We start from the raw sequence: 141,632 nt of genomic DNA on the forward strand, positions 1-141,632 counted from the left end.
CTTTCGTGAGCTACAGCTCACTTCATCAGATGCTTACCGTGGAAACTGCAGCAGACTTTATATATACACAGAGAATATGAAACAATACCTCCTCCCACCCCACTGTCCTGCTGGTAATAGCTTATCTAAAGTAATCTTCAGGTTAGGCCATTTCCAGCACAAATCCAGGTTTTCTCACTCTCCACCCCTCCACACAAATTCACTCTCCTGCTGGTGATAGCCCATCCAAAGTGACAACTCTTTACACAATGTGCATGATAATGAAGTTAGGCCATTTCCTGCACAAATCCAGGTTCTCTCACTCCCTCACCCCCCTCCAAAAACCCACCCCCATACACACACAAACTCACTCTCCTGCTGGTAATAGCTCATCCAAACTGACCACTCTCCAAGTTTAAATCCAAGTTAAACCAGAACATCCGGGGGAGGGGGGTAGGAAAAAACAAGAGGAAATAGGCTACCTTGCATAATGACTTAGCCATTCCCAGTCTCTATTTAAGCCTAAATTAATAGTATCCAATTTGCAAATGAATTCCAATTCAGCAGTTTCTCGCTGGAGTCTGGATTTGAAGTTTTGATGACATCTTCATCATCTGGACCCATGGAAAAGAAGCCCTTGAGGAATTCCACCATGATTTCAACAATTTCCATCCCACCACCAACCTCAGCCTGGTCCAGTCCACTCAAGAGATCCACTTCCTGGACACTACAGTGCTAATAAACAATGGTCACATAAACACCACCCTATACCGGAAACCTACTGACCGCTATTCCTACCTGCATGCCTCCAGCTTTCACCCTGACCACACCACACGATCCATCGTCTACAGCCAAGCTCTGCGATACAACCGCATTTGCTCCAACCCCTCAGACAGAGACAAACACCTACAAGATCTCTGTCAAGCTTTCTTACAACTACAATACCCATCTGCGGAAGTAAAGAAACAGATTGATAGAGCCAGAAGAGTTCCCAGAAGTTACCTACTACAGGACAGGCCTAACAAAGAAAATAACAGAACGCCACTAGCCGTCACCTTCAGCCCCCAACTAAAACCCCTCCAACGCATTATTAAGGATCTACAACCTATCCTAAAGGATGACCCAACACACTCACAAATCTTGGGAGACAGGCCAGTCCTTGCCTACAGACAGCCCCGCAACCTGAAGCAAATACTCACCAACAACCACATACCACACAACAGAACCACTAACCCAGGAACTTATCCTTGCAACAAAGCCCGTTGCCAATTGTGCCCACATATCTATTCAGGGGACACCATCACAGGGCCTAATAACATCAGCCACACTATCAGAGGCTCGTTCACCTGCACATCCACCAATGTGATTTATGCCATCATGTGCCAGCAATGCCCCTCTGCCATGTACATTGGTCAAACTGGACAGTCTCTACGTAAAAGAATAAATGGACACAAATCAGATGTCAAGAATTATAACATTCATAAACCTGTCGGAGAACACTTCAGTCTCTCTGGTCACGCAATCACAGACATGAAGGTCGCTATCTTAAAACAAAAAAACTTCAAATCCAGACTCCAGCGAGAAACTGCTGAATTGGAATTCATTTGCAAATTGGATACTATTAATTTAGGCTTAAATAGAGACTGGGAATGGCTAAGTCATTATGCAAGGTAGCCTATTTCCTCTTGTTTTTTCCTACCCCCCCACTCCCCCCAGATGTTCTGGTTTAACTTGGATTTAAACTTGGAGAGTGGTCAGTTTGGATGAGCTATTACCAGCAGGAGAGTGAGTTTGTGTGTGTATGGGGGTGGGTTTTTGGAGGGGGATGAGGGAGTGAGAGAACCTGGATTTGTGCAGGAAATGGCCTAACTTCATTATCATGCACATTGTGTAAAGAGTTGTCACTTTGGATGGGCTATCACCAGCAGGAGAGTGAATTTGTGTGGGGGGGTGGAGGGTGAGAAAACCTGGATTTGTGCTGGAAATGGCCTAACCTGAAGATTACTTTAGATAAGCTATTACCAGCAGGACAGTGGGGTGGGAGGAGGTATTGTTTCATATTCTCTGTGTATATATAAAGTCTGCTGCAGTTTCCACGGTATGCATCTGATGAAGTGAGCTGTAGCTCACGAAAGCTCATGCTCAAATAAATTGGTTAGTCTCTAAGGTGCCACAAGTACTCCTTTTCTTTTTGCGAATACAGACTAACACGGCTGTTACTCTGAAACCTGTCATTTAGTAGAGGGCAGTAGTATACATACACTCTAGCTAGTAAATTACCAAACTGTGTGATCCATTCCAAGCTACCATATTTATGATTGGGTTTCCCACCTGCCTCAATGTTCTAGGAAAGGAGACCAGTGTTTGCTTTACAGGAAGCCTAAAACTGACATACAGCATACTAGGCTGATGTTTTCCTCCAAGTGTTTTAAGTTGTTTTAAATTTTTGGCAGCAAGTTTGGTTTAGCTAACCAGCATTAGAACCATAGCTCTGAATTGGTTTGCTTTTGTGAGTTACTAAAAATTAGTAAAGAAGTGATCGTTTATTTAAACCAAAATGAAGTCAAACAAATCTAATATATGTTTGTTTTGGGTAAACTGTGCTGCAGACCTGCTCTACTCTAAGGTCCTGATCTTGCACACATTTAGGTACATAGTATCAGATACTTCCTTTTTCTACATTATTTTACTTTCTTTGTGCAAGATAATTAGTGGCAGGTAATATATGTGTGTGTGCATAACACACACACATTGTATAGATACAGTAGAACATCAGAGTTACGAATACCTTGCGAATGGAGGTTGTTCGTAACTCTGAACAAAATGTTATGGTGGTTCTTTCAAAAGTTTACAACTGAACATTGACTTAATACAGCTTTGAAACTTTACTATGCAGAAGAAAAATGCTGCTTTCCCTTTTTTTAGTAGTTTATGTGTAACAGCCCGGTACTTTATTTGCCTTTTTTTGTTTTTGTTTTGTTTGTTTCCATTAATGCCTGACTGCATACTTCAGGTTCCAAATGAGGTGTGTGGTTCACTGGTCAGTTCATAACTCTGAGATTCTACTGTAGTTGTTTGTTTTTTCCTCCCTATATTGATAGTTAATACCTACCTTCCTCTTCTGATTATATCCCAAAAACAAGCGGAAGAATAAGGGTATGATCTCATTAGAAAAATTCTTAAGTAAAATTCCCAGAACACTTACAGATCAACCATTGCATTCCAATCCCCATCACAATCTTCACTTGCTGCCATGGCATTAAAAACCATTAGACTGACTGGTAAATCTGTAGCTTTCTCTAAATACATTTCTGCTATAACACCTAAAATACTCTTAGAGAGCTATGCTTTGTCATCCAGGCAACAAGGAAGTCTTATATTTTTTTTACTGTGCTAAAATCATAAAAAAAATCCTAGAAAATATGATAGATGAAGATGGGGCAGGGCGACTGGAAGAGAATGGAGAAGTGAGTCATTGTTCTGGAAACTGAGGAACAAAGCATCAAAATGCTTGCAGATATTAAAAAGGTTGTCTAGATCTCAGCTGGATAGCCACTGTAGTATTAGATGGGTTGCTTGCACATGAGAGGAAGTTCCTGAGTAAGCAGACTGCCATAGGGGAGATGCAGGAAATATCCCTCTATATAGTTGCACACAATGGAGCCTAAATGGTAAAAAGATATATGTGCACAAATTATAAAGTACTCGTTGGTTATGGTCTGGTGCTTAATGTACTGTAATAAGATTAAATAACCTTTGTCAGGTTGATATTGGTTTTTTCCAAAATGGGTCACGATTTCTTTTTAGTCTACACTTTAAAGCTTAGAAGACACTGCCTTTTTGTGTGTGTGAGTGAATTCAAAATGGATTTTCATAATTTCTTTGTATCTAACTTCTCTAATAAGGTTGGACAGATTCTCACAGTTTCTATTGCTAATACAATTCCCAGCAAATAGAGCAGAAAGTTCAGGAGAACAAAAGGAATGATCTAATTATAGTAATGGTGCAGGCTGAGCCTATGTAACCTCACTCCCTCTTTTATTCTCCTCCCCTTTTGAATGTCAGTATCTCTTCCAACGCTGCTTCTTTTCATCTTGAATTGAATTCTTGTTGTGCATTGAGAACTTCACGCAGTAGATTTTTAGGTAGCTTCCATCCAGAAGTATGCAACAGTTGGGAAGTTTATCAATCTATTTCCAAATTATCTTGAAGAGGTACCTTAACTAGTTCTGTATGGCTCATCTCTCTTCTTGAGTACTTAACTTTCTGGAAAGAGCATGGAACTAGAAGACAAATTATACTCCTTTCTGTCTTGGCGGTAATAGGTGATGCCTTATTTTTTTCTTGTAATCTGAAGTTCTTCATTTGAAAGGGAATTATGTGATATGTTCTTTAATTACTGTGCCACCAAGGCTTTTCTTCTTTCACTGCAGTACAGAAAAGTCTTTTGAAAATGTAGTTATATGTACTTTTTGGTTATTAAAGTCTAATTTTACAGAAATATTTTAGTATGCTTTGACTGACAAAATGACTCAATGTCTGTGGTGGTTTTAGTCAGTCACCCTCATGGAATATGTCTTGTGTGAAACTAGGTTCACGTGCAGTGACAGGCCAGAATTATGTAGTAGGATCTTCCCTATTTCCTCTGTACTGTTTGAGGTGATATTTTGATGGGAAACCTCACATTTGCATGGAGAGGTAGTGGGAAACTGATATTTAACTGCAAGACACCTGTTGCTTTTGTTCTTCAGTTTAGTGCCTGTGTTTGGTCTCAGTGCTGATGATACCACTCTTGAGTTAAGTATGGTAGATATGGATAAGGGAGCTGTGTAGGGAGAATTATCTAATGGTTAGAACAGGGAACTGGGAAACAAGACTCAGATTCTATTCATAGCTCTTCGAGGAACATGGTGTATCATATTGAGCAAGTCTCTTAGACTGCGTGTCCTTTAGTCTCCATTTTGCATGGCTATTGTGAGGTTTAATGGCTGTAATTCTCAAAGTATTATCCCATATTCTGCTTTGATTTGCCGCTTCACTATGGTTTCTGTATACATCAACTTTAAAACTGTAGTGACATTGCTTTTAGTATTTAGGGTTCTTCTGAATATGGAAATGGCCCCCTGGAGTGATGTAGTTTAAAAAGTGTAGAGAATGATGTGAGGCATAAGCACTATGCCTGTTTCGCTTTCTTGACAGTTATGCATTACAAGATCTAGTGTAAACACCATCCATGCTCATAAGGTGTGCCAGCTCCTTCCAAAAATACTGTTTGATATCTGATGCCTGTCTGTGATATAAATATGATGGCAGTTTTTTTCATTTGAAGAATATTTTGCTTTTATCCATACAAAATGCACTTCTTTCCCATCCTCACTGTCAACTACTTTCCTCATATTAAAGTATTCTCACTTAAAGGTTTAGGTTGGACATTAGGAAAAACTTCCTAACTGTCAGGGTAGTTAAGCACTGGAATAAATTGTCTAGGGAGGTTGTGGAATCTCCATCATTGGGGATTTTTAAGAGCGGGTTAGACAAACAGTTGTCAGGATGGTCTAGATAATACTTAGCCCTGCTATGAGTGCAGGGGACTGGATTAGATGACCTCTCAAGGTCCCTTCCAGTCCTATGATTCTGTGATCATCTCAAGTAATTTTATAAAAATCAGCTATCCCAACTAAAGTTGTTTTTGTTAATCAGAAAACCATAAACTTGAAATTCCATGTAATTTTAAATCTCATTTATTTTAGCCATGCAACATCTTTGGCAAATTCTGGTTTGAGTTTCAGGAGTCTGTTGCATACTGTAACTATAACAAAAGTAGCAAATTTAGTTGTTGAAAAACAAATGGCAGTTTATTTTAGTCCAGTTGCTACACACAGTTTGCCAGGCGCTCAGGCATCAATTCAGTGAAACACTTAGACCTGTGCATAACTTAAGCACGATAAGTCCTATTGATGCCTTAACTGAAGGCCTAGTCCTATTGAAGGCAATGGGACTACTCGCATGCTTAGAATTAAGCATGTGTTTAAGTGCTCTGCTAGATTAGGACCTCATGGAATAGTTCCAATGAGCATAAATTATGCTTGCATTGGTGAAGTTGAATGTTAAATACTAGGATTCCCACAGTCCTCTCAAATAAGTGAAGCAAGCAAGCTATATTCCTAATCTGAGGGGCATAAAACTCTGATGTGAGTAGAAATCTGTTGTGCAAAACTGTCCAAGAAAGCAAAAGGCTCTAGAACAACAAGGGATTTAGTGAAACTTACTAAGGGAATTTAAAAGACCTTCCTTTCCACACTGTATTTTAACATGTGGAATGGACTACAAAAGCAGCAATATAATGTGAACATAAAAAGAAGCTAGATAGAGAGTACTTAGATGAAAAACAATTACAGGCTACAAAATACTGCCCAAAGTTGTATATTGGCCCAAATGTGTCTTTTCTAATGACCGTTTTAGTCACTTTTAAAAATTCATACTAATCATTCAAAACAAGTAATTGTTCAGTGTCCAGATCTCTTTCATTATTTCCATAGATTCTAAGGCCAGCACGGACCGCCATTATGATAATCTAGTTTGACCTCCTGTATATCACAGATCATAGAACTTCCCCAAAATTTAGTGTCAAACATACAGTAGGGGTCAGATGGGCATTATTATCAAATCCATTAAATACCATGAACAGAAATGTTTATATAATGGTCAGTGCTACCATGTTGTCATACAAGAATAAACTTCTATGGTTATTGTAACAGCACACAATTGTATGCAAGGTATTATTTATGTAGAGCCCAAAAGTGCACGTTAGGATATATTTGATGTATTTTAGGATCTGCTTTATGCAGTATTCCCAAACACAAATGTTCAAAAATCATGAGTCAATCCCCGAAAATTATCAGACTGATTGAAAAATTATGAGATTAAAAAAACACATTGTGTTTTTATTTGACTTCTGTTTTTTGAGTCTTTAGGTGTCACATTTTCAAGCTATTCCATGGAACCATGAGGGCTCAAAACCTACTTAAAAAAAGAAAGAAAGCTGAAACGTATTACAGGAGCTGGGTCTTTACGACCCTCCTCCCCTCCCCCCCCAACAAAAACAAAAATTCCTGAGGCTTGCAACAAAATCATTTGTGGCTATAAAGGAAGATAGGTCCCTGCACTGAAGTGCTCACAGTCTAAGCAGGAAACAGAAAAAGGAAGAGGGAAGGAACTTCCCATGCACAATTCTTCCACCACCCTTCTTTCCTCATGCACTAAGAGGCTTAGGGTACTACAACATAAAAGCTTTGAAAAATGAAACATGCTCAGTGTTGCTTAGTCCTCTCCCCTCTCTCTGCTACAGTCACAATTCTGGAGTAGCTGGATATTTCTGCTAAAATGACCAGCAGTGAAATAGTTAATGTTGATGGCTACAGCATCGTTGTTAAAGACTGGCACACACTAGGGACAGTGTGGGTGGAATCCTGGGAGAGATCAGTCGGAAAAGGATTGAGTTTCCCCTGTGCACGGGTTGGGCAATATACAGGTCACCCCACCATGTAGGATGGTGCAACCTGCTTTCTTTGTTGTGGAAAAGGGTAGAGATGTGGAAGTGATGTGAACCCTCAGGGACACATTGATGGACTGGATCACGTACTCCCCAGAGCACAGGGACTTCAATTGTGATATGCCCTTGTGTTGGGTGCACAGTGGGGGCATGGAGACTTTGGCACGGAAACTTCTCACCATTCTTTCTGACTCCCAGCACGTGGGCTAGTCATTGTCATGTGCAATTATTTGGTTGTGATTAGTAACATTCCAGACATTTCTTGAGCCACATTAAAAATCCAGTGTCTGGCCTCAGACTCTGCCCCTGTAGCGTTTACATTGGAAGTCCTTCCAACAGAAACCCACACTACTCCCCTCAGATTTCTTGGTGAACTTCTAGCAACCACTTTCAACTGTGGCACCAGTTTGACCGATGATTTTTTCCTATTGCAGAACAAGAACTTTAGTACTCTCATAATCTACTCAGATCAATAACCTGGAGTATTAAAGGGAATCCTTAATAAAAAATAATTAAAGAGAACCTTCCAGACTGGGGATGGGCAAAAGGGAGTCTTAATTATGTTAGACTTCAGCAAAAGGCCATGGATCTTCAGTTGTTTTAATATTTTTTTCCTGTGACTCTTTCGCAATAATTAAAGATTTCTGATGAAAAAATGGTTTGCTCCATCCTGTTACTCCTTCAGTGACACTATAATTCTGAATTTGTGCCACCACACTCCTGTCCATGACAACATGCCATGCCATCCTAAGCCCAGGAATATGACTTCATTGCAGTGTCATGCAGGAGTAGCCAGGTCATAAAGCAGGATGTTCCTGTTCAAAACTCAAATATCTGACTTGATAGCAAAAGTAAATAAGAAAATGACTGGCTGAATAACCTTTGCAAAAGGCATTGACCTGGATATTTAACTTCCTGTATTTTCATTTTTATCTTAAAATCCTGTTCTTGCAATATTTAATTTAATAAAAATATTTTCTGCATACATAATTCATACCAACTCTCACCAAGTATATTCTCTCTATAAGGGATTTCATCCATCCAGCCAGGACACACTAGTTCTGCACTCTTATCTAACAATAGTGGGAAAGTGCGACATCATCCCTGTTGGGTGTCTCTGGTTATGCTAAATATGGGGATACAGAGGCTATGAAATTTCTCATAAACTCGACTCTCCATAAAACAGATTATTAAATGCCTAGTGAATCCATCTTCTTCTTTACTCCTGCCTTGCCATCTGTCCCTCTTGGGATGAGTGGTAGTTAGGGGTTAATGCAGTGGATGGATAGTCAGGGCTCTCAGGTTCTTTCCCCAGCTCTGCCACCTACCTTGGATTATTCACTTTACTAGAGATGGACTCAGAACTAAATCCCCAGAACTGGTGTTTTGGACTCTGACCTGAATCCAGCTTTCTTAGCTTTATAATGGATGAACCAAAATCCTTCACCAAGGCCATTTGGGGTGAAATGTTGGCCGTCAGTGAAGTCAATGGGAGTTTGGCCATTGAGTTCAATAGGGCCTGTGCCTTTGGCCCATTCTAAGGTCTGAAGTCTCCAGCTGGCTACTTTTGTTTTTACCCAAGTAACTTAGGCTACTTCAGAAACCTGCAGCTCCCTTCCTTTTATCCAGCATCATCATATTTTTTTAAACAGATGACTGTACTGTATTCACTTTTCCAGTCACTCAAGATAAAATTTCTTGGCCTTCTTTCTTGGGTTTTCTGCCGCAAATGCAAGAATATTAATGAAATCCACTTACCAGTACACCCTTATTACCAAAAGGGGAAATCTCAGAGCTGTCAGATGTGCGTATTGTTATGCAGCACCTTGGTTCCCCTGGGGTGGCAACTATCTTGGCGCTTTTCAGCATTCTACCAGCAAAATATGTGTGGAATGCTGGTGAACCTTTCCAGACTACTGTAACCCTTTCCGGAGGCTGATTTGTCTTGCATACCCCCAAGTACCACCTCACTTAAAAACGACTTGCTTACAAAATCAGACAAACATACAGAAGTGTTACAGCACACTATTATTGAACAATTGCTTACTTTCTCATTTTTACCGTATTATTATAAAATAAATTGATTGGAATATAAATATTGTACTTATATTTCAGTGTACAGTATACAGAGCAGTATAAACAAGTCATTGTCTGTATGACATTTTAGTTTGTCCTGACTTCGCTATTGTTTTTATGTAGCCTGTTGTAAAACTAGGCAAATATCTAGATGAGCTGCTGTACCCCCGGAAGACCTCAGCTTATCCCCAGGGGTATGTGTACCCCTGGTTGAGAACCACTGCTATAACACAAATGTTATATGGTTGGGTAAACAAAAAATCCCCTCACTCTAAAAATCAGAGAGGGGAATAATTTGATCTTACTTTCTTGTCCTTTTCTATCACTGAATTTCTGGTGCTATAGGCCCCATCTATTAAAAAAGTTCAACATTACCCAAATCACTCCTAAGAGTGAGAGCATTCAAAATTCAGATCTAACTCGCAGCTAAGGACTATCTCTACACTGAACCTCTCTGTGATGTAGTTTTCCCATCTGTAAAACGGATAAAATACCCACCTCGCAGGTCTTGTAAAGCTTAATTAATGCATGCAAAAGTGATTTGAGATCCTTGAATGAAATAAACTATGTAAGTGCAAAGTATTATTATTCTATTAATGTTCTGTGCCAATAAGACCAAGAAAGTGGACACCAGATTAACCTCAATGCACTATACTTTCCTAAGTCTGTTTCATTTAATTTTGGTAACATCCTTGGTGAACTGGTGAGCAGCTAAAGTAAGACCTAGAGGTCTACCCTCCTACCTTGTAACTAGAGTAACCAAAAATTATTACATATTCCCTTGTGACAAGTAACAGCTGATTCCAATGTGTGAGATGCTTTCATAAGTCTGTAAATGATAGTGAATTCACAGTTGGGCTGAACATTGTCTTCCTCCCAAAAAAACTATGAAATGTGGGGCAGCTTCTAGAAGAAGTGCCCAGGAGCTGAGCCTAGAAGGAGTCTTACTGCTGACGCTCTCTACTATACTCTTGTTATGCACCCTTACACAGAAAGAAGTTTCAGAGTAGCAGCCGTGTTAGTCTGTATCCGCTCTGTATCCGCAAAAAGAAAAGAAGGACTTGTGGCACCTTAGAGACTAACCAGTTTATTTGAGCAGTCTCTAAGGTGCCACAAGTCCTCTTTTTCTTTTTACAGAAGGAAGTATATTTTGACAGAATACAAATCTGTCCCTGAGGTTTTAATTAGGGGGAACTGCAGACTCTTTTCTTTGGGGAGGAGCATTGAGGGACCAGCCGATTGCTATGATATTGTTTTTATTTACCATAACTAGAATATCCTCATTGCAGGAGTGTTTCTAGTCAGACATAAAGTTGATCTTCTCCATTTTTTCCCAACTGTCTTTTAGTGCCCTCTTGAGGACAGAAAATTTCAAAAAACATGAACACACTTTATTCAGTCACAGAAGCTTGCCTTGCTTTTGGGACTGCTGAAGTAAAAACACAATTCTTAGTGTATGTAGCTGGAAAATCATTTAAATTTTTAAAGCAAAGTTCCATGTAACAGATAAACAACTAAAAATGAAATCAGTGGACCATTTTATACCTAGTCCTGCCTCAGCATGGGGGGATGGACTAGGTGATCTCTTGAGGGCCCTTCCATTCCTACATTTCAATGGTTCTATTATTTTAGTGCCATCATTCACATTTTCTAGGTTTCAGAGTAACAGCCGTGTTAGTCTGTATTCGCAAAAAGAAAAGGAGTACTTGTGGCACCTTAGAGACTAACCAATTTATTTGAGCATGAGCTTTCGTGAGCTACAGCTCACTTCATCTGATGCATGTGTTTCCACGGTATGCATCCGATGAAGTGAGCTGTAGCTCACGAAAGCTCATGCTCAAATAAATTGGTTAGTCTCTAAGGTGCCACAAGTACTCCTTTTCACATTTTCTAATGTGTCAGTCCAGAAGAAGCTCTTGCCTCTTGATAGGGTTTCCTACGCATTCCCAGTGTAATGCCATACACAAAAGCTTCACTGAGAAAAGAAGTAAGGTTGGTTGAGTGTAATGTCTCCACACTATAAACCCTTTAAAGCAAGGAAAAGCCAAGTTATGGGACACCTCTTAACTGTACTCTAATGCCCAAACAGCATGTTCCCACTGAGAGTAACATTAAGACTCTGGATCATTGCAAAGTACTACATTCTGCCTCCAAAAGCTAAGGAACCACACTTAAAACAACACAGTAATCTCTCACAATTTGACACAAAATCTTAATTACAACCTCAGCAGCATTAGCAACTATTCAGTGTTGACGTGTGCACAGGTTAAATGAGTAGTGTGTTGTGTGACTCAGATCTATGGTCCCCATGGCTGGTGAAAGCCAGTGGGAAGGTATTGAGTTGCATATGATTGCCAGTATTTCTTTGAGGAAGTACAAGCTGCCAACTTCTCTTAAAGAAATGATTGTCAGCTCCCTATTCCAGAAACCGTCTCTTGCCACAAGCAATCCCTCCAGATATTGCCTAGTCTTGAGCCTGGGTTAGGGATGATACCTCTAGCAAAATTTGGAGTTCTCTCAGTCCTCTTTGAACCAGGCCAGTTAGGTTTTAGACTGGGCTAGGGTTTGTATGAAGATCAGGGGACCATGCTGATTTATTTCTTTATTTGCTCTATTGGCTGCTTCCAATGTAGTTGACTATGGGGCATTGCTGGCATGACTGTGAAGGCTCGCAGGGGCAGATGGGTTTGTTCGAGTGTCTCCACTCCCCTCTTTCCAAAAGATTCTGTACAGGAATTGTGGGCATTTTCTCACTGTTCCCGCTCAGTGTACAAATGGGCCTTTTAGTAAGTGTGTGTGGGCTACAGTGTTTTAAACGTGTCGAACTCCAGTCTTCATATTCCCATCTCTTCCTATCCCGGCTGGTGCAGTTTGGTGACTTACCCAGTTTAAATTGCAGTAGGGACGAGGGTTAGCTGATGAGGCTCAACTAAGAAAAGATAAAGATAACGCTTGGAGGAAGGAGGAAACATCAAACATTATATCCGCATCCCCAAATGGAGTAGGAGATTGCTTGCTATTTGTTGATCAGGTCTCCAATCTGCCGGGGGGGAAGGGGTGTATCTTACTGGGTTTCCAGCTGCTTTTGGATACTCAGGCCATAACAGTTGTGAAGAGCCTGTCATTTGCATTTCGCGTTACAGTTTTTTCCTTTTTTTCAAGTGTGACTCTTATCATGGTTACTCATATGTTTGTCACCTCACAACTGGAGAACTGCAGAGTGCGCAAACCACTTGGAAATGGCAGCAACTGTGACACCAGGACAGCTGCAAGCAGCAAAGCCCAGGGCGCAGGCTGTCCTCAGCGAGGGGTTCTTGCCTTTAGAATTCACTTGCCCCAAGTGCTCTGCTCGTGTCAAGAGTTGGGGCCTCGCTACACTGCTGTGTGAGCCCAGAGTTAGCAGAACTCGAGTTAGCAGACCCTAGGTTTGTTACCGACAGCTTGAACACCTACACCCATTTGTAACCCCAGGTTAGGAATTGTTGAACCCTGGATCCCAACTTGGGGCACCAGCATCTACATTGCATTATGTGGGCCCGAGTCTAACCACCCTTACCCTAGACTTCCCAGCTCCCTCCCAAATGTGGATGCTTTAACCCTTTGTGTATGGTGCAGTGTGGGAAAACTTGACTGTCCATCAAACGTAGCTGTCCAGAGGACAAACGAAGTTCATAGATTCATAGATATTTAGGTCAGAAGGGACCATTATGATCATCTAGTCTGACTTCCTGCACAACGCAGGCCACAGAATTTCACCCACCACTCCTGCGAAAAACCTCTCACCTATAGTTGGCCCATGGGATTGTGGGATACTTTTGGCAGATTCCCAGAACACAGATCTAGTGAGGCTGCATCTACAATGCAAAGTAATAGGGCTTGAACCCTGGGTCCCAGCTTGACTCAAGCTCAGACTCTCCACCCCCACAGAGTCCTGGGACCCTGGGTCTGAGTCCTGCGTTAGTGCAATTTGTGTGTATAGGGAAGGGTGGGGATAGGCTTGAGCCAGAGTTCAAACCCTGGGCTTACATTGCAATGTAGGCATACCCTGGGTGACCAAAAAGACATCTAAAAGACGCCTCTTTTCCGCTCCCTCCTTGTGTTATGGGAGGGAAACAATAGCACAGAGATGGGTTTGGGATTAGTAAGGTTTTTCATGTTTGCTTTTTAATGTCCTTCAGACCTGTTTTTGATGGAGTTTTGTATTTTAACATCTCTGCTTCTCCCAGAGAATGTTAATAGTCCCAGTTATTTGTGTCCAGTTATTCCTAAAGAACAGTTTTCCAAATCCCCCCCCAGGAGCTGCTCCTTTAAATTTAGACAGCAAGTCCCTGTTGCATTGAAAAGGGGTGTATTGGGCCAAACAAGAGATGAGACATTAATAAAGCCTTGGTCACTGCTACAAGGAACAGCTAAGTGTAGTTCAGGGTTTCATGTCAAATGGTCACTGGCTTATTCCCATTGTACCAACCACCATTAAAAATCTCTTTAAACTTTTATTAAATGGGAGGGGGAAGAAAAACAGTTAATACTTTAGCTTTAAAGTGCTCTAAGTAAGGTTTTTATTTTAAAAATATAATTTATTTCCTTTTCCTGCATAGAGCCTTTTATAGGGAGAAAGTCATGCTTGACAGATTTTTCGACTATATGGACTGTCCTTTTGAGGGGAAAACATAAAAATTTAGTGAGATGGTCAGCTGCTGCCGTTGGCGTCTGACCCTGTTTTCCTTGTGACAAAACAGGACAAACTCACAAAGCAGAAGAGAAAAGAATAGCAAAGATAGAAAATGCAGCTTCTGGCTGGTGCTGATTTTTATTTGCAACCTCACTGCTGGAGAAACACAGGCCCAGCACGTGGTCTGATCAGCCACTCTGAGATCTGGCAAACTTGTACCAGCATCACGCTGTTTAAAGTATTGCTTTTATCTTGCCTCTGCTATCACAGGCCCCGGCAGTGTTGCAAAAGGTGTTGTCTTAGCAATTAAGCCAGACTCTTTTTTTTGGTTGCCTTTATTTAATATGAGAAAAATAGGAAAGAGAATAAATAAGATGAGGAAGGAAAATGACACACAAGGAAGTGGATGATAGCAGGCACCCAAGATTCACATGCCTGGCGTTGTCCAGGATTTAGCTGAAGCCTGTAGAGGGTGATGTTATCAGTTCCCCTCTTTCTGGCCCAGTCTGGTCAGGCTGCCTTTCAGGATCAGGATCATGAAGACCCAGTGGTGTCACGGTGGATCGTGGAGTCCCAGGAGACAGTGGGGGTAGCAGCCATGATAGTAAAGCTTGCTCCCTTCCAGTCCACACATCCCCCTCTATTCCCATTCAGTGACCCCAAGCTAAACGATATCCAAGCAGGGGTGGCAACATCATTCCATTAGAAGTAGCCAAAGAAAACATACTTCAGTGATTTCAATTATGAACATTTCCTCCCATTTCTAGAATTTTTCAGCTCGTTGTCTCATCAACCTGTGACTTTACTAGAAGCCTTGAAGACCACTTAGCACAGTTCTTTTAACTTAATTAATTTCATTTCAGTCTGTCTCCAGTTTTTGCTGACTTTCATGAACAATTTTACATAACAGACTGAGTTGGACTTTTGTTAGATTACAGGCCTCTGCACTCCACTCCACTGTAAACCCAAAATAGCTCTCCCCTTTTCAGAGACCAAAGTGGTCTCCTTGCATCCTCAGACAGCACCAGTCTTTGAAACACCCACTGCTCTGCATTGCCTCCATTAGCTACCCAAATCCTTCATGCTGCCCAGCTCATTCGCCCAGGAGTTGGAGAGCGCTCTTTGATTTCTTCCATCTGACTGAACTTCTGTTTTGAACTAAAATAATTTACTTTTAAGAAAAAGATTTGGAGTGACACAAGAACACGATTTTAATGTTTCCTGTTCACCAAGCTCAGCATGGTTAGTCATGGCTTTTATTATATTTTTTAAGACAAGCTACTTTTCTTGAGTAGATGGAAGAACACTAAATCAGAAAACACAAGCTCAACTATAACTTTATTCACATGAACAGGCTCCTTGAAGTCACTGGGTGTACTCATGTGAGCAAAGTTATTTGTGTGCCTAGATGATTGGGGCCTGAAATAGAAAGGCACTGGAAGCATAACAATAGCTCTGCCTCATCTCTCACAGAGCAAGTCAAAAATAATGGTACCATGTGAATAAAGAACAAACATAATCATCAAGCCCTAAATATTTCTAGAAAATTAGCACCTTTTCCATAAAAGTAACTAATCCTGTGAAAAAATGGTACAAAATATTAACTGTCATCTTCTGTGTCCCACTGTAATCAACATGGATGGAGTACCTCTGATGTGTTCTCAAAACTGTTACTTAAATACCATTTAAGGTCAATTAAATAAACAGAATTTTAAAGCCTAATGACATAAAGACATAAATAACATAAAGACCTGTAATGGTCAAATGATTTGGTGTTTAGCCCTTCTTGATTTAAAACAGCAGTGAAAAATGTTGGAACCCTTGAAGGTGATTTTGAAGATGGAGAAGTGACTGTGCTGCACAAACAGCAATCAGGGACAATTAAGTGAACTGGGACAAGTGCCTCATTCTCTGCAGAGACTGCATGGGAAATTGCACTTTACATTTCAGTCTCATTGCATTTAAAATAAGGCCCCCAGCTAAGTCATTTTTCAAGTCCAACTCCAATCAAAAGATATTGCTTAAAATCTTCCTATTACTGTAGAAATGAAAGGAATGATTGTGTATGCTGATGAGCCTAGACGATTGTCTTGGAAAGAATTTGACAGTGTTGTCTACCAGTCCCATTATAATGTTATTACAGCCTCTGAAGAATACTGACAAGGCCTGAATACTAGAATAAGTGTTGGAGTTGTTTAGGATAGCTCTCTGTGGCTGCAGATTTTGTACGGTTTCTCTAAGATACTGTATTCTGTACTGCATATAGATTTTCTGTCCAGGTTTACTCTTAGGCTGATTCTCAGACAGCCTTTATAGTTACTGATTAACAGATTGGTGTAAACTTTAGCAAGGTACAGAAAATAGAAACATGTAAAGGGTGAAAAAAGGACTTTTAGAATTTTCTAAGTCTCCATTTTGCAGTTCTGTCTTGTTAAAAGCTTGTGAAATATTCACTGTTCATAAACAATGTTTTCTATAAGACTTTTATAGTCAGCATAGACTGTTCTTAGCTATATACTCCTTGAAAAAGTATATTTATGTGTGGAAGTTGCATCATTCCAGTGATTGTCTTTGTGAAGGCAGGAATGTATAGTACTTTCATACCCTTTAGAGCCTGGTGCTTTTCACACCACGCCAGCCGCCTGAAGTTGGGCACCTCACTTTTATTTAAATGTTTAAATACAGATTTAAATGCCTAAATTTCAAGACTTGAAAATGTTGCCCTATATGTCTTCTGCCTATTAAAATCACTTTTATTAGCATTCACACTATTAGTGAGGAATGAGGAGGAAAGGTGACAAGGGAGATGAAATGGGTATTTGCCCGTGCAGTGGAGGGACAGACTAGTTATTTTACTCAGGGCTAGATTGTGGCTTTACCAGGAGCCATATGTCAGGGCAGTGCAGACTTGTTCTTCTCCAGGAGCAGACCCTGGGCTGAATTGTGATTCAGAGTCACAGTTCAGCCCTTGCTTCCCTCTTGCTCCAGGGGCAGGGACTAATACCTAAGGCAGCTTGGTTCCCCTACTGCTCCAGCAGGTCAGTGTGTAGGAGGGGCACAAAGCTGGCCTGTGTGAGAGGAGGAACATGTGGCTCAGCATCATCTGCTCTATGCATCCACACACAGACCAACAATGCATCCCACCTGCACAAGGGAATAGCACTTTATGCCCCTTACTACTTTGTCAAATCACACTGAGTCCCATAGAGCCAGGCCAGATGTTTCTGTTCATTGTCATTACAACTGTAAAATGCTAGGACTGCCTTTGTTTTATAATTCATATCTAGATATTTTCTTGATACAATTTCACCAAACACATGTCAACGTCTGTCACACCTTTCTGCAGCCCAGTGTCTCCCACAATTCTTGTTTAAAGCTGCAGCACAGCCAGGCTGACCCTATTCCTTTCTCCAGTTTGATCTTGTCTCTGTGGCAGCAGTCAGTGGCCGTTCTTTGCTCCCATCCTTTCCTTTGCTTCGTTATTTTAAATAGTTTTCAGGCAGTAGCAAGCAGCATTCTTTGTTCTCTCTCCTCCTGGACTAGGCATTCAGCAGCAGAGTGGCTGTAGTCACCTGGAGTCCCTGCTGCAGCCTCCTTGCTGGGCTCCTATTCTCCCTTTCAGGCATGGCAGAGCAACTATGCAAGCACCAGGCTAAGTCCGAAAGGTGCTCCAACGGCAAGGCACCTGTAACAGGCTCCGCAGAAGGTGAATTATGCCCTGCCTGTTCGCAGCCAGCTGACTCTAACGTTGCTAGGGCATGGAGCTTTGAGTCCAAGAGGCATGTGGGGTCCCCTATCACCCTACAAAGCCACGACTCACCCCAGAGAAGCCCATCCAGAAAACACAGAACAGAACAGGGAAAAGTGCTAAGGACAAAGAGGACTTCATTCAGCTGGGCTAGGAGGGTAAGTCCTGGGGCAATACAGGATCACAAAGATGAGACACTCACGTGGCTCCCAGCCCCTTTCCCAAGTCCTAAAATGGGTCCTAAGTTCTCTCGGGAGAGAGCTAGACCCCGTCCTTCTCAGCCTTAGGGAGCTCTCGCAATGAGACCCAGTCCCCCGACCAGGAAGAGTGGAAGCCTGCAGGGGAGGGTGCCAAAGGAGACATATCTAGAGGGCTCAGGTCTTGGCAGAAGGCACTGGATGCCTGTAAGCAGAAGGTGCGAGGAGGCTGCAGTTGTCCTGGCCCAGTGGAGCAAAGACCCCTGGCCAGGACTGCAAGAAGGAAGACGAGTCCCCAGTTGCAGAGGAGGCCAGGCCACCCCACCCCTGAACGGTTCCTGCCCGTGAACAGCTTGCACATCCCTGGCTGGTGAGTGAGCAAGTGGGGTCATGACAGCAGAGGGCTCCCTGCGTGCCTCTGAGCACAGTGACACTGGATCCCTGCAGGCACAAAGTGCACAGAGGACAGGTTGTCATCCCTGGTTGTGGAGGAGACACTGCTGCTGAATGGTTCCGTCCCCAGCCAGGAGCCATTCAGTAGTGGGGTGGTCTCCCCCACAGCTGGGGATGACTCCTCCTCCTCATGGCTCTGACTGGGGGGGGGGTCTCTGCTATGCCCACCAGGACTGCAGCCTGCCCCTGCTTTGTGCCCTGGTGTCTTGGGCCCCTTGGCTGCACAGGGAGCCCTCCACACCGCCACTGTCAGCACTGCCCTAATCCTGACCTGACCCCCCACAACTGTAAAAATAAAAATAGTTAAAGATAGGGAAAAAAACCTTAAAAGTAAAAATCAATAAAAATAATTGAAATTACAAAAAAAAAAACCAAATCAAATTCTGCCAAGCCTGCCTATCTTTCAAAGCGATCAGGGCTTTGCTCTCATCCAGGAGACTTTCCATGCTAAAAGTGTGTTCCACCATCTGGACCAATTTTGTTTCTAATTATTTTCTTCAAGTTTTTACACACCTTTGGAATGAATCATCTGGTGGCAAGCTGGAGAAGGGGACATGGCCAGCATGGGCTGTGCTACAGTTTTGAACTACCTCCCAGAAACTGCAGACCAGAAGGGAATAGCCCATATGTATCAGAATTGTGGGAGACAGTGCTAGCAGAAAGGAAATTACTGAATAAAATATTTCCATTTCCATGGAAATTTATAAAAAGAAATCTGAGGCGTTGTCTACACTTGCGGCAGCATATAGTATATGTATAGCTACACACCTCAGAAAAAGGCAGACTATGTCCACACTGTGATGTGTAGGGTACACACTCTAGGTCTTTGGGGTATCTACTCACCTAAGCACTGCCGCACCGTCTACACAGCTATTTATACCTGTGGTAGCTGGGCATGCAGTGTATGTACTCTGCATACCCTACACACTGCTGTAAATGTAGACCAACCCTAAGGGGAAATGTGTTAATTAGCATTTAAGTTAAACAAACCGACACCTCTTATCTGCACCTATGGACAGTCAAACAAGAATGAAACACATGCTTACAAGTAGCAAGAATCTAACATGAAAGACGTGTACTGTATACATCCCCAAAGATACCAATATGGAACAGCTGAGCTCTGAAAACAAAACAGGGAAATATTACGGTCAAAATGATAAAAAGGGGATAGCAAAATATCTCTGTTATTTCAAGATGAATATTTTGTATCCTTTAATTCCTATTCTATAGTAAAACTATACCGACAAACCACAATGTTAAGGTATCTGTGACGGAGAAATAAAATATGGCTGAAAATTGGACACAGTGATATTCTTCTTCCTTCCAATATAACACTCTAGACCTGTTAGGGGGAAAATGCAGCCTTAATTTGTAAGCATAGCTGAGCAAATGCAAGTACCAAAATTATGAAGAATTTGGACTAGAAATTATTTGGGACTACATTTGTTGGAATGCTTGTAAAGCGTCCAGGACTTGTAAATTGTCATAAGCCCAACAAGAAAATCCATCCATGGGAGAATAGAAAAAGGCATGAACCATTGAGGTCTGGGGAAGGATGTCCACTTAAATTGCATCATTCTCTTATGAGCCCATCCGAAGACTGAAAATGTTGGAGAGCCATGGTCAGAGAAAATGGGCCAGGTCCTGCCACTCACACTCATAATGAATACGATTTTATTTGGCAATAGTCTTACGGATTTCAGTGGGACTGCTTATGGGTTAAGGTACCACTCAACAGGCCTAAGGGTGACAGAACCGGGTCCAACCTAAACAAAGGATTTAACTAAAATACTTTAAAAATATTCCTTAGCGCTTTTGCCATTGACTTCAATGGTGCCCAGATTTGTCCCTGTGCATTAGAGTATCTATATAATAAGATTACAGGATTGTCATTCTGTTGGTGTGTCACTCTGAGCCTAGAACAGGGGTGGGCAAACTACAGCCCGCGGGCCACACCCGGCTTGCAGGACTGTCCTGCCCAGCCCCTGAGCTCCCGGCTGGGGAGGCTAGTCCCCGGATCCTCCCCCGCTGTCCCCCCTCCTCTGCAGCACCACCACCACATGGGCAGCTCGGCTTGCGCCCGCCCACCTCCCAGGCTTTCAAATAAGCCTGTCCTGCCGCTCTGAGCGGCCTGGTAAGGGTAAGAGGGGAAGGGGGTGTTTGGATAAGGGGCAGTCAGAGGACGGGGCAGTTGGATTGGGCGGAGGTTCGGGGGTGGGGCGGTCAGGAGACGGAACGGGGGGGTTGGATAGGGGGTGGGGGAAGGGAGCAGGGGGGATCCTGGGTGGGCAGTTAAGGATGGGGGTCCAGAAGGGCAGTCAGGGGACAGGGAGGGTTGGGTAGGGGGTGGGGTCCCGGGGAGGGTGGTTGGGGTGGGGGGTCCCAAGGGACAAGGAGCAGGGGGGGTTGGATGGGTCAGGGGTACTGAGGGGGGCAGTCAGGGGGCAGGAAGTGGGAGGAGGCGGATGGGGGCAGGGCCCAGGCTGTATGGGGAGGCACAGCCTTCCCTATCCAGCCCTCCATACTGTTTCGCAACCCTAATGTGGCCCTCAGGCCAAAAAGTTTACCCACACCTGGCCCAGAATGTCTGTTGAGTTAGTTTGAAGTGATGGGAAAAGCTACAGGTATGGCTGAGAGCTCTTTTTGTTTAGAATAGCACCAGGTTCAATCTCACCAAGATTCGCAGTCTGTTACCATCCAATTTTTTAATTCTCAGCCATTTTGGCTTAACAAATTACACCCATGTGATGTACAGCTATAGTAAGGCATGTATCTATGCCATGCCAAGAGTCCTAGATCACTGTGATATCAGAGGGAGATATCAGAGTTAACTCAGCCAGTCACCAACCTCACTCCACAGCTGATTTGTATGCAACAATTTCACTGGTTGTATGAGGCCAACTGCACAGATGGTGGATTACTTGGCCCAATTGCCATGGCCTTGCGACAGCATAGGCTTTCAGCTACTAGTACAATAATAAGTATGCTTTAGCTTTTCTTAACCTTTCATGGGTACCTTGAATATGTAACTGTTAAATATAATTATATATTTGCATATAATGGAAGTAAACTCCACCCATAGCCAGTATCAGCCCCTGGTGAAAAAGGAGGAGGGTTGGCATCAGACTTGCAGGCAGAAGTAAATCTTTGCTAAAGAAATCCATGAAATGAGACACCATATGAAATGAGGGCATTCCTGGGAAATGAAGTGTAGTAGAGTGTTACTGCGAGGGTTACTACATCATTTTGGACAGATGCGATCAAGGAAAAGAATCCAGAAAATAAGACTGGTATCTAGTAATATGGGACATTAAGTGGAAAAAGTGCAGAGCTGGTTCAGACACTGATGAAAAGGAAAGTATAGACTGCATGCATTAAAGAGGCCAAACGGAAGGAATCAAAGGCAAGAGGTATCAGGGAAGGCTATAAGCTACTATACTATGGCATGCTGAATAAGAGAAATTGATTTGGTATAGTTTTAGACAAAGTGATGCAGGAGTGCATAGTGGTTGTGGGTATGGCAAGTGACAAGATAATTTTGGTTAAGTTGCTCTTGAAAATAGCCCCCTATATGTTACATATGCATATGCACTCCAAGTGAGATGTGCCAAACAACAACAACAAAAAAGGATTGCTGGGGGAAAAATGGACACTGTTGTACAGAAAGTGATAAGAAAAAAAGAATAAGTCATCACTGGAGCCAACTTTAATGGTCACTTGGAGAGAGATGGTAAATGCTTCAAGAAGTACCTTAGCAGCCATGGATATGGACATACGAAGAAGGAAGGGGAACTATCTTACAGTATTAGACATATGATTTGATAGACATTCATAAATTTTTCACTAAGGAAGAAAGAACATTTGATTACCTATAAGAGTGGTGGTATGAGGGTGCAGATTACTTCCTGATAAATTGAGCTGAGCTGAAGAACATAAAGCATAGAATGCTGGTTTTTGACTATGAATACACGTCATACAAGAGATGAAAATGGTCCAAAGCAGTACAGAAAACCAAGTGGAGGAAGCTTAATGAAGTTAGCAAGGAGTTTAAAATGAAGGTGTTGGAGAAGATCTTTTTAGAAGGGTTAAGAGAAAATATGAATCAATGGTGGACTCATATTACAAGCAAAATTCAAGAATGTGCAAAGAGCCTGGCTGGTGAAACAAAAGCAAGAGCCTTTTCCCCCAGTGAGATCTGGTGGAATGAGAAAGTTGGAGAGTCTGCAAAAGAAAAGAAAAAGTGTTTTCAGTTTTGGCAAGTGACGCTTCAGAGGCAGGATTTTCAGAAGTATAACCCCCCCCCCCCCAAAAAAAAAGTAGTGAAGAAATGGTTGCAGCCACTAAAGCTAACACCATGAAAGCTTATCTGCCCATCTTGAAACGAAGGGTGAGAACAAAATATACAGACTGGCAAAGACTCACACTGAGAGAACTAAAGATAATTAAAGATGAAAGTGGAACTATGTTAATCAATGAGAACGAGATTAAGGAACAGTGGAGAAATTATTTTGAAAGTCTTATGAATGAACAGAACCCAAGAGAACCAAGCTGTCTGTGTCTAGTGGCACCAGTCTTAGAAAACGTAGTTGCAGAAGCAGGGCTATCCCTACCCATACGCAAGGTACGCAGCTGTGTAGGGCACCAGGAATTTCCCCTGCTCCGCCTCTTCCACATGGCCCCTGCTCCTGCTATGGCCCCGCCCCACCCCACCCCCACTCCACCCCTCCCCTCCCCCAAAGCCCCGGGCCCTGCCTCTTCCTGACCCTGCTCCGCCCCCACTCCCCTGAGGACTCCAGCAGGGGTTGGGCCTGCACTCACTGGCCGAGGTAAGTGGAGCAACCCAGCCCCAGGCCACACCGCGCTGCCTGCTCTCAGCCACGCCACCGGTGAGTGCTGGGGGGCGGTTCCCCCTGCCCCCCAAGCCTGGGAGCCAGAGGAGCGGAGCAGAGCAGAGCGGGCTGGGGCCAGGTCGCTCCACTTCCTGCCGCCCCGAGTGTGGGGTCGGGCCTGTCCATCAGTCACTGGGGGTCAGGAAGTGGAGCGACCTGGCCGCAGCCCGCTCCACCAGTAAGTGCTGGGGGGCGGTTTCCCCCAACCCCGCTCCTGCTCCCCTGCGGAGACCTGGGGCCAGCCCTGCCCTCCCCCTGTGGAGGCCTGGGGCCCCACCCCCACCCTGCAGGGGGCTGCATAGGGCACCAAAATGGCTACGGACAGCCCTGTGCAGAAGCATTGAGCAACGTGAAAAATAAGAAAGCTCTCGGCCCCGATGGCATACCGGCAGAAGTACAGAAGTGCTTAGGGCAAGTAGAGGTGAACATATTGACACAACTGTTTAATTTTATCATGAGGACTGAGAAGATGCCTGGAGAAAGAGCACATCAGTCCCAATTTTTAAGAGAAAAGGAGACATACAGTAACTCCTTACTTAACGTCCTCCTGCTTAACGTTGTTTCAAAGTTACGTCACTGCTTAAATAGGGAACATGCTAGTTTAAAGTTGTGCAGTGCTCCCTTATGACGTCGTTTGGCTGCCTGCTCTGTACACTGCATATAAGATTTTGTGGAAGAGCAGCAACTTTACAAGGGAGCATTGCACAAGTTCATCTTCTCCACCTCCTCCCCCTCCCTCCCAGCACTTCCCCCACCGCCAAACAGCTGTTTGGCAGTACTTAGGACTTTCTGGGAGGGAAGGGGAGGCGCAGGGAAGTGCTGTGTCTCCACTGCTCCCTCCCAGAAAGTCCTAAGTGCTGCCAAACAGCTGTTCCCAGGGAAGGGCTGGGAGGGAGGGGGAAGAGCAGGGAAGCACTGCATCTCTGCTCCTCCCCCTCCCTCCCAGAAAGTCCTAAGCGCGAAGCACTGAGAGGGAAGGGGAGGAGTGAGGAAGCGCCACATCTTCACTCCTCCCCTTCCCTCTCAGAAAGTCCTAAGCCCGCCAAACAGCTGTTTGGCAGTGCTTAGGACTTTCTGCGGGAGGGGAAGGAGCGGGGATGTGGTGTGCTTCGGGGAGGAGGTGGAGTGGGCCTGGGAAGAGGTGGGCCTGGAATGGAGCGGGGATGGGAAGAGGCGGGCCTGGAGCACCCCCCAGCAAAGTCGGTGCCTGTTCTTCTCCAGGTAAGCTGCCACTGCTGCTGCGAAGGTGCTTCCTAGCGTCCTTGCCTGCAGCGGGCTGTACCTGTATGGGGTAAACCAGGGGCACTTCCCAACCACAGTACAGTACTGTTCAGTATATAATGCCTTTTGTCTGCTCCCCAAAAATTTCCTTGGAACCTAACCCCCTGCATTTACATTAAATCTTACGGGAAAATTCGATTAGTTTAACATTGTTTCACTTAAAGTTGCGTTTTTCAGGAACATAACTACAACGTTCAGTGAGGAGTTACTGTACAAGACTGTGTGAACTACTGCAACATTAAAAACTCATAAGCCACACAATGAAGATCTGGGAGATTGTTATAGATAAGAGACTACAAAGAGAAATAAAGGTCAATAATCAGTTTAGATTCATGCCAGGCAAGCCAGCAGTGGATGCTATCTTTGCATTAAGATTACTTGTGGAAAAATACGAAAAGGACAACCCTGCACGTAATATTTATTGGTCTTGAGAAGGCTTATGATCACATTCTGAGAGAAGTCATCTGGTGGTGTATGAGAACGAAACAGCTACCTGAATATTGTATCAAACTTGACCAGGAAATGTATGAGGGTGCTAAAAGGCAGCCACGTGGAGAAACTGAAGAGTTTCTAGCAAGCATCAGAGTATATCAAAGGTTGGCACTAAGCCCCTTTTTGTTCACACTGGTGCTCAAAGAAAACATCCACAGAATGGCAGCCTGGTTCATGCCTTTTGCAGATGATGTGGTGCTCGTGGGGGAGAGCAAAGAGGAATTGGAATGAGATTTAGAGAAATGGAAGTGTGCACTAGAGAGAAATGGCATGACAATCAGCAGAAATAAAAGAGAGTATATGGTCTGTAGACTTGATGATACCTTGCAGGAAGACAATGAGACTAAGTCTGGGGGCCAGCCACTACTACTACAGAAGTTCAAGTAGCTATGTTCTATAGTACTGGATAATGGTGAATTCAATAACAAACTTATAAGCAACAGGAAAGGCATGGATTAAATGGAGAGAAGTCAACAGGGTGATCTGCAATAGGAGAATGCCTATCAAATCAAAAGGTGAGATCTACAAGGACTGCAATTTGAATGGCTCCGAATGCTGGGTTTTGAAAAAGAAAGAGACAGGAGTAGAACTTGAATACAGTGGAACTGAAAATGTTAAGATGGATGCTTGCAGTTAGAAGTGAATGAACTGGGGGAGTGTGAAAGTGGTACCAATTATAGAAAAGCGGAGGGAATCTAGGCTTAGATGATTTGGACCTGTGAAAAGAAGATCAGAATACTATATGGGAAACAGAGGGTAAACTTAGCAGTAAAGGGGAAGACCCAAAACTTGATGGATAGATGTCATACAAAAGGATTTGATTAGCTGTGGAGTTTTTGAGGAATTGCTTCAAGACAGACTGGAATGGAGGAGGACTCAAAATGTAGCTGAAAGACCAATAAGAGCAAAAGATACTAGCATGACCTAACAATCTAGTAGGAGAAATGCTGTCACGGAAGAGGGACTTCCTAGAGAAGAAATGACATTTGTGGTTATTTGGGCTGTGAGATGGGGTGTACCAGGCCCTTTGTGGCCCCCTGCTGCAGAACACATGGTCCTACTACATCCTGCCAGGAAAGGAGCAGCAAAGGTGGGTCCTAGAGAGGCCCCATGGAAGTAGCCAATCATAGCCCAGAGCAGGTTCAGATAAAAGTTGCTGCAAGGCCTTAGTGGGTCAGTTCTTGGCTGGGACCAGGGGGCAAGGAAGGGTGCTCCTCTCTGGCCAAAGAAGCTTCAGAGATAACCAGAGTTTGGTTCTTGCTGCATTTGCTTAGATGGAATAGAGAGAACCTGAGAACTTTAACCTGAGCTAAGGGATGAAGATAAAGAGGCCAGGTGGGAAGAGGCCCAGGGAAACAGCAGCAACATATTGAAGTGAGCAGTATTTGGCTGCTGTTTATACTGTCCCTGGGCTGGAACCTGGAGTAGTGGGCAGGCCCAGGTTCCCCCACCAGCTGCTGGTGAAGTGGCCTAAGCCCTGAGAAGGGGACAAGACTTGTTTTGAAACCTGAGAAAAGGGTTGAATTTAAAGACTACAGAGCTAGGGCTGAGGACTGTGGTGAGGGTAAGATAGACCATTTTTATTGGACTTTTTACTACTGTGTTGGACTTTATGACTTGGCTGGAGGGCCGAGCCACTGAAGATCTGCCAGGCGAGGTCGACAACCTACAGAGGGCACCAGGAGCAGGAAAAGGATGGCAGTCCTGCTGTAGCAGGAGATGCTCAAAAGGTGAATGCCCCCCATTACAGCTTGTTAGTCCAAAACTATGTTTCTTTGGCACCTGTACAGTATGATAAGGGTCTGAGTAACTTGTGAGCTGGCAACATACCATTCAAAGAGATGGACAGAGCTGTAAGTAGCCAAGAGGCCATGTAGGAGCATCGTGTGTGTCCTAGAGGCAGGATTTCAAGCTCGGAGAGCTGACCAGCCTGAATTTTTAACACAACTACTTCTGTTTTAGGGAAACTGTTGGCTTGTTTGTACTAGGCGAAGTCAGGGATTGAATGAAGCAGGAGTGGGAATAGTAGGAGCATTAGTTCCTATTGTTAATTCATGTTGCTAAAGTTGGCTTAATACACACACAAAAAAGAGGGCAGTCAAGAAGGAAAGTTTCCTTTCAGCCCCAGAGTGGAGAATGAAAAAGGTTAATGGCATTTCCAGATCCTTTTGTATCTTTGTGGTAGGCCAAAAATAGATTTCAGACAAGTCCGCAGAACAGATCAGAAGATGCAATGTCCTGTTCTGCAGTCTCCCGGAGCTTTGGGTATGTAAGAGGATGATAAAACTTACTTTGCAAACAGACTGAATGCAATAGCTGAAATGCAGTAGAAGCTAATACTGCATCTTTTCACTTTAAAAAAACCCAAAAAGTTCCAGCAGTTTGGCTGCACCAGTGGGCCATTCCATTTACAGGAATATACTACCTGCTAACGTGTATGCCTTTGTGAATTCCTGGCTCATCACCAGCTGGAAGCTTGAGATCCGAGAGTGAAAAAATCTCATGCCACTGTGTATCTTTCTAACAGCAATAGTTTTAAATTACATGATGTCCTAAATTTAACTGTATGAAAAATTTCTAACAAATCTATTTTTCAGCTGAAAAGGATCCCAACCTTTAGAAAGTAAAATTAATTTAAATGATGTAGATCCTCGCATCAAAATCCTCTTCACACATGTACACCCTCCCATCCACGTTTCATCCCTTCAGACTGCAGTACGACTAGAGGATCCAGATGTATTTGTTCTTTCATCCAGAATGCATTAGAGTCTATCTTGTAATAATTTACTCAACCTACTTTTCAAATTTCACCTTCTTTTCCCTGTCTTCTCTAATTTGTTTATTCTTCCTTTTGAAATACTCAGCTGCGCCATATATTTTCTCAGGTGTTGATGTGTATTGAACAGCCAGGTCTGGAGTCATCCCAAGTTACTCTTCTCTGTGCTTGAACTCAGCCTAAATTTAAACCTGGAAGAATAGTCAAAAGAAGTCAGCACAAAAGAAAGAAAATATGTTCAGGGATAGTTCTCAGTGATGATGATCCTTACTCAGTCACAAATTTGAAAACAAAAGGACTGGATGGCTCAGGGGATTGGGAATGGCATATAGCTCTTTTCAGTTCTAGGCTCTTATTTCGAATCCAGCCCAGGTTAGAAGTATTTGAAAGCGGTTCCTTTCTGAGAGCTGTTCAGTGTGATGTCAGTGGTCCATCCTTTGGCTTGTTAGTAGTTTCAGAAGAGAGAGCTAAGATTTAATGGTCATGGGGCAGGAACTATATCCACACCCTTATAGATCATCAGATCAGTGTTGAGGAATATTGGTAGGTCAATGTAGGGAATCTTGCACTGCAATATTCAAGGGCAGTATCCATTCTCTTGTCAAATATGGGACTTGAGGCCTGTAAACCTGGCACTTTTCATGAATACTAACATATTAAATTCTTTCTTTTTTTAAAAAATCTAGTGGGTAAAGAGGACCTCTCTACTAATGCATGAAACCACACCTCACTAAGTCTGCAGTGTATTATATTAGTGCCTATCAGTACCTGTTAACTTTGTGCTTTGATGGGCACGCAACTGCACTTTAAGGGCTTCTATAGGTGATGTTTAAAAGCTTAATAACTGCTACATGCCTAAAGTGAACTAAAAAAATACATTGAAAGAACATTAACGATACAAGAGAGCCAATGAAAGCAATTACAGTTCAGGATTAAATCTTTATTTGAGAACTTTAAGGTGTTCAGGACTTCCTTACTGTATGACTTCTTGCACTGTGGTACAAAGACTGAATACTGAATGTGGCCCATCTACTATTACCAGGGGGAAAAACAATAACAGCAGCAGCAACAATCTGATCCCAACACTAAGTCAATGGAGTTCAAGCAGGGGGTGAAGCCGGATCAAAGACGTGTCAGACTTTTTATTAACTCACTCCAGAGAAACAAGGCACTCCACAAACACACATTCACACAGAATAATTAAAAGAATTAAGATAGGACTTAGTTTGTGTTGCAAAGCAACATGTTCTTAAGTGGAAGTTCACCATATGTTCTCCAATACCTAGATACAAAGATGAGCACCTTAACCTCTTTCTTAATGTGCCCCATTTTGTTATGCATTGGCGTACATATTGCTGTACATGGCTGGTTTGACTTAGAGCTTTTAAGTCTTTAAATATCATTTGTTGGGATTGTATTAAAATTATATCAGCATTACTTGAGTGAATTTTTTAAAAAATTTCTTGCCATCTCCATTATTCTGCCACATTTTTGGTTTTGAGGAGAAAGTAATGCAAATAACAAAATGCTGAAGGTGCTAGTAGATTTAATGCAAAGATTTTTGGGGGGTGAGTGGGGGGGAAGGATTATGTCTTCCTCTTTTTTTAAGCAGTCCTATTATGTGCCATGTAACTGCAATCAGGCTAACAACCATAATATGATGGAATATCTTGTAATCCGGTTGTAGGTTTCTATCGAGACAGTCTCCAAGTAGATGAGTTTTAAATCTCCTTAGAATTAAGAAGGGTTTCGCAACCAAATGAATTGTTTTGGAAAAATCCTCCTTTATAGATTGTGAAGAGGATAAAAAAGGGGAAAAAAAACATGTCTGTGGTGGTTAGTCAGATGTTCTTTTGGAGTTACAATGATTTCTTCTTAATTCCTCTTCTTGTTGACATTCACATTTAAAAAAAAAAAAAGAGTACTACGTGCACTGCCTTCATACTACTCACCCTTGTATACATTATGAAATCTTTGCATTAAGCTAAACAAATGGATTGAATCATAGTGTAAGGCAGACAGTAAACACAATTCACTCAGCTGTAAGACGGCATAAAAGCATAGTATAAATTGATACACTACAGTACAAGTGTTAATAATTGCCAGTACACTGTACAGTAATTTGTTTTAAAGAGGTGATTGGACCTAGACAACTGAGAGCATGCATCATACTGGCTTAGTGGATCTGAATTGTTTGTGTCTTTAGATTTTTAATGGGTATGTACTTACCCTTTCACCAGTATATTTGAGACACTGAAAAAATGTATTAGATGTATTAGTAATGCCAGGTTTAAATAATGACAGACAATTGAACAATCAGCAGGTGATAATTTCCCAGGTGTATCTCTATTTATGGATATGTGATTTATTCCTACATTATTTAATTATTCCATTTTTTAAAGAGCTTTGGGGTACCCTGGAAAAGATATTTATTATTTCAGAGGGGTCATAAAGGAAGATGTAGGCTAGTACTAATAATGCTTTAATACATAAAACCAGGAGACAATTCTTTACATGGTAAATTAAACAGTAAAATATACCAATTTTGATTTGATTTGTGTCCCATTGAACTACCCTGCATTTATTTGCTTCAGCTGTAAATCCTTCCATTCTGGTGTTCTCCAGCACCCGTTATAGAATTGAAGCTTGCTTTTCACCTGTCTGCTAACAGTTTAACATAGATGTCTGGGTCCAGTCCATTGTTCCAATTGTATATAGTTTAAAAATCTCTGCAGTATTTTATTCTTTCCATTGTATCTTGGCTTCCCTGAGTGCTCTGCTCGCTGCATTTTATTTGTACTGGCTCTGTTTTCTAAGCCCATTTATGCCTTTTTTTTTTTTCTGTACACAGTTGTTCACTGGGGAGCTTAAATTGACTTCTCTCTATTCTGTATCCTTAACTAAAAATGCACCATTAAGGTTGATTGAAGTCTTTTGAAAACACTTCATAAAAAATGAAAAGCCATAAGAAATTAGGCTACCAGTGTTTGCAAATACCTGTTTTCAGCCAAATTGATGGGACGGAATAAGAAAGAATTGAAAACTTAAAAATGCTGTTGATACATGTTTATATGCTACCTATTTGTGTGAATTGGCAAAGTACATGTCAAACATTTTGGGGAATAAAATATTGAGAAAAGTGCCATCCTGTAGGTTTTTGTTACTTAAAACCTTTTCATCTCTTAAACATAAAGAGAGGAAATGGATTAACTAACATATTTAGATTATCCTGTTATTATTTTCATTATTTTTAAAGGGAGAAATAATTCTTGTTCTCAAAATGTTTCTCTTTAGTTAATATTGCCAGTCACTTAATTTTAAGTTGACTCGAGTAATTTTTAAACCACACAACATATTTATCAGGGTTAGAAAGAGTGGGTACGATACTGCTTTAAAAACAAAAATGTTCAGTAAAACTGAAACTTTAAGGCTTCTTTCAGTGAAAAGACTTATGTGCAATGGCTGAAAACATTAGGCATGTCTAATGTTCAGTACATGTGCAACTAATTAACAAAGAAACCTTATTTGGCAAGTCACCCCCCAGGAGGAAGGAGAGTAATTTCTGGACAGCACATAATATGTGAAAGAAAAATTGTATGAACATATGAAAATGAATCTTACTTTAAAAAGAGAAATATCCCGAGGGATTTGCACAAAGTTTAAAAGGAAACAAGTGCTTCAGAATCACAAGTGATTAAATTGAAAATGGCAGCTAGGTTGTCAAAGCAGCTGAGACTGCTCCCGCCAGTGAACAAGATAGCAACCAATCAAGCTGTTTCTAAACTCTCTCAATATTGCAGTTTATTACCAATAAATATATATTTAAATGCTTTAATGATTATAGAAAAGAATAATTACTGGATTTTAAATTTCTCATATTTCTTTTTTCAAACAATTGCCTTTTGAGACCTATAGGTTTGGTCTACAAGCTAACAGTGGGATTTTTAATTTTAATTTTTTTTTTTTGAAAAAAGCTACCTATAAATTCATTTTGGCAGTAGCTCCACTAAACTGAAATGTCTAAAATGCAGAAGAATTTCTCAAAAATTAATTGGCACACAATAGGTTTAAAAACTCCCCCAAATTAGTTCTTCTCACCAGGGACTATTAAAATAAAAAATATGACTAATGATCAAACCTTTAGTTCTGTTAAATGAAAGCATAGCCACAGCAATGTAACATTATCTTTAGCCATACAACTCAGGTAGAGTTTTTCTTAATTATTACTACTATTTTATATAAGCAATGGAAATACTGCCAGACCTAAACTATTATTTTATGGAATACCATGCGCACACATTGCAGCAGAGTGCATGTTTTCCTTTAAGAATTCTCCTATTAATGGAGGAAAAGAGCAGCAAGATCAACAAGAAAAGTAGCTAAGTACATGGAGGTCATCCAGAAGCTATGAGTTCTATAGCAGCGGTACAAGAGAAAACTGTCAGTTTCCATCCCATTAAACAAGCTATGAGCTATGTGTTAGACTCACTGGGATTACCAGCAAACCCCTACCAAGATATGTGCTAGCTGCTACTCACATAGTGCTATAAATTATTCAATTCCTTTTATGCAAATAATGTTTCACAGAAGCATAGGGAATCCATAATGGGAGGAAGAGTAACATCCATTTAGAAGAATTAAATGCTAGGTGAAATGTATGACACTTTGCAGACAAAAGTTATTGAAAATAGCAGTACCTTTTAAAGGTCTCCACCCACCCACCCAGAGTTAGGGAGCTTCCAAGGTTTGTTTTTTTTATACATATCACTATCTCTGTATGTGCGTATGTAATGCAGCAATGGTTGCCCTTAGAGACACTGATTCCTGCATTAACAAATATGCACAAGGGTAAAATCACAGAACTGAGGCCTCGCAGAGCATTTCTCTCTGATCTTCAAAACTAAGCCTTCATTTAAAAAAAATTGAATGTTTGGAGGAAGCCAGGCTGTAAAGGGGGGTTTAAACAATGAAAACAGGTTTGTTTTTTTAACCTTTGGAGCTAGAAAAACAAAGGGCCATTTCTTCACTACTTTCGCAGGTAAAACCTGCCATTGACTTCAGTGGATGCATAGGGCCAAATTCATCCCTGGTGGAATTCCACTAGAATTCTGTGGGCCAAATCCATCATTGGTATAAGCAGATGCAATGCCATTGATTTCAATGGAATTAAGCTTGCTGACTGTAATGGAGGTATAGCAAAGCTACTCTGAGCACACTGTCTCTTTAAGACCCTTCTCCTTACAAGAAATGATAGATGTGCACAGAACACTATGGGTGCCTCCAGCCAGGGAGCTGAGTGTGTCTCCACTATCTGACTTTAAATCCTTGGTGTTGGCTCTTTTTGAGGTTTGTCCCTTTTTTATGAGTAATCTAATCAGAGAGAGTCCTTGTTGAACCGCCTGTGGGTTGTCTGCCCAATTAGGTCTGGTCTGCGCTAGCAAATCAGTCTTGCTTACCTGTGTGTTAGCATTATCAAAATAAATGTTAGATAATTTGATAAGAAAGTGTTTAATGTTTTATACAATGCTTGTAGGATGCTGCATGTATTGTTCTCACTCACCTATACCCCATGTTATAAAGTGATAACAAGCATTTGCGTTATAAACCTCTGACTATATCTCATCAAACAGGGAAAAAGCCTTGTGTAAAGCAGATGGTGGTCTCTAACAAGAAGAGGTTACATTCTGTTCATTACATGCAAATGAGCCATTGTACAAGATCAAAGATCATAGACTTTGATAAGTGCATTCTTCCCACCACCCCATGAAAAAGGGACTTGGGTGGAAACTGTTGCTATCAGCTTGATTTCTGAGGGAAGAAGATATAAAAATGTCTCACAAGGAAAAATGATAATGCTGTCTGAACTTTCACAGGGCCAGAGACTCTAAACTGAAGTGGGAGATTCCCCAGGGTTATCCCTGGGTTTGCCCTGAAAAACATTTTGAATTGACAGATTTCTACAACTTTGTCACTCTTAGGGTTTAGTTTGCAACTCATTTGTGTTATATGCTTGCTTTAATCTGTAAATAACTCATTTCCTTTTCCTAGTTAATAAATCTTTAGATAGTTTATTACAGGATTGGCTATAGGCATTGTCTTTGGTGTAAGGTCTAGGGTACCAAATGATCTGGGGTAAGTGACTGGTCTCTGGGGACTGGAAGCAACCTGAATATTTTGTGGGGGGTGGGGTTGGTTACTATAAATGACCATTTATCACCAAGTCCAGCTTGACTGCGTGGCAAGACAGACTGGAGAACCTCAGAGGACTGTCTGTGACTCCATGGTAAAACTGTTATAGTGATCCAGGAGTTCACATTTGTTACTGGGTTGGTGAAATCTAATCATAGAACGTACCACCAGTTTGGGGTGTCTGCCCAATTTTTGACTGTTTGGGGTCACCAAGACTCTGCCTGAAGGCATGGGACACTTCCATTCAAAGTTATACTCGTGGCTTTCCAGATGGTTCACGGCTTGTGCACAGTCCACATGAGTGTCCCAAGAGCAGGAATCTGTACTGAACATCCTGTATGGACAATCATGTTACCCTCATTCTCCCTTCCCTGTCCAATCGTTAAACCCACTTATTGCATCTTGCCTTAACATTAGATTGTTAGCTTTACAGGGAAAGGACTGTGTTTGTATAGGGCCCAGCACACTGAGGCCTGTGCATATTACCTCACTCCATGAGTAGCCAGACTGAAAACAATGGGATTACTCCCTCTTCTCCACATCATCAAACACAAACTACTGGTCCCGCCACAGTTTGTCCACTCTCATAACTTACATGGTCATCTTCCATCCCCTTTGTTCCACCAACACCACCAGCCTTGGTCATCTTCCATCCCCTTTGTTCCACCAACACCACCAGCCTTGGTCATCTTCCATCCCCTTTGTTCCACCAACACCACCAGCCTTCAGTGGCTGCTTTTGGCCTCCTTTCACAAGCATCTTCTTCCATGTTGCCCCTACTGATGGAATGATTACCCCAAAGCAAGTACCCTGTCCTCCCCGAGGTCCTTGTTACATCTCCCACAATGCCCATGAGACACAGCCAGCTGATAATAGCTAGGCAGGTTGGCTAAAGAAATTCATGACCCTATCCAATTTGTTTATTTAAAACACCCAACACCCTTCAGACTGGCAAGTTATGCACACAAGACCTACTCCTGCTCCCAATGAAGTCAGTGGCAAAAGTTCCCAATGACACCAGTGGAGAAGGATCAAGCCCATAGCTAGTCTATGTACTACGTAACCTGTGTTCCCATTTCTGCTACCCTTGTCTCCCCTCCTCATCCTCTTTGTTATTTGCTACACCCACCTGGTGCATCATGTATTAATCCAGACTGCAACCTCTTTGGAGCTCGGACTTTCTCTCCATATAGGCCTTTCCATTGCTTTTAACAGGCTTTGGATCAAGCCCCAGGTTTGTATAGCTCCAGCGTGATAGGGGCTCCAAGGCACCAACACAATACAAATAACAATAGAAATCTGTATATGACATATGTCGCTACCTAGTAACTAAGCCCCTGAACCTGCAATTTACAATGCATGGGCAGACTGCAGTGCCTGTGCAGAACCCTGCTGACTTCACACAGAGGCAGCAGTCTGGCCTGTAAATTGCATGGCCTAAACTGTGATCTCCCTTATCCCAGTGTAAATTCAGAATAACTCTACTCAAATCAGTGGAGTTACTCTGGATTTACATGGGTGTAACAGAGCAGAAACTGATCCAATTTCTAAACTACTACTATGTTGTGGCAAATTTCTAGAAAATCCAAAGTGCAACAAAGACACCTGGTGGCTGTCCTGCAAACTGCACATCTTTTAAATGACTACAAAAAACAAAGGAAAATGCCACCAAAAAGGGCTATCTGACACAAGCGGGTATAGTGGTGGCCTGATAAGCAGTCTTTGTGTTTAGCAGCTATATATTCATCTATAATTAAATGTAAGAAACACCAATTCTTTCTTACAAATTTACAGTGCTTACAGAGGAAAAATAACTATATTTTAATTTAAAAAATTCTCTCAGATACACCATTCTCAAGAATTACACATTTCCAAAATATTAACAGACCTAACTGATGAAATTTTAAGAAAATGCAATAATTTTAGTAACCATTTACTTTGGGCCTGACGTAAAATTTATGTTGTGAAAATTACATGAAGCTCTGAATGGTATACTTTATTACATTAAAACATGCTCTGATGTCTTTCACTGCTTTAATTTCAAAGTGTAACATGGCAGTTTACTCAAATAATTATTTAAACAGTCATGCTAAGTTTTTAAAAAACAGAACCAGTTTAATGGAATTTTGATGGTTTAATAACTGATGCTAGTGATATCATCTGGTATTTTCAATTTCTGTAATATAACTTAAAAAATAAAATATAAAGTTAAGGAACAAGTACATTTGGGTTCTAAATATTAGAGGCCATATTCTGGCTTCAGCTACACTTACATGACTCCTACTGACTTCAGTGGCCACACTGAAATACATGTATATGCGAAAGGCTCACTAGATAAAATAGGTACGTGTATTATAACTGAGTGGTAGACTGACAGTCATATTTTCAGATCAGTTGCCCAAATCCTGCACGGGAGTTTTGCCAGAGTAAGAATTTGCAAGATTGCTCCTTATCTATTGATACTGTTCCCTCTCATTTACTGTTGCAAGATGACGGACCATACTACGATTTTTTCCAGTCCAGTTAAACCAAAGAGCAATTAATTCATATTTTTGTGAAAGTTCCTGAGGTTGTTGAAAAAAATCCTGTAAAAGATGGAGAGACCAGATTCTGCCTTCAGCTACACCAGTGTAAATCTGGACTAAGTATTTACTTCAGGGGATCTTTTCCACTGTATTCAATGGATATACATCAGCATAAGTGAAAGCAGTATTTGTCTCAAGTCGTATCCATTGTTTGGATCATGATGTTCTATGTGCATGAATGTTTGCTTCATCAACAATAGAAACTTAATTAGTTAGTTCACACTTCATATCAATCATTATTAATCTTTACCTGGCAACTATGAATATAAACAGAACAGGACAAATTCTTCCGTGGTGTAACTCCACTAAAGTCAATGGAGTAATACCAGGGATGAGTCTGGCTCAATATTTCACTTGTCCATTTTTCTTATAGAAGTTTACATTCGATTTGGCCTGGAGGGGCTATTGGCTGGCATCCTGCAAGAAAGAAACATTACAAGTCAAACCATAGTGACAGCTTTATAAAGGAGGAATTAATTTAGAGCAGTAAAAACTCTCAATTTTATAGCACAATAACAAATCAGCTAATTGGATGTTTATTCCTATCATACAAGTAAATAACAACCATCATATATATACACATATGGGTGAAATCCTGGCCTTGCTGAACTCAGGAGGAAATTTACCATTGACCGCACTGGGGCCTGGATTTCACCCTCTATGCTCTGTGAATACTTTCATAGCTAATCCTATGAAATAAGGATGATGAGTAAAATTTTCAAAAGCACCTACATCATGCAGGCCTAGATTTGTAAAGGTATTTAGGCATTGCTCCACTCAGTGTTGCCAGGTCTAAGTGATTTAGATGGCTAAATACCATTTTGAAAAGCACTTAAGTCGCTTAGGAGCCTAAATCCCTTTGACTTTAATTTGGGACTTAAGCTCACGACTTACGTTGTGATGGGGCATGGATGGAGTTGAAAGTGCCAAGAGAGCCTTGGACCACATCTGCTGGGGAGCTAAGGGGCAATGAGACTGAGAAGAAAGCTCACCTGGGCAGGAACAGGCAGGGCTTCTACAAAGCCTAGGAGTTGAGGCTGGAATGGGGTTGCAGGGAGGTCAGCCTCCAGTCACGCTCCCTGATGCAAGGAGGTAGTAGGGGCCTCAGAACGGCAGAGTAGGACGCAGACTGGGGAAGGCGCAGCAAGGTCCAAGAGGGATAGACCTGAATTGCTGGTTCAAGGGTCCCTGGATTAGAACCTGGTATAGAGGATGAGCCCAGGTTCCCCTATCAGCCACTGTGGGAGCATCACAGCCACTACAGTGGATTTAGGACACGGTCTGAGACTTTGAGGAAGGAGACTCTGGTAATCTGCCGGAAGAGGCAGATGATGACGACTTGGCCAGAGGGCTAAGCCACGAAGGAGAGGCACTGCAGCTTCGGACTAACGGGAGTTCGGCTGCAGTGTGAGTGACTGAAGCAACAGGCCGAGCAACTGCCAGATGCGGTGTGGACAGTGGTGAGGTAATTCCCCAGCTGAGCCAAACGGTGAGTTGCAGACCCTGTGACATATGTGCTTCTGAAAATTTTACCCTACATATGTATGACTAGCTGGTTCACAGATGTTAAGCAAATGAAATGTGCCATTACTGGCTTATAAATGACAACATTCAACATCTGATTATATGTTCCACTCGGATGGGTTTTCAGCCAATTCCAACTTGGTGATGTCTCTGAAGATGGAGGGTATGTCTATACTGCAGATAACCTGAGGCTGGGGCTGTGAGGGTCCCTGAGCCCAAATGTCTACAATGCAATTAAACAGCCCCTTAGCCTGAGCCTGCTGGCACTAGGCTCACGTCAGCCCTGGGTGTCTAATTGCAGTGTAGACATACCCTGAGAGAGTTTTTGACCATTTGTTAGTGTGTAATCTGAAAGTATGTATGGTAACAGAGGGTCATTCCTGGGTCTGTGCTGTTAGCATGCGACTTGCAAGAACCCCTCCCAGCTTTTTAATGTGGGATTCACTTATACTCCACGACCAGCTGATAGGACTTTCCATTCCTGCTTAAGGGATATAGTGCCCTGAATTGTCTCCAACTGTCACCTTAGCTTTAAAAGAAGTAAAAACCAATATTTTAAAACCTAGCTGTGTGCCACTAGGTGCTTACAACCCTCTTTAGGCATTTAAATGAAAGCGTACTCTTTTTTTTTTTTTTTCCACAAGGTGCAGCTCCTATGACTTGGCAGTATCTCTTTGGCATGAAGTTTCTTTTAGCCTAAAATGTAAATTAATAAAATGTTGAAAACCTGCCACATTGAGGCCTGGGATATTTTAATATTCAACCACTTGAGGGAACAAAGACAAGAAAAATTATATTCCGAAGGTGCTGTTTGGGAATTCAGAGTTGAGGTTAAGTTCCATTTTGCACTTAAATCAGGGATTCAACCTCTTTGCTTTGTATGGAAAAATAGGGTACATCTAAATTTACAGCACTTGCTCTCTGACTACAGAATGAATTTTCGAGAATTGACAAGTCTATTCATTAGTTTATAAATTAATTAAAAACTCTGTCCTTTGAAAAATTGTAGCATCCTTTGTGAGTCTTTTCTTTGGTCCATGTTATATTAACAGCAAAACAACACACTTCACATTTTTCATATATGTAAAATTAATTGAAGTCTTGTGCATAGGCTGTATTTGAATAAATTAGGTTGTAATTAAGCTAAATTATTACTGCTTGTTGTCTGTAATTGTTATAATTCTGTAGGCCATGGATGGCTCAGGTCAACAGCACAGGTAACTCTTAAGTAGTGCTAGTGTGTCAGAGGTAAATCAGCCAATCATTCAACTACAGTTAATTTTCATGCAAATAGTGGTAATGACTCATTGGTATGAGGGAGACTGAACACATATCTAAAGTTCTCATTGGTAGATTAACTGGCCCAACTGCTCTTTAAAGAGTCTATTGCTGCAGGCTAGTTTGGGCTGCAGTGCTTGAGTGGAGCGAAGGCAACAGTGCAGCGGGGAACCCCTGTGCACTAAAGCACGCTGCCAGTGGAACTGACGGGAGAGCCTTTAACACACAGTTACTTTGGACTTGGGCTGGGCTCTCCATGAGCCCTTTGCATAGCACAATCTCACTCATAAGCCCTGTAAACCAATCAGTCAATTGTAAATTAAGGGCTAGATTCACCAGCACACTTCAGCTGTTTTCTGCTGCTCTGGTGATGCAAAGCAGCTATAAAACACAACTTCACTGGCTGGTACACATTGACTTCTTTGGAGTACTGGGAAGCTGCCCATAAAAGTTAAAATAAAAAATGATTTAAAGGTGATCTATAAATTTTCAAATTAAAAACCCATTTTCCTTTGGGTTTATTGTTTATTGTTGTATGTGTACAACATTTTTAATACATTAAAAAAAACCAAAGAAATCCCCAGGCAAAAAATTATGGTAAAATAGAGCTAAGGTCAAGAGTGTATGTCCGTAATTTAAATGTAAAAATCATTACAGAGCTATCATATTATCCACAAACCAAGCATTATAAGCCCAGGAAATTCAGTTAAAGTTATACTTCAAAGAACTCTAAACACATTAAGTTAAGAAATGTACAGTTAAGGTACACAAAGAACCTTAACGGTGCCCTGTAATGATGTCATGGTGGGCGTGGAGGGTATTCAAAAAATCTAATGTGTCTTTAGATTCAGTTTGATCTAATCCAGGACCACAAATATTAAAATCATATGACTATTGCATGATGCTATGCAATAGTTACGTAATTTGGGTGCCTTCACTGTGTTTTTGTTACCTTAACAGGGTTGGATTTCTTTGAAGTGTAACCTTAAGTTTGACTTTCCTCAGTTTACAATGCATGGCTTTGTGATGTTACAATATCCCTGTAATGTTTTTTCATCAAGTTATTGAAATGCCCTCTCAACCTTAATCCATTTTAATGTATTTTTGTCTCTGAATTATACTACAATAGTAAACAGGTTACAACAAGATGGTCTTAATATGTTCGTCGTCTTCATAAAGATAATAAAGAAAACCACCAAGGAAAGCATGGCCATTGTGCAAAAGAGCTGGAAGAGATTTTAGGAACAAATGTGCTGTTTCCGGTAAAGCAGGCATTTCTATTAATGCAGAATCCTTCCCACAGCATCATCTCCACTCTCTGCATAGTTGGTTCTTTTAAATATAAAAAGGACTGGTGTGACTACCTCTGTTCTAGTGTAAGTCAATCCACTTGCCAAGGAAAGAATAATGCACACAGCTTTAAGTGAAAAGTACTTCTGCCCCAAGTAAAAATAAGTGCACACATCAGAGCAACAACATTCTAATTAAGTAGTGTGGGAGACATTGAGTCCTGCACAGAGGGCCAGCAAAAGCCTACACACTGGGGGTAAAATTCACCCTTTATGAATTAGCTATGAATGTCCGTTGGTCATTTCCTCTGACCATTTGCCCTGGAACATCTGTGTTAGCTTGGAACTATTCAGGCAAGGGAGCCCACCTGCAAGGAAGTATAGGTTTGTATGAGACTCCCAGAGCTCATCTTGAAATAAGGCAAGAGTTGTCTAAGGTCACAGGAGTACCTGAGCCAGTCAGCACAAAGTGGACCTATTAATGCTAACTGCCCTTGAGGTGGTACGTTGCACAATTCTTACAGATCACGTACAAGGCAGAGTGGAATTGGCCAGGCATTCTGGAATGTCCTCATGGAATGGAGCTGCACAGGTTAGTGTGAGCAATGAAATTGCTCCATGCGCTCTGAACAGCCCTGTGAATAGTGCTGGACCACTGACTCCAACAATCTAGGTTTCAATATCACACTCATCACCCTGATATCTGAGTTTAGGCTACCTGTGGTCAGGAGAAAATCTCACAGCAGTCCCTGATGAAATGCAGAGCTGAACCAAACTGCATGAGGAGCGATGGTGGCATGAAATCAGATATCTCTAGCACTTCAAAGGCACTGGTCCCTGGATCTAGGTTGATACCCTGGCTCTTTTCTGCGGCCAGTCTGATGCACCAGTTTACTGTGGATGCACTTTTGGATCTGTCTAGATCTTTGGACAGGCTGCAAAACTCATCTGTTCAAGGTTCTTGGAGAAGGCTTTAGGTTTGCTTCCCATGTGCTGAAGGGGTGAAAAGGCTCTTTTATGTAGGTGGAGGCTGCCTGTTCCTTTTTGAATAATTATTTTAATGCTACTGAGGTTTTACACTATTAATTATGTGTTAGGTCACCCAGAGCTTTGCAGGGGCTTCTTTTTATTATTTAAATTGAAATAATTATATCTTGCTTATTTCTCAGGAGCCTATCACTGTATTGTCTAAGTGGCAAACATAGTTGATACATGGGCTCTACTGTATAATCAGGTCAATATTCTGTTCAGTAGGTGCCCAGGATGCTGGACAGTAAAGGAGTACAGGCATAGTGGCTCAGAGGAGGAAGTTGCTTATAAATGGCAGCTGGTTTCTTGTCCTTCATGTTTCTTTTCTGTGCTAGGTTGCTTCAAAAGGGTTACTATGGCAATTGTACCCAGTCAGTACTGCTCCTTGGCATGGGACACTTTGGTATAAGAGCCATTTATCAGAACAGAGGAGCTCAGGGTTTCCCTGGATAAGCCCATGGTGCTTGGCTGCTCTGGATGCTTCAACTCAGTCACTTTCAGAAGTCTGCTCCATGCTGTGTTCTAGACAGTAACCAAAATGCTGTTTGTCAGACAGGGAAGGTCAAGGACTCCAGCCCCTACAGTCTCCCAGTACCCTGAAAGTAGTGCCTTACGAGGAGGGCCTTACGCAGATCTAATACCTCAGCACCAAACTCTAGAACTCAAGCGTTTATCTTCCAAACACCATAGGGAACACATCTATCCCTCAACATTTTCATGTTCATTTCTGGACTCCTGTTTCTGGTGTATATTTTTTGAGACTGCGTAACCAGATTTGCACACACTATTCAAGGTGAAGGGTGTACCACCAACTTATAAGAAGGCAATATAATATTTTCAGTATTATTTTCTATCCAATTCTTTTTACTTCCTAACGTTTTGCCAGTGTACTTTGAGCCTGAGGGGCAAAATGTGATTCTCCATCTTCATGCACATTTTTCTAGTAAGAAAAAGCATGGAATTAACTCTCAAAGTATGATAGACAGAATCCTTGCTATGTAACACATTTTGAGTTGTATTTTGGGCATCAACTGATTGTACTGTAGCACTAATGCAATGACACAAGAAATGGGATTTAAGCTGCCATAGAACTGTATGGTCTGTAGGTATAATAATGTGTGACATTTGTCCTAAGACAAATGCTCTCTTGGGCCTTGATCTTGCAAACACCAGCTACTGAGTGTAGTTCTGATTTCAATGTACAGTGCCTAGCATAAGGGGGTCTTGCCCCAGGACTAGGTTTCTTAGGTCCAACAGTAATACAAATAAATAATCATTGCACATTATTATTCATTAATAGTCTCACTGGCTTGTAGTCTCAAGGTAATAAGTACTATGCTTGGCATTAAGTGTTAGTGGGGTCGGGCCTTTGTTTTGAGATAATCATTTTTAACCTTGAGCATTCCTGGTCATAACAACAGGTTCACTCTTAATTGCTGCTATGGTGATATATTCAATTTTTAAAATAGTAAACAAAAAATTAGGAACTGTGAAGAAAACAAAAAATGAAACAGGAAGGCTTGAGCAAGCTACATTACAGAATCAGCTTGGATTTGTGGGACACTTGCTTGCTCCTGTTCATTACGTTATCTTAATCACATGCCAAATGAGTCATTGTTCTAGCGCTAACCTTTTTATCTGCATGTTTTTTGGTCTTACTAGTCACATTAGGAGCTTTATCAGGGGACAGGAAAACATATCCCTCAGGGGAAGCTGGGAATGGTGACTCAATTAAAACACATCTTTTGGATGACGGGAGAAGGGGTTGGAGGAAAGAAAACGCTGTCAGCCCTGGAAAGAAGAAAAAGTCAGTTTTTCCCAGTTGTAGAGTGATTAAGGAAGAAGGGAAGCATCGTGCTAGCAAAAATAGGAAAAACAATGTTTCCTGCTGATAAGAGTCTCACCTGCCGTCATTTTCTCTGCTGTTCTGGTGTACAAATGCAGTTCGGGTAGTACCACTCTGTGTCAACTGGTTTAGAAGATTAGCTGTTGCTCCTTTTACTTGCCTGAGAGCTATTTCTGCATGGATGCTTCGAGGATTATTTGTCACCATTCCTGGGTTCTTAGATTTCTTATCTGAATCACAAAATGTATATGGACACCCTCCAGACATCACAACAGTAATAACAGGGTGTGCACAAAGATTTAGTTATATATAAATAGTACAAAATAAAGTCAACTATGAATGAACGAATGTCTTTTTTTTTTTTTTTTTTTAAATGCAACTGAAATACCATTAGTTCCAGATAGTCTCCAAGATATCTTTGGCAAGTCAAAATGCCCTTATTAAAATTACTCTATTTAGCCTATATGTAATGTCCAGTACTGGAAAATATATAATGATATTTTACATTCAGGAAAGGAACCAGAATACTATACTCACGTTTATTTGCCTCATTCAGTAAAGGATCTTCAAATACATGAGGAAACATGAGGTCAGATCCAAATAAATGGTTGATGCCCTCAAGCAGATTCACATTTGTTACTCTCATGGGAGGATGTTTTGAAAAGGTAATTGGTAATCCAGGAAATCCACAGTCCATAGGGGAGTTTGCAACTGGGATTCCCTACATAATAAAACAAAAGGCAAGTAAATAGGTCTCATAGTTTGGTCTTTGAGGCAAAATACATAAGCTGCATAGATACTGTATTAGAGCATGATCCCAGAAAAACATATGCACAAATAATACTTACTAAAACAGTCTTTGAGAGGAGTCTTTGGTCTTGTAGTTAAGACACTGGACTAGGACTGAAGAGAACTCTGTTAGGTTCCTGGTTCTGTTATAGACTCCATGTGACCTTGGGCAAGTCAGATAACCTCTGTGTTTCTGGCTTTCAAATGGGGATAATAATATTTTCCTTCTCCTGCCCTTTTTCTTGTCAATGAAGACTGTAAGATTTCTGGGGCAGGGATTGTCTCCGTGTTAGCACCAAGAAAAATGGAGCTCCAATTCTGTTCAGGGCCTCTAGGCACTACTGTGGTACAAATAATTCATAATAATAATGTCAATGGGAAAACTTTACGTAAAGGATTATAGGATCGGGCAGTCAGTCTACTGTTACTAACTTGAGATTAAACTATTTTAGTTGCCAGTTGAACTGCAGCACAAAAATAGAAGCTGTGCATGCTGAATGGATTAACGATTATATATTTACAAAATCTGGGGATTGCTAAAGTTTGGGGAGCACTCTGGGAGCTAAGCTACAGTAGCACACCAGAGCTATTTATAAAAAAGAAGAATACATCTAATGTGTAAACTGATGATCAGCAGAGGGCTTGTAAAATTGCAATGTTGAAAAGATCTTTATAATACCATACCAACCAATTCATAAATAAATCTATGTATACTGTTTCATAAGTAAAATCCTAGTGTCTGATGTTATGCTGAGTATAAGTCAGTGCTCATTTGTCTGGTTAAAAGAAATTTACTATTGTTTTTGAAATGCAGAAATAAATTGTAAAAAAAACCCTATAAAATATGCAAGTAAAGTGACTGATTGTCCATCCTTAAAACCATCTCCAAGTCAATAGTGAAAAGCATTAACAAGAGGAGAGAAATATAAGCATAAAGACAAAAAAGCAATGGCATACTATGTACCGAGCATTCCAACAACAACCTGAGTAGTAGGAAATAAGGTGCTAACCTACTTACTGCTGAGAAAATTTGTTTTGAAGTTTAACATCAAAAGCATTTTTTCCACTTAAATGACACCATAGGGTTTCACTCCTTACTTTCTAACAAGGACTTGAAAAAGCACAACTAGAATGCAACTGACAAACTTGAAAAATCTTTTCTGTTGTTCCACTTCAATGACCTAATGAGATAATGGCTCAGTTCTGTTCTAGCTAACTAGGTATAACATCTTCATTGAACCTTAACATAAAACAGAGATATCTCTAAAGATATTGCCTTAACATACTTCTCTTGCTTTGCTAATCCTGCTATGTTTTCTATTTAAGTGATTTCCAATGTATAAGAATACAGGTCAGTTTTGAAATAAAACATTTACACATGCAGTGACTCAATCCACAAGTGCCTTGAACTCTTGTATACAAGGACTGTGGCTTCAAGTGGCAAAAATGTGTTCAGTAGCAAAGTAACTCACTAAAGCCCTGATCCTACCAATTGACATGCTAGCGTATCCATAAGGAGGTCTGTGATTGCATGTGTTTGTAAGGTCAGGTTTAAGGCAGAACCCGATATACAGGGATTTTGACATATCTGGATTGTGTGTGATTTACTATCAATGTTAGCCCTAAGATCAGGGAAATCAATTATACCTTTATTAAATTGACACCTTTATTATTTGTATTGCAGTAGCACCAAGAGAGCCTTATCACAATAAAGCATGTCGCACACATGACATAAAGAGTGTTTCTACCCCCAAGAGCTTACAGTCGAAATGTATGATGAGAGAATGGGTAATTACTACAAGCAGATGGGGAGCACAAGGCAACGGTGAGATGATTAGGATTAGTGTAAGCAGCGGTCACAGCAACTGCTTAGCCATTGTCAAGTGTTTTGTAGGTATCCTGGCAGAGTTGAGTTTAAAGGAGACTATTGGCATATAATGGCTTTGTAGATGTTATGCGGAGTTCCTCTCATACATACGGGACAGTATGATACGGAGGTGTTTGGGAGAAAGTTGGACAAATGGGCAATCAAAGCTGACTAGTGATGCCTATATTAATCCTGACTACTTACAGTGTTTTATCCATAGACTTCAAAATGCTTTACCCAGGTGAGAAAGTGGTGTTACTGTGCTTTATAAACAGAGAAACTGAGGCATGAAGAGGTTAAGTGGCTTGCCCAATATAAAGCCACATAGCAAGTAAGTGGCAGAGCTGGGAAACGAACCCAGCTCTCCTCACTGTTTTACACATATGCTGTGGTAGGGATGGATGGTTAAAATGTGTACTACCTTCTGGACACCAGGCAAATAATGGATCAATTAAACAAAGATCTGAAGAAAGTGCACCCAGTGATGTGAAAATCACCAGTCTGCAATGGAACCAAAGAATGCTCACTACATGGCTCCTTCATATTGGGGTAGCACCTAGGAGCCCAACTATGGATCAGGCTCCCCCTGTGCTAGGCCCTGTACAAACACCAAATGAAAACATGCTCCCTGTCCCACAGAGCTTACAATCCAAGTGTAAGAGAACATGTGGATACAGACCGCCCGGTGAAGGCGCATAAGGAAATATTAAGATTCCATTGGGCAGCATGATAGCCAGTGGTCTCAGATTTCAATGGTGGTGGTGGGGAACTTTCAGTGGGAGGGGATGGAGGTCCTGGGGCCGCTTAGATCCCTGGAAGTTCTTGGATGTCTTAAAGCATAAAATGCAAAAATCAGTCTATGTCAAGAGCATTTCCTGTGATACCTGTTTTTAATAAAAATCCGTTATGGTTTACTACAACAAAATGATTGACACAGGACAACCAGGAGACTTAAAGCTAAGCAATCTGCTGCACCTGTGGCATGCAGACTCCGTACCAAATCATAATTTTCAAGCTTATAAATCAACAAATTTCCGAACAGACTTTCCTCCATAGGAATGAGACACAGCACAGACACCTACATTTGTCTGTGGCTTCAGAAAATAGAGAGGCAAGTATAATATTTGGTTGAGATGAATCGCTCGTTACCATTTTAGTTAGTTTTGAATGTGGCCTTAAGGTTACTTTGCCTTTGAAAAACTGGGTATATGGAGGTCCTACCACCAGTGCCTGAAGTACACCTACCCTTCTGGCAGATGTTAGTGCAATAAGAAAGGTCATCTTTTGTCAAAGAGAGAGCGAGCAGTTAAGGCTCGAATGGGGAACCCATGAGGGTAGTGAGCACAGTGTGAAGGTCCCAAAAGGGAACAGTGTTCTTTATTGGAGGGAAGAGGCGAGTAACACCTTTCAGAAACCTAACTACTACAGAGTTGGGGGAAAAACAAAAAGAGAACTTTTCTTTGGATCAGGGGATGGAACACCGAAACCACTGCTACGTGGGCCCTCAGAGAACTGAGAGAAAGGTCTGACAATTTAAGGTGCAATAGGTACTCTAAAACATCCTGAATCTGGGCTTCCATTGGCTGAATTCCCTGACCAGCAGTCCAGATTGAGAAGTGTTTCCATTTGGCCAAGTAGGTTTGATCCAGTGCATTGGTTTGTACTGTTCAACATCTCTCTTCTGCTTTATCTAACCGTTTAGCATCCACGCCATGAGGTACAGGCTGCCCAGATCTGGATGCCACATCTGACCACAGTGTTCTGACAGAAGATCTCGAAGGAGGGGAAGAAGTCTTAGAGGTTGGACCAACAGACTGAGTAGATCGGAGAACTGACATCTCGACAAGGTTGGAACAATGAATATCAGTTTGGTGTGAGACAGACCTGAGGAATGAGCAGAATGGGAGGGAAGGCATAGATTAGCACAAACCCCAAGCTCAGTTAGAAGGCATCAGAGAGAGAGCAGGGACTGACCCACTAGAGAGCAAAACTGTGAGCATTTCTTGTAGTCATTTATTGCAAATAGGGCATTCCATCGGTTGACCTAGGCCCTGAAAATTGATCTCAAGATGCTGTTCTTCACAGATCACTTGAGATTTCTGGAGAAATTCCTGCTGAGGTGGTCAATCAGCTGATTCTTGGACCAGGTAGTGAGCGGCCATGGGGACAATGTCTTCCTTGATGCAAAAGTACTTCATCGCTTCCTGATAGATCTGACTGGACTGAGCTCCTCCCTGCTTGTTCACATAATACATTGCTGTTGTATTGCTGGTAAATACATGAATGGACAAGCTCCTGATGTGAAGGAGAAAGGGTTGGCAAATGTAAATTGCTCAAAGCTTTAGAAAACTGACATGTAATATGATACGTAAAGAACAAAATTGTCAGACACATAGCTGAATATAATATGTTGAGGAATAGTCAACATTTTTTGTAAAGGGAAATCATGCCTCACCAATCTACTAGAATTCTTTGAGGGGGTCAACAAGCATGTGGACAAGGCTGGATCCAGTGGATATAGTGAATTTAGACTTTCAGAAAGCCTTTGACAAGGTCCCTCACCAAAGGCTCTTAAGCAAAGTAAGCAGTCATGGGATAAGAGGGAAGGTTCTCTCATGGATTGGTAACTGGTTAAATGATAGGAAACAAAGGGTAGAAATAAATGGTCAGTTTTCCGAATGCAGAGAGGTAAATAGTGGTGTCCCCCAGGGGTCTGTACTGGGCCCAGTCCTATTTAACATTCATAAATGATCTGGAAGAAGGGGTAAAACAGTGAGGTGGTGATACACAAATGTGCAGATGATACAAAACTACTCACAATAGTTAAGTGCCAGGCAGACTGCGAAGAGCTACAAAAGGATCTCTCAAAATTGTGTGACTGGGCAACAAAATGGCAAATGAAATTCAATGTTGATAAATGCAAAGTAATGCACATTGGAAAACAATCTCTACTATACATATAAAATGATGGGGTCTAAATTAGCAGTTACCACTCAAGAAAGATCTTGGAGTCATTGTGGATAGTTCTCTGAAAACATCCACTCAATGTGCAGTGGCAGTCAGAAAAGCTAACAGAATGTTGGGAATCATTAAGAAAGGGATAGATAATAAGACAGAAAATATCATATTGCCTCTGTATAAATCCATGGTACGCCCACATCTTGAATACTGCGTGCAGATTTGGTCACCCCATCTCAAAAAAGATACATTGGAATTGGAAAAGATTCAGAAAAGAGCAACAAAAATGATTAGGGGTATGGAATGGCTTCCGTATGATGAGAGATTAATAAGACTGGGACTCTTCAGCTTGGAAAAGAGACGACTAAGTGTGGGATATGATAGAGGTCTATAAAATCATGACTGGTGTGGAGAAAGTAAATAAGGAAATGTAGCGGGGTGGTCACCCGCTCCAGCCTTGATGGGCTTAAAACAGCCCAGGAGAGGGCTGTGGCTGGGAGCAAGCAGTTCCCAGGATGATTGGGGAAGCAGGCTCAGCTATGGCCACATCCCAACCGGGGCTCAGCTGGCCCTGGCCCTTATAAGAGGGCAGTGGGCCAGGAGCTGACAAAGTCTCCTTTAGCTGTGGAGGGAGATGGGCCTGGCTATTAGGGAGCATACCTGGGTACCTGAGGTGAAGCAGGGCTGGGGAAGGCCAGAGAAGCTGGGAGACTCCAGACTGGAAAGCCCCCAGGCTGCAGGCCTGGCAGACGGCCTAGGATAGGTACTGGGGTTGCAGGGGGCAGCCCAAAGGTACGCAGAGGCAGCAGGTCCAAACCCCCCTTGCCTGTGATGATTGGCTTATACACTGCACTCTGCCCCAGTGTGCGGGAGCTCAATGGTGACTGGCAGTAGCCAAAGACTGAGGCGAAGTGGGGATAGCGGGTGGGGGTTCCCCGGGAGGGGAGACCCAGAGACTGTGGGGGTACTGCCAGGGGGCAGCACCCTGAATAGAAGGGGCACCGGGGTCTGGGAGGGACACGGGGCCAATGGCAAGCGGGACACCGGCCTGCAGAGGGCGCTCCAGAGGCTGGAAGAGCTAATTCCCTGAGAGACCAGCAGGAGGCGCCACAGGGGTGAGTCCCACACTGTGACATGAAGTGTTATTTACTCCTTCTCATAACACACGAACTAGGGGCCACCAAAGGAAATAGGCAGCAGGTTTAAAACAAACAAAAGAAGTATTTTCTCACACAATGCACAGTCAACCTGTGGAACTCTTTGCCAGAGGATGTTGTGAAGGCCAAGACTATAACAGGGTTCAGAAAAGAACTAGATAAATTCATAGAGGATAGGTCCATCAATGGCTATTAGCCAGAATGGGCAGGGATGGTGTCTCTAGCCTCTGTTTCCAAGAAGCTGGAAATGGGCGACAGGGGATGGATCACTTGATGATTACCTGTTCGTTCCCTCTGGGGCACCTGGCACTGGCCACTGTCGGAAGACAGCATACTGGGCTAGACAGACCTTTGGTCTGACCCAGTATGGCTGTCCTTATGTCTCCTGTTCTGTCCACAAAGGTTGGGCTCTCAGTGTCCCCAGATGTGCACATCAACCTATCAAGACAAATGTAACTATGGTTGTGTTTGGGGGCAGGGATGGGTGGAAATGAGCAAAATGTACAACGCACAAATATTGCTCTGATCTGTCCACTGCTTTAGGGATGCCAGGACTGCCAGAGGCACCCAAACTAGAATGTGCAAAAGATGACAGTTTGGGCGTAAAACCAATTTTAATCTTCCCTGAAGAGTATGGAGCCAATCTTGCATGCCGAATGACATAAGTACAAAGGGCCATGTGGACAGCAACTTCAAAACATACTCAGAGTGTGGAGAAGGGGCAAGATTTTAGAACTAATGTGGATTTTAATTTGTACAGGATGAGTCCCAGATGATCAAAGAGACATGGTATAAATTGGACACGACTAAGGACTTGGTCTTCCGATTTGCCCTGCATAAGCAAATAGTCCCGTTAAGGGAGACACTCCCTCCATCCTAAGATATGGCAGTAATGACGGCATGCATTGGGTGAATATATGCAAGGCAGAGGACGGGCAAAAGGAGAGGACTGTGTATTGCTAATGTTGGTCTCCTACTACAAGTCTCAGCAACTTCCTGTGGCTCTGCCATATGGAAGTAGGTGTCGTGAAGACTGAGGGCAGCAAACCAGTCATCGTGATCTAACAAGGGGAGGGTCACTAGGGTGACCATATAAAACCTAATATACATGACGTACTCGTTGCCATTTCAAAGATCAAGTATGGGTTTTTGACCCCACCTTTCACTTGGGGGATCAGAAAGTACCAGGAATAAAATATCATCCCCTAATTTTTGAAGAAGGACTTCTTCTATGACCTTTGAAGTTCTTGATGAAGTAACAATTTTTGAGATGGATCCCTGAAAAGGGATGGGAGGAATTGGATAGTATATCCTACTCTCAAAGTGCTTAAGACCCATTTGCCTCCAGTTATGGCTTCCCAATCATAGCAAAAGTGGGACAGTCTGTCCCCAGAGAAAAGGAATATGAGAGGAGATTGCTGGTGGCTAGAATGCTGTCCTTGAGGCAAAAGTCAAAAGGGCTTTTCGCCCAAAGCGGATTGAGGATGAGCTAGCTGGTTACAGGTGGAATCAGAGAACCACTTCCTCTGTTTATGCCTCCTCTTTGAAAAGGAATGCTGCCTAGAATACTGCTGGAAGTATTGAGCATATTGTTGCTGACCCCCTCGTTGCCCTCTCTGGATGGCTGGGGTACAGATCTCTCCTCCTCCCAAAAGAGCTTAATGTAACACACTTTAAATAAGCGTTGAGTCTCACTGGTTTTCTCAGAAAACAGAAACCACCTATCAAAGGGGAGGTCTTCTATATCATGTTGAACTTCAAGCGCTATGCTGGAGTTCTGTATTTAGGAGGCTCTTCTCATTGTTACAGCTGAGGCCATAATCCTGGAAGAAGCATCTGCTACATCAAGCGCCAGCTGGAGTGATGTCTTGGCTACTAGGTAGCCTTCTACCACGAAAGCCTGACATTCCTCCCTCGCATCTTCCAGTTCCAGTTAATGTGTTCTAGTTCACAAAATCATACTTAGATAAAAGAGCCTCCTATTAGCTATGCGCATTTGGAGAGACAAGGTGGAATAAATCTGTCCATTAAATCCAGTCTCTTGGCCTTTTTCTCTTTGGGAATCAATTTGTACCTTCCCTGTTGTGTCCTCTTGTTTGTGGCAGTAACCACAAGGGAGTTTGGACCTGGGAGAGAGGAGAAATATTAAATGCCTTGAATGGGGACTTAGTACTGCTTGCCCACATGCTTAGTTAAGGGAACTAAGGAAGCTAGCATGTGCTGCAAGGTCTTCACTGGCTCCCAGAGAGGTTCATTTATAGGGAGGGCAATCCTCCCTGGGGCTGAGGACTGAAGAATGTCCAAAAGTTTGAGTATTCTCTTAGACAAACTAAGCCTGGATGCCCAAAGCTTCTGCAGCCATCCTCCTTAGGAAGTCTTAGTAAGACTTATAGTCTTCTGGAAATGGGGAAGATGAGTCTGGGACTATGGACTGATCCAATGAGGAGGATGACAGATGTTGTGTGAGTGGATCCTCCTATGGCAAGTCCTGTTCCTGTCACTTTGCTGTATCAAAAGCTTATCAGTCTGGTATTATCAGAACCAAAGAGGACAGTATATTTGTGTGGAAGTCATTGTAACTGTCAATACTGAATCATGAAAAGAAAAGGAGTACTTGTGGCACCTTAGAGACTAACTGTAGCTCACGAAAGCTTATGCTCAAATAAATTGGTTAGTCTGTAAGGTGCCAAAAGTACTCCTTTTCTTTTTGCGAATATTGAATCATGGTAATAACATTGTACTTGTAATAAAGTTGGATTTTCCTGGAACTTTTTATAAAAGTATCAGATGAAGGATGCAATTAGTAAGTGCCACATAAATACACTTCTCTCCATGCAAAAGGCCTCCATATACCCCTGAACATATCAGTCCAAATTCAGCCTTGCTATAAGTGGTTGTAACTCCTTCCACGACAATGAATGGAGTTATACCTCCTTACACAAAGGACTGGTTTAGGCCCATTAAGCCTGCATCTGAAATCCACATTTCATGAAAACTTGAATTTCTCTTAAGATTCATAGATGTTAAGGTCAGAAAGGACCATCGTGATCATCTAGCCTGACCTACACAAACCACAGAACCTCGCTCAGTAATTTCTGCATCAAGCCTGTAACCTCTGTTTGAGCTAGAGTCTTAACTTGAGCACAATTATATTGTTGGTTAAATAAGAGGCAAGATCATTGTACTAAAGGACTCACCAAATAATGTCAAGATTAAGTGTATCTTATAAATAAGAGAGGCAGACCGAACAAAATAAGGCAGTCAAACCCCTGTTTTTCTCTGAAAAGAGATTTAAGACGGTCATGGGTGGCAAGAGATTTAAGGGTAATAGTGAAGAGCAAAATAGGTACCAGTTCAGTTTGTGATGCATCTAGTAGCAAAAGAGGTCGATGCAATTTTGGACAGCATATGCAGAGCCATCGTTGTCAGGAAGTAGAAAGTAATAGTCCCAGACTAAGATTTTCAAAGGAGCCTAAATTAGTTGGGTGCACAAGTGCCTATGAAATTCAGTGGTGACCTGATTTCTTCATGTCAGCCCTTGTCTATACAATGTTGTATAATAGCACCTGGAGTACTGTGTTCATTTCTGTACATCTCATTACTAGAAAGCCATTTACAAATTGAAGGGAACATAGGGAAAGCATCAAAAATGATCAGGGGCTAGAGATTTGTTTTAGGAGGAAAGATTAAGAGAGTCTACAGAGCAAAGTAGAGAGGAACATGCTAAGATTCTACAAATATCTGAGGGTGGAAGAGGAATTATTAGAATAGTAAAGGTGGGTAAAACTAGGGGCAATAGAACTAAATTAAGGTTAAATTTAGGCTGAATATCTGGACAAATTTCCTGACAGTAAATTCTACAGTGTTAGGTTATGCAATAGCCTCTTAAGTGAAGTGGTGGAAGTTCCACTACTTGAGACTGAATTGAACAATGCATAAAGGTGTATGTGAAAACAATCCTTCATTAAAAGAGATGACCTTCTGGATGTAATAGGTCTTTTCATTTCAAAGTTCTAAAATTTCAGTTTGACTCTAATAATGTTGAATTTTTCTTTACTTGTTGTTCTATTAAATGAAGCTCAGCTCTTGCCCTCTCCTCCATGCTCACTGTAATTCCATCTAACACTTGCAGGTTGGGCAATCGAAACACAAGCAGTGGACGGTGGGACATCTTGCGAGTAACCTGAGGAGAGACAATATAAGTTATACTAAAAATGGAATCCTGATCCAGAAGAAAAACCTGAGAATAACTTGCCTTAAGAATAAATGTCTGAACGAAACCAGAGAGCTAAAAATGAATGGAGATGACAATGCTCTGTTCCTGTCCCAGGCAGTGTTATAGACAGGACATAAAAATTGATATTCTATAATTTAGCACAAAATAGGATTGAAAGAGGAAAGATAAATATATTATCTGAGGATCTGTAAATAGGGTTCTCCTGTTATTCCACCCTGTTAGTGTCTGAACCCTGCTGACAGATGCTAGCTGATTCTTGCTGATTTATGGTAGCAGGTGTACCTTGTTAACACCACCTTGGATATGAGAGGTGAGAGTGCCCCTCTGAATAAGGATTTTAGGGTTGGAATTATGCAATTCTAAGGAAGGAACGCCATAAACAGCCAAGTCTGGAGAGAAAGTTTGGGTAGGAGTTGATGTTGCTTGGCTTCCTGCACTTCCTGTTGGGCTTTCTGCTCCTTCATAAATTGCACCCAGGTTTTTTCCTGCTTTTACTGGGCTATAGCATGAACCTGCTGGAGTTGATTCCGCTGGGTTTTCATCCATTTCAGAATCTCATTCATTTTCCCTTTTTATATTGCTCTAATACAGAAAGTTTGAAAAATCTCACAACTCCAGAAAACATATTTGAGGAAATGGCATTTCCATCCTGCTACAAAACACAGCCAGCACATTGTCTACAGGGTCAAATCTCACTTCTTTGAGGGGTTTCTCTCTATTAACAAGGTAACACAAACAAACAACAGTAGGTTCTACAGAAAATTTTTGCCACCATTCCAGGTTCAAGCACCTGCTCAAAATTCTGCAGGGCTCATTCTAATACCACTACTGTGGCTTTTACAATTAGCACATTTAAAAAAAAAAAAAAAAAAAAAAGGCAAATCATAATACCTTTCACTTTTTACAGTGTCTTTCATCCAAGGATCTCTCAAAGGGCTTTTGTAGGTATAAATATTTGTAGGGAGAGAAACTGAGACAAAAAGAAATTAGAGGCCAAATTTTTAGCTCCTGACCTTAATTTGAGAGGTGCAAATAAATGTGTAAATAATTCTGTGCCTGAATTATCTGCATCCACAATTTAGATCATTTGGATGTCAAAGTGCTTTAAACTGCAGGTCTAAATAAACAGAAGTCCAAAAAATGGGCCTGAAATTATTTGTGTCCACAAATTTGCACTAGCAAAATCAAGGCATGGTTGAGGTCAAACTGAAAATTTCTCCCGAGAGATTTGCTCATGGTTACATAGTGATTCAGTGGCATAGACCAGAATAGAACCCAGAGGTGAGAACTTTTAATGCTGTGCTATAAAAACTACCTGTAGTATGTCAGCGTTTTAATAGCAGATTCTGAATGGTCCAAAACAAGTGTAAAGAACAGCAGAGTACATTAGTAAATTAAGCTTTGGTGAAGTCAAAACTCACTTCAGACTATCAGCAGTTGCTTGATGCAACACTAGCATTCACTCTGCCTTTCATGCCACTCCCACCAGACCTGCCCTTTAATGGCCTAAAGGAATCCTGGTTTTGGCAGTATTGTATGTTTCTCTAATCAATATTCTTATTTTTATATCTTAAAGGGTATAAAATAAAATATATTGGGGCAGATCCTCAGTTGGTGTAAATTGTCATAGCCCTATTGAAATCAATGGAGCAATAATAACTTTAACCAGCCAAGGAGCTGCAGTATAAAACTAATAACTTTTAAAAGCTCTAACACTGGAAAAATTCGCAAAAAGAAAAGGAGTACTTGTGGCACCTTAGAGACTAACGAATTTATTTGAGCATGAGCTTTCGTGAGCTACAGCTCACTTCATCAGATGCATACCGTGGAAGCTGTAGCTCACGAAAGCTCATGCTCAAATAAATTCGTTAGTCTCTAAGGTGCCACAAGTACTCCTTTTCTTTTTGCGAATACAGACTAACACGGCTGTTACTCTGAAAACTGGAAAAATTGTGACTTACCTGTCACCTACAAGTGACCTTGCAGGCTACAGGCCTGGTTTTTGATAGGTGTGACTTTACCAGTAGTGTCTTTTGGTGTATAATTGGTTCCTGCTGATCAATATGAATTCTAAACTTTGTAAAAGGTAAATATAACATTCCTAAAATGCCCCTTGCATTGTTTATACCTACTGATAGTCTGTTCTGTTAACAGATTGCAGCTGATGCAGAAAGCTGCTATTACTGTTCTCCTGTGCCTGGTTTATTTAACTATATGATCCCATTTTCAAATGTCTTCCTTGGCTAGCAGAGAGGTTTCACACTGATTTTATACCATTGTAGCTTACCTACTAGTACTGGACCTAAACAGCAACCTGACTTGCTTTTTCTCTGTATCCCAGGCTGATTTTGTTTTTAAGGTCAAAGTCTGCAGATTTACTAACTGTAAAAATAAATGCAGACACATTTAGGACTCTCGCTTTTGTAATTTGATCCTGCGAGGTGCTGAGTATCTCCTGAGAAGCCTGACATTGTAAACTCCAATGATACCAAAGGGAGTTGCGGGTGCTGAGGATCAAGCCCTGGTATTTAGATCTACATTTATAGTTCCAAATTTGTTTTCCTATTAGAAAGTAAATATATTTCTGTTTTAAATTCACAACTGAAAAGATTTTGTTTGACACTGCTTTTGAGTGTGCTAGTTATAAGGCAAATTACATTAGGCTGAGATCCTGCAATCCTTACTCAAGCATGTGGTCCCAGTCAGATCACTTCTGCCCCTTTAAAGTCAATCAGTATTTGACTGATTGGACCCACTCATGTCTGTAAGGGTTGGCAGGATCCATAGTTATATATGTGTAGGACCAAAGGCACAGGACTTTCCATGTGGAAATGGTTGAGGCAAGTTTTTCATTTCTATTTTATAATCTTATAAACTTTGTGTTCTCAAGGAGAGGAGAAGCCAAACAATTGTAACCAGAGACAAATTCAAACCTAAAAATCCTGATGGACGTCTCATGAAGGGCACTGCATAAATGAACATTATTACTATCAGGGAACATCTTCTTACAGTCTATAAAAAATGGTTCAGATCTCCTTTAACATTCTTTGATCTATTTCATAGACCTGACCTGTTGTGGATTAAAAAGACAGCTCACCACCACGCACTCACTTTCTGAATTTACCTTGCAGCACTGAAAAGCATAATATGTAAAAGAATGATTGCACTCAAATCACTCCTATACCAACCTGACAGGCACTAAGAGATGAATCAACATCCATATTATGGCTACAAAATGGTAAGTGACTGGAACTTAGTAGTTAATTAAGGAAAAATTCCCAATTATAATGAATTAGAAAGGTTAATTACCCACAACACAAACTTAAATATACATCTAGTTTACACGATCATACAAAGTAACATACTCACTGGATTTCCATATATCGAAAGCTCTTTAAGACTAGAAACAACTTCAAGTTTTTCCAGTTCAGACAATTCCTGTCACAAGTTAAAAAATAAGTTATTTGCTATCACATTTCAAAGCTTCTGAGCCAAATTTATTTACTTTGGCCAAATGCAGGGGTCTTTACCCAGGCAAACCCACTGAAGGTAATAAGTTTTGTCTGAATAAGGATCTCAATATCTGGCCCATTGAATCTATAGTCTCAACACCAATATATTTTACCTGAATTTTATTAAATCCCAGGAAAAGTTTCTGTAATTTTACTAAAGGCTGTAAATTGTTCAGTTCTTGTAGTCGGTTTTCCTCTAGGTGAAGTGCCAAAAGGGAGGTCTGTCGAGCAAAGGAGCCCTCTGTAATTGTTTTGACACGATTATGATCCAATACCAACTCCTGCAGAAGCTGTAGACCTTCAAGTCCTTCGATTTGACTGATTTCATTACCTGATGAACCAAGATTATACGTGGGAAATGAGATGAAATACAGTTGGTATTCGATTGTAACACAAAACAACCTTTAACAAAAACAGCCTGTGGTAGAGAACTTCCCAGATTATCTATACGCTGTGTAAAAAGGCATTTCTTTTGATCCATTTTAATGCTTTTTGATCCACTGCCTTCCAATACCACAGAGTGCCTCTTTGTTACTGTGTTACAGAAAAGGATGTATTTGAGTGCCCAATGGGCCTTCTCTATGCCATTACAGCTACAACAGTGTTGCGCCTTGAACTTTTCCCTTTGGGAAGTACTATCTTGCTTTATATTCCCCCGTGCTTCTAGAGATCTGAATGTCCAAAATTGCTTGGCTAATCTCCATTTAAAGCAACTTATCTTTCTAATTAATAGTTAGGCTGCTGAAGAAGACTAAGATCAAATCATTATTGCTGTTCAAATGCTGTAAAATAGCTGGATTTTAATGATACAGTATCATATATGTCAGGATCAATCTCTCAATTAATGGTTCCAATCTTACAAGTACTTACTACCATGAGTAGTCCCAATGATGTCCATGAAGCTAATCATTGCAGTAAGTGCTGTGGGCAAGATTCTCAACTGAGATCCAGCCCCAGTGGCATAATGGGGACATATTCTAGCCACAAATAGCCAGCAAGGAATTTTTTTGGCATAGGAGAATATCCCCTGGCATAAAACTGGCAGAGGTATCTTTCTGCACTAGCTGTCCCTTCTCTTTTCAGTGCAGGGATGTGTCAGGGTTGGGGAGGGATTATGAGAGAGTGTGGTGAGGGACACTATTCTATACCTAAACCAAGGGCATACATTAGAGCATCCCCATAGCTGAGTTGAGCTTGGCCCTGTGTTGGCCAGTGTTTGCAGGACTGGAATCAAATTAGCTTCCCTGTAAAACATTATATAGGGGCTGCACAAATATAAACAAATGCTCTTATTACTTACCCTGTAGAAACAGCAATTTCAAATTTTTTAGTCTACTAAGTTGTAGCTGGGCCAAGTTACTAATTCCATTGTAGCCCAAATGAAGAACTTCTAAACTTTGCATTATTGGGGGCAGATTTTCACCAAATCCTGCATCCCTAAAACAATTAAGCAAGTAGGAACATGAAGCCAGATAATTTCCAAACATTTTTCCTTGTAAACAGTAATTTAAAAATTTATCTCCAATTAACATCAGTTATAGACACTTTACTAACTCAACCAGGTTCAACAGAAATTATACCTGTCTACTACAGAAAGACTAAAAAGCACTGAAAAATCTAATTTTTGAAGTTTCAATAGCTTTATACAGACTTCTACGCTTACGGAAGGTAGGTCAGGTTTTACAGGATGCAGACCATGGAAATCAAACAAACATGGAAAACCACTCTTCTGCCCACAAAAGGCCTGAATACATACAATGGCAACAGCTGGAAATTGCTGTTTAATTTAGTAAAATATTTATGTAACCTTTGGCTGTATTCTCACAAGAGCCATGTGATGGTGTGGCAAAACCAAACAACAGCATGTAATTTCTGACTATAAAAGCTTCATTTTTGTAACATATGACCATAATGAGGGAGTGTGGTATGATAGATTGAGAAAGGCATTGGCAGGAACTCTTGAGTTCTTATTTCAGCTTTGCCACTGCCTCTTGACCCAATCACAGTGGTAACTGAATGATTCCTGGAGGTCCAGAGCAACCTGAATTCTCATTAAACCACTAAAATTAGTGGTTGCTTAGGTGCAAGTGATCATGACTGGATTACACTGTTGTGTGCAGAGTAAAGCTCAAACCAGTGCTATATATACACATATTACTTTAAAAAAGCCAATTTCACAAATCTAATAATTATAAACCAAATCAGCTGGAAGAGAGAATTTAAGCACTGACCAAGGACAGCAACTGTGCGTGGGTTGCAGAGAAGGCACGGGCACATTAAAGGGACTTTTGGGTTGCTAGACTTAAGAACCTGAGGGGAAAAGGACACTGTCCAACTTACTTGGGGGTGGGTCTTTTGCTCATGGTTTATGTTTATGAACCCTAGTTGTGGTGTTTTCCCAAATTAATGCTGAGTTACTTCCCTCCTTTTATTAAAAGTTTTTGCTACCCTCAGACTCTGTGCTTGCTAGAGGGGAAGTATTGCCTCTCAGAGGCACCCAGGGGATGGTATGCAATTGTCCCAGGTCACTGGTTGGGGGCTCGAGCCGGTTTTGTGTTTGTATTGTTGAAAAGGAACCCCTAGCTACTGAACCTGGCCCTTGTTGCAGCTGGCTCCACCTGGCAGAAGGGTTACATTTGCATAAGTGTCACTGAATTAAAAAGCTAGTTTTCTAGAATATTTCAAAGGCTAGTACTGAATACAAAGCAGTTACAAATTAAAACCTACATAAACGTACATTTATATCTACCCACTATGCAGTACAAACTGGTCAGCAATCTACTGCTACTGATGCACAACTTTCAGTACGAGACAGATCTGGTCAGTACATTTCAATTGAAATGCTTTTGTAAACACTTGTGAGACACTTTTATATTTAAGAATATGCAATATGAAACCATTAATGTTAGTATACTGCAAAATGTTGATATTTGCCATTTTTGCTGCATGCTGAACGGCTTACTCATTTCTGAAAAAAATAGCTGTCCATTCAAAACCAATAAAAATCTTATAATACATTGTCATTTGGCAGCTTTGATCAATAAAACATAACATTAAGGTGCTGAAATGAATAAAAACTGTAGTCAGTCATAGTGCAGTGTTTCTGGAACTGTGCAAAGAATGACACCTCTCTCATTCTGGGTACCATTGTTTCACCTTGCCTACAAGTTTACAACACCACTTGACAGCTCCGCATCATACCTGAACTTAGTGTACATAAAATAAGCTTTCAAATAATACATGATGTGGATGTGTGTGGGGTAGGGTATAATAAACTCTGAAATTCTCCTTTTTGAAGAATTGTCACATGCCTATTTCAGCCAGTGCCCTTTTCTCCCAAAAGAACTAAAAAAAGAACACCACATGCTTTTGTACAGAAGCTTCCCATTCCCTACTAAATCTTACTGTTCCTTAAATTAGTCGTGTCCCCTAGAGAAGGAGAGTTTGGGACAAGAAATAAACACATACATATACTAATTGAACACAAAAAATGAGGGTAGGAAGAGCTGGACACACATTTGAGAAATACACATACACAACCAAATCTTACATTTCTCTGTGCTGCTCTGTCACTAATAATATTTCCTAAAAGCATGGAGGGAACTCTGGGTAGCAGCTTGGCAAGTCTTGTTTGATGGGATTGGACTGAAATTGGCTATAGACACTGTCAAAGTTGTAAAGACCTGACTGAATGAAACCTGACACGTTCCTGAAGTTTCAGTCCTGTTAGAATGCAAAAGTATGAAATGCAAACTGAAAGCTGATTTGAAAAAGTTCTTCAGGACATAAACTGACCTAATGCGTTGGTGCCAAAAGAAAGAAAAAAAATCGGTATGGATTTCTGCTGCAGGGGATGAGAAAAAGAGCTCTTTTAGGAGATGAGATAGGAGAAGCGGTTATTGGCGGATAAAAGACTGCTCTGACTAGACACAATATTAAGAAGGAAGTCTGGATGAATATGCAAAAGCACTGCTTGACTCTACTATACAAATAGTAGCATGAATCAGTCACTAGGGCATGGAGCTCACTGATTCAAATAATTGGTTGTAACTGCTATCAGAATATTTGCATGTCTATAAGTAGCTGAGTTTTCACAGTTTTGGCTCAAAGCGGTGTACAATTACCTCAGTGTCAAGATTACTGTGATTCAATATTATAGCAGGACTTTATATAGCTTTTAAAGATTTCAAGTACCTAATGTCCCTGATAGGCCTGATTAGAGACCTATAAACATGCCACACCTGATCAAACCAGTGACCATGGAGTCAGATAACTTACCTGTGATCAATGTCAAATGCTTGAGAGGAAGGCAAACAAGCCCCATAATATATTGGTCCAGTTATGCAGTGCTGCACAAGGAGAGCGGGAGGAGAGAAGACTGGGATAATTAGTTTGACTTCCATGGGTACAGAAGCTGATGAGAGGCACTCTGTCTGGTGGTTAGAGCAAGCAGCACTTACTTTCTATTCCTGGCTCTGCCAGAGATTCAGCGTGACCTTCACTCAACTTCTTGGTGCTTCAGTTTACCACTCTGAGTCAGTGCACTCTAGGGTGTCTCTGAGCCACAGAGCTAAAGGGTCAGTGGCACAGCTGAAGGAGTAGCCACTGCTGTTGCAGATTGGGAGTAGCACACTTTTCCCTCCTGAAGAGATTGGGGAGAGATGGCGCAACCCTACACTGCCAGTCCCCCTCCCATCCCAATGGGAAGAAGTGAGCCAAAGAGCCTAGGAGAGAGACCAGCTAGATACTCCCAATGATGTCAGCAGTGCCTGAGTTGGGGGCAAAAGGCCACCGGGCTTTCTTGCCAGAAGACAGCTCACGTTAGGTGGGGAGAAGAGAGCATCCCAAACTCATTGTCCTCCAGGGACTGCCTTTTTCAGCAAAAGAATGAAGGAATTACACAAGTTCATTTTAAAATGTGACAGTACCTGCTTACTTTTGAAGGTCCTTGCTGTCCATAGCCACTAGAGGTCACTTTCTGGTACAGCTGCTGTCTGTTTGTTAAGTGATTTTGAGGCTTTTGTCTGGGCAGTACTGATTCAATGTGATTGTAATTCAGACACAATATCTGCATAAAGCAAACCACATGAAATGAAACAGAACACTGCTCTGCTAATATTGTAGCAAAGGTGCCAGTTACAACATACCTCTAGTCTTTCAAATTCAGATAATGAGCTAATAAGAGATTGGCTGCTGAGTCACTGGTATTTAGGGCTTCAAAAATTCTTGATGCAATAGATAGGCTAGTGGTCAATTTATTTCAACACATGGTTAAATAAGTGGTTTTTAGTCTTTTCGGGACTCATTTGTACCGTATGAATACTGCTGACTGAAATAACTTTAGAAAGCTCTATTTAGTAAATTAGTACATAATATAAGTAATGTAATAAAGATTTCCCCTTGCTCTATTATAAAAGAAATCTGTCAGGCAGGAGTAAAGAGATTTAGAACTTTATACAAAGAGAGAAGATACTGTCACTATAAAAATAGGAAAGAAAAGCACAGAATGAGTGAGTAACTCACCTTGACATTAGGCAAGAAGATTAAACCACTGAAAGAGGTGAGATTGTTGTTCTGTAAATTCACATTACAAACATTTCTAAACTGGTCTGCTGGTACAAGATCCACCGTTCTGAATTGGATAAAGAAAATAATTACAGAAAAAGGTATCATGCGACATAGATTCCCAGAGCAGGTCTACTGATGTTAGATTTCTCACCAGAAATTTAACACCTTCCTTTTACAGGAGCATCCTGATAAAACTCTACAATAAATACATTGTGCTGTTTTCTCAGATGTAGTAATACAGAGTTGATATAATTTCTATGTTAAAGGCAAAATCCACTTCACCCACATAAAGTCTGAGTATTTACACTTTAAGTGTGTGAAGTATGAGAGGTGAGGGCTTGAGGAGGTGAAATCTACCCCACTGAAGGTATGCTGCAGACTCCCATGGCAACCTCTCCAGCGTATGGGCTGAAATACTGGCTGAAGCCCCCTCCATGCTGTTTGCATGGGACAGTAGTGTCACAGGATCTGCATTTATATAGACAGTGGTCCCTCCCTCCAGTCCACATCCTCCCGACAGCCTGCTGAAGTGCTGTATAGATTGTGAAAGCATCCCAGCTGGATCACATGCCTAGTCTGGAGATGTCTGTTACGAGGCAGAGTCAACTGAGGAGAAAGCAGAAGAGGGACAGCTCCCAGATCAGAGAACACCATCACTTGAAAGGATTCCCTCACCTGCAGTGTTATAAATAAGCTATTTTCAAGAAATTAGACCCCGTGACATAATATCCCTCTACAGAAGCTGAAAGCTATACCATCAGAGATACACAAGAGGTATTTTAATATTGCCTAAAAACCTTTCATAACAGCCAACATCTTCAGAGATAGAATGTCTGTGGTGGAAGAAACTCAGTCTCACAGCAGCATTTAAACAGTCTGTCCTCATGTCTAAAATAGTCTCTTTCAAACACAAGTGTTGCACTGGTAAGAGTAGAGATTTGTTTATGAATATGGTCATGGGTATGGGCATGACCGTAGTGGAGTCAATGGGAGATTTGACGCTGGCATCAATGGAATCGGGTTATAGCTCTTGGCCACAGCAAGACCAAAGATAAGACATCTTTACAGACTACAAAACGGAGGTAACTTTCATTGACAGATGTACAACTATGCATACCACAGAAATGCTTTCCAAAAAAATATAAATCACAAATCGATCATGGCAAACAGTCACAGCGTACACTCTGCTGAAGAATATGTTGTGCTATAGTAGGGCAGAGTGTGCATGGTATACTAAGCAATTTCACACCATAAATACAAAGCCATAGAATCATAGAACTGGAAGAGACCTGGAGAGGTCATCCAGTCCAGTCCCCTGCAGTCATGGCAGGACTAAGTATTATCTAGACCATCCCTGACAGGTGTTTGCCTAATCTGCTCTTCAAAATCTCAAACGATGGAGATCCCACAACCTCCCTAGGCAGTTTATTTCAGTGCTTAACTACCCTGACAGTTAGGAACTTTTTCCTATGTCCAATCTAAACTGGCCTTGCTGCAAGTTAAGCCCCTTGCTTCTCGTCCCATCCTCAGAGGTTAACAAGAACCATTTTTCTCCCTCCTCCTTGTAACAAACTTTTATATACTTGAAAACTGTTATAACTTCCCCTCTCAGTCTTCTCTTTTCCAGACTAAACAAACACAATTTTTTCAGTCTTCCCTCATAGGTCATGTTTTCTAGACCTTTAATCATTTTTGCTGCTCCGCTCTGGACTTTCTCCAGTTTGTCCACATCTTTCCTGAAATGTGGCACCCAAAACTGGACACAATACTCCAGTTGAGGCCATATCAGCACAGAGAAGAGCAGAAGAATTACTTCTCGTGTCTTCCTTACAGTACCCCTGCTAATACATCCCAGAATGATGTTTCCTTTTTTTGCAATGGTGATACACTGTTGACTTATATTTAGTTTGTGATCCCCAAATCGATTTCTGCAGTACTCCTTCCTAGGCAGTCATTGCCCATTTTGTATGTATGCAACTGATAGTTCCTTCCTAAGTGAAGTACTTTGAATGCATCATTCTTGAATTTCATTCTGTTTACTTCAGACCGTTTCTCCAGATCATTTTGAATTATAATCCTATCTTCCAAAGCACCTGTGACCTCTCCCAGTTTAGTATCATCCACAAACTTTATAAGCGTCCTCTCAATGCCATTACCTAAATCATTGATGAAGACATTGAATAGAACCGGACCCAGAACAGATCCCTGCAGGACCCCACTTGATATGTCCTTCCAGCTTGACTGTGAACCACTCTCTGGGAACGGTTTTCCAATCAGTTATGCACCCACCTTATAGTAGCTTCATCTAGGTTGTATTTCCCTAGTTTGTTTATGAGAAGGTCATGCAAAAAACTAATTGCTCTTGATGATTTAGTGAGGTGTTTTAAGATCTAGGATAGGGTGATATCAGCCAGATCTTTAATCAGGAAATAGTGGCAACCAAAAAGGAGGTTACTTATCTGTGACTGGAGGTTCTTTGAGATGCATGGTCCCTATTTGTATTCCAAATGTAGGTGCACATGCGTGCCATGCACCAGAGCTGGAAGGTTTCCTTAACAGTGTCTGTTGACCCACACATGTGTCATGTGTCCCCTCAAGCTACCAGCTGAGGTTATAGTAGGCCATGAGAGTCGATACCCCTCCAGTGACCCTCATACTGCTGAGTAACGCAGTCCGCAGCAGAGGGGTGGAGGATGGGTTTTGGAATATAAATAGGGACCACACATCTCAAAGAACCTCCAGTTACAGATAAGTAACCCCTCTTCTTCTTCAAATGATAATCCCTATATGTATTCCAAACATGGGTGAGTAGCGAGCAGTGTGGAGGTGGATGTGAGGAAGCAAGAGGAATGCACTCTGTAGTATTGCGTGGCCCAGAGTAGCATCCACAGCTGCCCCTTGGGTAGAGCCCTGTGCAGATCCAAAATTTATATCTGTAGATGTGGATATAAACTGGATATGCGCAGAGCTGCAGGGCTCTACCGGGAACTGAGCAGCGAAAGCAGCAACATGTTGGGCTGCCTCCTGCAGGAGCCACAGCCCCATGTGGGCAGCTCCTCCAGCATGGCTGTACCGCCCCTCCAGCCCCACCCACTTGGGCGGCCACCAGGCTCACCAGCAGCTGTCCCTGGTCACGCTAGTGTGTGCAAGTGGCTCACATGCCCCCGGACAGGACACGGAGACTGCTGTGACCCAATGAAGTTGATTGGGTCGGGACAAGCACAAATTTCTCCTCATTGATACAGACACCTAGAGAGGCCAGGAGAGCGCAAAGAGGAAGGTTGGCCAAGGCAAGTTCTTGCTGGGATACTACAATAAGGAGCCAGTTGTCCAGGTACGGGTACACCAAGAAGCCAAGGTGGTACATTTGTGGCTGCCACAACCGCGAAGACCTTCATGAAGACTTGCGGAGCCATCGTGATGCCAAAAGGGAGGACTTTGAACTGGAAGTGGTGCTGTCCTACCTGGAAATGGAGAAATTTCTGGTGGGCTGGGTGGATGCTGATTTGGAAGGAGGTGTCCTTCATATCGAGCACTGCAAAGCAGGCCCCATGAGGGTGACAGCGGATAACAGATGCCAGTGTCACCATACTGAACTTGGATTTCCTGATAAAGTTGTTTAGCAGCCAAAGATCAAGAATGGATGCCCTCTGCCCTTCTTTGGGATGAGGAAGTACAAAGAGTAGAAAGCCTCTCCCCTCATAGGGAGGTGCCACTCCCTCGATGGTGCCCTTTGCAAGAAGAGCATCTGCCACCTGTTGGAAAAGGTATTGATGGGAAGGGTCCGTTGGAGGCGTCTGGGGAGGAGGGTGGTACTGGGGAAAACAAAAACTCTATGGAGTACCTGTGATGGATAATCTCCAGTACCCAATGGTTCATGGTGATCTTCCCCCAATTGTGGGCAAATGGGACAAGACAGCCCCCAAAGATAACATGGGGCACCACAGGTGGCAACAGGGAGAGTTCAGAGCTCTCAACGGATGCATCAAAACTGTGTAGGTTGTTGGTGGGCAAGGGACAAGAAGGTGGCCATGAGTGACTGTTGCTGGGACTGGTGGCACCTACATGGGGTTTCCTGGTGTCACTGGTAGTAGGCTTGATAGGGCGCACAGGGGCAGGGGTGGAACTGTTGACTGCAATGCAGGGCCAGGGTATAGCTCCCTAGGGATTATAGCATGGCTTGGCAGTCTTTTAATGAGTAAAGAGACTAATTCATCTTGGAATAGAACAACTTGTCCTCATCAGAGGGGAGGTGTTCTATAGTGGTTTGGACCTTGGAGCCTGATGCCACTGGTGGAGGAGCCTGGGTCGAGTGGTACAAGGCTTGGAAGATGGAGAGATGGCTCCCAGTGCAGCCATGGAGTGGGAGTCTGGGGGTGCTGTGGCCCCTAGGGGTACGGTACCACACCATCGCAGCCGAGTCATAAGCTGGAGAATGAGGCAGCCGTGGATGGGAGTCCGAGCTGCACCTGGACATGGGAGAGAAGGGGGCTCCAGCTCAGAAAATTCCTCCAAGTCTGAAGAGTCCAGCAGCAGTGGAGCTAGTGGTACATGGTGCTTAGTCGGTAGGGGCTGGTCCAACAGGAGCAGTTCATCCACCAGAGTGGGGATCCCCCGGGTGAGTGAGAGACCAGAGAGAACCAGGGAGGGTGGGTATGGCAATTCCCACGTCTCTGTGGAGAGAAGCGGCTCCATACAGCTGGAGGTCCAGGGAGTGCCCCTGGAAACGCTGGAAGATCAAGGTGAGGTCCACGGGGCCAGCGGAACCGAAGGTGCGGACTTGGTGGTGGGACAGGCTGTGCTCATGCTGGAGATTGCTCCAGGTGGGCGGGCACTGGGGCAACCAGCGGTACTGCCCGATCCTTCTTGAGCTTAGCTTTAACCTTGATGCGGGGAAGCTTGGGCACTGGCGTGGCAGGTTCTGCATGCAACATCTCACTCGACCTGGTTTGGGGAGGAACGCTATACTTAGAAGCGGTCCTCAACGGGGACTTGCTCCTAAGCCCATGAGAGCGCTTCCTACCCTCATGTCTGGGCTTATCCTTAGCCACTGGTGCTGCTGGATCCGGGGCATGCAAAGTGCTGGGAGGAGTGCTCACCACTGGTGACAGATGCTGCACTGATGGTTCCGGATCTGAGTGGGTGCGCAGTCTCATGGTTTCCTCCATGAGGTATTTTCTGAGGTGGAGCTCTCGCACTTTCTGGGTCCAGGGCATGGAAGACTTGCAAATTGTGCAACAAGCAGTGATATGAGCCTCCCCAAGGCAGTAAAGACAGTGCTGGTGCTCGTCACTCACAGAGAAAGAGTGTAGGCACAAAACACAGCTTTTAAACCCCAGAACACGAGCATAGTCGGGGGGGGGGGGAGAATGTACCCCAAACGGGTTAAACTAATGCTATCTACAACTATCTATATGCAAGAAAACAACAAAGAACTATACACAACAGACTAAGTCACTCTTTTAGCCAGAAGACTAAGAGCGCAAAGGAACAGGAGGTTCTCACTCAAGCAATGTGGCAGCAAGAGGGAACTGGAGAGGTGTTGCCCCGCACAGCCTGTTATAACCTTGGCTGGGAGCACAAGGGGATGTACAACGCACATACGCGTCAACAGACACTGCTAAGAAAACCTGGCTCCGGCATATGGAGCGCATGTGCACCCACGTTTGGGACACATATAGAGGCCCTAACTCAAAGAAGAATCTCATTTACACTTAACATGGCTACCCTTGTTTGGGCTAGATTTGGGATAGAAGGATTCAGAACAGAGTCAGGTTAAGGCAAATATGATGTTTTTGACCAAAATAAGTCTCTTTTCTAGAGTTGTCTGTCCAAAATGTGCATAGGCTGCACAAAACTCTGTTTGAAAAATGGAATAATCTGCTGAGAGATAGGAAAGTCCGAAACTGAAGTCACCTTTTATTCATGTGGATCATTTATCTACTCTGTGGACCAGTCAAGAGGATTTTGCCCATAAACACAGAGACATATGAACTGAATTATCTAAACATAGGCTCTGGTTTCGAAAGCTCATGCTCAAATAAATTGGTTAGTCTCTAAGGTGCCACAAGTACTCCTTTTCTTTTTGCGAATACAGACTAACACGGCTGTTACTCTGAAACCTGGTTTTAATTATATTTTTCTAGCCATGATATTAAATGCTATTTGTAACATTTGAAAATTACTGTACCTGATCGTAGAGGTTGTCCAATTTAATTCATGCATTTTAGTGAAGTCCGAATGTCCTAGTCTTTCTGCAATCATATCACAGGTAAGTCTGCCACCAAATAAATCTTTAGCACTCTCGATGTCTGCTGTCTCCTGTATAATTACATTTAAAATGAATTTTGTTATACGAAAGCAGACTTAGAACTGTAATAATAAGGTAGGCGTGAACATTTTCAGCCCCAAAGGCAGTTTAAAAAAAAAAGTGCCTGAAAATCAGGGCTTAAACTAAAAACGTCTGCATAACCATCACTGTAGCTTTATACCATCTATGTTGCCTGCATTCTTATTGAACAGATTATGGAAATGTTCATATGCTCTAATTAAGTTTAAACTACAGATTTGTTACATGCACTAAAACAATATTAGGTAATTGCTTTAATAAGGGTCAGAAATCATCAGGATGCCCATGCCATCCTGATTTGTAAAAAAGATAGTTTTAACAACAATTACAATAATCTTCTGATATATAGTATAACTTACTACTGCAGTGCCATCTAAGGCTTTGAGAGATGGAAGATGGAATATTACAAACAATCGATAGTTATCTTGTTTCCACACAATTAGATTTCCATACATGTCCAGCATGACCAGATTATTTAAACCCTAAGAAATAAAACACATAGATCAAGGTTTAATAGTATAATTTTTAAATGTTTGTAAGGAATGAAACCTAGGCTACTCCCTTTATATCTTTAACCATTCTCTTCATCTTATGACTGCATGTGTCAAATCTGAAGCATCGTTTAATAAAACCCAGGGCTTAATTTTCATTTACACTAAAGTGCCTTTACATAACTCTGGCAGTGTAAAGGAGCCCTAAAGTGGGCATAAATTACACTTACACTCACTTTAAAGTCTTTTTACTCTACCAGAGTGCTGTAAGTGAGAGTCAGGCCCCCGGTCTCCAATCAAGACAATAATGCTTGTATATATGCCAGCAGCTCCAGGTGAAAGGAACTGGGGTTGCTGCATGTGTGCATGCTTGTGCTCTTGACTTTATTTCCAGTGCAATTCTTCTAATTGCAGAGTTAGGCTAGACACAATAGATATGCATAGAGTGTGGCTCTACCTGGAAAACTTTGGGTCCAATCCTGTTAGTTACTCAGCACCTCCTTCAAAGTACTGAGCACACTCAATTCCAAAAGAAACTTCAGACTAAGGCTCTTACAAAGGACAATTACTCTGGGCCCAATTTTTAAACGTGGACATCTAAATTGCATATGCAAATACAAGAGTCAGGCACAATTTAGAGATAAGGTGGGTGAGATATTGGACCAACGTCTGTTGGTGACAGAGACAAGCTTTCGAGCTACAGAGAGCTCTTCTTCAGGTCCTGAAGAAAAACCTGAAGAAGAGCTCTGTGTCTCTTTCTCACCAACAGAAGTTGGTCTAATAAAAGATATTACCTCACCCACTTTGTCTCCCTAATATCCTGGGACCAACCTGGCTACAACACCACTGCAGGTACCATTTAGGCAGCCATTAAAAAAAATATGGCTTCCCATATTTAAAAATGGGAAAGATACATTTGTACTGACATAACAAGCAAGTTGTGAATTTACTTTTACCCACAAATCCTAAAGCAATCAAGGCCACATTTACCTTTAAATGATATATCTCTTGGTAGGTAGAAACATAGTTATTGCTGATGTATAGTTCTATTAGTGCATAGGCTTTCTGCAAACCAATCAATGAAGTAATTCTGTTGCTCTCAAGAGAGAGGTAGTGAAGATGAGACAAGTTTTCAAAAACGCGTCTTTCCAGGGTGGTGAGATGATTATTATTTATACTAAGTCGTGTTAGTTTCGTGAGTTTTGAAATTCCTGGAAAAATAAATAAGATGTTCTTAAAGCATATAGAGTGAGAAGCAAAAGAAGTGGTTAACTTAGATGGTAAAACAAGCTACACATGAGAGATGGCCTGCACACTCAGACTGTGATGCAGGCAGGATCAGGGGCGATCATTCGTGGCCTGCCCTTCTGTGATCGCTAGAACATTTTCCAGAAAGAGGCTACTCACAGTCCACTTCACCCCTCTGATTCTTCCTCCAGGAGTAGCAAAGAGCATGGTGAGGGGGACTAACTGTCCATTCATCTCTCATGCAGCAGGTTCTTTTTCTTGCTCCCTCTTCCTTCATATGCTACAGATGGGCTTTCTTTCACTATACAGAAGACTATGGCCTAGCTTTTTAAAGGTATTAAGCTCTGACCTCAGCACTGCAACGCCTAACTGATTTAGGAGCCTAAATCTCATGTTCAAAAGGGATTTAGGCACTTTGGAGCCAAAATGTCATTGACCATCAATGGTATTTAGATTTCTAAGTGCCTATATACTTTAAGAAAATGGCACTTAGGCTCCTAACTCCATTAGGCACTGCAACACTGATCACAAAAACACCTAAATACCTTTAAAAATCTGGGTCTAGGAACCTAATTTTAAAATCAACTGACAATAACAGTATCTATGTGGGGACATGAGGAAATGTAGCAACTACCCAATAGGTTTTGGAATAGTCACATAGCGTGCATAAGGTAAATCTGTTCTTTTAAAAAGTGAATTTTTGACCTTTTGGAATCATTAGTTTACGAACTTCTTATTTTTGAAATTATTGAGCCAACATATAACTGTCATAAGAAAATTTATGGTTCACTGCAGGAATGTTACATGTTCAGTAAGTCTACATACTAAAAACCATGCACTCCTATCAGTTCTGAAAAATTCCTATTAACGTAAATAAATTTGTTTTGCTTTTCTGAAACAATTGATCTGCTTTGTCTCTTCTCTTCATTTCTGCTAAAGTCTCACCACAAAGATAAAGAGAAGGCAATTATATATATTTTTAATATGAAAGCTTTTAAATTGTATGCTACTGATAAAGTTAATAGTAAAAAGTCACCGTCTGAAACACTGGACTATATGGGAACATTTCTGTTGTGTCTAACTTAATGTCTTGATTTTCATTAACTTCCTAAATACAGTACCTTCTAGATTTGAGATGCAGTTTCCATCTAAAGTGAGCTCTTCAAGATTAAGGCAAGATTCCAGTCCTTCTATTTTAGTGAGATTATTGTTGCTAAATGAGGCCCATCTTAAATTCTCCAATTTTTCCAAGTTGGCAATTTTGGAGAGATGTTGTCCATCCAGATCTAAGACCGTGATCTGTGAGAAAACTCAACTTTAGTATTGAAAGATTTAAGTCAATTAATTCCAACATAGATACTAAAAGGACAATACAACAAATTATACACCGAGGACCATATATTGCCTTCACATTCTTCATAGATATTTTCCAGTAATATCAACAGGCATTTCTCTTTGGATACTGGACATCACAGAGCCCTCATTTTGCAATTCAGGACTTCATTTTTAAAACCCTCAAGAAACCCCAAACCCTCAGCATCTTGCACCAGAACAAGCAATGATTCCACAATATAAACTAACCAACTTCCAAATGCACCTGTGCAGTTACAGCTAAAAAACAGGCACACATTTTTTCTAGTGTACATCAGACCTCAGTATTAAGATTAATTTAACCTCATCTACCAATGTTACATATGATTATATTATTGATTCGCCTGCTTACACATTTTCATTCTATGATCTAGGGATGAAATCATGGCCTGAATTGAAGTCAATGGCGAAACATATAATGACTTCAGTGGGATCAGGATTTCATCCTGTATCTAGTAACTTTCTAGCTCAGTGTTGTGGCAGAGTTTGAGTGCTTGCTAAGGAAGGATTTATCCCTTACAATTTTGATTCACAGATAAGCATTCCTTTTGCTTTAATGTATGTAACATCCCAATTCATTCTATTTTTCTCCTTTGCAAAATTCTTGGGCAGGAATAAATTAAATTAGATTCCAAAACACATTTTTATCCTTCGGTGTCATCACAGAACCTTCTTTCACAGACACTGGCTGTAAACACTCACTTCACAACACACTCTACAGAAAGAGAGCAACCAATCCATGATTCCACCCTTTCTCAGAAAACAACCAATAAGGCCAAGGCTGGCATTAGTGGGTGGCAAGCAGTGCAACTGCCCAGGGTCCGACACCACTGGAGGCCCCGCAAAGCTAAGTTACAGGCCCCAACCCCAGGCAGCAGGGCTTGTGAAGGGAGCCCCAACTTCACCCTCTGATTCACCTCACCAGGTCACCCAGCCTATGGGTCAGTGTCAACTGCTGGCTGTACTCCCAGAGACCATCACAAACTCCTTCCGCGGGGGCCTACTTCTTAGTTTCTGCCCTGGGCCCCAGCGAGTCTAACGCCAGCCCTGAGTAAGGCTGCAGTTTTCTTCATCAGGCTAACCAATCATGCAATGATGAAAAAATGGCCACATAGCTTAATTTAGCAAGTTAAGTCTCTGGCGGCCCAGGATATTCAGCACTGTCTCCTACCTATGCCAAACAACCTTTACAGAATTCAAAGCTGTTTCTTATACAGGCTATGCTGACAGCCAAAGGACAACTTATGTTCTCTCTTCTGTCTGTGGTGATATTCCTTTTGGATAGGATTTTCTCTTTCTACAACAACATACTATATCCCTGTATGAACCCTATTTCATTTTGATGTCACAAAGCGTAACGTTGACACCATATGCTGAAATGTTGGTTCTTTTGGCAATGTCTGTAAACGTGTATTTCTTAATGCACACAGAATAAAACACTATGCTCATCAGTAGAAATGTGTTTTCCTCAAGCTATTCTATACTCTACACAACAAATTGAACTGACAGAGGAGCTTTTAACCTTTTATTCTTGGCAGATTAACATGATTTCAGAGGAGAGGTCAGGACATGGATTATGACAGGCTACGATGAACTTGGATCTTCCTATGTAGTGTTCTATGGCTTTTTGTTATGTAGTGGAGTTGTAATTGTAAATTGTCATGCCAGACAAGAGGCAATGTGTGTAGGCCTGAAATTAGACCTACCACCATTCTTCATGTAATATGGGCTCAGCAGTGAAAATTCAGTGCGCGAACATTGAATATTAAAGTTTCAATATCCTGCCAGCTCACAAGAAAAGAGCTAGTACGTACAGAAGAGAAGACTGTGATCCAATATGGAAACTCTTATGTTTTTATATTCTACTTCAGTTGGTACATTACATTTTTAAGTGCTCAAAAATATATATTTTTAATTAACATGCATCAACTCATAACAAATAACAAAATAAACATGTGACAGAGATAAATCTAACACCTAATGAACTATATTTAATAGAGACAGCCTTACCCTAGGATACCAGCTGCTATTGAAATGTGTTTGTGAATCCACCTTGTTCTTGCTAATTTGAGTCAGAATTTTGGCAAAAGGATGTACACTCAGAACGCGTGGTCTAGCTTCATCAGTCCTAGAATGTTCTAATAGAGATGCCTGACAAAATGAAAATACTTAATAAACAGATAATATAACGGTATAAATAATGTACATTTTCCACAGTGTAACATGAATAGGTCTTTATGGCTTACAGTCTCCCAATTATAAGGAGATTATCGTATATTAGTAGATCTAATATGTCTGTAGAACTAATAGGTCTAGTAGATCTGAAACATGGTAATAGATCTCATCCATTTCTAATGTTTATTATTCTACTAAAAAAATGATCGGGGCAAATCTTGAGGTCCTTACTCTGTTTTTGATCAGTTCTTACCACAGTAAAGTCCAATTCTAGTCATGGGGGATTGCCAGAGAATGGACAGAGTAAAACCTGAATAAAGAATACAATTTGGGCTAAGATATGTAGAGATTAGTGTCAAATAATTTAGCCCTTTTTTTGCTTGCCACTGTCTGGAATACCTTCTCAGGGCTTGCATACTGTGGCGAGTTAGTGTGTAGCAAGCTAGGGTGTGAATCTACAGTGCAACATCTTGCACACACTAATGCTAAGTCGAATTCCAGGACTTTTACCGTGTTGTAGCAGTGTCCACACAGTGAGTGGCAAGCTGGTGCACAGTAGATCACACTCGGCTTGCTGCACACTAACTTGCCACGTACACAAGCTCTCAGAAGCCTAGACAGTTTTTCTGCTACTTGATTTATCCTTTTTTTTATTTGGCAAACATATTTAATTTCCCGTGTTTTGAATAGAGCTGAAATTAAACAGTCATTTTTAACAACTTTAAAGTGATCTAAAATCGAACATTATGAAATACCCTTCATTGTGAACCAGCATCATTACCAATATCAGTAAAGCTCTGAGTAAGAACAATGTTTGTGAAATAACTGCTGCTTCCCAGCCAGCTGCTCAGAGCACAAAATACGGCATTTTCAGAGGGCATACGAAACTAGGTGATTTTAAAAATATGATTAAATACAAATTTTAAAATAGAAGTCAGATTGTATGATTGTGCCTATAACTTCTTGTTTCCAATCTTGCATTTGCTACAAGTTACAGCAAAATGGAATATCCTACCTGAGAAATCTTTGATCCAGCAATAAAACACAAAGCAGCTGCAGCCTCTTCTTCAGTAATCTGGACTCCATCTAAATGAGTAAGAGCCTTTAATCGGCCAATGACACTCAAACGCAATGAGGCTGGCTTGGAGAAAAAAAGCGAAGTGGTGTAATTGAGTTTTTTTAAATTGTCTATATGGTTACATACAAAAAAAGGACATATGATTGCTTTCAATCCAGTCTCCTCTCATGTTATGTACGCTAAGGGCTAGATTGTGGTCCATCCTGTGTGCTCACACAAGAAAGTAAAAAAGGCGATAGAAGATGCACCCCTTGCTCCCATGTCCCAGCTATGCCTACCATTGACAGCAGTGTGCATGAGAAAGCAGCCTCCACAAGGTTGCTATGCTATGTCCTCCCTGCTCATCTGGATTGGGAATGGGTGAAAAGGGGTGGAGAAGGGGCTGAATCTTGCCACACGTGTAGAAAACTATAAGGAATAACATATTTGGGCTAGGTTTGGTTACACTGATCTAATGTGACACTGATGTTGTCATAAATATAAAGGGAAGGATAAACACCTTTAAAATCCCTCCTGGCCAGAGGAAAAACCCTTTCACCTGTAAAGGGTTAAGAAGCTAGGATAACCTCGCTGGCACCTGACCAAAATGACCAATGAGGAGACAAGATACTTTCAAAAGCTGGAAGGAGGGAGAAACAAAGGCTCTCTCGGTCTGTGTGTTGTTTTTGCCAGGAACAGAAAAGGAATGGAGTCTTAGAACTTAGTAAGTAATCTAGCTAGATATGCGTTAGATTCTGTTTTGTTTAAATGGCTGAGAAAATAAGCTGTGCTGAATGGAATGGATATTCCTGTTTTTGTGTCTTTTTGTAACTTATGGTTTTGCCTAGAGGGATTCTCTATGTTTTAAATCTGATTACCCTGTAAGGTATTTACCATCCTGATTTTACAGAGGTGATTCTTTTATTTTTTCTTCAATTAAAATTCTTCTTTTAAGAACCTGATTGCTTTTTCATTGTTCTTAAGATCCAAGGGTTTGGGTCTGTGTTCACCTATCCAAACTGGTGAGGATTTTTATCAAACCTTCTCCTGGAAAGGGGGTGTAGGGTTTGGGAGGATTTTGGGGGGAAAAGACGTTTCCAAACGGGCTCTTTCCCTGTTATATATTTGTTAGACGCTTGCTGGTGGCAGCAATAAAGTCCAAGGGCAAAAGGTAAAATAGTTTGTACCTTGGGGAAGTTTTAACCTAAGCCGGTAAAAATAAGCTTAGGGGGTTTTCATGCAGGTCCCCACATCTGTACCCTAGAGTTCAGAGTGGGGAAACAACCTTGACAGATGTCAATAAATTACTCTGGATTTATATGTGTGTATAAAATAAAAAATCTAGCCCTGAAGGATTGCAGTTATACACAGCTATGTAAGACATTAAGTGCGGTACATAACAAAGTTGTTAGCACCTGCCTTATAAGCCAGAAGTTTGCAAATACTACAGTGTTATTAAATGCAAGGAATCTGATGACCTCAGAGGAGGTGAAAGAGAAGCTCAAGGGGATTTGGACATGTCAACCTAAACTCAAGGTGGAACAACAGCCCTAACTCTTATACAGAAACATTTTAAAATTCCCATTAAATTAAATATAGAGCAAGAAAAACACAGACTGGATAATCATACTTGTAAGGAAAGTGAATAATAACATCCTTATTTCTAGCTGGAAAATATACTTACTGAAACTACCAAAATAATAATGATCAATTTCATCTTTATAAACTAGATGGGACTATGCACCTGTGCATGGGAGAAAGGAGGAGTACGCACACCTCTTAACTAGGATACATAGCTCTCGGATTCAAGTATTCAGGAGAAGAGGACTACAGAGGTACTCGGGGAATGGATGGAGGGGGTGTGAAATGGACTGAGTCTTGGATTGCTCCCCAATGCCACAGCCAGCACAGCTAGGCTGCTGCTCTGGGGGATGTGTGTGTCACCAGGTAGAAGGCTGGCACTGTATATTTCCCTTGAAAGTGAGGGAAACTGTCTCTGCCCTGTCCCCTTTCACTGGCCAGCACAGCTGAATCAGTGCAGTGGGGGCAAAGGGTGGCTTTTTACAGCTGGCATAGATCATCAGTAAAGTTACCACCTACTCGAAGCAAGGAGGAGAGGAATTATGCCTCAGAGTAGCATCACTGAGTCACAATGCTTCTAGGAGTCACTCCTGCAGATTATGCACAACCCCTTGCTCAGGACTGTTTACGAAGTCAAAGGGTCTGACAGTGTAAATCGTCCTTAAAGTGGGCACTAATTACATATACATCCACTTTGAGGCCCCTTACACAGCCAGAGTGGTGTAAAGGGGCCTCAATGCAAATGAAAACCAGGCCCAAAATTTAGCACTATACAGTCTAATTGTTGTTTTGGTTAGAAGGTTTTCTGAGAATTTTAAGCACTGACACATACCTTATGCCATGGGTTATGTCTGATATCAAGACTGAGTACGTTTGAAGTGTGTTTATGTAAGACATTTATTTCCTCTCCAGTCTTTTTCAGTTGATTCCAGCTCAAGTCTAAATACTTCAATCTGCTTAAGCCTCTAATACCCTCCAGCGTGATCACATGGTTGTGGCTTGCATCAAAATACTCCAGATTGGGCTGCAAGACAATACCGATTTGAGAATAATTGCACAGAAAAAAATAAAGCAAGGAAATATTTGGTAATAAACTCAGTTTTAATAGTCCGTCTCACAGAAGACACTGTCATCCAGATTCAATGCCCAAAGTGCCCCTTGCCCAGCAGCAGAAAGTCTGTTTGGAGAGCAGTCTGGTTAAGCAACTGAACCTTGGAATGTATATCTGAATCCAGCCCACCCTCTGATATTTCCTGATCCACCAGTAGAATACAGTACAGTTTTAGTTTTCTTTTTCAGGGTGGAATTCATCCCTAGTGTGCTCAGCCATGGAAGGCCCTGTGCACTACTTTAGCCAGGGTGAGTGAGACAATCACACCATTTGAGAGTGGCGGGATCTAGAGAGTCCTTGGAAGGTGGGGGAACGGGTCTATATCTTGTACACCGCATGGAGGGTGACTCCGTACTGGTCCCAAACTATGCAAAAGAGAGGGTTGCAGGCAGGTTGTGATTTTAGTCACATGATCTGAAAATCACACAGATCCAGTGGCCCAGAAATCCTGGGAAGGGGATACTTAACAGCTACACTAGAATGGTAGCCCTGGAGGAACAGCACTGTAGGGCCTGGAGATGAAAGTCATCCTTCCTACCCCACAGTCAGAGCCCCACTCCAAGTCAGTTGGGTGTTATTAATTGTTGTGTTACTTATTATTTATTTGTATTAGGATAGTGCCTAGAGACTCCAACCAAGATCAGGGCCCATTGTGCTAGGCATTGTAGACACACACAATAAGGAACGGTCTCCAACCTGAAGCATTTACAATCTAAGTAGACAAGAGAGACAAAGGCTGGGAGACAGGAAGTAGAGAGAGGAGTAACACCACCACCACCACCACCACCTACCTCTTACGTAACACTTTCCATCTGCAGAACTCAAAGCGCTCTACAAAGGAGGTAGGTATCATTATTCCATGGCATGGATTGGGGAACTGAGGCAAGGGAGGTGAAATGACTTGCCTAACACCACTAAGCAGGCCAACTGCAGAGCCAGAAATAGAACCCAGGTCACCCAAGTCCCAATCCAGTGCTCTACCTGCTAGTCCACATTACCTACTACAAAGCAAAAGTAGGAACAAAGGCTCTGTTTAGAGGCAGTGAACTTCACCCATTAGGAATAAATCAGGCTTGCTGCCATGCAATAGATATTAATATATTTAAGTTGTACACACAAAGGATTTTTTTCAATTAAAATATTCCTTTAGTTTAATTTCCTTTACAAAATATAGAGCAACATTTCTTACCATGTGGTAAACATCATCTAAACTAGTAAATTCATTGAAGCTGACAATAAGTTTTCGAAGCCCTGTCAGTTTAGAGATGTCCCGCAGTTTGCTCAGGCTGTTCCCATGCAAATTCAGAACCTAGGTAAAACATTAATGAGATTACAACTGTACCATATATATACACAACCAAATTCTGTGCTACTCCATCACCGTTTTTCCACATTACAGAGCTTCAACTGCTAGCGTGTAAGAGTAAATGTAACTCTATTCTCTAGATTATAAAAAGGGCTAAGAAAAGTTACTTGTAAGTGATATGAAGTTTGTGAAGATCAGTTGCAGGGACCCTGGGACAAAGTATTGCTTTTATTTTCTATTTTGAAGGATATTTGTTCTTCACCTCTACCTTCTCCCTGAAGTAACAGAGGGATGGGAAGATGGAGATTCAGTTGAAAAATGGTTTTTACTGGTCCACTGAAAGAGGTCATGGTAGGGGCAAGAAGGGAGGACAGTTTCCAATCCTTCCCCACTAGGAGAGATCTTGTTGCTTGGGGAGACTGGTTGGAAGACTGCCAGTTGGGAATTCCTCCATGCCCGGAGTACAGTTTGGGGAGAGTGGCACCCAGAAGAGGGGAGGAACCAGCCATCTGAAGCCAAACTCAGGAAAGGGAGTTATGGGTGAGTGCAAGGGGGAGTGGAGAACTGCTACTGCATCAAAGACACAGACAGGAGAGGAGATCAAAACTATTTAACAATTTGAAAGGTCAAATGTTCAGCAGGCTTCCTGCATCAAGTTTGTACAGACAAAATGAGTAACTGCAAATGCAAAACTGCAGTTAGCTGTGCAATGAAAGGAGTTCTGTATGCAAATAGGTATTTGCATAAAGGGTTTTGTGGGCCCATCAGTTGCAATGATACTGAAAACTGTGTGTAGCTATGTGGCTGTCAAGAGTTCTCCCCTTCACTGGATTTATATTTTTCTGATGCCAAAACTGACAAATAAAATCTTTTCAGCAGTGATCACTATGATGACGCAACCATGCAGCAAAGAAAACTTTAAGACTCGCAGTTAAAGCTGACATTTTAGGCCTTAACCGGGTCTCACAAACACTAGTTCTGCATGTGATTTCAATGGACTTATTTATACAATAGTCAGTAAGATCAGAATCCTGCCCAATATTTGTCATTCATATTTTTATGAAAAAAAATGGCATAATTTAGGGACAGAAGACACTGAGATTTCACGCTAGTTTTGGATCTCCAGTTACTCCCAAAGCACTGCACTGTTGTAAAACAAGTGTAACACCAGAATCAAGCCCAAATGCTAGCCTTAATTTGTGACTTCCTACTTTTGACTGGTTTATGAGGCAATCTGAATAATATGACACTGATTATGTAATAAACTTGTCCCGCTGTAAGTTTAACAGACAATACTCACCGTTATTTGACTGTAAATATTGGCCTTAGCAACTGAAAGCACTGTCTTTTCATCCAAGCAAACAATTTTGGGTCTGGCTTTTACTGTAGGCTCCATACTCATAACTTCGTCATCACATTGCAAATCACTAGACAATATAAATCCTTCTGTATTTTTCTTTCTTTCTTCTACAATTACATTGCTGAGCGTAGAAAACAGGGACTGAACTTTGACCTATGCAAAATAACATTTGTCAACATTTGTAAAATTTCTATTTTAAATTAGGCAAATTATTTAAAATTGCATACAAATATGCAGAAAGTAGAGTTAGGAAACTATCTTTCGGTAATGCAGCACTTTCAGAAGAGAACAGCAATACTTTTGTTTGCACAAGCATTTACACATTACAGTATGTTATGAACAAAAAGTAATGAAGAGTCTATGGGCCATATCCTGTCACATATAGAATGCACACTGAAGACAACAGAAGTCTGCTTCTTCACCCAAACCCCCTAAGTCCAAGCACTGCAATAGCTCACTCTCCTATGAAGGAGAGTTAGATGTAGAACCATCGTAGCTCATCAGTACTGCAATTGTTTTGGCAGTGGACCACTCAAATGTGACAGAAAGGGGGGAAATCTCCCCTACGCCCCCCTCCAGGAGCTGAATATTTTACTTTTGCAGCACACCCTGCTTCTGCCAGGTAGCAGAGCTCAGGACCTGAACTGAGACCCCTGCATGATGAAAGCAAATTACATAGCCACATAACCACAAGGCCAGTCCACCGCTTAGCTTATAAAAAAATCATAAAAGCTTTTTTATTTAAGAAAAAACCTGTTCAGGATCCCAACCCAGTAGCAGAATATCTGTGCATGCTTCAAAACTACATACATCACACTTTAAACCAAACCACAAACTGATAATGAGTTGCTCTCTCATTCAGGACTCCATGAAGCAAGGTTTTAAACACTGTCAAATCTCATTCATTTTAGTGTCTCACTACCTCGATGGATGGTGCATTTCGTGAGAGAGGAGTTAATTTTCAATTGTGCTTCATTGCACTGCTAAGGCTTCATTTAAGTCTCTGTGCCTTCCCATCACATTTGATAATGTTACAAAATAAGAATCTGATGTAACTCTCATTGTAGTGTATGAAGTTTCCCATTGACTTCAATGGGAGTTTTATCAAGCCTTTAAACAGTTAGAGGGAACAGAACCCTGAACTTAGGTCCTGTCAGGTAATTTGAGTGAAGGAGGAGTAATTTCAACTAGTTGTTTTTCTCTTGATCTTTGAGATCTAAAGCTTACTGTCTAACATCCTACTAGGGAAAACAAAGTTCATACCAGTGTAGTGTACTCAAATTCAACGACGTATTCAGGCAAGACCAGTTCGTGATCAAACACAAACCACTCACACTGTCGATGGCGGCAGTCACAGTTTCTATGTTCCATGGAAGAATATGTTTCTACAGCAAAAGAAAAGGAATAAACACAAGCGGAAGGAATAAATACAAGACTGTTTCATGTTCACCGCAGGATGTAGTGAACAAACACTTCTCTCATTTAAGTTTTGAGTTGAATGCATCCGATGAAGTGAGCTGTAGCTCATGAAAGCTTATGCTCAAATAAATTTGTTAGTCTCTAAGTTGCCACAAGTACTCCTTTTCTTTTTGTGAATACAGACTAACACGGCTGCTACTCTGAAAACTGTCAAGGGAGATTTGTTTTCTTAGGATCTTAATTCTCTTTAGGTGCCCTAAAGCAGCATCTAAAAATCTTACTGCAGAACCGTATCATTTAGCTTTTTATTTTCCTATGGCAACCCTGTTCCTTGCGCTACACATCCTCAGAGGGTAGTAACGTGCCCTCTTACTCCTGCACAGCTGGCAGGTTCCAGTATGAGTGGGAGGCAGCCTCTCTGGGGCCATTACTCCCTCTCCTGCCAGTTGGAAGGGAGTGGGCAAGCAGGGGTAGGGATTGGACAAGAGACTTGGCTCCATTTCCCACCCACCCCCCTCCCAATACCCAATGGGCTAAATGAAATCTCCTGGTACAGATTATTTTCCATCTGGAGTGAGGGGGGAGCCAAGGAGAGAATCACAGCTTTTCTTTCATGGTGGACTATTGGAAAAGGGAACTTAGCATCGGTCCCCATGGCACAATCTGCTATACTGCACTGTTACCCAAAACTAGTCCATCATTTTATGGTGTAATCACCTAACAGATTGGTTTTCTCGTCTTCCTGCCCATGGAAGGACAGGTACAATCACAGTTCCTGCACTAAGGTAAACAAACGGATTGCTCTCTTCTAGTATTCCAATGACTGCAAATCCCCCCGACTGGACAGGGAAGAGGTGAAGCCATGGCCCTGTTCCCATTGTGCACTGTCCTGCAAAGTTGACTGGCCACATGGAGCAAGCAGGATCGACCACTCAAAGTTTGTTGCATTGTACATAGGTAATACATAGACTTAGTGCGGGTGATCATGACTCCCTCTAGAGACAATAAAGCATGCTTCTCAGCGTTAAAGGAATTCTCCTTCTGCTCAAGCAGAGATGGCTTGGGGGTTTTAATGATGAAGGTGTTTGATCTCCACTGAGGTATGTGTACGTGGCCCCAGTTATTACACATACACACACACACCCGCCCTGAACAATGCAAAGCTGGGAGAGGGATTGTGTACACCATACTATTTCTAGTATGGACTAGTGGCTGAAGAGCACAATTTGGTCTTTCATGCTTTCCTTTAAATTCTGTGTGAATTAAACTACCACAAGTAATCACTAAAACAGTGAGCATCTTTTATTATCCTCTTTAACATTAGTTCAAAACAACATGCACTTAGGCTGGGTCAAGACCGCATTCCGAGTTCCCACCAGGACCAAAATTCCACAACAGGCTCCTAGATGTGTGAAAGACAGTGTTTAGAATACAACACTGATACAACCTCCACTTTGTGCTAACAACAGTCTACAGATACATTACCATCATTGGCAGCAGATGTATCACTTAGTAAATGTTTCCGAGGCCTGAACACTGAATTAGCCCCTGGATAGTTGACTTGACTGATGGGATCTTTTTCACAAGCTGGAACACTATGTCCAAGAAAAACTTTTGCAATTATGAGTTTCCCTAGGGATGGAAAGAAAAGAAAATTTAATAATAATGCTACCAAATTTAGTATAAACACAGGGCAATAAAATGTTGGTTGTCAGTTCGATCCCATACTACAGGAGACTACATTCTGGCCTGGCAGATTAACGATCTAACAAGTACATTTTGGGAAGAAAGACTTCCGACAATTTTTTCCTAGAACAGTAGGATTTGGCTAAGATTTATAAGCAGTAAACTCAGATGTACAAAAATAAAAGAGGGTGGTGTCAAGGATCTGTCCCCATCAGAACACTCCCTTTGATGTTACTTCACACAAGTCCAGTCCTTCTAGCTGGAAAGGTCAGTGTCAGTTTAGCAGTGGCCAGCTCTCGGCCTTCTGGCTATTTCTCCCCTTTTCAGAGTCTCAGGTGAAACAAACAATCCAAAGTCAGCAAACAAAGCTAAACAAAAGGGCAAATTAAAAAAAACAAACAAACCTAAAGGCAGTTCTAAGCCAGGATATTGGCCTCCCTTTCTTCAGAGGGGCCCTGGATGGGCCACAGTCTATCCTAGAGGCCACTTGGGGTCTCCAGCACAAGTTATGGGACACAGTCTCTTCACCCTTTTAGCACAGGGGACCTGTGCTCCCTTTTTTGAGGGACCAGGTTCTGCTAGTTATCAGGCCTCTTCCTGGGAGCTGGGAACCTTAACAGACTGCTCCCTTCCTGGGCTGCCCACTGCTAAGTAGTGATGCCTCCTTTTAGATTTCTCCATTCCTGGCATGACTTGCCAGTGTGGCACAGTGATGCTTTTCTAGCACAAAGAAGCTTCTTAACCCATTCCATGCCGGTGAAGGGTTGATACATCCTGTCACTAGTGATGCCTGTTTCCTCAGAGTGCCCTGTCCTGGCTTCAAGTTAGTACAACCCCCTTGTGTCTCTCCTCACTCCCTATAACTCACCCTTCTTTTGAGCTGTTGAGTCTAGAAAGGTTAAGCTACATCTAATTAGCTTCCAGATAGGAGTGCCTCTCTTAGGTGCCTCTGAACCAGTCTAGGAGTTAGCTCCAGGCCATTATATAGCTTGGTGGGGTTTCCTAATAGAAAGGACACTGGGCCAGATTGCAGCAGGTCTTTAGGGTCCCTCCACAAAAAGACCTGTATACTCTGTCACAATCTACTGTAGTTACAAGATTTTCTTGTACTTACAAGACAAAACACTTTGAAGTGATTTATGAAATGAGCCTTACACCTATCAATGATGTTTTAAACCACCTTTCCAAGCTATTACATTACCATGTATGAATGGTTCCTCAAGATCATTGTTATTTTTACGTTCATCCTTCATTTGTTGCTGCAAAAATTCTATTCTGGGACATTCACATATACTTAAACTGTTAGACAGGAGAACAGCTTCTTCTCTTCTTGAAAGCTGCAAAGATTAAAGTAAGGTCTAAGTATGTTTATTTGACCAATGCCCCCTGTAAGAATTTCAAGACATATATCCTAAATCAGCAGCTTTACAATATGCAAATGAATTAAGGAAGAGGTGGAGAGTGGAAGAGGGAGGAGTAAAAAACAAGAAGGGCAGGCTCATTTACTTGTGATATCACAATCTAGTCAGGAGAAAAGAAAGTTAGATTGTAAACTCTTTGGAGCAGAGTATCAGAGGGGTAGCCATGTTAGTCTGTATCCACAAAAACAACAAAAGAGTCTGGTGGCACCTTAAAAACTAACCGATTTATTTGGGCATAAGCTTTCGTGGGTAAAAAACCCACTTCTTCAGATGCAAAGCTTATGCCCAAATAAATCGGTTAGTCTTTAAGGTGCCACCGGACTCCTTTTTCTTTGGAGCAGGAATCAGATTTTTCTATATCTTTGAACAGCACCTAGCACAATGGGAGGGGGCAGTCCTAACTGGGGCCTTTGAGCTCTACCACAATATAACAACAACAAAGAAGCAGAGAGAGAAATGGGAGAGACAGGTATTTCTGAAGATACAATCCCATCACTCAACAACAAGCTGTTCACAAAACAGAAAAACAGGGAGAGGTGGGCTATAAGTAGGGAAGACGAAATGAGGATGCTGCAGAAAAAGAAAGAGAGAAGGCTCTCCTATCCCATCTCTCTACATTTTGCTTTTCATGGGTCAGAATGAGACATTTCTTACCTGATAATTCAGTGTTAATAGCTTCTCTCCTCATTCATCACTAATGAGATAATGACCCCTATGTATGGAATTCAACAAGGCAGTCCAATGTTTTTGCTGGAGGCTCCAAGACAAAGCCCCACCTTCAGCTCAGGTTGCCAGAAGAGTTCTTCCACAGCTGTGGGAACACTCCAGCAACTGATTATTAGCATTAAGATAACAACTTGATATAATATGTTTTAAGACAGGTATATGTCTAAGTCTCCCTTTAGAAAAAGAATTCAGTTTGTATTCTGGTCATTTATCAGACTCCCAGGGTGGGCTGAATGAGAAGAGAATCTGCTAACAGAAACAAAATGATCAGGTAAGAATTTTTTTCTTTCCCTTACATGGGTTCTCTCCTCATTCACCAGCAGTTGGAAGTAGCAGACAGTGATTCACACAAGTTGGAGGTAGGGAGGGGTGAATAAACAGAGTTTTCATTATTCTTCTAGTAGAATAATAGGCAGGAATGTATGTAGGAACCAACCCACCTATAGCACCTTCCTATCAAGGATGACTTTGCAGAGGAATGGAAACTTATTTTGCAAATCTTCCTCACATGAGGCTCATACTCTTTCTTCCCAGTGCCCCTGTGGAATTCTGTGAATAGTTTCCCAGATGCCAAGCATGCCATATGGTGCAGGATTTTAACATCTTGCCTGCAGGAACTTTGAGGCCCTAATGCCTTCATGTTTTGGATAGAATGAAATAAACAGCATACAACTGGCAGGCGTATTCCATATGCCCAAGCTATAACTTTACAGCACTAGGAATGCCCATTTATGCCACAAACTTCCAAAGGACGGTCAAGTGTTCAAACAAAATGATAGGAGAACTACTTCCCCAGAAGAGTCCAATGTGCCTACTTACAGAACACTGCTAGGGCTGGGACTGGGACCCATGATTCTATTGCGCTTGGTTGTAGGACTCCAATAAATCAATCTGGAGAAACTCAAGTGCAGCTGAGATGGCCAGCACTTTGTAATTATTATTATATATTTGTATTACAGTAGCATCTAGAGGTCAGGGACCCAATGCAGTTGGCATGGTACAAAGAAGAAGTCCCTGCCCCAAAAAGCCTTCTGTTTCCTCTTGCACATGAAACAAATTTGACCAGATCAATGAGTGAAACTTCCTGGTTGAGTTTTATCTGGATAGCCTAAACTATATCAGAGACCAATGGAGAATCCATGCTGAACTACACTTTTCTTAGGATGCCTAGGCTGGTAACTGTAGGTGTTTCTGGTCTGAATGAAAGGGGTCCCTGCTTCAAGAGGTCTGGTCTTTTCTGTAGATGCAATGTGGGTTGCTTAGCTATCTAGCAAGTGCAAAATGCCTTCTGGGCCAGTGGAGGATTAGAAGAAGGACTTCAACTCTCCCTTTTCCTCTTTTCTATATTCTTTATGCGAACTCTCTTCCCACAACATTACTTCCATTTGACCTCGTTACTCCCTGATTTTAGAAGGGACATAAACACTCATGCCTCAATCATAAACCAACCTCTAACAGGGAAGACTTCCCCCATGAGACACAAAATTGCCTGCAATGTGGTTTCTTGCACCTTCTTCTGAAGTAGATGGTACTGACCACTGTCATACTGGATTTGATGGACCATTGATCTGATCCCACGTGGCCATGTTTGTGGGTTTTGGGTAAGGAGGTTGTTCAGACACACTACTGACAGAGCTGTCACGGTGAACTAAAAGGATGGGTGCGCTGAGATTTTGGAAATTTGTCTTCCAAATACGCTCCTCAACCTGAATGGCTTACTTCTTTAGTGAGTATGCAAGGGTCTAGAGTGCAAATTGGGTTGGCTTTCAGCATGTTGTTTGTACTGACCTGCCCACAAGGGGATATTTGGATGTGATCAGAGAAGGACACCTAATTTTGCATTGTAGCAGGTGTGTGGTTCCACATCCCCAGAATGAATTTCTTCAGGTGCATATTGAGAAACAACTTAGGGAATGAAGCCAATGCATGCCACCAGCAATCCTGTTCATTGGAGAAAATTGCTACGGTTAACCTCTATCAGGAAATGACTAGTGCAATGAAGTTTTGGGTCTTTGGAAATCTTTTCCATGAGGGTAAAAGTGTGGCCAGAGCCAGGCTCTTTTTTTTTTTTTTTAAACCACAAGTGAGCAATTTTCTGCATTGGATTCAAAAGCTCTTCCTGGCTATGAAGAACAGCTCCTCACCTGTAAGTTCGGATGCACAAGATCTGTTTAGAAAGACTGATGGCTATTCGTGGGTGTAACATCCTTATAGCCATCAAGTTAGAAGCCACTGCTCATCACAAATCACATCAAGGGTTAGACTAGGATAGAATGTGAGACATCTCACTCCAAGCAAGAATTATACCCAGAGATGATGACTTTTTACCACCAAGCAGGCTTTTCTTACTAAGCATGTGAAACACCTTTGGTCTGAATAGCTATAGCTGAGGCTTTGAAGTCTCCATGCTACCAAATACCTAATCTGGGGGGGAGGGGGGAGGAGGAAGATAGATAAGTCGCTGCTGCACAAAAACAAATAAAAATTAAATTACAAAACAATCTGGTTTGGAGAAACTAAACTAACTTGTTACACTACTGGAGGCAGAAAATTTGGGAGCCTGAGCTGAAGGGCGAGACTTAGTCCTGAAGCTTCCACCAACAGTGCTGGACTGCCTCCCAACTGAGTATTCGCGATGAACGAGGACAGAAGCTGTACAATCGAAAAGGAGGGAGAGAAGAAGAAACAGGGAAGGCATGAAACGGGAGTTAAAAAGAAGTAGCAAAGCACCGATCATTCCTGTGCCAGGAAGGGAAAAAGCAAAGAAGAAAGTGGAGACAACAAGGAGGAAGGACAAGAATAAACGCAGAAAACGAGGGGAAAGATGAGTGGGACAAAGGGCTAAGAAGAGACGAAAGAAGAGGGGAAGGTACAGCAGCAACAATTAGGTCTTTCTGAGCTGGGCTACCAACTACTAAGGGTAAGTCTTCACGACCTGCCGAATTGGCAGGCAGCAATCAATCCAGTGCGGATCCATTTATTGCATCTAGTCTAGATGCAACAAATCGACCCCTGAGCACTCTCTGGTCGACTCCTGTACTCCAGCGCCATGAGAGGCGCAAGCAGAGTCTATGGGGGAGCGGCAGCAGTTGATTCACTGTGGTGGAGACACCACTATAAATCAATCTCAGTACGTCAACTTCAGCTGTGTTATTCACGTAGCTGAAGCTGCATAACTTAGATTGATTCCCCGCCCCCACACACACACAATGTAGACCAGGGCTAAGTAATAAACATTCTTCTATGCAGATTTTATCTCACCTTGTGCTCTTCTATTGCCTGGAACCCATCCTCAAGCACTTGTAACAGTTGCTTTTTCTTAACTGGCAAGTCTGGGTCAAATACATAAAAGAGACATTCCAGCATCTTCCTGTAGTTTCTTAACAAAAATAAGAAGCAGGAAAATATTTCAGTGCTTCTGTTGCAAAAATAATATGCAGCCTAAGTGGAGCACGTTCATTTTACAATGTTCACTAAGAATTAGCTGGATTGCAATTAAGGTGACTTCCACTTATTTTAAGAACTACAAATAACATTGATATTCAGTGTGCAATATCTGGTGAACATTAAAGATAAAATGCATGATAAAACAAGTGTTTTCATCCTTTTACGCATAAGGGTGGTCTCCATTTCCGGTGCCCCCTCAAAAAAATTTTTTTTTTTTTTTGCATTTCAAATATCAAGTTCTTACTTCCTTCTCTTTGCTGGAGGTCCTTGGCAAGATTACTGTAAGTAGCTGGGAAGGAGAGTGGATAATGGAATCCATGTGAACAAAACATCTCAAAAAACCACTGTGTCCATAAGAGAAATAACCGTTCTTTCCTCTTTGAGTGATAGTCCACGTGGGCTCCACTTCTGGTGACTGGCAATCAGTGACCTCACAATCAGGATCATGACTGTAGGACAGCTTTGCCAGAATGGGCATCCTGAGGCCTCAACTAAGGAATAGTGGTGGGTGAAATCAAGGACTGATCCCTAGATAGCTGCCCTGCAAATTTCTGAAACTGATATGCTTTTCATACCATAAACATAAAAGTGCCTGAGTCCTGGTGGAGTGGGCTCTAACCTGCCTGGGTGGATCTAATCTAGCTAACTCATAGCATGATCTAATACAATTAGACATCCATGTAGACAGTCTCTGGGTATGCATTGCCTGACCTTTTACCCTATCAGCAACTGCTACAAAGATTCTTGGGGAACTCCTGAAGGGTTTTGTTGTGTCAAGGCAATATGAAAGAGCATTAACCACATCAAGGGCATGCAACTTTGCTTCCCTTCGTTGGGGTGAGGCTTGGGAAAGAAAACTGGTTGGTGATTCATGTGATTCAGATGACCATCTGAAATAATCTTCAGTAAAAACTGTGGGTGAGACCTAAGGATCACTGTGTCTTTATGTAACAGCGTGTAAGATGTACCAGCTATGAGGGCCTGAATCTCTCTTAACCATCACACTGATGTCATAGCAATTAAAAAAAACACATTTTAAAAGATGGATGATACAGAGAGAAAGATTTTAGGGGCTGAAAAGGAGGTCCCATTAACCCCGCTAAGACTATATAAAGGTCACAGGAAAGAGGGAGCACTCAAACTGGAGGAAGCACATGAATAAAGGGCATGAGGAACTTATCAACTGCAGGGTGGGAAAATATGGTATGACTCTGGACAGGAAGATGGTGACCTGATATAGATACTAAATGTATTCTTATGAAGCTGATGTATGGTTCTGAATGCTTAGGGATAGCAGATAGTCCAGAACAGCAGGAATTGAGTCTTCTAAAGGAGACAGGTGGCAATCTCCCATTTTCCTACATAAGTCAGTCTAGAGGAATCCTTTCTGCTGTGCACCAGTGTATTCTGGACGTCAGCTGTTCAGCTCCTGTTGATGGTAGTTAACCAGCCAGCTTCCATGCTGTTAGAAGCAACAATGCTGGGTCCAGGGTAGGATCTGACCTTCATTCTGAGAGATCACATTGGGTAAGTCAGGTAATACCGTTGGGGGCTGAGCCGACAAGAGTCTGAGGAGATCTATGCCTCCTTTTTCTAAGTCCCAGGAGGGTGAGCTACACCGGTACTCAATCTGTGAACCATGTTCCTTCCTATCCCTTTCAGATGACTGGATGGAGGAGGACTTAGCAACTCTACCAGTCTCAGCAAACAGAAGTTTCTCTGAAGAGGGAGCCCGGGAACTTGGAGCTGAGCCACAGCTCATAAGCACACTGATGGGGGAAGCCTGCTGAGGCCCAGTAGGCCCTTTTTCTCCGACTCGGAGGATCCTGTTGAGCACTCCAGGAGAAAAATTTAAGATGGACCTCTCTCAGTTTCAGAATTCTCTTGGCGAAGGAGCCACAGAATGAGCATCTATCAGGCATATTCTCCTCTCCAAAACAAAAAAGGCACTTAAAACACCCATCATTAAGTGGAATAGTCATATCACAGGAGGCAAGTTTTGAACTCCATGAACTTCATTTCAGTCCCAATGGCTAAACCTCGATACCAGGAAGCTCCCTAACACTAATAAAAGGTTTTTGCTCTTTCATATATATATATATATATATATATATAGTCAGACATAAAAAGAGACAAAAACACATTATACAAGGTCACTATCTAACTCATTTACACACACACACAAAACATCAGTAAAGTCATACACTGTACAGAGAAGAGGGCACTGCATGAGTTCCATCTTCCAGCCATGGGTTGCAAGAACAAACTGAAGTATGGGTGGGCACAAAGTCATCCAGGCTGCAGGCACTGCCCCAATGGATACTTGTTGGCTAAAATAATCCTAACTTGCATGCATGTGCGCCAGAAGTGGAATGCATATGGACAATCACTAGAGGAAGAATCACTGTTAAATTTTTAAAGCTTCAGCATCTGATCCTGCTATCACACCACACACAGAACCCGCAGTGAACTCATTTGTCAGTTATATTATCCACCCTGCAGGGAACTTCCGTATAAACCAATCTTTAGTTTCTATAATAGCCAAACCTTTCTAAAGTAAAGGCTGAAATCCACATATAAGAAATTTGGACACACCAGCACTGGAGAATACAAATCAACTGGGTGAATATCTGCAGGTATCTGCATGTACACTACTGAGATGTGTGTTCAATACAGAGGCATACATGCATGTATTTTTTTTTCCTCTTTTTGCACTATATCTCTGCCTTTCCTTTTAAAAAAAAATCTGGCCATTCACATCTATATTTAAACTGAATTCACAGCCTTACGCTGGTTTATGTGTTGCTTTGTAAAATATATCTGTCACTTAAAATCACTAAGTTCATATTGCTTCACATGTAACTGCTTCACTAAATTGTCCTTAAAAATAATCTACTCACTCTGTTTCACTTAAAACTTCTTTATCCAAAAACATTTGAAACTTCTCTTCAAATATCATCCTCAGGATACGGTTGTGCACTCGAATGATACGATTTATTTTCAGTCCTGTGATACTATATGCTTTGAAGTCCCAGGCACAAAATCGTGACAGAATTAAATCATAGCAGGAATTAAACCTGTGTCCAGGAATGAACCATGGAGAGCAATGAATTAATAACGTTTTCTTCATTTTTTTTAAACTTTTTTTTTTTTTTGCAACCAGAACCTGGTTTTTCTTCAGTTTTCAAATGATATTTTGGGGTAGTTTCTTTTTCTTTTATACTTTTAGAAAATCTCTCTTTTCAACTAGAGATGGATGACCTTGTGTTACCTCATTTTGAACATTACAGATTACATTTGGCAGCAAATACTAATGTTAATGAGTTTGTGATCCACCACGTTTCTCTCCTGCCTCTAGGATTCCACGTTGCATCGCAGATTCCATAAAGTCCTCCACACATGCTTGTGGCCACAGCTTTAGGCTTCTTGTCTGGAACACTGCCACATCCTGTTTGCCTCATGCAAGTCAGTAATTCTAGTGGAGTCAATGGGATTACTTGCATAAAGTGAGCACGGTGAACGTGGACCTATATTACTACACCGAAACATTAAAAGAGGAACAACGATCCAGCAGTAAGGGCACTAGCCTAGGACCCAGGAGATCTGGGACCACTTCCCTACTCTCCTACAGCCTTCCAAGGCAATCACTGAGGCTCAGTTCTCCACCAACAAAATGGAATAATTGCACTTCCATGCCTCACTGGGGCATTGTGAAGATAAATACATTAAAGACTGTGAAGTGCTCAGATACTACAGTAATGGGGCCATATCAACAGCTTCGACAGACAGCTAAAATACAGTTCTTAAAATAAGTCTATTATGGAAATGTAGCGGTTTCCCAAAAGCTGAGAAAACCAAACTGAAAACCAAATACTCTTTTCAATAATCAGAGGACAATTTTCTAGAAAAAGACAAACAACAAATGCAGATCGACTTGCAATGAATAAAAACACTGCTCTTTCTCTAAAGGACAGCTCACCTTAAGTGATCACTTTGGTTACAGTATGTATGGTAACACCCATTGTTTCATGTTCTCTATGTATATAAATCTCCCCACTGTGTTTTCCACTGAATGCATCCGATGAAGTGAGCTGTAGCTCACGAAAGCTTATGCTCAAATAAATTTGTTAGTCTCTAAGGTGCCACAAGTACTCCTTTTCTTTTTGTGAATACAGACTAACACGGCTGCTACTCTGAAACCTGTGCTAAGACCCTGATTCAAACATTGGATTCATTTAGCATTTCTCCTTGTCAATATTAAAAATCCTTGGCTTGAAAAAGCAGCTTTAAAATAAAATTAATTAAATAAAATGACAATACTAACAAAGAACGCTGTTTATAAGGAAAGTACAGAGAGAACCTCTGAGCACATCGCACCCGGCAGCACTTTAGCAGACATGTCTGAACATAAGAGAAAGGCACAGCTGAGGTGGACAAGCTTGGAATACTCAAGCAGAAAACTGTCCTTGAAATAATGCCAACCTAAATTTGAGTCTCCCCTCAACAAAGTGTCAAGGTTATTTATACTGAGATCATGTAAACAACCTTTAATGCTTCTTTACAACAAGTAGTAAAGCTATCCAGGAGCTCGCTGTCACTGCTGCCACAGTAGTTAAAATAGCTATTAGTCATTTCAGATTTCCATATTCCTCTTTTATCTACCATCTTATTTTATAAAGAATTTCCTGGATGTGAAAAAATATAAAAAAAGATAGCAAATAATTAGTCTACAGAGGAATCAAAGTCTTGATAATATATACTATACAAATAATGGAATATTTATCTTCTACTGTGCCTAAGTATTACTATGGACCCAACACAGCTCCATTGAAATGAATGGCAAAACTTCAATTGACTTCAATGAGGCCCCAAACCTCTGGTGTTGCATTTGGTCCAAAGAACTTACCTAAAAGTTAATGGAATCCTTAGACATTTTATGCCTTTACATCAGGCATCAATGGAGTGAATGTTAATTAAAATAACTATTGAACAAATTACAAAAACAGTCACATTTCAGTTTTAGATATACTAAGAAGACCCCAACCCCCACAATAAAAGATCTATTTTTTTCCAAAATATTTGTGTACTTTTTGATAGTCATGATTATAGCTACTGGAACATTTTATTAAATAAAGGACTAATTTATTTTTTTTTGAATTACTGAATTTCTTTTGAAGAATGTTTTATAGAACAAACGTCTTCTTTCGTTTTGAGCGCTCTCTGCATTTTAAAGAAAAACACTGGTACCAGAGCGAGAGAGTATTTTTGTATTTTTATGAGAGGGTGGCGTGGCCCAGTGGACAGAACAGTATGGGGTCTATTCCCAGCTTTGCCACTGGTCTGCTGGATGACCTTGAACAATCACTACCTCTCTCTGTGGCTTGGTTTCCCCATCGGTAAAATGGTGAATAATTATATTTACCTCTTTTGTAAAGTGCTTTGAGCTCTACTGATGGTTTATTATAGCTTATATACCACAATAAATAGATGATAAAATTGTATACTTCAGGACATAAGGCAATAAATAACTTGAGGGTTAGGAAGTAAATTCTTCCACAAGCCCATTATTCTATAAGTCTATATTAGAGTTTCTTGCACCTTTCCCTAAAGGTGAGCAGGGTGACTATGCATTCCCTGCATGCAGCACTGATGGGCTCTGTGTTAGTTTCATATAGGGCAGGGTAGAGAGATATGGAAATGGGCAGATCCAAAGGTCACAAACTTCTATGAGTCCAGATAGTTCACTGCTCTTGCTCAATCCGTGAATAGCATTTATAGAAGGGCTGCATGCCCACTCCACGCTCTGCCCATGGGTTAGATACTGATTCCATTTCTCTCTAAGCTCCTATGTAGTTCTCCCGTACAAAGCCGGGGTCATGAATTTAACCACCAGGACTAAGTTTATCCATATCATAAGCACGTAGTACTCCCAGCAAATGTCAATGAGAGTCATGCCTACTTAGGCCAAGGTCAGATTTAGCCCTACACATGTTTCTGAAGAAAACAGTTCCTTCAGAGAATTTCAGGTCACAATGTATTAACTGGTGTTTTGTTTTGTTTTTTTTGGGTGGGGGGGGCGGCAGGGGAGGTTTGTTAAAATTCACTAACTCTGAATGGTAAGAACAGAAAATTTATCAATAATTTCCCTTCTGCTAGCAGAATCTCCCACATCCTTGACGTCTCAGCTACTCTCCTCTCTCTGCAGCTCAAAGTTTAGAAGCCATGTGAACTGGCCAGGCCCCTCAGCTCCTGCTTGCTTCCAGAGGAGTTATTCCCAAGATGTTAAAAATGGGTAACTTCAGCACATAGTACTGGGGTTCTTATTCCCTCTCGGTTGTTCACATATGTGACTGTGGTTGTGTTGTCTGACTAAATCAGCAAGCGGTTCCTCTCTAGGCTGGACAGAAACCTTCATAGCACCAGCTTGACTGCTCTTAGTTCTAGGAGGTTTATGCTATGGGTCTCTCCTCCAAGTTCCAGAAGCCTTGAGCTGTTTGGGACCCTAGATATGTTTCCCAGCTCTTTAGATTGAGGTCAGTTATGGGGATCAGGGGATCTGGAAGGCATAAGCAATGCCCTGAGCTGGTCACCACTTTAAGCAGTTGATCACCTGTGCCAGGATCCTCATTTGATCTTTCATGTACTCAGGGGTGTAGTCCCATACCATTAAGATGAAGCCCTTGAAGGCGCACGATGAGTGACTGTGTCCATGGGGCAATCCGTATGTACAATACTAGGAGGCCTAGCAGTTGAAGGCTCACTGCGATCGTGGGCCTCTTGCAGTTCCAAAACAATGCAAGGAGGTCTTGAACCTTCTGGAACCTCTCGAGAGATGGATATATCCTTGCTATCAAGGTGTCTATGTCTGCTCCTAAGTAAGTTATTTGGGTGGATGGAATCAAGGTGTTTTTCTGGATGTTAATAATAAAACCATGCATCTGCAGGAGAGTCAAAGTCAGAAACATAGTTGTTTGTGCCATTACAGGGGATGGAGCTCTGATAAAAATGTCTTCCAGGAAGGGGTATAGATAGCTCTCCCATGTTCTGAGTCTGGCTATGATTATCACCAAATCTTTGTAAAGACCTGGGGATTGAGGGTAAGCATAGTAGGAGTGCCTGATATTGATAATGCTTTCTGCTGTAGGCAATTAGGAACCTGCAATGGCATGTTCTGATCAGGATATGTAGGTATGCATCTGTGAGATCCACAGAAGACAGAAAATCCCTCTGGGACAGGGATGACACTATAGAAGTCAGGGTCTTCAGCCAGAACTTCATTTTCTTCATCCATTTGTTGAGCCTTCTGAGATCTAGAATGGCTCGGATTCCCCCTGCATGCTCCTAAAGCAGGGGTTCTCAAACTTCATTGCACCTTGACCCTCTTCTGACAATAAAAATTACTATATGACCCCAGTTGGGTGGACCAAAGACAAAGCCCAAGGTCTTCTCCCCCAGGCAGGGGGGCCTGTAACCTGATCCCCACCACTCAGGGCTGAAGCCCTTAGGCTTCCGCTTCATCCCCAGCAAGTCTAATGCCAGTTCTGGCAACCCCATTAAAACAGGGTCCCGACCCACAGTTTGAGAACCGCTGTTCTAAATGATAGAGAAGATGGAGCAGAACCCTGAGAATCTTTCTTGTGAGGGAATGCTCTATATCACTCCCATACCCAGGAGGTGAGAAATCTTGTTCTAGCTTAGACTGTGCTTTACGGGGTCATTTGAAATGGGGGACTGGATGAAAAACGGATGGGGTGGAGCCCGTAACTCAAGGGAATATCCCTCACTCACTAGTCCATGAGCAAAGCAACACATTCCTCCAGGAACTGGGAAATCCTGCCCCCAAGCTTCCATTCTGGGGGGGAGACCTAGGTGGTCTTTGTCATAGAGAGGCTTTGGGAGCAGCAGGATTCTCCTGGGGCTTTCTTTCCAAGCCATGGTTCCACAGCTTTCATCTGGGGAGCCTGCTGTCTCTTTGCTGGTATTTCTGTAAGGATGAGGTCCGAAAGGAATGCCTTTGTGCGAAGGCCAGTCTGTACTCTTTCTCAAAGGCATGATGCGGCATCAGAAGGGACTGTTAGATTTTGAAGCATTGTCTACTAGCTTGTTCAGATGTGAAGGAGGGAGCTATGAAAGCTGCCGCCTTCCACAGGCAGCCACAGAGGCAGAGAAACTGGAAGCAAGCAGGAGCACAGTGGGTATAGCCAAACCACGTCATTTCAAAACTCTGATCTGCCTCTATGAGCTGCAGAGAGAAGAGATCAGCCCAATTATCAAGAATTGTGGGTGGCATTGGGCCGCAGAAACAGGGTTTAAAATGTAATGTCTAAAATAACTTTACCAAGAATCACTTGGTGAACCTTCTTCAAAGCGAGTGTTGCCCACTGTTTCCAATTCAGTCACCAAGAACTGCACTACTAAGCTATTGCTTTTCTTCTTTTTTTTAACTTCCATCTGGTAAATTTTCTCAATTCTGCAACAGAAACAACATGGTAAATTTTGGTGGGAATATAATAAATGCTAAGGACAGACACAAAATTCATCTTGCTTTTTTATAGCAAATTCAGAAAAAAATAGGGATTGAGATGGCTTTTTATGGACTTATTCTGTTCTACATATAAGAACTTGGAGCCACATTCTTTAGTTTTCTTTCCACTTATTTTTCTTAAAAATTATAAGTGAATTGGATGTTTGTGAATGGTGCTGGCTTTACCGCACTGGAGGGTGAGGACCTGCAGTGATCAACAAGACAGCTACAGCATAGGCATCTTCAGGTAAGCTTCCCTCACTCCACCCCCAACATTAATTTGAGGGATCATCTGTAGGAGTAAAAGAGAGGTTTAGTTTCTCTGAAGTACTGAAAATGATGCTAGTCTGAAGTGCCGCCGCAAAAGGAGCACTGGTAGCTCCAGGGGTGACTTAAGGCACAGGCTTGATATAGGTGGCTACTCAGGACATTTCAGGTTGCAATATATTCAACCCCTCCCCACTCCCAACTCCTTCAGTTGTTTCATTACTGAACTGACACAGTAGAAGTGTGCATGCTTCTTCCCCCTCCTCATTGACAGGCATCCAGGACTCTCCCTCTGGAAACCACCTCCTGCTCACCAGTTAAAAAATCTGGCATGATCTGGTTCTCTTTTAGGTCTGACGCACCACAGAATTTTTTGCCACTTTTCATTGTACCCTGGGATGGTGTAAGAGCCCAAGACACCAAAGCACATAAAGCAAGCGCTGGCTAAACTGAAGGATCAATGATAGATCTAAGGACCATTGTCTTGTAAAACACCATAGAATATAATAAAATGCTTTCTACTATTGTTAAGCTAGCAATCCAAATTCTCTTTCGGTAACAAACATTCCTTTCTAAATAGTTACGAGGTATCAGATTTCAAAAACCAGTTAACTCTCATTTTTTATTTTCCCACTTGAAATCTAATATGATTTTAGTACCAACTATCTGAAGAATCCCTAGAACTAAAAATTCAATGCTTTATTAGCATCCAATGGTAATGAGACTGGCATGAATTTTTAAAATTTGACGAATACCTCCGGACTTGCCAGGGCATTTTGCTGGATCAATGTTTTCAAGACCTGTAAACTTTTCCATTCACTAGTCCTACATGGCTAAGAAATTTTGGTTCTAGACATTTTTGTTCAATCCTTGTCCTATCTTTGAGACTGCTAATAATTTTTTTAAATAAGGACACCTGTCTACTAGGAAGTAGATTGAATCCAGCAACTCTCAGTTCACATATGGTAGTTAACAGCCATTTTAATGACTTTTATTATTTACTTTATTTCTATTAGATGTTCTTGGGACTTGTGGCACATGAGGCAATGTGTCCAGTGACACATTTCTTGCTCCATTGTAGTCTGTTTCCATGACAGCGGCATCTCTCTCAATGGTTTTTTTATGTCACCTGTTGTCATCCTCTTTTTCATCTTCTGCCAAGTAGTGTCCAGTCAAGGGTTGGTCTAGAAACACCCTTTTTTGACATCCGTATATGTCCAAACCACTTCACCTTCTTTCTTGAATCACAGTCTCTGCAGTCTGTTGGTCAGTTCTTTGTATATCAGCAGCATTGGTTACTTTATCGCACAAGTGAACACCAAGTATTTTCAGCAAGCCAAGAAGGCTGAATGCATTAAATTTCCTGCTGTGAGCTTCTAGCATTTGCCAAAATTCAGTATCACATGTAAAGTCAAGAGCTTGAATTTTTCTTTTACTCCACTTAAGTCCTGTATCTTCCTTTGATGTTGCTTTTTGCATCACCTAATCCATCACAACGCCGAAAAGATGATGAAACTCTGCTGCACGCCAGTAATATCAACCTAATCAGTCTCTCCATTTTCTGTCCTTATGCAGTAGTTTGAACTTTCACATGGCATCTCGACCAGTGACATTACCTTTCTAGGAAGCCCATATCGTTGCAAGATCTTCAATAGTGACTCCATGAATGCAGGTGAAAGTTTTGGTGAAATCTATGAAGTTCAAGACTAATTGTCTGTGGGCAACCCTTTCTCAATCAATCATCTCAGGATAAAGATGTGATCTACACTTCTTTTTTTTTTAATCTAAAGCCTGCTTGCTTATTATTTCAGTACTTCATCTATGCCCAGGTTAATTCTGTTCAACTTTTCTGTGTTCTAAAGTAGTTTTTTCCTCGCCAGTTATCACACACCCTTAAGTTGCCTTTCTTTGATATTTTATAAAATACATCTTTCTTCCAGTCCTCTGGACAGAACTCTTTCTCCCAAACTATATTAACAGTATTCCAAAAGTCATTAATTTTATCAGTTTGGACCTCAGCTGAAATAAATGTAACACAGGCTACAAATCCTATTATCAGTCCCTTCAATTACCAAGCCCCATTACAATGAATTGGAATGTATACATATTTCACATTGCTGCTTTTATACAATTCACTAAACATACTCATCTAGTTTTCTGTTCCAGAATGTTATCCTTTCCCTCAGTGCATCTAATTTCAGAAGGAACTTCCTCTCAAGACTTGACTCCTCACTGGCTTCATCCGTGTTCTCACCATCTTCAATTGATTTTTCAATTTCCAGCCTTTTACTCTTAATAGATTTGTTATTCTGGATTTTGCCTGATGTCTGCAGCTCTGTCAGTTCATGTTCCAGCTGTTAAAAAGAATGCATCAGGATTCAAAGGCAATAGGTGAAGTTTTGGTAGAAAATTACAGTATTTCTTTTTCCACAGAAGATAAGTCTTCTAACTATACACTATAAAGTGACCATGAAAATATTTACCAGAAAACTAATTTAATAAAACAATAATTTTCTTGATTTTTTCCTGACAATAGAATCTTCTTGTTTATTTAGTTAAATAATTCTGCAATTTGTAACAAGTTACTTAAAAACTTGACAAACTTGGAACAAATAAAAACATGTACTGAACACGGCTTCAGTTATGATATATCCTGCAAAGTGGAAACTCCCACTCTTTTAGAACTAAATACATTTTTATGGCTTGTAGTAGCTTATATTATGATCAAGAATATGAAATAATGATTTCCTGATAGCCTACTGTGTTTAAATTTGAATTTCCTTTTCCTTTTGCTTCCTGGATATCTTCAGCTGTCATGGACCTTTATCCCCTTATATTGTCATGGCTATGAGGTTTTTATATGAATTTGATACTCATGAATATGAGAGACTATCAGCACAACCTAAAGTTCGGCATGGTGAGGGCAGGCACTGTATAAGTTTCCTCACTTAGGGCTTGAAACTGCAGTGCACAGAGGAAGGTGCAGAAGGGATATGCTCAGCAGGGATACAGACAACAACTGCATGTTATACTAAAAGATAAACCATGCTCTGAACTTTGAGCTAGCATCTGCATCCACAAGCTCTTTGTCATGGGTGCTCAGCACCGACAAGTGCGTGGGTTAAAGAAATGAGGACAGGTTTACTCTGGAGCAAAGGGGCCAACCTCAGCTCTACAGCATAGTAATGAGGTGCTCAGTAGCCATCACCTTAGGGGGAAAAGCCAGTACTTCAGCAGAAGTGAAGCCAGGGTTACACTGCTCCCTTACTGACCAAGATGACAAATAGCTCAGCTCTGACCTGAACAGACTCACTGACTTTTCTAATGCACCCAGGGTGAAATCTTGGCCTTGTTCATTTCAAGGAGGCCAGGCTCTCATCCCCCTCACTACCCGCATCCAGGATTGAACCCTTCGCACTACAGTGCTGACATACAACTCCCTTGCTATTGCAATTTAGGATTTCTTTTGAGCAGCACCGTAACTGAGATTTAGGTAAATTCATTTTAAGTAGAATTGCCAGGTGTCTGGTTTTCGAACAGAACGCCTGGTCGAAAAGGGACCCTGGCGGCTCCGGTCGGTGACACAGCAGGGCTAAGGCAGCCTCCCTGCTACCGTGCCTCTGTGCAGCCCCCGGAAGTAGCGGCATGTCCCCACTCCATCTCCTAGGCATAGGGGCAGCCAAGGGGCTCCACGCGCTGCTCCCACCCCAAGTGCTGGCTCCTCAGTTCCCATTGGCCAGGAACCACAGCCAATGGGAGCTGCGGGGGCAGCAGCTGTGGATGGGGCAGCATGCAGAGCTGCCTGGCCATACCTCTGTGTAGGAGCCGGAAGGGGTACATGCCGCTGCTTCTCGGAGCTGCCTGAGGTAAGCACTGCCTGGTACCTGCACCCCTCACCCTCTCCCATGCCCCAACCCCCTTCCGCCACCCTGTTCCCCCCCACACACCCAAATTCCCTCCCAAAGGCCACACCCCCTCCCGCACCCCAACCCCCTGCCCCAGCCCGGAGCACCCTCCTGCACCCAAAACCCCTCAGCGCCAGCCCCACCCCAGAGCCAACACCCCCAGCCAGAGCCTCACTCCTCCACCACAACCTTCTGTCCCAGCCCAGAGCCTCCTCCCACACTCCAAACCCCTCAGTCCCAGCCCAGAGCCCCCTCCTGTACCCAAAATCCCTCATCTCCGGCCCCATACTGGAGCCTCACCCCCCCCAGCTGGAGCCTCACCCCCCCCCCCCCACTTCCCAACCCCCTGCCTCAGCATGGACCCCCCTCCTGCACCCCAAAACCCTAATTTCTGGCTCCACACTGGAACCTGCACACCCAGCCCAGAGCCCATACCCCCTCCCACACCCCAACCCCGTGCATCAGCCAGTAGCCCCCTCCGATACTTTGAACACCCTGGCTCCACCCCGCAGCCCAGAACTCCTCCTGCAGCCCAAATCCCTCATCCCTGCCCCCACACCAGAGCCTGCACCACCAACCAGAGCCCTCACCCCCTTCCACTTCCCTCCCCACTGCCTCAGCCCAAAGCCCCTTCCTGCACCCTGAACTCCTCATTGCTGGCTCCACCCCAGAGTCCGCACCCCTAGCCGAACCCTCACCCTTTCCCAAATCCCAACTCCCTGAGCCAGCCCAGTGAAAATGAGCAAGTGAGTGAGAGTGGGGGAGAGCGAGCGACAGAAGAAGGGGGGGACGGAGTGAGTGGGGGCAGGGCCTCGGAGAAGGGCGGGGCCACAGAGGGGGGTGGGGAAAGGGCGTTCAATTTTGTGCGAGTAGAAAGTTGGCAACCCTCAGTGAAATTCACACCTGTATTGCAGGATGGCAAATGTGTCACTTAAGTAAAACTGAGGCCTCAACAGGGTTTGAGTAAGAGGTAATTACTTCACAGGCTTTGTGCTGGCCCTCTGTAGTGCAGAAAATGGTAGAAAAATAAAGGGTCCATAAATCCTCTAGAAATGAAAATATTTTACCCTTCATTTCTAGTATTAATTTACCAAGCATTTCAGGCTTAAATTGTACAATGATTTCATCTTGAGTTGGGAGTAGGGAAGTGGCCAGACTCTAGAACTGAAATATCCCCCCTCTCTTTCTGGAAGGGGGAAAAACACTAACAGCGACATGGCCATAGGGCCAAGCCAGGAAGAGGACCCTGCAGTACTTGGATTGAGGTGGGTCTGCCGGGGGTGATGACGATAGGCGAGGCATCAACTTGCGGCACAAGTAATTTATTTTAAACAGAGCTTAGGCATTTGAATAAACGCTGGGTTGTCGTTTTTCGTTTGTTTTTTTCTTTTTAAGGTAAGTTTTCCATTGACTTCAATCAGTTGATCAGCCCCTAAGAACTTTGGGCTATATTCTGCACTCAGTTACATTGTCCAACCCAAATGGGTATATCTGAAGGCATGATTTAGCCAAATAAGCCTATAAAAGAATTTCTTCATCCAAACTCATATCTCCTCCCATGATAGACATTAAAATTTCTGTCAAAGGATACATTGTTTTCTTGATATTTTCGACTATTTAAACTTACATGTTTTATGTTGCAGTTGAACAATTTTATTCGATCTTCTGGCAATTTCTGCAATTTGCATTTTCTTTCTTTCAGCTTTTCAAGCTCCTCATTGAGCTGCCTATGAACACTCTTTACGCGCATGTTATAGTACATTATCTTTTTCATCACTGTAGCCTTCAAGTGTCAGGAAAACAGGAAAAGTTATTCATCAGAATAATGTCAGCAAAATATAATTGTTCCTACAGGCTGTTTTCTAATAATTCAGCAACCTTGTGACATTAAATTTTATATTTAAGTTTGGCTCTTAAATTTTAAACTATCACTTCTGGAATTGTATACTAGATTTTTATGGTGTTGTAAGGGCTTCATTCATTTCATTTGGGGGGGTTTGTTTTCAATCTCTTTGTGATGTTCCCAGTCCACTTAGATAAGAACATAAGAATGGCCCTACTGGGTCAGACCAAGGGTCCATCTAGCCCAGTATCCTGTCTTCTGACAGTGGCCAGTGCCAGGTGCCCCAGAGGGAATGAACAGAACAGGTAATCATCAAGTGATCCATGTAGTATTGTTTCAAATAGCACTACATTAATGCACATTAGGGAAACTTTAGCGTGCACCAACAGGGTCTACATGGATCAATTAATGCACAACATGTTTGTGCATTTTAGAAATGTACACCCTGAGTCCACGTCTGCTCCATGTAGACAAGCCCTTAGATACAATTAACCATTTCTAGTGTTTTTCCAATGTTTATTGGATAAACACTGATTTCATTTTTGTAATATCAGGGACATTTTATCAGTGTTTATTGGTTACAACTGAAAAATCAGAAGCCCTAGGTATTGTATACTGCTAGGCTTAGCAGAGTTCAATTTTTACTTTCTTATGATTTCAACAGTAGTCATTTTTTGTATTTTTATCAATTTAAAGTTTCTCAGTTGCAGACAATAGTGGGGTCAGACAATAGTTATTTAATGATATATGCTGAGATTCAAAAAGTTAAAGCTTTATAACCGTTAAAACACAAGTGGTCAACATCATGTCAAAATATACAAAGTAAATATCCTTAAAATCAAACTCTAAGTTCCTCAAGCAGCATTTTTCTAATTTTGTCTATCTGTAATTTTTCGTTATCAATGGAAATATTTTTCACCTGTGTGTGTGTATGGTATAATTAACATTTACCAATAAAAACCTAATCCTTCCAAGCCTATATATTGCACATTGGATGATTTGTCTTCGTTAAAATATTATCGTTGTTTAAGAATGTTTAAAAAAATATAAAATATGAATACATGGAAACTGTATATGAGAATACTAGTAAGCTTTTTTATTTTTAAAACAAAGTTATGCTTGATTTTCAGCTAACTTGCTTGTAGTTATTGCTATTCTATGAACCGTAATCTGTTTACAGAATACCTATCTAAAGGCAGTCTTTGCATTCTGTAATAGAACCTTTTAAATAATGAAAAATATATTTTAAAAGGACTTGCAATCAGTTTTCAAAGGGAGGGAATGGATTCTTTCAATACAACAACACTGCCTCTCACCAACAAAGAAAGGTGGCCAATAAGGCAAACCCCAAGCATTCAAAAATCATGAGCTGGGCCTCCCAAAATCACGAGATTTTAAAAGTAATAATAAAGATTGGGCTAGTTTTATTTGCTTTCAGGTTTTGAGCCTTTAGGTTTCACGTTTCCAAGTTTTTCTCCGCATGTGGAGTAGAAACTTACTTTTTTTAATTAACGCTGAGATTCTTTCATAATCATTCAATCACCAGATATTGTGAGACTCATGATAAAAATCACAAAAGTTGGCAACACTGCATGGTATTAGTTTTAACATAAGCACTTCAATTTTGTTGGCTGAAAGACCGATCTTGGGCAGTGGAAGTGTGTTACCAAAAACTGATAAATAAAGAGGAAAAGAGGTCATAAATATTGCTGGCATAGCTATGTGGTGAAAAGCTTATCCTTACCTCTGCCAGGACCTTGATTTGCTTTTGAGACACATTATATGTATCCAGCCTTTGAAGCTGAGGCATATGATACAGCACATGTGTAGCATAATTACAGAGAAGACAAACAGGATTGGGGTCATACTGAGGATCATTCAGACTCAAATCTTTTAAATGCGGTAGGCTTGCTAAATTAGAGAGTTCCTGGAAAAACAATGAAAATAGTAAATCAACAACATGTTGGTGGTCCTTATTTCAAAAAGTCTGCATTTCAGCATGAAGGCAGAACATTACTTTTAATTATTAAGAGGATATATGCAACAGCAAGGGGGCAAAATCAAGCAGATCTGGGGTAGTATTAAAGGCAGGAGTATCGTCGTCCTCTTCCCCCAGCCCCGGAGAAGCAACCCTGCAGGGAGTCTATTGGAAGCCAGCTCCATACAGCGGAGAGAGACAAGTAGAAACTGTGGAGTGGTCACTCTCTCTGGCAGCATATCTCCCAAACCTGTGAATTTTAGCAGGGAATAGCTAACCTGTAACAATAACTTACCTGTTTTCCCCTTGGTGTTGTGAAGTCACCTACCTAGGATCTTCAGTGGGGGGGAGGAGAGGGGGGCACACACTTGTGACCCCTGGTGGACAAACTCCAAGCCCTAGCAGGCTGCCCCATCCCCTCCACAAAGAAGCAAGTTCACTATTTCTTGGGATTAGCGAGGTACTGTCAGCGATTCACTCCAAACTTCACTACCATTGCTGCCCCTTTGACAAACTTGCTCAAAGACCTGAACCCAAAAGGGTCCGTTGGACCAAAAACTATGACAAAATATTTAGAACACTACAAGACCAGCTGATCCAGGAACCAGTGCTATTCCACTCAGATTTCTCAAAGCCCATTCTCCTGCAAACAGACATGTCTGAGGTCATACTTGGAACTGCTATCTCAAGATGGAGAGGAAGCTTAAAAGCGAGCAACTCAGCTCAGAACAGAGAGGAAGTCAGACCTACCCTAAGGGCTCCTGAACAACAGTGCCAAAAAAGCCTCCCTGAGAGAAAGAAGACTGCCTGCTCAGCCTGGTTGGAGCTGAAGGTTTAGTTGTCTTTTCTTTTGCTATCTCATATTGGACTTGGAGACATTGGGGGAGACGGATGGTAGGAAGTGACCCAGGGAGGCAGCTTTGGGTGCACGCCAGAGTACCTGACACTGTTGTCTCTCATAGGGCCCTTATTGGAGCCTGGTGGAGTGGGAGGGCCTGGGCTCCCCTACCAACTGCTCTTTGTTGCAGGGGGCATAAGCCTAATTTCCACTGCACCCCACCTTGCACCCACCGTGAGGATAGCATAAAGACACTGAAAACCCTGAGGTGAGAATAAGCTACATACAAGGGTTTAGAACTGGTCTGAAAGCTCTTCCTACCGGGAGCTGAGAGCCTGCAAACTGGGTGCACTACCCACTAGACTACCTGGCCCTCTGAGAACTATTACATGTCCCTGTCCCAATCCTGTCTCTTTCCCATCCCTAGCTCCTTGTTCCAGTCCCGTTCTCCTCACCTATTAGAAGCCTGGGTGGAGAATAAGACTCATTCCAGTTTCCTCCCACTTCAGGCTCTTTCCTAGTCACAATCCCCTTCCCTTCGGAGTCTGACCCCCACTCTCCGTTTCCTTACCCCCAGCCAGTTCCTCAGAGCTTCAGTGGGTTCAATGACTCATCCCTCAAGCATTCTGCAGCAGCCTATCCCTGGGCAGGGCCCAGGTCAGATGAACCCCCTCAGGCACAGGAATTTCACTCTCACCGTCAGAGCTGCAAGTTAGTTTGTGCATCTAGGAACACCCATCTAGGAACCCTCCTGCTGCCTTGCAGTGTTACAGACGCCCTAGGTTTCCAGCCTGACCTCAATCCTGTCCCAGTCCAAGCCGTGTTCCAGCCTGCTTCAGCCTTATTTGGGCCCTGTTTCAACCTTGCTCCAGCCCTGCACCCACCTCCTGACCCTCAGATTGATTCCAACCCAGCATCAGTCTTTGGCCTGCTTCTGGGCTCTAAGATCCTGATTTGGCTTGTCTATGGATTCTGACCCAGGGCTTGTCCCCAGGCCCCAGTTTCAGCACTGCCCTTGGCCTGCTCTCAGCTCTACATCTGGCTTCAACCCTTGGTACCTGTCCTCGACCACCACTCCAACCACCAGGACTGATCAACTAGAATCAAGAGCCTGATTGCTACTGAGACTGAGGTGACAATTAAAAGAACATAAAAATGAAATGTGAAGCCTCAACATACCTTGAAGGAACATATTCTGTTACCAGAGAGGTTTAATCTTTCCAGTTGTTCATTGGGGTCAAAGCAAGTTCCTAAAATAAAACACAAGGACAAATAGAATTAAAGAGAATATGGTTGCACCTACTGTACTCAGTGAAGTACAAATTTTCATCAGACATACGAGTTTTAACCACAAAATATAATTGCGCAAGATAATTCATTATCACGAGTGAACAGATCTTATGCAGAGCAACCTTTTCTTTTTCCATGCAAAACCAAACCTAACATAAAAAAGAATCTGAGAAAAATTAGCAGATTTACTAGTTGCTGTTTAAAAAAAAAATATAGTGCCTGATTCTACTCTCACTTAAGTCAATAAAGAGCTGATTTTCATGTACACTAAAGCCCATCTAACCAACTCAGGCTGTGTAAAGGAGCCTTAAAGTGGGTGCACATTCCATTGATATCCATTTTACGGCTCTTTTACACAGCCAAAACAAGGTTAAAGGGCTTTAATGTAAATGAGAATTAGGCCAGGAGAGTTTTGCCGCTGCTTTCAGTAGGAGCAGCAATGGGCATACAGGGCTTGATTTTGCACCATTCAAGTTGATAGGTGTTTTCTGTGGACTTGAATGGGAGCAGAATCAAGTCCATATACATTAGACCTCACAGCAATAAGAATTACTAAGCAGAAATGCCAGGCGTCAAGTAAATATCACCTACCAATTTTACGTATTAAGTTTCCAGCCAGATTGAGCTCCTTTAAATTCTGCTGAGTGTGTAATCCCTGTAAATATTTGAAAAGATAAAGCTTCAGTCTAATACAATATTGCAAATGATGAAGTTCCTATAGACTAAAAATCGGAAGGCAGATCATTCCGATTTAAGAGTAATTTGGTAAGGGTCTAGTCACATTTTTATTCAACAATATTAGCTTTCATTGTAAGCTTCATTTTGTTCTGGCATGTAAATAGACAATGAATGCTGCTCAAAAAGAATTACTTTGGAAAGCCTTGTAATTTACACTAAAATTAAAAATAAACTCAGTCTGGCAGCTCGTTAGCTTCACAACTGTTCATCAAAAACCTAACAGAACAATATCCCATGTCCTGGGTATTCACTAACTTTTGGCTTCAGCCCATATCTCAGCCTTGGGACATCACAGTGGGATGCAGTAGCGATGTCAATCATTTCTCTGTGTGATGGAGATCATAATGTCCTGGGATGAGATGCCAGCATTATTATATATTAGATGTGTCACAATAAATAATGTTATTAATGTACTCTGTCTCCTTTCATTTTGTTCTTCCTAAGCCCTAACTCTTCAGTCACTACTTTCTCTCTCTCTCATTTTCCACAGCACTAATCTCCCCTTATCATCTTATCCCCTATTTTATCACTCCCTACGCCTATCCTCTGCCACTGTAATCTCTCCAGTATTCTATTTTCTATCCATTCCCATCAGTCTTTCCTCTTTCTCCATTAATGTCCATGAATGGATTGGGTTTAAATGGAGTCTAGTGGGTTGTCTCAGACTCCAGATCAGCCCCATTCTTCCTCTCACTAGGATTCACACCTGTTTTCCTTCCACTTCTCACTCAATCTCCTATGCCCAGGGTACTTCAACATGCATCAGACAGCACCACTGAGTTGTGTGGTGTGCTGCCACTTCACTCCTCTACCTCAGAATTTCTGTTCCCTGTGAAGCCCTCTGAATGTAGTATCCAAATTCCAAGACTCCTGGCTTAATCTGCCCTTGTCAATTTCTTCTCTCTCTCTAAATCTTCATCTTAGGCTAGAATCTCTCTTCTGCTGTTTCTCACACTCATTTGAAGATGGGGATTGAGATTCCTCTCGTCTCCCCCGAGGTGGAGAGAGGCAGGTGTGTCCTCTTCTGGCAGAAGGTTGTGTTTATGCCTTTTTCCTCCCTTTACACAGCTCCCTCTACAACACTCTGACTGCAAGAGCTCCCACTTACTCTGTGATGAGCACTCCATCCCAAAGATTAGCAGTAGACTGGCATCCATTTATTTTGTAAAGCTTGTGCATATGAGCTGCTTTGACACAACACCATGAGGAAAGGAAATGGTAACTGCAAAATATTCTTCTGATATTACCAAGTGATAGCAAGGCCACACGGCACATGGACGTGCTAAAGGCTGCAAGTGCCCTTGGGCTGTAAAGTGAGTGGCAAGGCCAAATGTTCTTATAAGTGAAAAAAGGCAGAAGCTATTAAAAAGTATCAGTTTATTACACTGAAAGTGGCTGCCCTTTGCTAACTAGAACTCTAAGGGGTCCAATCCAGCAAAACAGATTTGTGACTTTTCAAGCTGTGCAAAATCTAATTTCAGGGAACTACAGAGAAGATGGGACAGCAAACGCCTCTGCAAAAGAGTTCCTCCTCCTCCTATGCTCTCTAATTCTGAGTCTTGAGATCTATTATTTTCTGCCACCCAGAGCTATTTAGCCCATGCAGTGGTAGTACCAAGCACTAGTGCAGCCAGGTCAGGAGAAACAGGCAGATTCCCAACTTTGGGTTTTGTTTTGTTTTGGTTTTTTTTAACTGGAAGAAGTTCTGTGAGGGCTGAGGAAGCAGAAGGCTTCCTGTATCAATCACCCACATCACTGAAGACTCCAGAGCAGTCTTCCTCCTCCTCTTCTCCATAGGATCACCATTTTCTGTGGGATGTTTGAAATAGTCATTTGGCTGAATGGGCCCCTTTAACTCTCTGGCTGACGGCTTGTTTCCCTATTTTTCCTCCATGAGACAGATTTAGGTGACTGGGTTTTTTTGTTTTTACCTTTTTTACTGAAAACCCATTAAAATGGAAATAAATTGCAAAAAAAAAAAAAAAAAAAAGCAAAAAAGCACTGACATAATTCTGAGATCCTGACAAAAACAAGAAAACTCAGATTTAAAGCTCAAGTCCCTTCCTGAAATCACCTTGGTGTGCACAGGAAATGCAGAGGTCTCAGAAAAGTGGGTGATTTTGTTATGTATATGCAGCATACCATAGCATATGCCATTAGTTCTTGATGTTTCAGCCCTAATTCTTTATGACTGTGGTTAAACCTTTTTGTGGTTTAATGGTCTTAAAAGATAGCTTAGTTTATAAGTTGTATTCACATACTATTGGATCCATGCGGCATAAATAGAATGGATTAGCTAGGAGAAAATCAAAGGAGAAAAAAAAAACATTTTCACCTGTATCTCCTTAATTTGGTTGTTATTCAACCAAATTATCTCCAGCTTCATTAGGGTCTCCAGATTTTCAATTGTAGAAATTTCATTGTAGTACAGGTAAAGCTTTTCCAAATTAGTGCAGTGTTGTAGACCATCAATTTTCTGCATTAGAAGAAGTTGTATTACTTCTCAATGAACGACAAGGAAGAAAGAAATCCTGCTCGTCAACATACAGTATATCTATACAGAAAACTAGAGAGCAACGTGGCAAGTCAGTCTTAGAGGGCTTAATTCAATGCTCATCACATCAATGAAAAGACTCCCACTGACTTCAGTGGGCTTTGGATATGGCCCATAAAGAAAAAGCTGTAGCTGATGGAGCACTTCTTGATGAATGTTGAAGTGATTCTCTTAAAACGATATAATTTTCAAGAAAACATTTTTCTTATCAGTTTCCTAAAATTGATTTGTACTCTGTAGTGTCAGTATTTTAAAAAGTTGTTTTAGAAACACAACAATGGGGTTCCACCATGCAAGAATATAAAAATTATCAAAAGAGGTAACTTGATCATCTAAAATAGAATCTTTTCTGATCTAACAACTGGTGTGATTACAGATAATAGAGGGCCAGATCCTGAACCCCCTTGCTTACAGTGAGTAGTACCTTACTCCTCGAGTAGGCAGATTGACATCAGTGGGATTACCACTGCAGGAATGTGCTATTCAGTGTGAGTAAGGGAATCAGAATCTGATCAGTTACCTGAAAAGAAAAATCATAGAGTTAACTTACCGTTAAGCAACATTCAGCAATCCATAGGTTTTTGAGTAATGGACAATACTCCAGATCTGAAATCTTCTGAATGCTTTGTCCAACGAGAGTGAGAGTTGTCAAATTTGGGAAAAATGGCATGCCTGCTATCATGGGATAACCTGAAAAAAACATCTCCAGTGTAGACGTTTCTGGTCCCTCTTGATCAATTTTCTCATAAGACAATCCATTAGAAGTGCACTGCAAATAAAACACGACTATTATTGCTCTTTTTATTTCTCTGGTATGAAAAATGCATTTTGGAGGAGAATACCCAACCCCCACTGAAAGTCAATTGGAGGTGGCTGCTTAATTGTCATTCGTGCCCTTGAAAAGTCCCACCTCTCCTGCCCTCATCTTCAAATATGTATGCAACTCTGTAATGTTTTTGGCCACATCTGGTATATGATGTTTAGTTTTTCGTTCACAATGACAAAGTTCAGCTCTAGCCTCAAAATGCACCTCCTGTTTCATTAACAAAATATCCAATTGTATCCTAATGTAATTATAAAAAGCACCAAAATACATTTCCATTTATCATATATTTATATGATAAAAGGAATATATGATGTAGTGGATCAGTAATCTATTTTTTCAGTTCTGGAGTACTTGGTTCAAATGAACTATAGGGTACGTCTACACTGCATGCTTCTTTCAGCTGCGTGTAAAGTATATACTTGGGTAGCCCCCCTACCACGGATATAAACAGCAGCGTAGATAGGGAGACACTCGTTAGGCAAGTGTAAGGATAAGGCCTTTTCCTGTAGCCATATTGTAAGGCCTTTGTCTGCAGCCATATTAAGAGAGCAGCAGCCAAGAAGCAGAAAATCACATCCTCATATTCCATTTAAATAACATTAAAACAATGTAATATCAGGCTGTTAAGAAGGAAATCCTGTCCTAATAGTACCCACCATCAACAAATAAAAAAACAGATTTTAAGGTGATTAAAGAAAACTTAGTTTGATAGCATTCTGTCTAGCAAGCAATCACTTATCAATAGTTGTGGCTGTAAAATCCCCATTTCTTGTTTTGTCTTTATGGTCCCCACTTCTCTATTGTTTATGTGTGTGGTCTTTGTCTGGTTCTTTGATTGTTTCTGTCTGTTACATAATTAATTTTGCTGGGTGTAAATCAATTAACGTGGTGGCATATAATTGGTTAGAGAATTGTTTAGTAATATTTCAGTAAAATGATTGGTTAAGGTATAGCTAAGCATGACTCAAGCTTCACTATATAAACTGGGGTCCAAAAGGAAGTTCTTGGGAACCAATTTCAGGACACAGCCACAAAATAAGAGTTGACAGACCTCAACACCCTGCCAACCACACCGTGCAGAAGATGGAGTCCCCCAGATGACCTAATCCTGATTGGCCATCAAGAAAAGTTCATCTGCCTTATTTGGAGTGGTGAGCATTGTATGTTTAGTGTGTGCATTTTGTTTTGGTAATTGTTAAGAAATAGAGATTAAGCAGGCTATTACTGTGTAAGGCTCGTTCACTAGTAAAAGACCCCGCAAAGCCACAGAGTGTAAGATTACGAGCCCACAGAAGGGTAAGAGTGGGTGCCTAAATTAACAGGGTTACGCCTGAGCTCTGGGAACAGGGTAAAGGTGGGTGCTCCTGGAGTGTGTGAGTAACGGAGAATTTTGAGCAGGTAACACAAGTAAAGACATGCCTGATGGGTGTGGGGATATACATGAGTACATACCCTACATGGCTCTCTACTTGCCCAAGACATGCCCGTCTACACTACTGTTTTTAGCAGAGTAGTGTCCTGCTGCCTGCCTGCTGCTGCAGCCTTTCCCCGCAAAGAAATACTCCAGCTGGAGCCCTTCTTCACAGCTGGGAAAGACTCAGGCAGAGGGAAGCCTTTCACTGACACATGGACACAGCACAGCATGGATGCAGCTTGCTATTCACTGCAGCATGTAGCTACACATACCCTTCACGCCACCACCAGCGTAGCCATAGTAAATACAAATCGCTGTCCAGAAAACAAAAATTACATAAAATTTCATTAAAGTTCTAAACATGACAAAATAGCAAAACATGACTTTTCCAAAAAAGAATAAATACTGTTGAGCCTCTTCCTTCAGTACCTACCAGGTAAAACTCCCATTAACTTCACTAATGGCCTGATCCGACTCCCAACTGAGTCAACGGCAAAGCTTCCATTGACTTACCTGGTGCAAGATAGGCTTTAAGAACTTGTAAAGTAAAGGCTGTGGGTTTATTTTGTTCAGTTACATTACGAAAGCTTATTTCCATATATTTCATAGAATATCAGGGTTGGAAGGGACCTCAGGAGGTCATCTAGTCCAACCCTCTGCTCAAAGCAGGACCAATCCCCAATTTTTGCCCCAGATCCCTAAAGGACACCCTCAAGAATTGAACTCACAACCCTGGGTTTAGCAGCTCAATGCTCAAACCACTGAGCTATCCCTCCCCCCTTAAAAATTTGAATATCTCTGCACTATACGTCACAACAAAAAGGGACGAAGGGAAAATTACCTTGAAATTCTGTTTCTCTGATGATGTCCTCTTGCAAGATTCTCACTCCTGGGACTTTTCTTCTTAACATGTGACTAGTGGCCCTCCCCTCATTCTTAAGGTTTTTGACCTTTGCAGACCCCTGTTGTCATTGTATGCCATGTACTCCCCTCTGAACAGTCCAGGAGTGAGAATCCTGCACTGATGGTATTATTAGAGAAGTATATATTTCCACATAGTTTTGGCAAAAAAATATTAATAGTGACCGATATTTTGAGAGTCAAAAAAATAATGAAAACAAAAACTTACCAGCTCTTTAATTATTTCCTTTGTGTTCTGGTTATGACTTTGGATCATTTTCTGAGTATTTAAAAGTAATAATCACAGTAGAGTATCTGCTTGAAAGAATGACAACATAATTATCTGTTGTGTATCCACCCACATAATTTAAAAGCCACAGAATTTCAAATAAGTTTGGGGGAAAAAATCTCAGTTCCAAATAGATACAGTTAGAACAGGCGTGTCTTTCACAGGATTACAGTTACATTAATGGAAGAAAATTAGCAATGTCCTGAATGTTTGGAATAATTACTTTTTTATTTATGCTCAGAGTTTAAAGTCAGAAGAGACCACAGATTAAGGCTGATCATCTAATATGACCTCTTGTATAACACAGACCAAAGAATTTTATCCAGTTACCCCTATAATGAACCTGATAACTCATGTTTGACTAAAACATGTCTTCCAGAAAGCATCCAGTGTTGACTTGAAGACATCAGGAAATGGAGAATCCATCACTTCCCTAGATAGTTTGTTCCAATGGTTAATCACACTCACTATTAAAAACGTGTGCCTTATTTTGTCCTTGAATTTGTCTGATTTTAAGTTCCAGATATTGGTACTCGTTATGCCTTTCTTACCTAGTTTAAAGAGACCTTTACTACTCGGTATTTTCTCCCTGTGAAAGTACTTACACCTCTCAATCTTCTTTTTCATAAAGTAAATAGATTGAATTATTTAAGTTTCTCAATGTAAGGCATTTTCTGCAGCCCCAAATCATTTTAGTGGCTCTTTTCTGCTCCCTCTCAATTTTTTCAACATTCTTTTTAAAATATGGACACTAGAACTACATGCAGTATTCCAGTATCAGTCTCACCAATGCTGTATTCAGAGATAAAAATTACCTATCTATTCCTACTCACTAGTCCCCTGTTTATACATTAAAGTCCTTTTTCCCCCACAGTACCACACTGGGAGCTCATGTTCAGTTGTGTAAGCACTATGGTATGGGCTGCACTCTTTGTTCCTAGATGTTTGACCTTCCATTTTGCTGTATTAACACACATATCTGTAGTATCTGCGTTTTTAATTTGTTGCTCTTGCTGTTAATAAAAGCAAAGGAAAGGCACCTTAAAATTAGTCACAATGTTTGATAAATTCATTATTCCTCAAGAAGGAAATTCCCAAATTAAGAGGTAAAGAACCCATACACAGATATGAAAATATGCTTAAGACATCAAAATATAACAGAGATGTCCTGCTGAGAATGGACCACTTTTTTGTTACACACATGATCACATACAGTCACATTAGCTAATCCTTAACCTTATCAGCTTGATATTTGTACAAACAATATTGTAATTTACATCGCATGTTTCTTCTCCAAGAATCTGAAAGCACTTTACACATTTTTATTTTATTAAATATGTACAGACTACACAAAACAGATCGTTCCACTCACCTTTGAAATGCTGCTGCAATATTTAACACAAAGTATCTCTACCCAACAGTTTAAAGCAGGAAATGAAGAATATTTTATCCAGTTGAAACTGCTGGGAAAATTGAAGTAAGTGGAATTGAATGAGATAAGAGTTAGAACATAGATAGAATCCCAGAGATAACCGTGGGATCTTAAAGAACTACACAGAATCAATAAAGTTTTTTCAAACTCATCCAAAAGATGACACATCCAGCAACAGCATAACTCCTGGCGCAGTTTTGGGGGCATTGTTCCTGTACTACTAAGACCGAGGGAAAAATGCCACCTACTTAGTCTCTAACATCACCTCTAGCAGGGCAATGTCCTGTGCTGGCACAATGTCAGTTGGTATCCGCTCAGGACTGATGCAGAGGGGAAAACAATAACTACTGAGTCTTCCATCAGCAACCTCCCACAGTGAGGAGAGGCAAGCATCCCCACTCCTTTACTGTTTTGGATTTTGTGCAGAGGGGGCTTAATTCAGTTGCGGGGGGGGCGGGGGAGAAATATCTGAAGACAACATAGGCAGCAGGGGCTGGAAACCCTTCCTGGGAGTAGATAGGTGTGGGGGGCTGGGCAGGGGATACCCTTTGGAGGAGAGGGGGAGAGGATTGGGAAGAAGGGTGCCAGGCATGGGATACCCCCTTTGGAGGTCAGGGGTGTTGGGAAGGTGGGTGCCACGCAGGAGATCCCAGGCTCTGCAAAGGAGATAAGGGTTCCAGGCAGGGGATACCCCCTTTGGGAGTGAGAGATGGGAAGGGGGGACCCAGGAGGAGGATACCCCCTTTGGGGGCAGAAGGCTAGGAAGGGGGTGGCCCAGGCAGGGGACACCCCCCTTTGGGAGATGAGGAGTGAAAAGGGGGGGCACCAGCAGGGATACCCCTTTGGGGCAGAAGGGGGGCCCAGATGGGGGAAACCCCGTTTTGGGGCAGAAGGCTGTGAAAGGGGACCCAGGCAGAGGGGACACTCCCTTTGGGGACAGAAGGCTGGGAAGGGGGGCCAAGATGGGGGGACACCCCCTTTCAGGGCAAGGGGTGGAAAGGGGCCCAGGTGGGGTTACCCGCTTTGGGGTGAGGCGGGGTGAGAAGGGGGACCCAGGCGGGGGGGTTACCCGCTTTGGGGTGAGGCGGGGTGAGAAGGGGGGCTAGGCGGGGGGGTTACCCGCTATGGGGTGAGGCGGGATGGGAAGGGGGGCTAGGCGGGGGGGTTACCCCCTTTGGGGGCAAGGGTGGGAATGGGGCCCAGGCGGGGGGGTTACCCGCTATGGGGTGAGGGGTGGGAAGGGGCCCAGGCGGGGGGTTACCCGCTATGGGGTGAGGCGGGGTGGGAAGGGGGGCTAGGCGGGGGGGTTACCCGCTATGGGGTGAGGCGGGGTGGGAAGGGGCCCAGGCGGGGGGGTTACCCCCTTTGGGGGTGAGGGGTGGGAAGGGGCCCAGGCGGGGGGTACCCCCTTTAGGGGCAAGGGGGGGAATGGGGCCCAGGCGGGGGGGTTACCCCCTTTGGGGTGAGGGGTGGGAAGGGGGGCCAGGCGGGGTGGGAAGGGGGCCGGGGCAGTCACGTACCTGGGCCTCCAAGGACCCCGCGTGGGCAGGGCCGGAGCGGGCTGAGCGCGGCGCGCGCTGTGTTCGGCAGCCTCTGCCGTCGCCTAGGAAACCATCTCCCCGCCCACGCGGAGGAGCAGCAAACCGGAGGAAAGACGGTGTCACGTGATACCGGTGGGGGCGGGGCTTACACCTCTCTCTCCACCGTGGCGCGCGGGGGGAGTGGAGGTCAGACCTGTCCGTCGTTCCATCCACCGTCTCTCTCTGGGTGGGAAAAGAGGGGCTCAGACATGCCCCCTAGTCTCTCTGGGAGGGGGGGGAAGAGGGGCTCAGACATGCCCCCCAGTCTCTCTGGGAGGGGGGGAAGAGGGGCTCAGACATGCCCCCCAGTCTCTCTGGGAGGGGGGGGAAGAGGGGCTCAGACATGCCCCCCAGTCTCTCTGGGAGCGGGGGGAGAGGGGCTCAGACATGCCCCCAGTCTCTCTGGGAGGGGGGGGAAGAGGGGCTCAGACATGCGCCCCAGTCTCTCTGGGGGGGGAGGAAGAGGGGCTCAGACATGCCCCCCCAGTCTCTCTGGGGGCGGGGGAAGAGGGGCTCAGACATGCCCCCAGTCTCTCTGGGGGGGGGGGAAGAGGGGCTCAGACATGCCCCCAGTCTCTCTGGGAGGGGGGGGAAGAGGGGCTCAGACATGCCCCCCAGTCTCTCTGGGAGGGGGGGAAGAGGGGCTCAGACATGCCCCCCAGTCTCTCTGGGGGGGGAGGAAGAGGGGCTCAGACATGCCCCCAGTCTCTCTGGGGGGGGGGGGAAGAGGGGCTCAGACATGCCCCCTAGTCTCTCTGGGAGGGGGGGGAAGAGGGGCTCAGACATGCCCCCAGTCTCTCTGGGGGGGGGAAAATGAGGGGCTCAGACATGCCCCCCAGTCTCTCTGGGGGCGGGGGAAGAGGGGCTCAGACATGCCCCCAGTCTCTCTGGGGGGGGGGGAAGAGGGGCTCAGACATGCCCCCCAGTCTCTCTGGGGGGGGGGGGAAGAGGGGCTCAGACATGCCCCCAGTCTCTCTGGGAGGGGGGGAAGAGGGGCTCAGACATGCCCCCCAGTCTCTCTGGGGGGGGAGGAAGAGGGGCTCAGACATGCCCCCAGTCTCTCTGGGGGGGGGGGGGAAGAGGGGCTCAGACATGCCCCCCAGTCTCTCTGGGGGGGGGGGGGAAGAGGGGCTCAGACATGCCCCCAGTCTCTCTGGGAGGGGGGGAAGAGGGGCTCAGACATGCCCCCCAGTCTCTCGGGGGGGGAGGAAGAGGGGCTCAGACATGCCCCCCCAGTCTCTCTGGGGGGGGAGGAAGAGGGGCTCAGACATGCCCCCTAGTCTCTCTGGGAGGGGGGGGAAGAGGGGCTCAGACATGCCCCCCAGTCTCTCTGGGAGGGAGGGGAAGAGGGGCTCAGACATGCCCCCAGTCTCTCTGGGAGGGGGGGGAAGAGGGGCTCAGACATGCCCCCAGTCTCTCTGGGGGGGGGGGGGGAAAGAGGGGCTCAGACATGCCCCCCAGTCTCTCTGGGAGGGGGGGGAAGAGGGGCTCAGACATGCCCCCCAGTCTCTCTGGGAGGGGGGGGAAGAGGGGCTCAGACATGCCCCCCAGTCTCTCTGGGTGGGGGGGGAAGAGGGGCTCAGACATGCCCCCCAGTCTCTCTGGGGGCGGGGGAAGAGGGGCTCAGACATGCCCCCAGTCTCTCTGGGAGGGGGCGGAAGAGGGGCTCAGACATGCCCCCAGTCTCTCTGGGAGGGGGGGGAAGAGGGGCTCAGACATGCCCCCCAGTCTCTCTGGGAGGGGGGGGGAAAAGGGGCTCAGACCTGCCCCCAGTCTCTCTCTCAGGGGGGATGAGGGTCTCAGACCTGCCCCCCAGTCTCTCTCCGGGGGGGGGATGAGGGTCTCAGACCTGCCCCCCAGTCTCTCTCCAGGGGGGGATGAGGGTCTTAGACCTGCCCTCCAGTCTCTCTCCGGGGGGGGGGAAAGAGGGGCTCAGACCTGCCCCCCAGTGCCCACCCCTGCACACAGTGTCGTCTGTGAGGCCCAGCACCAAGGGTCACTCCCTGGGCGAAGCGCTCACAGCAGGGGCATTGGCAGTGCAGAGGGGAGAGGCGAGCTACCCCGCCTTCTCTTGCTGGGAAGGATACAAAGCAGTCTCCAGTCCCACCCCACCTCTGAAATCCTACGTGAAATCCCTGCATAGAATTCGCAAAAAGAAAAGGAATACTTGTGGCACCTTAGAGACTAACCAATTTATTTGAGCGTAAGCTGTGGCTCACGAAAGCTTATGCTCAAATAAATTGGTTAGTCTCTAAGGTGCCACAAGTACTCTTTTTCCTTTTTTTTTTGCGAATACAGACTAACTCAGCTGTTACTCTGAAACCTACATAGAATTATCTGCCTTAGAGCCGAAAGCAGCACGAACCCTTGTAGAATGTGAACATGTAATTTCCACTGAATGCATCTGATGAGGTGAGCTGTAGCTCACGAAAGCTTACACTCAAATAAATTTGTTAGTCTCAAAGGTGTCACAAGTTCTCCTTTTCTTTTTATGTCATTCAAGGAGTCTCATCCATCCTGCTATGGCCTTTCCCTAGGCATGAATCTAGTGTTGTATCTCCGTTAGGATAAAAAGAATGGCGGGCCTTGATTCTCTCCTGAGACCAGATTTGTAAGTGTCCTGATTTCAGCTGAGTTACTCTGGGTTTACACCAGACCAAACAAGGGAAGAATCAGGCCCCAGGTCCTTCACTTATCACAGTGGGAAGAAAAGGGAAGGTGGTAGCATTCTGTTCTCTTTAAAAATGAAAATTTAACGCATTTATGCTTGTGTTAAAAACATAGTATTCCCCAAACTCTAGCTCTGCGATACTAGTTTCAGTTGAGATGACTCGTTCTCTCTGGATCTCTAGGTACGTCATTGTCAGCCTACAAGCGACTTTGCCAAATATCCTGAAGCTTGTAGCCAGGGTGACACTTTTATTCTGGCTCATTTGTCTTTCTTGATCTGGGTGACACTTGTACACACAAGAAAGTTGCACTGGTTTACCTTCAAATGTGAATTTAAACAGCTATAGGTAAACTGGTGCAAAAAGCTATGGAGACACTCTTCTTTCAGTGAGAGTGGCTTATTTGGTCTTCACTTTAATTGATTAGAAATTTTAATTTAAGTTTAACGTAAACCCAAATGATCCATTCCTAACCTGAAATAAGTATCCACACAGCCTTTTGCACATATGTAACTATTTAAAAACTAAATTAAACCCATAACTTTCTTGGGTAGACAATAGGACTGGTTGAAAAATTTCCATTAAAACTAAAAGAAAAGGAGTACTTATGGCACCTTAGAGACTAACAAGATTTGTTAGTCTCTAAGGTGCCACAAGTACTCCTTTTCTTTTTGCGAATACAGACTAACACGGCTGCTACTCTGAAACCTCCATTAAAACTGTTTTTGGCAGAATTTTTTTTATGAAAAGTGTCTGCTTTCTATGGAAATTTTTGAATTTTCATTGAAAACGTTTTTGTCTGAAAACATTTCTAATTTCTTTTATTTTCATCAACATTTCCAACAACTCCCCCATTTTTCAACCAGCCCTACTAGACAAATCCTAACCTCAAGCTCTTTACATGTGTTTGCATTGCTCTTTCATGTCACCAGATGTCACTCTGATTCCGTATAATGCAATTTTCATTCATTTAATATTTGATTAAAGATTTTCTATTTGGGACCTGCATACCTCCCAGCTATCAACATTGCGTGTGACTTATTAGTTCACGTAAATGTAGTAGGCTTTTTTGTACCAAATAAAGTGAATTTATCAATTTTTATATGCCCTTTTAGGATTCCAGTCATAACCCACATATAACACTTACATAGAAACACAAAACCTTTTTATATAAAATCAGGTTAAAAGCATGGTAGTTATGACTGCCGATGAAAAGAATGCTCATTTTTTCACTTCAGAGAAAAAACAGCCATCAGTTATCTACTCTGCCTAGTCTAATTTCTATTTCTGCTGCACAAATTTAAATGCTACTACATTGGGTTCTGTAATAAAAGTCTGTCTTGCCTAGTAAGTTACTTTAATTTATTTTCTAAATCAGTGGTTTTCAACCTGTGATCTGCAAATCCCTGGGGATCCACAGACTATGTTTAAGGGGTCCACAAAAGGTGATGATGAAAATAAAGTTTCAGATGCCAGAAAACGCTGTCCATTTTTTGATCCCTCAAAAGTATGTGAATACCCACACCTACTGGTCAAAACCCAGAAGTGTTGTCATTAATATAGAAGTCCACAGTTTAACACCCTATCTCACAAGCTGCCTTAAATGCCATGCCATGCACGTGTAACATTTATAGTTGAATTCTGTCCAGTCAATTTTCAGTCTAAGACTTCCATGGTAGGGGTCTGTGGAACACAGGTTGAATTTCCACAGTGGTCCACGCCTCCATTTGAAATTTTTTAGGTGTTCACAAATGAAAAAAAGGTTGAAAACCACTGTTCTAGATCAACAAACAAGGCACCTTGGGGCCAGATCCTCAGCTGGTGTAAATCAGCATAGTTCCATTTTAGCTACACCAATTTACACCAGTTGATTATCTGGCTCATAATTTTAAAACAGTGATTAGATGGCCACCCATTAAAAATAAGCACTTGTGTCCAAAACTGAATGGTTAGTAGTACTAATAGTAATAATAAAACAGGCTTTGTTTTTGAGCCTGTAGCTGAATGACTCATCATTGGAATCTGTTTGCATAATATCTCTAATCTCTTCAACTGCTACAGACATGCAGAGAAGCATGGCAATATTAATTATGAGCTCAACTCAACAAGAAGCAAAACTGACATTACTGCTAGATAATTCCCTGCAGGTTTATGAAGCTGTTAACACTTATATAATGTTTGCATGTACAGCATTTTCAAACTGTAAGGCAGCAGCAGTTAGGGTCTCTCTTTTAATGTAAAGGATTTTCAAACCTCTCTTAAAACGACTGAATTAATCATTTCAAAGTTCTGCCGTGTGTTATCTTTTACCTTCTGCTCTGATACATTCTGCTTTAATTCTGCTAAAATATTTTGGTATAATTTGAGATCATTTCATAGGATAGTGAAGGGAATTCTTTAAGTGCTGATGATGCTTTACTAATGGACACTTACTTTTGGGCTTCTTCCTGTTATAGTTTTGCTGACTGCTGCAGCAACTTTTGAAATCACTGATCAGATTCTCTTGAATCACTGGGCATCCTGGGTACATACTTCTGCCATTGCCTTTTACTGCTATTGATATTTTTTATAAAGCAGCAGGCAAAGTGTTTGCACCAGGCATGCTAAGCAGACATCATTGTATGTGTTTCTGGAATCCTTATCATCCTTAAATCAATATAGTTTGCAATCTATATGCGGCTCTTAGGCAGCCACTTGTAAACTGTCACGTGTATGCTTCTGACTTCCAATGTGTCTTTCATTATATCAAAATATTTCCAGTATCATTTCTGCCTACATACTTACATTACATAAAGCATCAGATTAAGTGCTTAGATACTATGGTGATGGGCATGTAAAAATACCTAAAACAGATTACATTTTAGAAACTGGATTTTCAGTGAGTTGAATGAGTTGTAGTCAATAAGACTGAAAGAAAAGGAGTACTTGTGGCACCTTAGAGACTAACCAATTTATCTGAGCATAAGCTTTCGTGAGCTACAGCTCACTTCATCGGATGCATCCGATGAAGTGAGCTGTAGCTCACGAAAGCTTATGCTCAGATAAATTGGTTAGTCTCTAAGGTGCCACAAGTACTCCTTTTCTTTTTGCGAATACAGACTAACACGGCTGTTACTCTGAAACCTGTCAATAAGACTGAAGACATTTTAGCAGACTCTTAGTATCAATTAAGAAATGTGACAGCTGTATGCTTAGTTTTGGCTCTATTTTTAATGAAGTTTAATTGACTAATAAAGTTATGTCTTTGGATAGGTTTAAAAAAGACTTTTCCAAGTAAGTCATTATGTACACTAGGAAATAGCACAATTAGCTTAGGAGAAGAGATATTGACCATAGTTTATCCTTCTCAATATTTGCAGCTGAACTATGATCAACACTGGCTCACTTGAACAGACTGTAGCCCCGGAGCAGGGCTAAGGCACTAAGGCGCACAACAAACCAGCCAAACAGAGAGGACTTCAGTTTTACCCGACTGGCTAACCAGAAATCATACAAACAATTCCCTCAGACACTCCATTTCACAGTACACTATCACCACCAGCACCACTCCTTATGGGGATGAATGGTTATGAAAACCAATACCCCCGTAAAAGAAAAAAGGTTCTCCTGATCCCAAAGGACCAAGCCCCAGACCCAGGTCAATATACAAGTCAGATCTTACCCACAAATCACGCCATTGCAATACTTTAGAATCTAAGATCTAAATGTTTATTCATAAAAGAAAGGAGTATAGATGAAAGTTATAATTCGTTAAATGGAATCAAATACATACAACAATTGCAAAGTTCTTAGTTCAGGCTTGTTTCAGGCTTGATGGGATTACTGCTGATTTAAACCAATCAAGTCTCTGGAGTACAAACATTCCAGCTTGGATGGGTCGTTCAGTCCTTTTTTCAGAGCTTCAGTTTAAAGCACAGTTCCTCCAGAGGTCAGAAGCAGGATTGAAGACAAAATGGAGGCGTTTCCACGGCCTTTTATATCCTCTGCCATGTGGAAGGAAACCCCTTTGTTCTTACTTTGGAAAATCACAGCAGCAAGATGGAGTTTGGAGTCACATGGGCAAGTCACATGTCCATGCATGACTCAGTTTGCAGGCGGCAGGCATTGCTCACATGCTACCTTGAACTTTCCCCGGAAGGCTCCTCAGATGTGGATTGGAGTCTCCCAAGATCCATTGTCAGTTAAGTGTTTCTTGATTGGGCACTTTCTCAGAATAAGAAAAGGAGTACTTGTGGCACCTTAGAGACTAACAAATTTATTTGACCATAAGCTTTCGTGAGCTACAGCTCACTTCATCGGATGCATTCAGTGGAAAATACAGTGGGGAGATTTATATACATAGAGAACATGAAACAATGGGTGACAAGAACATCTGAGGAACAGTGGGGGGTGAGGGGTGGGGGAATAAACATGGGGAAATAGGACCTAATCACATCAGCCACACTATCAGAGGCTGGTTCACCTGCACATCTACCAATGTGATATATGCCATCATGTGCCAGCAATGCCCCTCTGCCATGTACATTGGTCAAGCTGGACAAAGTCTCTACGTAAAAGAATAAATGGACACAAATCAGACATCAAGAATTATAATGTTCAAAAACCAGTCGGAGAACACTTCAATCTCTTTGGTCACTCGATTACAGACTTAAAAGTGGCAATTCTTCAACAAAAAGAACTTCAAAAACAGACTCCAACGAGAGACTGCTGAATTGGAATTAATTTGCAAACTGGATACACTTAATTTAGGCTTGAATAAAGAATGGGAGTGGATGGGTCATGACACAAAGTAAAACTATTTCCCCGTGTTTATTCCCCCCCCCACCCCGCACTGTTCCTCAGACGTTCTTGTCAACTGCTGGAAATGGCCCACCTTGATTATCACTACAAAAGGACCCCCGTTTCAGGCCCCCCCCCCGCTCTCCTGTTGGTAATAGCTCACCTTAAGTGATCACTCCCGTTACAGTGTGTATGGTAACACCCACTGTTTCATGTTCTCTATGTATATAAATCTCCCCACTGTATTTTCCATTGAATGCATCCGATGAAGTGAGCTGTAGCTCACGAAAGCTTATGCTCAAATAAATTTGTTAGTCTCTAAGGTGCCACAAGTCCTCCTTTTCTTTTTGCGTAATACAGACTAACACGGCTGCTACTCTGAAACCTTACTCAGAATAGTTCCTTCTCAACAAGCTGACCAAATGCTTCACTGCTGCTACTTAGAATCAAACAAAGGGTCCCTCATCAAAGACTTCTAAGCAAAGTAAGCTTAGTAAGTCATGAGATAAGAGGAAAGGTTCTCTCATGGATCAGTAACTAGTTAAAAGATAGGAAACAAAAGATAGGGACTAAGGCTGCACAGCAGGCTATCAAGGGACTCACAGGCGCATAGCCACAGGAGCCTGGACTGGAGAGAAGAGAGGTAGTGGTGTGTGCAGGGCTGTGGTGGGGAGAGGCATCTCTCCATCGGGCCGGGCTTGGGAGCTGTTGTGGCTGGGGAGAGGCACCTCTTCCCCAGCCCCAGCCCTGGGATGCTTCAGCGAGAGAGAGCTGGGGGGAATCCTCTCTCCCTGCCACAGCCCCAGGGCAGCCTGCACCCCAAACTCCTCATCCCCGGCCCCACCCCAGAGCCTGCACCCCCAGCCGTAGCCCTCACCTCCCACACCCAATCCTCTGCCCCAGCCCCAAGCCCCCTCCCACACCATGAATCTCTCATCTCCGTTCCCACCCCAGAGCCTGCACCCCCAGCCGCAGCCCTCACACCCTGCACCCCAACCCTCTGCCCCAGCCCTGAGCCTGCTCCCACAAGCCGAACCCCTCATCCCCGCCCCCGCCACTCATCACCTCCATATTGGTGCACATAACAAAATTCATTCTGCACATGGATGTAAAAAATTAGAGGGAACATTGGATAGGAATAAATGGTCAGCTTTCACAATGAAAAGAGGTAAATAGTAGGGTCTCTCAAGAATCTGTACTGGGACCTGTGCTGTTTAACATATTCATAAATGAGCTGGAGAAGGGCTGAGCAGTGAGGGGGCAAAATTTGCAGATGATACAAATTACTCAAGATAGTGAAGTCCAAAGTTGACAGTGAAGAGTTGCAAAGGGATCTCGCTGGGTGTCTAGACAACAAAATGGCAGATGAAATTCAATGGTGATAAGTGCAAAGTAATGAACATTGGTAAACATAATCATAGAATCATAGAAGATTAGGGTTGGAAGAGACCTCATGAGATCATCTAGTCCAACCCCCTGCTCAAGGCAGGACCAACACCAACTAAATCATCCCAGCCAGGGCTTTGTCAAGCCAGGCCTTAAAAACCTCTAAGGATGGAGTTTTCACCACCTCCCTAGGTAACCCATTCCAGTGCTTCACCACCCTCCTAGTGAAATAGTGTTTCCTTATATCCAACCTAGACCTCCCTCACTGCAACTTGAGACCATTGCTCCTTGTTCTGTCATCTGCCACCACTGAGAACAGCCGAGTTCCATCCTCTTTGAAACCCCCCTTCAGGTAGTTGAAGGCTGCTATCAAATCCCCCCTCACTCTTCTCTTCTGCAGACTAAACAAGCCCAGTTCCCTCAGCCTCTCCTCGTAAGTCATGTGCACAAGCCCCCTGATCATTTTCGTTGCTCTCCGCTGGACTGTCTCCAATTTGTCCTCATCCTTTCTGTAGTGGGGGGCCCAAAACTGGATGCAGTACTCCAGATGTTGCCTCGCCAGTGCCGAATAGAGGGGAATAATCACTTCCCTTGATCTGCTGGCAACGCTCTTACGAATGCAGCCCAATATGCCATTAACCTTCTTGGCAACAAGGGCACACTGCTGACTCATATCCAGCTTTGCGTCCACTGTAATCCCCAGATCCTTTTCTGCAGAACGGCTGCTTAGCCAGTCGGTCTCCAGCCTGTAGCAGTGCATGGGATTCTTCTGTCCTAAGTGCAGAACTCTGCACTTGTCCTTGTTGAACCTCATCAGATTTCTTTTTGCCCAATCCTCCAATTAGTCTAGGTCACTCTGGACCCTATTCCTACTCTCCAGCGTATCTATCTCTCTCCCCATCTTAGTGTCATCTGTGAACTTGCTGAGGGTGCAATTAATCCCATAGAATCACAGAATATCAGGGTTGGAAGAGGGACCTCAGGAGCTCATCTAGTCCAACCCCCTGCTCAAAGCAGGACCAATCCCCAATTTTTGCCCCAGATCCCTAAATGGCTTCCTCAAGGATTGAACTCACAACCCTGGGTTTAGCAGGCCAATGCTCAAACCACTGAGCTATCCCTCCCTCTCCCTCCCATCATCCAGATCATTAACAAAGATGTTGAACAAAACCAGCCCCAGGCTGATGCCTGGGGTACTCTGCTTGATGGGGGGAAGGATAGCTCAGTGGTTTGAGTATTAGCCTACTAAACCCAGGGTTGTGAGTTCAATCCTTGAGGGGGCCATTTAGGGATCTGGGGCAAAAATTGGGGATTAGTCCTGCTTTGAGCAGGGGGTTGGACTAGATGACCTCCTGAGGTCCCTTCCAACCCTTATATTCTATGAATACTGGCTGCCAACTAGATATCTAGCCGTTGATCACTGTTGGGCCCAACAACCTAGCCAGCTTTCTATCCATCTTATAGTCTATTCATCCAGCCCATACTTCTTTAACTTGCTGGCAAGAATACTGTGGGAGACTGCATCAAAAGGTTTGCTAAAGTCAAGATATATCACGTCCACTACTTTCCCCATATCCACAGAGCCAGTTATCTCATCATAGAAGGTAATCAGGGTGGTCAGGCATGACTTGCCCTTGGTGAATCCATGTTGACTGTTCCTGATCACCTTCCTCTCCTCCAAGTGTTTCAAAATGGTTTCCTTGAGGACCTGCTCCATGATTTTTCCAGGGACTGAGGTGAGGTGACCAGTCTGTAGTTCCCCAGATTCTCCTTCTTCCCTTTTTTAAAGATGGGCACTGTATTTGCCTTTTTCCAATCAACCAGGACCTCCCCCAGTCACCATGAATTTTCAAAGATAATGGCCAATGGCTCTGCAATCACATCAGCCAACTCCTTCAGCACCCTTAGATGCATTAGACCCATGGACTTGTGCATGTCCAACTTTTCTAAATAGTTCTTAACCTGTTCTTTCACCATGAGGGCTGCTCATCTCCTCCCCATACTGTGTTGCCCAGGACAGCAGTCTGGGAGCTGACCTTGACTGTGAAGACTGAGGCAAAAAAAGCATTGAGTACTTCAGCTTTTTCCACATCATCTGTCACTAGGTTGCCTCCCCCATTCAGGAAGGGTCCCACACTTTCCCTGACCTTTTTCTTGCTGCTAACATATCTGTAGAAACCCTTCTTGTTACCCTTCACGTCCCTTGCTAGCTGCAACTCCAACTGTGTTTTGGCTTTCCTGATTACACCCCTGCATGCTCAAGCAATATCTTTATACGCCTCTGTCAAAGTTTGACTCAGACTCACAATTTATCAGGCCACTCTGTTTTATTAGCAAAGCTGCTCTGCTAATACATTTAGAAGTGAGCCCCCCAAGTGGGGCTTGTGTCTCTTAATTTATACAGTTTTTTGGAGAACAAGTTACAGAGAAGTTACAGACAAAAGAAGAAAAAGATTTTAGTCACCACCCTTCGAGATCCCTGAGACCAGTCACGTATCTTCAATTACCTGCCACCCTTAACAATCTCCTTTAACAGCTTCCAGTTAACTTAACTAATTGCCCTTCACACCTTCCATTCTGATGCCTGCTTCTTAGACGTGCTGGCTCTATCTTAATTGCTTCTCCATTCAAAAGCTAACTGTCCCTACCTGTGCTCCCTCAGATACTTTGTAACATGTTTTGGCATGCCCTCTCATATACAATGTATCCGGCATGTCCCCTTATACAACGTTATACTTATACAATGTTATACTTCCACACCTCCCTAGTCATCTGTCCAAGTTTCCAACCCTTGTAAGATTCCTTTTTCTGTTTAAGCTCACAGAAGATTTCATTGTTAAGCCAAGCTGGTCGCCTGCCATATTTGCTATTCTTTCTGCACCTCGGGATGGTTTGTTCCTGTGCCCTCAAGAAGGCTTTTTCAAAATACAGCCAGCTTTCCTGGACTACTTTCCCTCTCATATTAGCCTCCCAGGGGATCCTGCTCATCAGTTCCCTAAGGGAGTCAAAGTCTGCTTTTCTGAAGTCCAGGGTATATATTTTGCTACTCGCCTTTCTTCCTTTTGTGAGAATCCTGAACTCAACCATCTCATGGTCACGGCTGCCACCCAATTCTACTTCCCCTACCAAATCTTTCCTGTTTGAAAGCAGCAGGTCAAGAGAAGAACAGCCCCTGGTTGGTTCCTCCAGTAGCTGCACCAGGAAGTTGTTTGCTGGAGGGACAAGATGAACAGCAGTGCTGCACCACTGGCACAAAGGCAAAGTTTTTGATTCGTCTTGGACTAACCATAAAAAAAAAAAAAGCATGAGGGAGAATAAATGTGAAATTTATCATTGGCTGCAGCCAAAGCAGTGCTGGGACAATGCTTAGTGCTTTTAAACCATTGACTTCAATGGAGGCAGAGCCAGGCCAACACTCAGAGCTTTAGAAAATCCCACCCTACGTTTTCAAGAATAATCTTTAAGAAGAAATGTCAAGCCCTTTTTAAGGTTTCCTTTTTATTGATTTAATTTTTCTTCCTGAAATCTATCAATAAATATAAACCTAGCAAGTGCTTAAAAGCTTTAAAAATACATTTTCCTTAATGTTTTAAAATAGTAGAATAAATCAGTTTGTCTGACATGGGACTCAAACTACTCATCCTTTCCAGGCAATATCTTCTGTTCTAGGTATGAATATTACCCCCATCACTTTAGCAGCTGAATGCCTCCCAATTTAATAAGAGAACAAACTCTGCTAGCAGGAGTAGCTTGAAAAAGTAGCAGATTTTTCTTTCTTTTCTCTTCTACACATGCAGGTTGAACTGCCAATAGGGCATGATAAAGCTCCACAGATATCACTGTGAGTCTTTCCACTGATTTCAGTGGATATTGGATCAGACTAACTCAGAAGTGGGGAGGAGCAATTTCTTGTGTTTGTGATTGAAGGAAAAACATTTTGGCTCAAATCCTCAGCTGGTGTAAATTGATGTCACTCTACTGAAGCCAGTGGGGCTATGCTAATTTTGCACCAGCTGAGGTTCTGGCCTTTGTGTAGTTTCCCTATTGAAAATGTCCTCGTTTGTAGTAGGTAGAGAGTAGAGATTCAAGGCATTGTGGGGGGTGAGGCAAACCCACAGTGAGATCAGGGCTGCTCACTCAGCTGCCGTGATTCTGCCCCAGGAGGAGGAAGCTGAATGGGGTGGGGGAATGCTCTGTCACTGTGGGGCCGATTTCTCATCTCTTCTGAAGTCATGTCTCTTGGCAGAGTTCCTCTGAGCCGCGTCCACTGGCTCCCTGGATGCCTTTGAGGAGCAGTGGATGCTGTCTGGGGTTCTCTGCTCGTTGTCCCCCTCTGGCTCCCTGATTTTGACCTTGTAACCCTCACTCCCATCCCTGGTTTCTCATTTGTTGTTCCCCGCATTCACTTGAGTCCTGGGTCCAGTGGCTCCTCCCCTTAGGCTGGGGGGAGAGGCCTTTAGATGTGGGCAGGCTTGCGCTTGCCCACCCCTGGGAGCTCAACAGGTGCCATGACTCTCGCCCAGGAGGAAGAAACTGGACAGGGGGTACTCTGTGACTGTGGGGCCTATTTCTGATCCCTGTGGAAGGCATGCCTCCAGGCAGATTTCCTCTGGGCTGAGACCACTGGCTCCCTGGAAGCTTTTGAGGAGCAGGGGGCTCTGTCTGGCGTTCTCTGCTCCGTGCCCCTCTTTGGATCCCTGATTTTGAACATGTAACCCTCACTCCCATCCCTGGTTTCTCATTTGTTGTCCGCCATGACTAGTTGATGCCTGGGTCCAGTGGCTCCTTCCCTTAGGCTGTGGGGAGGGACCTTTAGATGTGGGCAGGCCCACACCCACCCATCCCCAGTGCTTCAATAGGTGTCATGACATTCCATCCCAGAGAGCTGCAGCAACCCATTCCTAGGCAGAGCTCAGGTCAGATGACCCTCAAGCACAGGTATTTTACTGACCCTGCAAGTAAGGTTGCCAAGTTTCTAATTGCACAAAACTGAAACTTGCCCAGCCCCTATCCCAAGGCCCTGCCCCTTCTCTGACCCCCCACCCCGCACTCATTCCAGCCCCCTTCCTCAGTCGCTCGCTCTCCCCCACCCTCACTCACTTTCACTGGGCTGGGGCAGGGGGTTGGAGTGCGGGAGGGGGTGAGGACTCTGGGGTGGGGCCAGAAATGAGGGATTCAGGTTGCAGGAGGGGGCTCTGGGCTGGGGCAGGGGGTTGGGGTGCAGGAGGGGGTGAAGGCTCCAGCTGGGAGTGTGGACTCTGGGGTGGGGCTGAGGATGAGGGGTTTAGTGGGAGGGGGCTCAGGGCTGGGGCAGAGAGTTGGGATGCAAAGGGGGTGCAGGCTCTGGGAGGGGGTTTAGGGATGGGGCAGGGGGTTGGGGTCTGGGTGCGGGGTCTGGAAGGGAGTTTCGGTGCAGTCAGGGTTTGGGGTATGGGTAGAGTGTAGGGTCTCGGAGGGAGTTAGGGTGTGGAAGGAGGTTCCGACCTGGGGCTGGGGGTTGGGGTGCAAGAGGGGGTTCGGGATGTGGGCTCCAGCCGGGCGGTGCTTACCTCAGGCGGCTCCCAGTTGGTGGCACAGCGGGGCAAAGGCAGGCTCCCCGCCTGCCCTGGCTCCACACTGCTCCCGGAAGAGGCCGATATGTCCAGGCCCTAGGCGGAGGCATGGCCAGATGATGCTGCACGGTGTGCGCTGCCTATGCCCACAGGTGCTGCCCGCACAGCTCCCATTGGCCACGGTTCATGGCCAATGGGAGCTGGCGCGGGGGGTGGGGGCAACCCACGGAGCTTCCTTGATCCCTGTACCTAGGGGCCGCAGGGAAATGCCGGCCACTTCCAGTGAGCTACGCAGAGCCAGGGCAGGCAGGGAGCCTACCTTAGCCCCACTGCGCTGCTGTCCGGACTTTTAATGGCCTGGTCAACGGTGCTGACTGGAGCTGCCAGGGTCCCTTTTTGACCGGATGTTCCGGTAAAAAACTGGATGCTGGCAACCCTACTTGGTAGAGCTGCCAGTTAGTCTGTGCAACAGCATTACCCAGGCAGGAACCTTCCTGCTGCCTCGCAGTGTTACAGACTCCCTAGGCTTCCAACCTCCCTTGATCTGATTCCTCTTCCTGCCCCATCCTTGCCTGAGCCTTGTCCCAGCCCATTTCAGCCTTGTCCGTGCCCTACTCCATCCTTGCTCCAGCCCTGTTACTGACCTATTCCAGCCTTGTACCTGCCTCCTGACCCCAGACCCTCAGATGGACTCCAATCTGGCTTCAGCCTTTTGGCCTGCATCTAGACTCTGATCCTGGTTCTGACCCACAGCCTGTCTCCTGACCCCAGTTTCAGCCTTGCCCTCAGCCCAATCCAAACGCTACTGCTGGCTTTGACCCTTGGTACCTGTTCTTGACCATGGTTCCAACCACCAGGCCTGACTGCCTAGAACCCAGAGCCTGATAGGGGGTTGCTCTAGAGTATAGAGGTTCAGGAGTTTTGGAACCTTCTTAACTGGCAAGGAAGGAGTGGACAGAATGGTTCTTGTCTTGTCCCAGGAGCATCTCTACAAATGCACTTTCGGGAGCAGGATTATAACTAGATGAAGACCCGGAGTAGCTGAAATAAGAGGGTTGCTTGGGGGAGTTTGTGAGTAGCCGTAGCCTATTATTTAACCACTGGTGGATTACCAGCCAAAGGGGACAGTGGGACAGTGAGGGTGACTTTTCACCTTAGCAGCAGCACTACTGGTGCATTTTGTCTAATATGCAGGGCAAAAACAGCCTGCAATCAAAAGCGGCAATGAAAATGAGGAATTTTCTGCCCTTTTTCTTATCTCGTATTTCTCTCCATGTTGTATTGGCACATCTCTGTGTCTGCGAAGCACAATGGAAATTGAAAACCTGCTGGGGTGGAACAGTGTGCATTAATTGGCCTGTCTGTATGGGGTATAAGGACCAAGGCCTGTCAGTCCAGGTTAAGGCATATTATGAGCAAAAACATCCTGAAGCCAATGTTAACAAATTCTCATTGGACTATTTACATCCTATGGTAGAGATATCCAGTAGCATCATTTAACAGTAAAAGAATGCCGCAACATTGTTGTATCATAGCCTGGATTTGATAACCAGTTGGCCCTGCTACAAAATCAGCTTAAAGCCGGTGGTTTTAAAGATCTGCTTTCTCAGTTGGCTTTATCGTTAATTGCATATTTTTTGATCAGATGGTGATCCATAACAGGGTTTCACAAAAGTTTTTTAAAAAGTCTCCAGAAAAGAAAAATTATAAAAGTTGATATTTATTGGTTGAGAGAAGCCGTGAATGTAAGAGACAGTTGCAGTGTGCCCAATGACAGCTTTTTTCTATGCTGCTATTTAGATTTTTGCTCCAGGAAACAAAAACCTGGCAGCTTTTAATGCTCTGTTAATTAAGATATGAGAGGCTTTCATTTTTCTGCATTCTCCATGCAAGTTCTTATGATGAAAAAACTAGTCATCCATCCATTTATACTGCATAATTCACCCATTTGTAGCTCAGATTCCTGAATTAAAGGTTGATACCAAGCAATAGGATAGACGTGCCTTAGGTTTATTTTGGTGATAAAGATAGCTGATTTATAATTTTAAGATGTTATGTACCTAAAGGCCCAAGAACTTAAAGCCATTTGCTACTAACATCTAATAGGGAAGTGCCAAGCTATTATATTGCATTTCATTATTATTCAGGATCATTACATCCACATTATATATAAATATGCATCAAAATATGGTTTGAAGGATGTGACTTAATTGTCTGCAATTTGAGGATAACATTCTGATTAAATTAATGCAACATCCTTTCTAATGATACTATTCCAAAAGGTTATTAAACAAACATTATATTTTGAGCAAAGGAAGAATGAGAAAAGGAAAAAGATTAACTAGCATAACTAAACAACAATTCCTTTCTCCAAAGAAGCACTCCAAATTCGTGTTTATATTATTTTAAAATAAGATGTTTTGCTAACCCTCCTGCTCTGCTTTGAAAATCTTAACTCATGTATTTTTGCTAGGAGGATGTAGCAAAAATGGCTCTTTTAATCTTCTGGTCATGTATGTGCACATTAAAAATGTCCCAGGGTGAAAAGTTAGGTATCGGTTGCTAGTATAGTAGTAACTGTGCTAAGACTTGTGTTAAGCTTCTGACCGTGCTCAGAGCAAACTAAGAGTTTTCAGAAGCCTGCTAGGAGTCAGACTGAAAGGGCTGCTCATCTAGACAAAAAACATTCTGTGTCTGTGAGGCAGATTTCTGAGTGCTGATTAAACATGACACAGGACTTGCTTTTGCATCCAGACTGGAAATACAACATCAGAAGTATCTCTAAAAGGATCCAATCATATGTCTGAAGAATTATTTTATTGTACAGTATTTTAACAATATAATAACATTCCAGTTGTCTTTAGTTGAATACCAGAACTGGGGGACCAGACTCTGGAGACTTTCTGGAGTGAGAAATTATGGTACTTCTGTCAGTTCTGTGATGTCTGATGTAAATAACGACGTAAGTACACATCATCTCACAACCCTTATCTAGCCGACTCAGCCTCTATATTTAATAATAAAATCACATGCACAATTCTTTTTAATAAGAAGTTTGTCAGGCTTGCATACTCTGTGGGAGCTTCATTAAAATTCCTGTGAGGAGAATGTAAATGTGATGGGAAAAGAATACAGGCAGCAAGTAAACAAAACAACTAAAAGCGTAGATTAAATTGAAATTGGCTCAGAAGCAGCTGACATGGCCTAATGCCAATAAACATTTATTCAAGGAATGAGCTATCTGAAGGACATGGCTCTCGTTGTAAGGACTTCAATGAGTGCAACAGGAGAGAAAGAAATACCTATCTATCCCCTAAGAACAGAGAATAGACACTACCGGCGTAAAGGACTTTATCATTTGTTGCTTGTTATTGCTGGCAGAAAAGCCAAAACATATTGCTCCCCAGAATGTTGTTTTTGGTACCCGCACTGTATTTTCAACCCATCCTTGGTCCAGCCATAATTAAAATGATTCCTTCTGCTAAACTAAACACCACAGAAGGAAGTGGAGCAAACAAACAACAGTGGCAATGAACAGATTCGTGCTGGGCTTAGTATTGGCAGTGTCAGCTGCAGTACCCACATCTGAGCGACATCAGCATCTTCTGGAATTAAAGAAGAGCAGGAAAAAGAAGGGCAGCCTGAGAAAACCATTGTTTCTTTAGTGTGCTTCCCACAAACCAAATGGGGTTCTACTTAGGAGAAGACCCTTTTAAAAAAAAACCAGAAGAGTGCTGGTTGGGCAGCTGCTACTGCAGCCCTGCTCTAGTTTCCATGAGTTAATCAACAGATCTAAGAAAGAGCCAGCAGGGTCTATGCTGTCAGAAGGTACTATGCAGTGCAACAATTGCTACCCAGAATGAGAAGCTAAATGCTACAGCTAGGATTAAAATCCTGGGATGGAGCAAGGTATCAGGGAACAGTAAGGGAGAACAGAAGTGGAAGTGAGATAATAGAACAGAGCAGAGGGAGAGGAGACAACAGGATGGGAGAAGAACAGGGTAGTCGGGGAAGCAAGCCAGAAGGAGAGAGATGAAGGAATGGGGAAGAGATAACAAGAAGATCAAGTAGTTGTGCTTGTAGTTTATATTTTCAAATAAGGAGAATGCTTGGAAGACGAAGATAAAAGACAGAACAAATAAGAGGGAAACAAAATACTTAATAGAGTTAGGGAACAAAGAAAAAGGAGAGGGTGAGAGAGAGTGCGAACAGAGAAAGGGAGCTGGAAATAAAGTCATGAATAAAGGGTAAAAAGAAAATTCCTTAAAACACACACATAGCTGACATGTTATTGTGCTTCCTGGCAGATGTTCTGTACCATAGCGCTATAAGTTTAGGGGAAAACCTGTGACATAAAATTACTGCTAAGAGAATTTGAGTCCGATCGCTTTGTACCGTTGCTGTTGGTTGGCCTTGTAATTAGCATAGTGGGGCATGTAGTTTTAAATGTCAGAAGCCACAGTGACAAGTAAACTTTCTTCCTGATTTCCAGTCTCTAATTTGAGACAGTTGGGGAGATTTAAAATTAAATAAGTAAACCAGAAAGGAGACTTAGGCCTTGATTCTGTGCCTGATGTGGGTTAAACCTCTGAGCAAAGCTGCTCACATGCTTAAAGCTAAGCATATGCTAAAGTATTTTGCTGAATCAAGGCCTTGCAGAGGGACAGCCACAAAGAAGGAAGCTCTACTAGCTTGGCTGTAGAAATCTTGAAGAGACCGGCTCTACCAGTCACCATAATTGCTATCAGCCTGCCAGCCAAGCTTTCAGACTCAAGACTGAAAAAGATAAGGGTGAAGGTTAATGCATTTGTTAGTATTATGCTTCTTTGGCATTGGCCAACCAGGGAAAAGGTTGGCCAATGCCAACACAATCCACAGCAGCTTCTCCCAGGGAGACAGATCCAAGACAGAAGTTGGTCCAAGATATTACCTCACTCACCTTGTCTCAGAAAACAAATATTGAGAAAGAGAAAAATCACCATATATCTAGAGGAGAATGAAATCCGAGCAGCAAGCAGCACAGGGGCTACATAGAATATATTGAGTCAGGCAACCCTGATTGCTTTTTTAATAGAATTACAAATGTAGTGGATGGAGGGAATCCAGGAGATGTCATGTATTTGGGTAACAGTAAGCATTTGATACAGCGCCTCATGAAATTTTTCTTGAAAAATTAATTCAAGTCCATTCAGATTGGAGGACTATCCCTGACCGAGGGGAGAGGAGAGGGGCTGACACTCAGATAAGCCCCTTGTTGAAAGAACCAGCTTTTTGGGGCATGTAAAGGAGACTCTCAGTTTTCATATAAAATAAATAAGTCTTGAGGGAAGAACTTTTCCTTTGCAAAGATACCCTTGAAAGTATAACCTAATGTAATCCAAAGCAAACCAGTAGCCAAAGTTGATAGCAACATGCAGCTGGATACCACTTCTGCTGCAGGAAGCTAGGGGACCTAATGGTTCCCCATCCACTTAAACACTTTGATAGGGATTTTCAGAAGCAGTCAGCATTGGCCTAATTCTGCTGAATTAATGGTAAACGTAGTTAGTCTGACAGCTGAGTGTGGAGTGTATCCCAAAGAATCATCTAGATCATGCTTCCCCGAGTCCTGAGGCCAGCTCTGTGCATAATGGTAAAACAGTCATGGACACAAATTGGTTGCACTTGTGTGGGAAAACAGCAAAAATTGTTCTGCACCTTGTCCCAAAATACAAATTCTAGCTCTGCTTGTGAAAATGGCCACCCCACTCTGACTGTACAAAATCAGGGTTGCCATCTTCAGCAGCTACTGCAAGAGGAATACCTTCCTTGGGTCACCTACCAGTGACTCTAAACTCACCAAGTGGTCCCTGCAAGCCCCTCCACCAGCAATGCAGAAGGAGGAGGAGGAGAAGAGGCTGAGCCAAGCTACTGCTGGGAGTCTTCTAGCCTCTCCAGCCTGCCGGCCTTCACTCTGAAAAGCTGGTGCTGAGAGTAAGCGTGGGGCCCTATTCCCCAGTCCACCAGAGACCTGCAGCTAGGGGAGATCTTCCCCCCATAAGAAGTAAGCGGGTCTCTCTCCGCAACTGACCACTCACCACAGAGCCAGAGACTGAGGGATACCTTGCCTGCCACTACGGCTGCCAATAATGGCTACTGGACAGTCCCCCTGCTATAAGGAAATGCTGCCAGGTAAAGGAGCATCAATGAGATGCTGAGAGGGGAGTTTGGCGAGAAAAGCAGAACTGGGGAGGGAAGTAAAGGACTGACCGATAGGAGAGTGGGGAGCTGATGGATTTGTGACAGTAAGAGGGCGGGGAAAGGTGAGGGAACAGTGTGGAATGAATGGATCTGGGGAGGGGATAGGATGGAGAGGAGAGTATTTTACCCAGGGAGCATCATCTGTATCAATGAGTGTGGAGGAAAATTGTAGAAAGGAGCCTTTTGGTATACATTTGTGGCCACAAATCACTGTGCACTGAAACCTGGCTAAAAGATCACAAGCAAAGGGGAAGATAGCCTAGATCTAGTTAGACCAGGGGAGAGAGTTAACAGCCCACAGAGGGGAACAGGGAGAGAACTTGCCTGAACTGCTAACTCAGGAGGGAGAGACCTCCAGTTAAGAGGAAGATCAAAAGAGGAGGCAGGCTGGAGCCAGGGCCCTGAGAAAGGGAAGAAGTAGCATTTTTCTTTTCTTTCTGGGGAGGACTGAAGGATTGGGGGAGAGGGGTGATCTAAGGATTCCGGGAAAGAACAGGTGAGCTGTTCAAAACTTTAATCAATAATTTGGAAATAAATGATAAAATCCCTGCTGATAAAACTTGTAGATAACATAAAATGTATGTCTACGCTGCATGCTTCTTCAAGTGACATGTAGACTATATACATGGGTAGCCCACCAATGATAGGTATTAATAGCAGTGTATGTGGTGAGGCATGACTTAGGTGAGTACAGTACAGACATGCCTGAAGCCTGTAGGTATGTACGCGAGTACCTACTCTATGCAACTCTCTACTCATCCAAGCAGTGCCTCCCCATCTACACTACGCTATTTTTAGCAGTGTAGTGTCCCACTGTCTCCCCATTGCTGGAGCCTTTCCCCGCTGCAAGACAAGGCTTGGGCAGGGGTGAAAGACTGTGGCAAGGGGGAGTCACTGGGGAGCTGCTGAAGCCTTTCTCTCTTGTCTCCCCCATCCTGGAGCCTTTCACTGACACGTAACTTCACACCAGAGTGTGGATGCAGTTTGTCATTCACTGTGGCATATAGCTACACATACCCTACATGCTACTGACACGGATAAATAGTGTAGACATAGCCAAAGATTAGCAGCATGGTAAGTAATGATGAGGACAGGGCAATTATACAGAGCAATCTGGATCAGTGGGTAAACTGGGCCCTTTCAAACAAAGTGTCTTAATACAGCCAACAGCAAGGTCATATCTAGAAATAAGGAATACTTGCTGTACCCACAGAATGGGAATTGTATCCTGGGCAGCAGTGACTCTGAAAAAGGTTTAGGCATTGTAATGGACAAACAACTGAACACAGGCTCCCAGTGTGCGGCTTTGGTGCTAGTAAAAAGGGATCATCTGATCCTTGGATGTATAAACATGGTAGTAGTGAGTAGGAAGGTGTTTTTTTTTAACACTTCTGTATGCGACGTTGGTGAGGCGAATACTGGAATACTCCATATAGTTCTGACGTCCATATTTTAAATAGGATGTTGAAAAAATAGAGAGCACAGGAAAGAGCCACAAATTATTCAAGGGCTGGAGAAAATGCCTTGCAGTGAGAGACTCTGAACTCTATCTATTGTTTGTCAAAAAGATTGAGATATGACTTCATTAGTGTATAATGAAAATACACAGAGAGAAAATACCTGGTACTAAAGGGCTCTTTAATCTTAAAGGCTCCTTAATCTAGCAGAGAAAGGCAAAACAAGAACTAAAGGATAGAAGCTGAAGCCAGACAAATTCAAATGAGCAACTAGGCACAAATCTGTACCTGTGAGGTAATTAACCATTGGAATAAACTAAAAAGGGAAGTGATGGATTCTCCCTCTCTTGATGACTTCACATAAAAAAAAATCCTTCCTGGAAGATGTGCTTTACACATCTTCCCTAAGAGGGAAGGTCCCTAAGACGTAGATAAACATGGTCTCCATTTTACAGATAGGAAAACTGACACATGGAGAAG

The 141,632-nt window shown here is 42.6% G+C and overlaps 1 protein-coding gene across 1 annotated transcript; it reads right to left on the minus strand.

Moving 5' to 3' along the window:
- Positions 1-37,266: 37,266 nt before the first annotated feature.
- LRRC9 (leucine rich repeat containing 9) lies at positions 37,267-119,074 on the minus strand. Its single transcript, XM_077820586.1, has 34 exons — positions 119,010-119,074; positions 117,430-117,520; positions 115,998-116,083; positions 113,179-113,397; positions 112,410-112,550; positions 109,928-109,991; positions 109,226-109,296; positions 106,975-107,157; positions 105,015-105,170; positions 101,628-101,836; positions 99,030-99,161; positions 93,592-93,768; positions 90,506-90,623; positions 86,299-86,434; positions 84,897-85,043; positions 83,256-83,377; positions 81,933-82,145; positions 80,516-80,635; positions 79,048-79,239; positions 76,593-76,718; positions 75,413-75,553; positions 73,153-73,330; positions 71,774-71,994; positions 70,652-70,774; positions 70,134-70,264; positions 63,899-64,007; positions 63,304-63,443; positions 59,676-59,812; positions 58,489-58,706; positions 58,233-58,301; positions 54,684-54,809; positions 44,393-44,576; positions 43,914-44,085; positions 37,267-37,306 (listed from the first exon to the last, which is right to left on the minus strand). Exons 3-34 carry the CDS (start codon positions 116,043-116,045, stop codon positions 37,267-37,269), a joined length of 4,563 nt encoding a protein of 1,520 aa, XP_077676712.1. The 5' UTR covers positions 116,046-116,083; positions 117,430-117,520; positions 119,010-119,074.
- Positions 119,075-141,632: the final 22,558 nt, after the last annotated feature.

Source organism: Eretmochelys imbricata, chromosome 6 (assembly GCF_965152235.1).
Source record: "Eretmochelys imbricata isolate rEreImb1 chromosome 6, rEreImb1.hap1, whole genome shotgun sequence".
Taxonomy (NCBI): Eukaryota; Metazoa; Chordata; order Testudines; family Cheloniidae; genus Eretmochelys; species Eretmochelys imbricata.

Excerpts from the sequence above, each read along its gene's own strand:
- LRRC9 (XM_077820586.1), bottom strand. The coding sequence starts at position 116,045 with ATGATCCAAAGTCATAACCAGAACACAAAGGAAATAATTAAAGAGCTG. Across the intron at positions 105,171-106,974 it reads AAATCAAGGTCCTGGCAGAG|GCTACAGTGATGAAAAAGAT; the intron begins GTAAGGATAAGC and ends TGACACTTGAAG. Across the intron at positions 44,086-44,392 it reads ACTGAATGAGGCAAATAAAC|ATAAGAAATCTAAGAACCCA; the intron begins GTGAGTATAGTA and ends TTTGTGATTCAG.